The sequence below is a fragment of the Lonchura striata genome, chromosome 27 (assembly GCF_050655825.1).
Source record: "Lonchura striata isolate lonStrDom1 chromosome 27, ASM5065582v1, whole genome shotgun sequence".
Classification (NCBI taxonomy): Eukaryota; Metazoa; Chordata; class Aves; order Passeriformes; family Estrildidae; genus Lonchura; species Lonchura striata.
In genome coordinates, this window is record NC_140729.1 from 2,815,060 (window position 1) to 2,945,032 (window position 129,973).

The 129,973-nt window shown below is 48.4% G+C and overlaps 12 protein-coding genes across 12 annotated transcripts in view; all 12 read right to left on the minus strand.

Moving 5' to 3' along the window:
- Positions 1 to 2,542, minus strand: part of KRT23 (keratin 23) — a 10,266-nt gene extending 7,724 nt beyond the window's left edge. The window contains exon 1 of the mRNA XM_021532903.4: positions 1,924 to 2,542. Within this exon, the coding sequence (XP_021388578.4) occupies positions 1,924 to 2,523 (600 nt within the window). The 5' untranslated portion in view covers positions 2,524 to 2,542. The remainder of the gene's footprint in view (positions 1 to 1,923) is intronic.
- Positions 2,543 to 5,871: 3,329 nt separating this feature from the next.
- On the minus strand, positions 5,872 to 10,762 carry LOC110471860 (keratin, type I cytoskeletal 19-like). Its single transcript, XM_021532902.4, has 8 exons — positions 10,135 to 10,762; positions 9,566 to 9,648; positions 8,612 to 8,768; positions 8,164 to 8,325; positions 7,900 to 8,025; positions 7,542 to 7,762; positions 6,687 to 6,712; positions 5,872 to 6,189 (listed from the first exon to the last, which is right to left on the minus strand). Exons 1-8 carry the CDS (start codon positions 10,660 to 10,662, stop codon positions 6,110 to 6,112), a joined length of 1,383 nt encoding a protein of 460 aa, XP_021388577.1. The 5' UTR covers positions 10,663 to 10,762; the 3' UTR covers positions 5,872 to 6,109.
- Positions 10,763 to 14,845: 4,083 nt separating this feature from the next.
- Positions 14,846 to 19,758, minus strand: LOC110471926 (keratin, type I cytoskeletal 19). Its single transcript, XM_021532984.4, has 8 exons — positions 19,251 to 19,758; positions 17,808 to 17,890; positions 17,338 to 17,494; positions 16,935 to 17,096; positions 16,677 to 16,802; positions 16,339 to 16,559; positions 15,600 to 15,628; positions 14,846 to 15,110 (listed from the first exon to the last, which is right to left on the minus strand). The coding sequence occupies exons 1-8, from the start codon at positions 19,689 to 19,691 to the stop codon at positions 15,091 to 15,093; spliced, it is 1,239 nt and encodes a 412-aa protein (XP_021388659.4). The 5' UTR covers positions 19,692 to 19,758; the 3' UTR covers positions 14,846 to 15,090.
- Positions 19,759 to 27,893: 8,135 nt separating this feature from the next.
- LOC110471859 (keratin, type I cytoskeletal 19-like) lies at positions 27,894 to 31,938 on the minus strand. Its single transcript, XM_077788423.2, has 8 exons — positions 31,337 to 31,938; positions 30,437 to 30,519; positions 30,127 to 30,283; positions 29,750 to 29,911; positions 29,461 to 29,586; positions 29,142 to 29,368; positions 28,507 to 28,592; positions 27,894 to 28,219 (listed from the first exon to the last, which is right to left on the minus strand). Exons 1-8 carry the CDS (start codon positions 31,796 to 31,798, stop codon positions 28,200 to 28,202), a joined length of 1,323 nt encoding a protein of 440 aa, XP_077644549.2. The 5' UTR covers positions 31,799 to 31,938; the 3' UTR covers positions 27,894 to 28,199.
- A 5,110-nt stretch (positions 31,939 to 37,048) lies between these two features.
- LOC144247461 (keratin, type I cytoskeletal 19-like) lies at positions 37,049 to 40,813 on the minus strand. The gene is made up of 8 exons (XM_077788295.2): positions 40,213 to 40,813; positions 39,330 to 39,412; positions 38,979 to 39,135; positions 38,602 to 38,763; positions 38,313 to 38,438; positions 37,994 to 38,220; positions 37,751 to 37,839; positions 37,049 to 37,332 (listed from the first exon to the last, which is right to left on the minus strand). Exons 1-8 carry the CDS (start codon positions 40,672 to 40,674, stop codon positions 37,313 to 37,315), a joined length of 1,326 nt encoding a protein of 441 aa, XP_077644421.2. The 5' UTR covers positions 40,675 to 40,813; the 3' UTR covers positions 37,049 to 37,312.
- A 2,844-nt stretch (positions 40,814 to 43,657) lies between these two features.
- Positions 43,658 to 49,512, minus strand: LOC110471894 (keratin, type I cytoskeletal 17). The gene is made up of 8 exons (XM_021532948.4): positions 48,692 to 49,512; positions 47,828 to 47,910; positions 47,223 to 47,379; positions 46,463 to 46,624; positions 45,988 to 46,113; positions 45,549 to 45,775; positions 44,431 to 44,810; positions 43,658 to 43,980 (listed from the first exon to the last, which is right to left on the minus strand). Exons 1-8 carry the CDS (start codon positions 49,385 to 49,387, stop codon positions 43,955 to 43,957), a joined length of 1,857 nt encoding a protein of 618 aa, XP_021388623.4. The 5' UTR covers positions 49,388 to 49,512; the 3' UTR covers positions 43,658 to 43,954.
- Positions 49,513 to 56,158: 6,646 nt separating this feature from the next.
- LOC116183104 (keratin, type I cytoskeletal 19-like) lies at positions 56,159 to 61,330 on the minus strand. Its single transcript, XM_031507062.3, has 9 exons — positions 60,604 to 61,330; positions 60,432 to 60,514; positions 59,644 to 59,800; positions 59,166 to 59,327; positions 58,778 to 58,903; positions 58,358 to 58,584; positions 57,743 to 58,050; positions 57,188 to 57,289; positions 56,159 to 56,329 (listed from the first exon to the last, which is right to left on the minus strand). Exons 1-9 carry the CDS (start codon positions 61,207 to 61,209, stop codon positions 56,304 to 56,306), a joined length of 1,797 nt encoding a protein of 598 aa, XP_031362922.1. The 5' UTR covers positions 61,210 to 61,330; the 3' UTR covers positions 56,159 to 56,303.
- Positions 61,331 to 68,230: 6,900 nt separating this feature from the next.
- Positions 68,231 to 73,399, minus strand: LOC110471893 (keratin, type I cytoskeletal 19). The gene is made up of 8 exons (XM_077788422.2): positions 72,782 to 73,399; positions 71,837 to 71,919; positions 71,168 to 71,324; positions 70,595 to 70,756; positions 70,014 to 70,139; positions 69,629 to 69,855; positions 69,055 to 69,173; positions 68,231 to 68,524 (listed from the first exon to the last, which is right to left on the minus strand). The coding sequence occupies exons 1-8, from the start codon at positions 73,271 to 73,273 to the stop codon at positions 68,499 to 68,501; spliced, it is 1,392 nt and encodes a 463-aa protein (XP_077644548.1). The 5' UTR covers positions 73,274 to 73,399; the 3' UTR covers positions 68,231 to 68,498.
- A 4,471-nt stretch (positions 73,400 to 77,870) lies between these two features.
- Positions 77,871 to 82,864, minus strand: LOC110471858 (keratin, type I cytoskeletal 19). The gene is made up of 8 exons (XM_077788294.2): positions 82,198 to 82,864; positions 81,204 to 81,286; positions 80,689 to 80,845; positions 80,303 to 80,464; positions 79,756 to 79,881; positions 79,427 to 79,653; positions 78,974 to 79,119; positions 77,871 to 78,203 (listed from the first exon to the last, which is right to left on the minus strand). The coding sequence occupies exons 1-8, from the start codon at positions 82,762 to 82,764 to the stop codon at positions 78,178 to 78,180; spliced, it is 1,494 nt and encodes a 497-aa protein (XP_077644420.2). The 5' UTR covers positions 82,765 to 82,864; the 3' UTR covers positions 77,871 to 78,177.
- Positions 82,865 to 88,902: 6,038 nt separating this feature from the next.
- On the minus strand, positions 88,903 to 93,026 carry LOC116184521 (keratin, type I cytoskeletal 19-like). Its single transcript, XM_077788421.2, has 8 exons — positions 92,424 to 93,026; positions 91,986 to 92,068; positions 91,586 to 91,742; positions 91,339 to 91,500; positions 90,898 to 91,023; positions 90,575 to 90,801; positions 89,544 to 89,656; positions 88,903 to 89,038 (listed from the first exon to the last, which is right to left on the minus strand). Exons 1-7 carry the CDS (start codon positions 92,946 to 92,948, stop codon positions 89,569 to 89,571), a joined length of 1,368 nt encoding a protein of 455 aa, XP_077644547.2. The 5' UTR covers positions 92,949 to 93,026; the 3' UTR covers positions 88,903 to 89,038; positions 89,544 to 89,568.
- A 5,885-nt stretch (positions 93,027 to 98,911) lies between these two features.
- On the minus strand, positions 98,912 to 103,344 carry LOC110471857 (keratin, type I cytoskeletal 14). Its single transcript, XM_021532899.4, has 8 exons — positions 102,772 to 103,344; positions 101,084 to 101,166; positions 100,673 to 100,829; positions 100,256 to 100,417; positions 100,044 to 100,169; positions 99,732 to 99,952; positions 99,371 to 99,420; positions 98,912 to 99,183 (listed from the first exon to the last, which is right to left on the minus strand). Exons 1-8 carry the CDS (start codon positions 103,279 to 103,281, stop codon positions 99,086 to 99,088), a joined length of 1,407 nt encoding a protein of 468 aa, XP_021388574.3. The 5' UTR covers positions 103,282 to 103,344; the 3' UTR covers positions 98,912 to 99,085.
- A 4,279-nt stretch (positions 103,345 to 107,623) lies between these two features.
- Positions 107,624 to 112,475, minus strand: LOC144247462 (keratin, type I cytoskeletal 14-like). The gene is made up of 8 exons (XM_077788300.2): positions 111,903 to 112,475; positions 110,669 to 110,751; positions 109,973 to 110,129; positions 109,309 to 109,470; positions 109,097 to 109,222; positions 108,785 to 109,005; positions 108,258 to 108,292; positions 107,624 to 107,912 (listed from the first exon to the last, which is right to left on the minus strand). The coding sequence occupies exons 1-8, from the start codon at positions 112,410 to 112,412 to the stop codon at positions 107,815 to 107,817; spliced, it is 1,392 nt and encodes a 463-aa protein (XP_077644426.1). The 5' UTR covers positions 112,413 to 112,475; the 3' UTR covers positions 107,624 to 107,814.
- Positions 112,476 to 129,973: the final 17,498 nt, after the last annotated feature.

Sequence of the window (129,973 nt, forward strand, 5' to 3'; positions counted from 1 at the left end):
CAGCTTCATTAAGAACTCACACATTATTGTATAGGAAATGCACTCCAATTCCTTCTCAAAACAGGGATTTTCCAAGCAGGCTCTCTGCACTGACTTTACCTCTCATGTCTCATGTCCTCTGTCCCAGCTCTTGGAATGCTCTGTAGATCACTTTGCTTATTTAGCAGCACAAGGTGTTTGAGTGAGACAGTTACTTGAAGAACAGGTGCTATTTCATTGTGTATCTGGGTTAGGATGGAGTCAAGCTGGAGCAAGGCTTTTCCCAAAACTTGTTGCTCCATCAGGAATTCATCCTGAATTCAGGTATCCAGGAGAGTGGTTAAAAACATAGAACCCAAATGATTATACGACTCCAAGTTCAGACAGGCAGCATATCATAGACATTCTGGATTATTGGATATAGGACCCTAAATTTAGTCTAAATTTTATTGTAGGTGGTACATTAGGTCCACCCTTTAACTTAACTTTTTATTTAATTTAATTATGATTAATAATTAGATTATATATTTTCACTCATTTTACTGGCAGACATGCTGCTAATTGCAATATTTTATAGGGAAAGTAAAAATTCTGTGTTCAATCACTGAATTGCCACATGTAAATGATCCTTTCCTGGCCTTTCATTCCACATCCAGGACAGCCACCAGCCTCCAGGTGTCTGTGGCCAGGGACAGCTGTTTAAGGGGTGAGTGTTAAAAATAAGCAGTTTAGGCACAACTTACTCAAAAGTGAGAGCTTCACCCAGTCAACATCATGGTTTTATGTTTACTGTCTTCCTAAATATTTCTGATTTACTAATCCCAAATCAACCCGAACACATGTATGTTCTTGATGAACATACAAGTTTTTATGTCTCTTTCTGTTAGAAAGGAAAGTGCCCAAGTGCCAGGTCTGGGGATGGTGACCTTTCTTTATCCTGAAAACAGAAATGGGCGATGACAGTTCTGGCTCTCCATACACAGGCTGTGGTCCGAGCACCTCACCTACTGCCTGGAGGCAACACTTTTATCTGTGAGCATGGAGTTTGATTAAGTCCATGGCCCTAACCAGCAAAGATGTGAATTAATAGAATTTCCAAGCCTTTTTAAAAAAATTTCTCAGGATCATGAAAATGCCAAGTAATTGTATTATAAAAAGTGGAGGGCAAACGACAGCATTGTTTTTGGAAGAGCTTTGGGTTTTGCCCCATATGGGTATGTGAAGTTAATTACACTGATTAGTCACACAGATGGTTACAGTGCTAAGGATGTTCATTATGAATACAGATTAATATTATGCTTAAATTTGAAGACACGTGAGTTTGGGAGATTGAAAGAGTTACTGTTGAACATTAATATTAACGACTGGCAGGAACCAGAAATTCTCCTTTTAAATTATAGTGAAAACATCCACAAGGAATTTGTCACTGCTATTTTCTTAATTACAATGAAGTATTTTTCCATCTGATTACATAAGCTCATTGGTCCCAAAACTCCTGTAGCTTCATTGTCTGCTACCACAGGAATCAAAGAGCTGGAATGCCCCAGTCTGTCTGGAGACAGCGGCAGGAGAGGGGCAGGCTCTGCACTCCTCCTGCTTTGTAATTTGCTCAAGACCTGTGCAGTCAAAAAGACCAAGTTCTGCCAGCTGCAGTTACTCAAACCCCAGTTTCAGTACCGAAAGGAACACTTGGCAGCACACGGATCCCTTTATTCTGCCAGTCTCTGCAGGAATCTCCCTCGCCCTCTTCCAGCCTTTCTTGTGCCCAGTCTCCTCTTTGTGAACACAAAGAATGTTTATGCCCAGGTCCTGGAACTACCTTCCTGAAGAATTCTAACATTTCAAAAGTTTTATTTAACTTCTTTAAAGGAAAGCCATCAGCATAAAGGAGAGCCCCGATTCCTTAGAAGAGCACAGAATGACACAGTCCCAGCTCTGACTTACCTGTCTTTGCATGTCAGTGACGTTTTGCTCGTACTGGTTGAAGTCATGCCTCTTTCCATGAGACTTTGTCCTGTGCCACTCTAGGATGCAGCTCTCCAGCTGAGCGTTGGCTGCTTCTAAGGCACGGACCTTGTCCAGGTAGGCAGCCAAGCGCTCATTCAGGTTCTGCATGGTCTGTTTCTCATTCCCACCCAGGAAGATGCTTTCCCCATAGTGCTCGCCGAAGCCTCCCCAGGGTGCCCCTCCTGCTGCCAGCCAGAAGGGTCTGGCAGAGGAGAAGGGATGTGTGCTGCTGGCACCACCATCTGCACTTGATGCTCTGTAAGAAGTTCCTTGCTGGGCCAAACCACACCCTGAACTACCCCTGAGGGACCCAGAAAAAAGCTGGAAAGGGCCTTGGCTGGTGCTCATGCTTAGCTCTGTATGAATCGAACCCCAGGTTTGGCTGCCTAGCACTGAGCAGCCTCTTCGCCTTCCCTGAGCAGCTTTATGCCTTTTCCTGTGGGAGTTTCCCTTCGATGAATGACTACAGCAACAAGATTGTGTCATCACGAAACGTGCTTCCTCTTGGTCAATTCTGAAGCATTTATGAGCCTGCATGCTGTTGTTGTTTGGAATCAGCTACATACTGGGTTGCTTTCCTTTTGCTTGTTTGGGTTTTTTTTTTTTTCTTTTTCTTTTCATATGATAATAGTGAGGTGTGGCCAAAATCCCGTAGGTGTGGAACAGGATCAGTTCTGCCTCAGACTTCTCTCTAACCCTGTAGTTAGTATGTTATGTTTTCCTGCTCATGAAGGGAATATATGGGAAGCCAGGGCAAGGATGGGGCTATGCAGATGCTTTCTGTGGTAATTCTCAGACTGTAGAATTACAGCAGCCCGTGGATCCTCAAACCTGTGGATCCTCAAGTGCAGTGTGTCCTATCAGCCGTCAAACAACTTAGCAACCAAAAAACTTCAGCCTGTGGGAGACGTGAGGCTTTCATGAAGTCATCCAGCTTCTAAACTAAAAAACCCCTCCAGTCCAGAGTCAGTAATGCCCAACTGTTCCCTTCAGCTGCCCATTTCCAGGGGAAATATATGAGAATTAGATACTTTTATACTGATTTTCTAATGATTTGAGGTACAGTCCTGTTTCAGTGGTCTGTCTCAATAGGCAGCAGTGCAAAGATTTCTTGCTGTTCCAAGCATTAATACTATTAATATATTTATCTTAGCTATAGAACATAATTTACACTACGATTTTGACAGCACTCAAAAGATTAAAATTATTATTTAAAGCTACCAGCCCTGGAAATTGACCTGGCAATCATGCAGGAATAGTCTTTCTCAAAAGTCTCAGTACCTTGCTGCCAAACTGTATCATCCAACAGGGAAGGGCTCAGTGTGGCTGTTGCAGATTGTCCCATTCTTCATGGGGTGTAGACTGGGTCCCGTGGCAACTGCTGGGTTTAGTGGGTTTGCCTTGTCTTGTTCTAGTATGACTGAGGGACGAGCTAGAGGAGGAAGATTTGGGAAGAGGCACGAAGCCAAGTGGGCACAGGCTCTCCCAGAAATGCTGCAGCTGGCTTCCTTACCTAGGTGAAGGCTAAACCCCTTCCCCAGGGTCTGCCCTCGCCCTGCTGCTCATCCTGACTGGTGAGGTCAGGGAGACCGCATGGAGCAGAGTTAAACTGTTCTGGAAGAAACAGGAAGGGATGTGTTTTCCCTTTTGTTTCATTCGGAAGGCTGCAGCAATAAGGAATAGTTGCACTCCAGCTTCCCTGGTACCTCCCGGCCTCATTCCTGCCGGAGCAGGATTCGGGCTCCTCCTTGTGGCTCGGGCTTGGCTCTGCTCAGCACCTGCTCCTTTCCTTCTCCCCAGCTCCCTGTACATTGAGCACACACTCTTCTTCCTTCCTCAGCTACTTCCTTCTGTAGAAATTCTGTCATTTCTAACTATTTGCGGGAAGAAATCACTGAAAATCGGGTTTTCCAGTGAGTACAAGGTTTGGCTCTCCCCAGATATTCTGGTTACAGCCACTATCCATAGTTGCAGTCTGGGGTCAGCCCTGCTGCTGGGGAGGGAATGAGCTTGAAGCATCAGACAAAAACTGAGGGTCTAAATTGAAAAAAACCCCTAAATTATAATAGCGCTGATGACATCCTGCAGATCTCACCAGAGATCAAATTCAGATTGAATTTTCAGTTTAGGAAACTGGTGTCTATGACCTATCACACCGAGATGGAATTACACAGGGATGTACAGAATAGAATGTGAAATAAAATGAATTCTCTGTTTCACCTGAAATTACTCCATGGCATTCCCACCCTGCCTGGCAATGTGGGAAACCACAAAGCCTCAGTCCTGAGAATATAATGGAATTAGCACATCATGAAAATAAGAACAGTATTTTCTCTTGCAATCAATCCAAAGTACAGGTGGTCTGGGACATGGGAAGTGCTTCCCCTGAAGCTCAGCCTTTCCAAACTGGAAAAGATGGCACACAGTTTTGATCCACACATATTGAGGATCGATGAAAAAGACCAAAGAACTTACTTCAAAAACCGACATGACTCTTTGTCAGGCTGCAGCGCTGAATTTGGGGTTAGTCATCTCTTTTAATAGAGAACAGAGAACGGAAGTGAACTCGGAGTAAGGAAATAAACTGTTGTCAGCAGATGGCACCCTTGGATGGGCACTGTTCTCCTCCCTGGGAGATGGGTGCTGCTCTGCAGTCCCGGCTTGCTTCATCTGGCAATTGTGGGTGTTTTACTGATTTGGAACATGGGGAGCAAACTGAGCTGAATTTCGAGGCTGCAGTTTAGATACAGGCAGAATAATTTGATAACTACATTGTACAGGTCAATGTCCTGCAACAATCACTGACTGATTCAACTCCTCCATCTGGAATACAAATGGATGGAGAGCTGCCTGTGGCTTTAGGAATTCCCTCTCTTGCTGTTTGAGCGACCCAAGCAATAGTCACCTAGGTTTTGGACCAGGAAAAAACATCATTTATACAATTCAGTTTTCCTCTCTAGTGGATTGTGATGCCGCTTTGCTGCAGTTTACCAGAACCTCTTCCAAACTCCTTCCACTGGGAATGCCAACAGGATGTGCATTTCTTACCAGCAGCACCAATAATCTCATGGCCAAACTGGTGATGCCAGCAGTGTATATTTCTTTTTCTTAAATGTCAGAAAGTAGAAGACACAAAAATAGCACCTCTAAGGAGCATGGAAGGAAAATAAAATATCTAATTCTAGAAATTATATCATTTTTGCAGGTATGGATTGAATGTCCAGTGATGGGGCTAAGGATGTTTTTTTCCAATGGCTTTTTTGCTATGTGAGCAAAGTACAGAGCTTAGGTAACTCTTTGTGTGCTTCTGGGATTCATCAGGCCCTTAAAGTTTTATCAACATCTCTTCAGTTCCACTGGTGGAGGATTTGTAGCTGGGAGAAGGTGGTGTGGCTAAAACTGCAGGCACAGCAGTGACATGGGCCAGGGATGTTCTTCTGATGGATGAAAACCAAAAGAGTTGCAGCAAACTCTGAGCAATTTGTTTCACCTGACTGTGCCTGATGCTTCCTTAGGAACTGAGGGAATTTGCCTTGGTGCTGCAGGCGGTGCAGGAACACAAATATATGCAGTTTTTTCAGAGATGCATTTTATTTGTGCATGAGTTGTAGCCCTGTTGTGCCCTTGGAATTAAGAACAAAGATCTTAAGGATTTTTTAATGTTATCTTCTCTGGTTTTTACTGATACCAGCTCCAGGTGGCTGGCAGAATCTAATGGTACTTGATCTGTCCATTCATCACCATCTTTATTATTATTTTTAAGGTTATTATTGTTGTTGCTGTTGTTATTCCCAGAGTATCCCCTGGCTGGGTTCCAGCAGGCCATGCTGGGAAGGCCTGTGGGCTGTGGGGCACAATGGCTTCAAAAAACACCATTAGACTGGATTTATTTGCAGAAGCAGAACAGAAACTTTATTGTTAGGACACAATAGAGCATCAGCAGAAAACAGGCTTGGTATCTCTGACCCAGTGAGCCAGCGTTCATGTAGAAAGGCAGAGCAAATCTAAGGAAAGACATTCTTGGTTACATTCTTGTGATTTGGGAAAGTGAAAGGCTCTTTATCTCAGCATTAGCCAGTGTGGAGGCTGCACAGGGTCCACGTGGAGATTTGGTATTTCTTTCTTAGTGTCTCCTGTCACGGTTAGAACCAGATCTTGCATCATCTTCCGCGCCAGAGCGACCTCTTCCACTGCTCCCAAATGCTGTTGTAGGGGGAATAAAAAAATTAAATAGGCAACAAAAAAACACTAAGGCCCTGCCAAGACCCTGAGGAGCTGAACAATGAGGTAGTCTTTGTTTGTTCCCTCACAAGATCTTTTACATATCAAAGGCAGAACTGCCTTTACATCTTATCCACTTTCCCTCCTGGTCTTCATCCAGAAAACCTTAGGAGTGCACATCAGACATGGATTTGGAAGCATCCTGTATGTTATGTGAATCAGCAGAGGAATGACTCTTTGGGAGATCTGGGTATTTTAGAATCCCACAAGCAGTTCATGCAATAATTTTGAAAATCTACTCATTTTAGAAATGTATATAAAATAAAGTATTATATTTTTGTCTCAACATGATAGAGAACATGCTCATTGTGGGGATAATGGAACCTGTGGTAGTAAGAAGAAATCCAAAGCTGAAAGGTTTATTTAATCCTATTTTACCTGTTAATTTCAGCCCCTCATTAAATAAAAATATTCCTTACCATCCTTGGGGATCAGTCCTGACAACCTGTAGAAAAAAAAATATTTGATTAATGACCATTCCTGACCCTGTCCCCTGAAATTTTTGAACCATTTAGGAATTTATGTGGATAGTCAGGATTTCACATAGCTGCTCTCAATGGCTGGTTCTGAGGTGTGTTGTTACTAGAGGTGGTGCTAAGGTGCTTTCAGCTTTGAAATCCACCCCTATGTACTTGAAAGGGAATGGGAACAGTGGTCAGACCAGTTCCTTGTCCTGAGGTGTCTCCTTATATTGCTCCTTTCCTCAAAATGCCTCTTCTAGAAACTATATAAGGAGCTGATTCCTTCTCAGAAATCAAAAGTACTTCAATGTATAGATCAGATATGAGAAATGGGCATGAAAATGTAGATTTTACCGAAGTAAACTGAAGTCAGTTCCAGGCTCTTTTCTAGCTGGGGATACTGGTGTGTGAGGATGAATATTTTCACCTCTGTGCACAAATGGAGAAAACCGGGAGCTAAAGAAATACTGGGAGTAGGTAATTATAGGTTGTCTCAGGCTGAAGGCTCTAATTCCAGTGCAACCAGAGGATTAAGTGAGAGAGATATATTGTGCCTGATGCCTTTTGTAATTCATCATGGCCAAAATGGTGACATTTGTATTTTCAAATCCTCCAGAGCACCAATGTGCAGGTTTAGCTGGAGTTATGGCAGTGCCGGGGACTTTGCCGGGCATCTGCTTTGCCAGTGCTCCGAAGGCTGCGTGTGCAGGAGTGTGACCGAGCGCTCCGGAGTCAGCCTGGCAGCCTCAGCTCCCGCTGCTCACAGCGTGTCGTTACCCGTGTCTGCTCATCAGGGCTGGGACAGTGACATACTGTGAGTCCTGGCCCTCCAACAGCTGGCGGTACGTGGCGATCTCCTGCTCCAGGCGGCTCTTGATGTCCATGAGCATTTTGTACTCCTGGTTCTGGCGCTCCATGTCGCAGCGCAGCTCGCCCAGCTGCTCCTCCACGCTGGTGATGAGGACCTGGATCTGAGCCAGCTGTGCGCAGTATCGGCCTTCCGTGTCCCGCAGGTTGGCCTCCAGCCCGGCTTTCTGAAGTGCAGTAATGTCAGAACAGGTTAGAATGAAGTTTGTCCCACAGAAGGGGAGTTGAGGAGAGGTGAGACAGCGAGGGAGGAAGGGGACAGTGTGAGGCAGTGCCTCATGGCGTGCTCGGGGCAGCTCCGTACCATGCTGAGCTGTGACTGGAGCTCAATCTCCAGGCTCTGCAGGGTGCGGCGCAGTTCCGTGATCTCTGACTTGCCAGTCTGTATCTGCTGGGTGTGGGTGGCAACTTCACGGTTCAGCTCATCAGTCTGAAAGGAAAAACAACTGTAAAATCACATACAAATGTATTAAAAAAATCCATAATTTTGAGAAAGGGTGGTAGGGACCTGCCAAGGCAGTAATGCTGAGGCAGTGCATTGCTGTGCTGTTCATTGGTGTGACCATACCTGAGTGAAGAACCAGGCCTCAGCATCCTTACGATTCTTCTCAGCCAGAGCTTCATACTGTTCCCTCATCTCAGCAAGAACTTTGGTCAGGTCGATGCCAGGAGCCGCATCCATTTCCACATTGACTGTTCCACTCAGCTGCTTCGAGTACTCTTTCATTTCCTGCATGGGCAGCAGAGAGAGGACACAAAAAGATCAGGCTCTCTCCTCTCACACTGCTCCTGCCCGCAGCAATCCCTGCTGTGGTACACAGTACCTGTGCTATCAAGTATCACAGATGGAGCACACATAAAACACTTATCACATTTTCTCTCTCATTGCAACAGCTTCCCTATCTCTGTGTACTCATACAGGACACACGTATTTACATGTGACTTACATGTATGTTTCATTTGCAAGAGCTAAAATCCAAAGGGGAGTGATCTCCATGCACTGCCAGGACTCTCACCTCTTCGTGGTTCTTCTTCAGATAAGCCAGCTCCTCCTTCAGTGTCTCAATCTGCATCTCCAGGTCAGTTCTGGACAGGGTCAGCTCGTCCAGGACCCGGCGCAGGCCGTTGATGTCAGACTCCACGTTCTGGCGCAGGAACAGCTCATTCTCATACCTGCAGTTCAAAAAAGAAACAAGCACTGGAATGTTTCTGTGGTTGTATTCAACAGAGCTATAAAATGATCACATATGGGAGCAACAGTGGACTGTAGATGATACAGATTTAGAAGTGTAAAAGCAATAAAGCTGTTCCAATATCCAGATACAGCATAAAGGAAGCACAGACAAAGCCATATGATTTTGTTCTTGAGGGAGACATGACATTTCACCTTGCAGAACATAATACTGATTATCAGCATCCATAGAAACATTGTCACACAGGACAGGAGTTTTGCAGTGTCATCCCAGATTTGTGTAGGAAAGCACAGGTGGGGCAGGGCTGCTGGGGACACAGGAGGGAAAAGAGAAACCTGCAGGTGCATTCCTGCCGGGAAGGCAGCTGCACATGGACCTTTATCATCTGATGTGCTGCTGAGCCTGGGAGCTGCAAAAGCCCCACCTGACTCTAAATTTCAGACTCCAGCAGAGAAATGCTGAAGCCCCATAGCAACCTCTTCTTCCCACTCAGTTCCTTCTAAGTGAAAATCCCACCTATTCCTGCCTTCTTTCCCCTGTGATTCAGGCTAGTAAAAATATTTGAGTGTCACAAAAAAATGAAGACACAGGCTATAACTGATCCTGCAAACAGCTCAGTGATCTGAATGCTGTGTTCTGTCAGGTTTATACTCTGAATTGGTCCTTCATCAATGGATTCTGCTTGCCAGGATGTTTTGTATTGAAGTTACTAAAGAAAAAACTGTTTAGAGAGAGTGACAAGTAGAGTGAAGACAAATGAGCTTCAGGTGAACTTACTTCAGTCTAAAGTCATCAGCAGCCAGCCTGGCATTGTCAATCTCCAAAATGACCCGGGAATTGTCAATGGTAGCAGCAAGGATCTGGCAATTAGAAACAGGGAGAAAAATTCCTGTGAATAATGGTAAAATATCTGATCCACATTCCATGAGCAAACCAGAGAGCTGTGATACTCCATGCAAGACAAATTAGAACCACAGGGAAATGGGAAATGTGTTTGTATATACCTGATCTTATCTGTAGCCAGGTGAATTATTTTTCCAGCCTTTGAGGCCTACCTGTCACATTCTTTACTATTTGATTCCTGAATAAATATATTGATAATTCTAAACACATTTTGCTAACTTTTATTGCAATCATTTTAATTTCAACAAACATCACATTGTCAGGGTAAGATATTTGTGTTTAAATTGAGAAGAGGCTACTCCATTCTGCTAGAATGCTCTGGACCTCGATGTATTTGGGATGAGGAATTCACTACTTCTTTTGTAATTATTTTAAAGACATGGAACATGCAGTTCCAAAATTCTTTTGCCTTCTTAAAACTCCTCTACATATGAATGCCATACCTTGTCTCGGAGCTCTTCAATTATCTTGTAGTAATTGCTGTAGTCACGGGCGGGGCTGGTGGGAGCTTGTTTCTGGTACCAGTCTCGGATTTTCACTTCTAACTCTGAATTGGCCTCTTCCAGGGCTCGTACCTTGTTCAGGTACGAAGCCAGCCGGTCATTCAGGTTCTGCATGGTTATCTTCTCATTGCCAGAGAGGAGGCCATCGCCACCAACAAAGCCACCACTGAAGTCAAATCCTCCACCAAAGCCAGAGCCCCCTCCAAAGCCAGAGCCCCCTCCAAAGCCACAGACTGCTCCCCCTCCAAAGCCTCCTCCATAGCCCCCGCCAAAGCCGCAGCCTCCTCCTGAAGAGGAGACGTACCTGGCTGAGGAGATGGAGACACCCCGGCCGCCAGAGCCGCCGTGGATGCTCGGGGCCCGGCAGGTGCCTCCGACGCGCACCGAGGACAGGCGAGAGCTGCTGCCCCCGGCGCCCCCAAAGCCGCCCCCGTAGGTGGAGGAAGAGCTCATGAAGGAAGTGGCCATGGCTGAAGCAAGAGCAGGAGCAAGGGTCAGTTATGCAGCCCGGCAAGAGAAGACAGCCTGTGCCTTCACTGCCCTCGTGCCTCTTTTATATGCTCACGACCGGGCGTTGGGAGACAAACCCCACTGCAGCCCTCCCTCCAAAATTCCTCCTCCCTAGAGGTGAGGCCAGCTATGATGACATTCCTGACAAGCAGTGCTGGCAGCACATCGCAGGGGCTTGGGCTTGGGGTTTCTTTTTTTAATTAAACAAAAGGCATGAATCAGATGATGTTTTTTCTTCAGGCTATAGTTCTGAAACTTGGAGTTTACTTCTCTGACATTTAAGAATGGAAAAACAAAGTGAGTTCAGCCCCACCCACTTACCTATTTACAATGCTCACCATGGCTACCTTCAGAAAATCAACTTTTTCTAAAATTGAGGCTTAAATAAAATTCTCTTTTCATTGAAAAATGTACAATCATCTCTTCATCTCACCATTATTCCTTTTCTATCTGTATTTTTTTCCTTTAAAATTTTGGAATTGAATTAGAAATGTTCTTATTGATTTTTTTCTTGGAACTAATATTTAGATTTTTGGAGTCTGAATTTTTATTACAAAAAGCATCTATTCATGGCACTATGTGAGGAACAATCAGCATCCATCAGTGTGCAAGGGAGAGTGGAAACAGTAAATTTATTAATCATTATGAAATAGTTCAGAAAGGTATCACAGCTTGAAACAACTCAGTTAAAAGAGTAAATGTGGGAGGACTAAGATCCTGTATATATAAATATAAAGAGAATGGGTTTAAGATAATGCTGTTCTTATAGCAATACATGTGTTTAATGCCAATGTGTTCAAGGAAATGGAGTAGTATTTGAAAATAAGTCTTGAGAAACACTCAAAGAGGCACCTTAATCCTTCATTTAAAGCAGGAGTCTAAACAGAAATACATAATTGAGCTGATAAATTGCCAGTGAAATTCAGGAATTCATTCATTCAGCCCTGCTCACCCTGCAGGGAAGGCAGATTTGGGCAGCGTGTGAGGAAGCAAGAGCTACCCGTGTGCCCTGCTGGGCATGGGGTTTGAAGAGTGTGGGGTTTGCAGAGCACCCCATTGTCTGCACAACACAGGACCTCAAGTAAAGCTCAAAGAAGAAAACTGATACGTTTTGCTAAAAACATCCTAAGAAGAGCATTGTTTTTAGCACAGTCTTTGGCAGTACAGAAGCTGAGTTTAGAACTCAGGATTGGGATTTCGGATTAGCCAAGGCTCACAGTGTAATGGGAGTTGTTGGAATAAACCGGGGGGGTTTCTGATATTTCCAGCTGAGATGTTAATGCAGGCACAAGGAATGCACAGCATTTTCACTTGGAGATGTGCACTTGGGAGGGAAGAAATGGCAGAGTCCAGCTGTGATGTGACCTTGCAGGCTGGCTCTGGGCATGGCCACTCACTGCAGGCTGAGCAGAGCACATGGGTGGGTGTTCACTGCTCTGGAAACATGTTTCAAACTGAACCTGGCCCTTTGCCACAGCCCTTCAGTTTTGCTGCTGGGCAGATTAATGGTCTGTGTACCTTGCCAGATCCCACTGTCTCCCAGGGTTGGTGGCTCACAAAACAAGTTCAGACAAGCCCTCCTGAAGATAAAAAATTGTCTTAAAGACCCCTGTAATCAGTGCCCCGAATTGTGTGCACTGCCAGGGGCTGTTCAATGGAGACAGCTCACAATAAGCAAATCATATTCCATTAAAAAAACCAAGCAACAAAACACCACAAAATTTAGTAGGAAACTTTGGGGAGTTTTCATTGAGTCTTCTTTCACTCAGGTGTGATAAGTCCTTTGGAAGGTCAATGGTGAAACACACTTTGCTGCTTTCTAACATGCCCCAGGCGTCATGCTGGATCAGTATCAGATGAACGCTTACAAAAACCAGGCAGCAGATAAAAGCTGTTTCTTTCTGTTGGATATTTATCATTGGGAAACAAAATAAATCAAGCAGCCAATACAGATCATGCCCCATAACATAATTTAGACAACGATTTCTACAGCATTTTCTCCTTACAGGCTGTACAGGGAAACAGAAGCAAATCACTTGCTGAAGTAAAAAAAAAAAAAAAAAAAAAAGCTCTTTCAAGCTTATGCCTTTATTCTGGTCTCACTACCTTTGCTCAGAGGTTCCTTCCTTATCCAATGACACATGGACTCATCCTTTGCACGATCTCAGAATTGTATCTGTGGTACCTGAACTTCTTGGTTTGTCATCTTCCACGGTGCTTTCCTGGAAGACATTTCCTGACATGTCTGAGCTGCATAAACTCTTTCTCTTTTGTTACCTCTGCTGTGGGATTAACGGAGTTGACACACTCCAGCCCCTCCTCTCAGGACAGCAAGTTCCAGTCAAGCAGCAGCTTGTTTGTCATCTCAGTGATCACTCTATGAGTGATAAAACCATCACTCAGAGGAGACATGACATGCCTTTAGAAAACACATTTTTTCTTGAACCAGATGCTAAAATTATAGTATCTGAGTGATTTATATAAAACATTTTACCAGAAATCCTCTATTGCCTTACAGATACAGGAAAAAATTAGTAAAATTATAAAACAAAATTATAAAATAAAATTATGAAATAAAATTAGAACTAAGCTATAAAAACAAGAATTCAGGATTTTTATAGCTTGCATTCTTGGAGCATGAGAATTTCTTGTCAGACGTGCACATTTGCAGCTGGACAATACCAGAAATCTGCAACACTGAGCTCCCACCCTGACTGTTTTTGTCACAAGAAACTGCTCTCAGGGAATGGGATTTGTTAAGATTACAAAACAGAGCTGGAGCTGTTTGTTCTTTCATGTAGGGAGGTTTCCAGGTCTCGGTGTTGTACAGAGTAAGTTTGGTACAAAGCATGTGTTAATGTGCCTGCACTCAGCAACTGCCTGTACTGAATGCACAAAATCTTCTTCTCCTGGCTCTTCCAGAAGTGAACCCTACAGAAATGGGTGAGCTCTGAAGGATCCCCTGCTCCCCATGTGCCTCTTGGGCCACTGTTCCCTTTGATTCTGCCCATCTTTCTCCCTGTTCCCCCCATCTTGTCTCTTTGTGTCTTTTTGACTAGTCTTCTCTCCTGTCACGGTTTTCCCCTGTCAAAGTGAAGCCACTGCTTAATGCCACCATACTTCATTCCAGAGGCTGAGCTGGGATTGTCAGTGGCAGTAGTGACAGCTGATGTTGACAGATCATCTGAGTCACTGCAGAACCAAACCCAAGCACCAGCACCCTTGGATTGAAGAGGATTGCCCCACCTTGAGAGAGGAGGTCCAGAGCTTGGGGTGCTCCATGCCATGCGAACACTCCATTGATCTGTTGTGAACATCTAGTTGTGAACAAGAGATCATGGACATTCCCCAGGGCCAAGGAGAGAAGAGCTGAAGGATTTTATTTTGTCTTCATGAAACACAGACTGCAAACTGATCTATTCTGGGGGAGATCAGTGTTGGGATACTTTCAGTCTGGGCATATCCCTGTTTTCATTCTCCCCCATCTGTGGAGCAAAATGTGCCTCTGGTAATAGCAGGAACTGGGAAGGTGCTGGTTGGGCTGGAACCATGGTTTGTTTTTAGCACAATCCCTGAATTTTTTGTGGCTGTCAGTTTAGTAGCAAATAAAACCAGTGATTTCTGGGTGTTGGAACTAAAAATTATTCCACTTGGAATTTCAGTTAGGATAATATCCTTGCAATGGCATAGGAGGTAAGTGGGCTGGAATTGGTGCTAAAGGTTTGTAAGGTCTGTGTGGATGGGGAAAGGAAGTGAAGAATTCTCCCAGCTGTGGCTCACCCCTATGTGCTCCTGCAGGAATTATCTACGAGCCAGTATTTTACTTTGGATTTTACCCTATGAAACATCTCCCAGCTCCTGCTGCTCTCCAGAGCCCCTTCCCATCCCATTGCCCCTGCTCTGCAGAGTGCACAGCATCATACTGAGAAACCCAGGTCACTCCTGTGTCCCCCTCCAAGGGGCTGGGGATGCCACTGCCTCTGTATTCCAAGCTCCTGCCAGCAAGAGGAGCCAGCAAGAATCAGGATGGAGCCCAAACTCCCCAAACTGTGAGCAGTCTCAAGGAGGCTGGCTGGCTAATTCCTGCCTGAGTAAAGCCAAACTTCAGTGAATTATCACAGTACCTCCAAAGAAGCAAAGATTGCAAGAATATAATATTTATTTGAGTAGATGCAGAAATTCAGTACATGCAAAACCTATAACTAGTTGCAAAGCTGACCCAATTCACATCTTAATCATCACTAAGTGAATTAATCTGCCTAAACTTTGTGTGGCCAAGAACTTTCTGTGCTCCAACAGTCATTTCTAGCAGTTCAGAGTGATTTCTCCATCTCAATCCACATGTGTTTGCTTTTTCTCAGTTGGCAGATGACCTTTGAAGGACCTTCAGTGCTTGTCTCTTTTGTCTGCAGTAACATGGAGAGAAAAAACAGCAATTATTTAAGCCCAGCTCACACAGACCACTCTGTGATGGGCACTGGGCTTGGCTGGGGCCTCATCTCTCATTCCCTTCCTTCAGAACTTTTCCTCTCCGTTGCCTGCATTTGACTCATCCCTTTTATGACACTGCTGACCTCTAACAGCTCAAGGCAGGTTTTACTGGCATGTTCCTGCAATTCCCCCGAGCTGGCCAAGCTTCAATTCCTGTGTCCTTTCATCTGGGGAAATGATTTAGTGTTTTGTGCTTTACTTAGCCTTTACTGTAGCAGAGTCTGAGATGTTTTTCTGATATCTGACATATTTTAATTGCTGAAATTTGTTCCATTCTAACTGGAGACATCATTTGTTACTGTTTTTTTGTGACAAATTATGCTGACCCTAGTCTCTAAAATAGACTCAACTACCAGTTATGTGGTTTTAGAAAATAAAACTTCTGAAAGAGAAAGAATTCTTACCGGCAGTTCCTGAAAGGGAGCCAAACATCCTGTGGAACAAACATAACAAGTGAAAGAAGAGTTAATACATCAAATGCTGCATGAGATGAGGATGGATGAAAGCAAATTGTCTATCAATCAGGTACACTGTGTGCAGAGCTGTCTCCCCGCCCTCCTTCTCAGCAAGGACAGGGAGTTGTGATAGGAAATATATTTTTAAACTGCATTGGAAAAAGACATTATGGAAAAGAAGTAACAGAGGAAACCAAAGCCATTCAACCCCTGCCTCATTTTTTGTCTCCATGAGGCTGTGTGAGATGAGATTGAGCTGCGCTCCCATGTGGGAGTCACTCAGTGACTGCCTTCACTTCTCTTCCCAGTATTTCCTCCCACTGATTCCTGTTGGGTAAGAGTTCTCCACCTGGTAACAGGGAGATTATGGGAATTTGGTATTAATTTTTATATTTTGTAAAACATTATTAACTACACTTTTCCTGACTGTGATGCAGCTGATCACTTCAACTGTTAGTAGCAATTAATCTACTGTGCTGAATGTCAGTTCCCCTTCCTGTTTAGAAACTCTTCAAGGTCTCACTTCATGTAAATGGTAACTGTAACATTTCTAGCTCCACCATAGTCCAGAAAAATTTGTTTAAAATGATAGAACTCCAGGAGCATTTAATTGTGTTTACCAAGGTGCTGTGGCAAATGAGCATCATGACATGGTCAGACGTTATGAGGCTGAGCAAAAGGTTCTTACTGGGACTCCTGGCCTTCCAGGAGCTGTCGGTACGTAGCGATCTCTTGCTCCAGCCGAGTCTTGATATCCATGAGGATCTTGTACTCGGTGTTCTGGCGCTCCATGTCAGCTCGGAGCTCGGCCAGCTGTGCCTCGATGCTGCCAACCAGCCCCTGGATCTGTGCCAGCTGTGCCCCGTATCGCGCTTCTGTGTCGGCCAAGGTGCCTTCCAGCGCCGCTTTCTGTCAGGGCAAACCACAGACAGCAAAGGTTTGCTGCCAGTGCAGGACTCCGTGTAGGGAAGGAAATATGGGCCCTTTTCAGAGAGGGGTTGTCAGGCAGTGCAAATTCTGACCTACCATGCTGAGCTGGGACTGCAGCTCGATCTCCAGCCCTTGCAGGGTGCGTCTCAGGTCGGTGACCTCGGACTTGCTGCTCTGCAGTTGTTCGGTGTTAACAGCGACCTCACGGTTCAGCTCTTCAGTCTGAGACAGGGAAAACAGTACATGAGAAATGTGGGGGCATAAGGGCTGTCACAGCATTTTTCTGTGTGTTTTAAGAGTTGTTTCTTTCATGGATTTTTTTAGTTAGTGTTTGTACAATATGGAGGGTTTTACCTTGCTGTGGAACCAGGCCTCAGCATCCTTCCTGTTCTTCTCAGCCATGTGTTCATACTGGTCCCTCATGTCTGCCAGGATCTTGGACAGGTCAATGCCCGGAGCAGAGTCCAGTTCAACGCTGACTTGACCGGCTACTTGCCCTCTCAGGGTACTCAGCTCCTGTGGGAAAAGGCAGAGGAGACAAAAGAGGGTACAATTGTAAACTGAAAATATTATGAACCCTCTGTCCTTTCTTCAAGGGCTAAGGCTGACTGACTCCCTGAGATACCGGCAGGAGGGATCCAGTCTACACAGGAATCTTTTCCTCACTGTTGAAGAGCCCAGGGCAATCCTGAGGGACTCCACACCTTCACAGGCTGTTTTTCTAGTGCCACTTTTAAACGTATTTCTTGGAGCTTACCTCCTCATGGTTTTTATTTAGGTAGGCCAATTCCTCCTTTAATCCTTCAATCTGCATCTCCAGGTCGGCTCTGGACAGGGTCAAGTCATCCAGGACACGGCGCAGGCCGTTGATGTCGGCCTCAACGCCCAAGCGCAGATTTTGCTCACTCTCAAACCTTAAAAAAGCAGAACAAACCCATTCAGGTTCACTGATTACCCAGCCCACAAGAAACACAGTATGAATGTATCTGGGTTTGTAGGATTTATGGTGTAGCAAATGTCATCAAGCATTAAACCCTTCTCCCCACATTGCACATTATGCAAAATTTTCAGTGGTGCTCTTAGGAAGGATATGAAGGGTTGAACTGCAAGCACAGGATCAAACCAATATTCATACAGGGGTTTTAGGGGCATTCCATTCCTGTTTCACTGCCCTTTGGCTCAACAAGGATTTTTGCCTGCTCATGAGATCTCCTTCTCGGAAATTACTTGGTTTTGAAGTCATCAGCAGCCAGCCTGGCATTGTCAATCTGCAGCACGATCCTGGCGTTATCAATGGTGGCATCAAGGATCTGCAAACAATGAGAGCTCATTACTAAGGCTGAAACAACTGTTATCAGCTTCCCTGCTGTGCAGATAAGAGTGAAGAGTCTATTTAATCTGTAGCTGCAGAAAATAGAGATGTAGGGAAGGATCAATGATCTGCAGCAAACATCACACATTTATCACATACTTCTGCCAGGATTCTCTTTTGGACACATCTTTGTGTCTGGTGTATGAAGTGGCTTTATGTAGAAGTTCCACAGTAAGACAAAACTACATGCTGGCTGAGAGGGAGAAGACTTTGAGAGACCATCTTTGATCACATTTCTATTTCCTAGAAACCCAGGATAGTGTTTATTGATTATTTTAATGCATGATGAGAGGCTCTGAAGGAAATTTTATTTAGAAGGAATCTCTGTTCAGTTTTACCTGGAAAGTACGTCTTCTATGCCTGCCACTTCTAAAACTCAAAAGGTCATCCACAAACCAGCTGTATGGTTTCCCACTCCTAACTAAGGGGAATAAAAGAAAGGAAGAAAATACTAACAGGATGAAATCCCATTGCCAGTTCTGCCATCAGCGGAGCTTGGATTTTAAATCAGGAGAGAATGTGGGTAGGTTGTAGCAAGGAGAAGCAACCTGCGTGGGAGCGGTCATGAACTCCAGACTGAACTCAGAAAACTAAACCTCAAGTTTTCTTTCTTTTATTTACATAGTTAGTCAGCTACTCCCTGTGTTGTGCAGGGTGTGTATCAGCTCAGCAATCTGTTATCAGGTACCCATGGGCTTTTGGGGCAAATCCTGCATTAATGTATAGGATTGATTACTTCATATCTGTTGTTTCCTTTTTTCCTACGCCAAATGTTTCAGTTCACTTAATTCCAAGGTTAAGTATGGTAAATATGAAAAAGAAATTACTCTAAACCTGTTTTTATTTTCATTGTTAAAGCAGTGTGTCTGGGCCTCTGAGGGTTTTCAAGCTCTGTGGCAGGTGAGAGGTTGCAGAGACCGGCAGGTTGCTGTCACTGCTTGGCTCTCATTACATATCAGTTTATATATGGTCATACATACATTAATTGGTCATATGTGTGTGCATGACCAGCATGTGTATAAACATGCTTTGTTAAAAGCAAACATTATCAGACGTCAGTACTTGGGCATCCCCCACTGACTGGTTTTTACCTCCCCTTGGCTAGCATTTAAAAAAGTAGATAATTCCATATTGACATTGACTTTATCCCCCCACCCATTCCTTGCATTTACATCTCATGTCTCCCTTTCCCATGACCTGAAATGCTTTGTGGGGTTTCCCTAAGGAACTTTTTGGGTTTTCGTGCTTCCTTTGTAAGTGGAAATCTAAGATGACTTTAGATAAATATTAACACCTACCTTGTCTCGAAGGTCCTCAATAGTCTTGAAATAAGGACTGTAGTCCCGAGCTGGGCTTGGTCCTTGTTTTTGGTACCAGTTTCGGATTTTGGTTTCAAGGTCAGAGTTTGCCTCTTCGAGCGCACGCACTTTCTCCAGGTAGGAGGCCAGGCGATCGTTCAGGCTTTGCATGGTTGCCTTTTCATTTCCCGAGAGGAGGCCATCGCCGCCCAGGCCACCCCCGTAGCTAAAGCTGCTGCTGAAGCTGCCTCCACCATAGCCACCTCCCAGGCCGCTTCCCAGGCCAGAGGAGACGAACCTGGCAGAGGACACGGACACACCTCGGCCACCAGATCCCCCGTGGATGCTGGGGGCCCTGAAGCTGCCACCGAAGCGGAGGGAGGAGGCGCCGGGCCCCCCCGCCATGGAGGAGCTGGTTTGCCTGAAGCTGTAACTGGCCATGGAGAGGAAGAACAAGGACCCAACCTAAGCTGCACCTCAGCTATTCGTGATCCCGAGGCAGGAGAGTGCCCTGCTCCCCCACCGCACCGCTTTTATGCAGGTGACAATGGGAGTTGTCTCCAGAATGTGTTATCTGAGACCCATGGAATTTATCAGCCCTAAGCCTTCTGCCAACACGGCGGTTCCCCTTATTGGTCAGTGGCTGTGGAGTGGGCTGTTTCCTTCCCCAGTACCTCCACACGCGGGACGCGATCCCCTCCCCCGGACCGGGGCCGCTGGAAGCAAAAGGTGGGATTTGGAGGAGGCGGCTCCCTACCGAGGGAAGCGTTCCTAAGCCTGGTTAGATTTACCTACGTGGAAACAAAGGGGTTAGGAGCGCACCCACTGCGGCCAACGCCGCGGTCAGAGCGGAGTCACACAAAGCTTTGTTTTAACAGGGTGATTCAGCCTGATAGCAGAGCTTGTAAGGAGTCCAAATGGTGAACAATGTGTGTGGACCTTCACGTTCCCGCCCCTCTGTTTCCCTCATTCCCCTTGAGAAAATGTCTTCTTTCAGAAAGGAAGTTTTCACTCTTTCTGTCTTTACTCTTGGTTCCGTTTGGCCTAACAGAGAACGTGCTGTGTCTGAGAGTCTGGTTTTCTATGGACACAAGAATCCTCCTGAAGCAGCCATGGCTGTACCTGTAGCAGAGAAAAGCAGTGACATCCCTGAGTACCTGGGGAGTGAGCAGAAACAAGTGTCTGATTACACACTGAGTCCTTTGATTGCTACTGAAAGAGAGAAGCAAAGAGAAGAAACAGAATCACTTCATCTTCTGGTCTTTGAAAGTCATGAAAATGTTATTTCTAAAATTTTCAGGTCCTCTATTATCCAAGATGGATTTTCAAAAGCTTTCATTACTGTGAGCTCTTCCCTGAGCATCCCTAACACACATGGGGATACTCAGAGCTTTCCTTCCCTTCTCTTTCTCATTTCCTCCAAATTCTGTGGAACTCCTCAGAAGTGTTTTGGAGGAAGGAAGTTCTGGCCTGGCAGCATTTGCATCTCCTGTGAGCAGCCAGGCCTTTCTATACCCATGAAAAATGCTCCAGGTGTTTCAGGCTACACAATGAGCTTCACTCCCTGTGTACAGAGGCGTCAAACTGCGGGGCAAATTCAGGGAGGGAAAGAGCAAACAGCAAATGGGAGGCCAGCCAAGGCACCTGTTATCACCAGGTAATGAGGAGGCTGTATCAGGAGGAATTCTGCAGTGACTCAGGTGTGGGATAGATACTGGATACGCACAGGATATGTACCACGCTTCAGCCCCAGGACACCAGAGCAGAGCTCTTCCCTCTCTGCACAGACTTTGCCCTTCACAGATCTCCATCCTGCACTGCAGCACTGTGCAGCCTGCAACCCTCACAGGCCCAGGGATGCTCCTGCTGCCAGAGACACACCAGTTCCTCCTGGAGACCTGAATGTCCTGTTCAGCCCTGGGTGGGACAAACCTGCCCAGCCAGTAACTGCTCCCAGGGCTGTGAACAGATGAAATAGTGGTGTCAGGAGGTGATGAGAGAAAGCAACTGGAGAACAGTTATTTTTTTGCTAAACATTATGTCCATAGTTAGAGCGTAAAAAGCACCAGTGCGTGTGCTTTTCTCCACTGAACAGAAAAGCAAGAAGCTGAGAGGAGAATAAATACCAGCATGTTCTTTTTGAGATATATCTCCTGATGCAAGGAGTGATGAACATCTGTCCCTCCAGGTACTCTTTCAGCGTTCCCTGGACTCCCATATCAAGACCTCAATGCAGTGCATTTTTGGGTTTTGCAAAATAAAAAGTTCATCTGTGATGCTGCATAATATTTTTATGATCCAGCTCATGAAAACTAGGATCTGGAAGGCTTCTGGATGGCCTCTGCAATATCTTGAGTAAAAGCATCAATCACCATATATTACACTGTCAGAATGTTGATCTGGCACTGCAGGCAGGTTTGGGTTTGCATGAGCTTACAGGGAAGAATCCCCCAAAGAACAAACTGCAATTCTTAGTGGCAATTTGGAAGTACAGCTGAAGTGTCAGGAAGAAGAAAGGATTGGGGCACACTGTCAAATGAATTAATCTGATATATAACACCAAATACAGCATAAGCCTCTAATACCAAATCAATCCCTCCCTTTCAGCATTTTTACTAAAACATAATTCTAAATATTTTAACTTTCCATTTCTGTTTACCTTAATGGTTGCATGTGTTTGTTTTGGTAGGGACTCCTTAAAGCAAGAATCTGTATTTAAATGCTTGCAAAAGCCTTCAGTATGGCAAGCTGAAGAAGGTGCTGCTAGCATTCAGTGCAGGTCTCTTTTTCTCCCAGTACTATAAACCCAATTTATGGTAGGGTCAGCTTTTTCCCAATAAGGAATGGTCAGCACAGGGAATTTCCCTTATCTGCACCTTATCAGAAGGGAAGGGAGACACATTTTTTCAAGCAGAGTCATCCAGACACACCCAAGCTCCTGGCTAAGACCTGGTTCTGCTTTACTTTTATCTTCTCTGCCTTGCCAGTCACCACTGCTTTATAAAACCATTCATATGTTTCAGAGTAGCTTTATTAGTTGTCCTGTAAACCCTTTTTTTCTTGCCCTTGAGGACATTGGTATATCCTCCTCTCTTTCCACATCCTGCTGAATTTGCTTCCAGGGATAGCTAATGCAGTTACACTTTAATGAACTTACTGAGCATTTTAACCAACTTTGTTGGTGCCTGCAGTTCCATGGATGCATCTGTGGATGAATGAGCAAAACCAATTTATTATTCTAGATTCACCTTTTCAATTTTAACTGTTTGTCCCTTCTGGTAATTCTTCCTTTCTGCCTTTGCTTTCATGTGTTACTTTTTCATGTGCACATTTTGAGTCTCCATCTCTTCTTTTGCCCATATGAACTTTTTCCACCCTCCCCACAGATCATGTCATGGGCCCTCTTAAGAACACAACTTGGGATGTTTTTCTCCCATTTTGAAGATCAGAGGCATGAAGTATTTGCAGCTTATTAATTCAAGCACAACATTTTCTATTTTTTCTTTTAAACTTCCTTGTGGGAAGAACTAGTGACAACAAAACAAGCTCTGATCTGCAGCTGGTAGCAAGGTAACTGCAGTTATGGTTTGCCCAAGATACAATTCTCAGCTGTCCTGGCATTGCCATATATTCCCTGAATGTGCCAATAGATTGTGAGACAAGAATGCTGCTGTGCTGAAGAGGCAGGTCCCAGCACATGCACACACAGCTGTGTGTGGCTGGAGAAGAGGGTTGGGAAGAGCAGAGCAACACTGGGCATTTGCTCAAAATGACTATTTTTGCAAGGTAGAGGGATTGGTGAAGAAAAGGCAGAGTTTCTGCACTGAAAGAGGTGAGAAATAAGGTTGTGCAAGGGTTCTGTGTTAACAGAAATTGTGAGAGTGAGACACAGGACAAGACATTTCTGTCTAGGGCTCTGGTTTGCTCCTGGCAGGACAGAAATGACAGATCAATGATTTGAGCAGAACTGGAACAATTCCTGCCCAAGCTGCTGCAGTGCTATTGGAGCACAGAATTTAATTTCTCAATGATTGTCATTTATAGAACATTTAAAAAGATTGGTATGAGGAAAGTAAATAAAAGATTCTCCTGAAGAGCTCAAGCACTTTAACTGAGAGCAGTGTAAATACTTGGCAAATTCTTGAAACTGGCTGTGGTGTGGAATTGCTTCATTATTGTCCCTGTTTCCCTAGAAACATAACTAGCTTTAAACTCCTGACTCCTCCATCATTCCAGAACTCTAATGATAAAGCAAATCAGGGAGTAAAGTACCTGAGACAGGAAAATAAACCAAATTTTCTTATCGTGTGATTAAAGATAGTGTGGGAAGAAAGGCTCAGCTGGGGCACCAAGCCCTAGGGAGTGCAAGCAAACTCACTGGATGTGCTTTCACACTTCCTTTAACCTGTTATCTGGCTGGTAAATCTCAGCAAGGTATGATTGGGCTGGAAACTATTATTTGAGAGTCAAACATCCAACTGACAGGAGGATGTGTTCCAAAAGTCAGGTTTCTGCAGGCAGCAGCAGAGGCAGTGCAGGGGCCTCTGCCAAAGCCCAAGGGACTGAGCCTGTCCCAGGCTGGGGAGCGGTGGCTCTTGGACACCTGCCATGGCCTCTGCACGCTGCACTGAGGGAGCAGCCTGGGGCTATCCACAGGGATCTTCCCATACACCCCATGGAAAATTCCTGCTCAAAAAAAAATCCTAGACTTGGGAGGGACACAGGGTAGATAGGGCTCACAGCCCACAGCTGAGCTGTTTTGTTCTGTTCCCATCAGTAAAGCATTTGTATGTCTATTATTTATATCTATGTGCTCATATATATTCATGCGTATACTTGTATTTATAGACTTATATATTATTATTTCTCTTGTTAATTTTGTATGAATATATTCTGATCATAGGGGTAAGCCACAGCTTCCAGAAAGGGCAGAGATTTGACTGTGCAAGATTTAAACATTAGTTTAAACATTATTTCTGGATCTAATTAGAAAACAAGGAGCTCTCTTAGTACCTTCCTGGTGGATCCTTGTATTTGGGCTTTCCTGATCCTACTGGTGCTTTCATACTCAGTTTTTTTTCTTGACAGGAATTCTCAGAGCGTGAAGATCTCTGGCTGGGCTCAGTGAGAAAATCTGTGAGGGCAAGCCCTGCAGCCTCTGGTTTCTGGAGCTGCTGCCAGGGAGGTGTTTTTAACACTTTTAACACCTCATGGCAACTCTCAGCCCATGGAAACCCCTTTGGAGCCCTGCTTCTGCCTGCCCTGCTGGTCACACAACTTTAAGGGAGCAAAAAGGGATTTCTCACTACTTTTGACATTTTGTGCCACTTTCATAAAGGACTGTGTTACCCATGTTTGTGTGTACCAGGAAAGTCCCTTCCTGAGCAGTCCTGGCTGATACATTAACTAAGAGCTGTGGCTTTCCACCAGACTCTGACACCCATATTCAGCTTTATATCTTCCTTTTATTAGAAACTGAGGTTTGTGCCAACTGTCTGTATTTTGGGCAGCCCACAGCCAGTAAAAAGAGTGACTAAAGTGCTCTTGAGTGCCTTTTCATGCTTTCCTAATGGATTCAGCTTTAATAACTGATAAAAATCTGGTGACATGTTTTCTAACAGCATTTTTGACAGGAAGGAGTTGTTGGAATTTATTTCAAATCTTTGCATTTGTGTGAGCGCTGTGAACTTTTGGATCCGGCTGTGATTTTTGATAGTCTGACATCAGATTGTGGGAAAGAACTGAAGTGGATTGGGAACGTTGTCAGAAAATGTTGCTCGCTGAGGCTGTGGTAGCTTTGATCCCAGCCCTGCGCGGGCTGGGAGCGCAGGTGTGTGCAGGGAAAGGTGTTCCCTGGAGCCAGGCTTGGCGGAGCCGCGGGAGCGTGGGCTCCCAAAGCGCGTTATTAGGAGTAATTGCAGCGTGCAGAAACCTCTCTCTAGGCAGTGCTAAAACAGCTCGCAGAGTCAGCTCCAGTGTGCCTGAGTCTACGTGTTCACTGTCACTTGTCCTTTATCATGGAATCATGGAATGCTTTGGGTGGGAAGGGGCCTCAGAGCTCATCCAGTCCCACCCTCTGCCATAGGCAGGGACACCTTCCACTAGAACAGGTTGATCCAGGTCAACACTTCCAAGGCAGCCACAATGTGGAAACATTTAGAGAAATACCGAGATTTGTTGGGATTAGCACTCTAAAGTGTTATATATGATGTGAAACCTAACAGAAACTGTTACAGAGAAAAAGAATTTTCCTGCATGAATTCTCATACTTACTTAACTTGGCTGCTGCTATTTTTCTTGGTTATGGTGGGCTGGTAAATGTCAGAAATATCACAGGAGCAGCTTCCTTTCCTCTTGCTTTTTTGTTACAAGTACAGTGAGTCAGAGTTTCTTTTCTCATTCCTTGAGTTGGTGGCGGGCCGAGAAGGAAATCTGCCTTGTCACCTCTGTGGTTCCATTGCCTGGTAGCCAGAGCCTGGCAGGACCGTGCACAAAAGCACCAGGAGTAGCAGTGGCTGCTGTACCTGTCCGTACCTGAGAGCTGCCCTTGCAAATGGAGGCGTTGCTGCGGGTCTAAATCCTGCAGGAGAGTCAGAATCCTGATCCATTATCAAGCCCCTCGGAGAACCACTCAATTCTGGTTCTTGTCTTGAATTTCTGTCCATACAGCCATTACACCTTCTTATCTTCATCAAAGCTCCTGACCATGTTGGATGGTCCATCTGGAGATGATTAATTTCCAGAATTGAGCCACCAACCGCGGGATTTGGGGCCTTGGGAAGCGGGAGCAGCACAGAGCGCCCCCTGCAGGCCCTGCTGTTAAGCACAGCCATCGAATCCAAGGCACGAAATAGAAAGAAAAACGTGCTGATTTTCGTATTAACTAATCTGTTCTTTCCTTGTACGACCCGTGTCCCAGGCCCGAGGCTTTAGTTTAATTTTGAGAGTGTTTTGAGCAGTTTGTATCACAAATCCTATTTGTTATTTCCTTAATTGCCATCAGAGGATGCCAGGGAGCCGACCCGAATGGACGGACACGCTGTCTGTCACCCACAGATAAATCCTGTCCCTGGTACGGAGCTGTGGAACACACCATTGGAGCAGGATAAGGATCAACTACAGCATTCCTGCATGCTGGCACTGCAAACATGTCCCACCTAAAAGAGAGCAGCAGGGAAGCAGGAGACTCGAATGTTCCCACCAGGCAGCCTAGAGCACAAATGGCTCCTTTCGGGGATTACAGACATTCTTCCTAGTTAAACAGTGCCTAAAGAAGGTATTTGATCCCAAAGTCCATTATAGCTGGCTAGTGCTGGGGGGTTTGGTGTAGTCAACATTGGTTGATAAGAGAGAGGAGTAAAAGGGATCATAAGGCAGAAGAATCTCTGTTACTTCCACAGAGCCAAAGAGTCCTGGTGTAACTCCAAGGAGAGGCAAATCTGCTTTGACTTTACAAACCTTTGTTTTCCATGGAAATAGTTTCTCTGACTCGTCCCTTTCCTGCTGTGCTGAGAATTCAGCCTGGATTGTAACATGGAACAATTTGATGTATTATTTTAAATTAACACTTTGTTATCCAAAATGATGTTTTACCTGTCCTGACTCTCTGCAAACCAAAGTGTAAGTGTAAAGCTGCGTGACGGATAAGAAATGTCGGTGATTTAGGAGGTGTTCAGGGAACAATGAAGCCTCTGAGACCCACCCAGGGTCTGGGCAGGGCGGCAGTGGAGTCACTCCCCTGCTATGTGGCCGACCCTGTTCAGCAGCTTCCTTTGCTCTGCAAACGAAACACTGAAATGCAGATTTCTCCGTTTGAAATTGAGATATTTCACCCCTTTTCTTCCTCTGTTGAGCCCAAATAAGCTGAGTGTGGTACACAAGTGGGGCAGGTTTAGTAACAAAGCTTGAACCTTGCCTGCACCGTGCTATTCTCCACACAGAGTTCCACACAGCATGGATCTGGGAATGACCCTATGGAATATGGGAGCACACTCCTCCTTGTGGAACCCAGATAAAAGACCTGAACTCAGATTTTCCAACACATCAGGAGGAATAATTCCAACAACTGAATGTTGGGTTAGTAGCACTTTGATAGTCCTCACTCATTTCCTGATCTAACCCTTTGCTTTAATTGAACAAGATTAGACTGAGCTCTTACCCAGAAGCTGGGAAAGGGCTGCCTGAATAGGACTGATTTCTTGTTCAGGGACTAGGGAAAAGTGGTTTTGATTTGACAAAATTTTTATGAAATGTTGGGGTTAATTAATCCTAATTTTTCACTTCAGCTGCTGAATAGACAAATCAACTACTTGCACACCACTTGCACCATAATCTATGAAAAAGGGGTTCCCCCACCCCTTTCTGTTCCCCATAGGTGTCACCCTTGAGTTTAACGTGGATGTGTTGATTCATCTTCAGGATTTTATCCAGTCATCATATGATTTAGAATTCATGTATTTCTTTGGAGCTGTATTATATAATTCACATAACTTTAATTTCTTTATGTACCTGACTTGTTACACCTAAATGTAAATAGAATGTTAATATACCAAATAGACTTCTGGACACAGAGTTTTCTTTGCATTGCAGAAAGATAAAGCTTTATAGAATGTTAATATACCAAATAGACTTCTGGACACAGAGTTTTCTTTGCATTGCAGAAAGATAAAGCTTTATTCAAGGGATTATTGTTCAGCAGAGAACCAAGTGCACTGCAGAGTCCTGTGTGTGAGCACAGTGATCACAGTGATGGACAGCATGAAAAGGGAGAAGTAGATAATTTTAGGAAAAGCCTACTAGTTACTAATTTGGATTTCATGAATAGCATTTGGAGGTCAGTCTGTGCACGGGGTAGGTCACAGCGCGTGTGGGCTCTGCGGTAGCGCGCTGTGGGCCGGGTGCTCCCACGGCACTGACAGGACCAGGGCAGCCCAACACGTCGGTGGTATCTTAACACACTCTTGACTGCCCTGTGGAAAGAAAGAACAAACCAAGAGTCTCTTTGCAGCACTGACATTTCAGACTCATCCACTATTTAAATATCCATTTGTTAGCAAAAGCATGGGAAGGAATTTAGCCTGTCTCTGGAATTGGAGCCAAACCACTTTGAAATTAAGAGCTTTGACTTTAAATAGTTTAATCCTTGCTGCAATTGCAGATGTGGAAGCCATAGCACAAGCTTGGTATTAACAGGAAAAGGGATCAAACACAAAATACGAAAGCCATAAGTTTGGATGCTCTTTGAAAGATTTCTTACCTGCCTTCTCACTAGATTGACCGTGACAGTAAGAACTAGAAGAGTGGGAGGTCATACCTCCTCCTTGGAGACCTCCTTGACAGGACCTGTAAAAGGAAAGGTGATTTAATGAAGGGAGCAATAAATACATACTGACATCATGTGCAGTGCATGTAACAGCTCAGCTTTTCCTGGATCTTGCAAATATATTTTTATATAATTTTTTTCATTTCATTCTGTTCAGCTGTATTTTCCTAGAAAATTGTAAAAGCAGAGACATCAAGAGACTGTTGCAGTATAATTCTTGTACTCTCACAATCCAGCTGTACTTGTTTGTCTGCTGACAGAAGGAGCTTCATTACAATTTAGTTTGGCACGGTGATTCCTCTCATGGAATTCACTCCGTGCAAACAGGTCAAGAGGAACTGATTAACTCAAAACCTGGCAGTAACAATCTGCTCTGTGTTTCCCTTGATGTTTGATCTGCTTATGAGGTTTTTGATAAAGCCATTTCAATGCAGATGCTGTGAAAAAAAGGTGCTGAACTTAGATTTCAGCTACAGAGAAGTAAAATATTCCGCCCTGTCTTCCATGAGTGCCAAGAGAGAAAAGCTTGTGATAAAATTTGGGCCCTTATTTGCAAATAGAGAACATACCCAAGGTCCTGCTGCCCCTCCTGCAGCAGCGCCCGGTACTGCTGGATCTCCTGCTCCAGGCGCATCTTGATGCCCAGCAGCATCTTGTACTCCTGGCTCTGACTCTCTATCTCACAGCGGATGCTGGCCAGCTCCTCCTCGATGCAGTTAATTTGCGCCTGGATTTGTTGCAGCATGCGGCCATAGCGAGACTCGGTTTCTGCCAGGGAGTTTTCCAGAGAGCTTTTCTGGAAAGACAAATTCAGGAGTTGAGGAGCAGAGTTCTACGGCTCCCTGCCCGTGCCAAGGAGGGAAGGGCCCGCAGATCCTGCCCACGTACCGTGCTGAGCTGTGCCTGCAGTTCGATCTCCAGGTTCTGCATCTCGCGCCTCAGCTCGGTGAGCTGGTGGCTGCTTGTCTGGATGTCCTGGCTGCTGGAAGTGACCTGCTGGTTGACTTCTTGGATCTGCAGAGTCAAACCCCAGAGACACTTTCTGAGCCCCAAGAGAGCAGATTTGCTGAATGGGAGCTCACATCTCCAGGGAGCCTCTCCCTTTCAGCCAGTCCCGGTACCAGGGTGTCTGGGCTGTGCCACCAAAGGAGACTCCAGTCTGGGCATTGCTACATACCTTGACCTCATACCACTGCTCTACCTCCCTGCGGTTCTTCTCAATGATCTGCTCATATTCATCTCTCAGGTCATTCAGGACCTTTGTCAAGTCTTGTCCAGGAGCAGCATTGACCTCCACGCTCACATCGCCACCAGTCTGGGACTGGAGCTGCCTCATTTCCTGCAGGGAGTCCAGAGAGGGATACAAGAGCACACACAGGTCATTTGTTGTGCTGGGGACTGTGGGCAAAGCTCTACCAAGGAACAGAGGAATGACAATCCATGGCATAATGAGAAATCCACTTGATGTGTGATGGTGGGAGCCATGAATAATCAACGGATTGTGTATTTGGCTGTGCATTAGATTGTATATCATTGGATATAATTGGATCGTACCTCTTCATGGTTTCTCTTGAGAGCAATCAGCTCATCCCTCAAGGACTCCAGCTCGGATTCCAGGGCAGACCGAGTGGTAGTGAGGCCATCCAGGATGTTCCTCAGGCCATTGATGTCACTCTCCACAGTCTGACGGATGCACAGCTCGTTCTCATACCTGTACCAAAGAAAAGCAAAGCATTACACGCTCATTTCATTACGATGTGTAGGCTTGATCATACCACTTTAGACAGGACCTCATCCATCTGCATTCATGAGTCTTATAAAATTTCTCAACCAAAATAGACAAGGTTCACAGGGAGCTACTCACTTCATTCTGAAGTCATCGGCAGTCATCTTGCTGTTATCGATGTCCAGAATCATCCTGTTGTTGTCCACAGTGGCAGAAATAATCTGCAAAAGGGGAAGGTGGAGAGGAGTCTTGATGTGTTCTAGATTTCCAGGACAAGCAGAAAGAAGACGCAGAACTTTGGTAGAGTGTTAATGCTAGTCTTGAAATTATTTTATAGAATAGTGCAAGGGCCACAGAAAGCTCCTGAATTGTCATAGCACAGGGACTGGTGTGTGCAAGGTTTTGCTTTTCCAAAGATTTTGATGAAAGAGTGTATTGATGTGGGAAAGAAGAGAAGAACATTTATTTTGGGAAATGGCCAAGCCCCATGGGGCTCTGCACTCGTAGTGTAGGAGGCAGTGTGGGCTTTGCCCTGATGCTGTAAATCATCTCATTACCAAAAAGGTTGATTGTAATGGAAGACCTCAGTCCTTCCACCTGGTGTCTGTAGGAGTGCAAAGGGACAGAGGGAGCTCAGATCTGCCATCCAGGTGCTTTGGCTTTGCACTCCATCCAGCTGATGTGGCTGGGAGCAGAGGGAAGCACTGCAAACCTCACACGTCTGGTTTGGAGCCACCCGCACAAGGTGGGATGAACATTGCGTGAGCCAGCGTGTCTGTGGCTGGTGGAGCTCCTGGTGCCTCGGGCTGTGCCCTGGTGCCTGTGGGCTGCTGTGAGGGTTTGCTCAGCCCGGGGACGGGAGGTGCAGCTCAGCAGGTTTGTGCCTGCGGTACCAGCAGCAGCACGGCCGTCCCGCGGGTGGTAGAGCCCAGTGCTGGGGACAGAGGGAGGAGGAAGAAGCCAAGAGGAAAGAAGAAGAAGCAAAGAGGAGAGAGGAGCATGTGGGAGACGGAGCCCCGTGTGCCGGGATGATCCTACCTGATTTTGGAGTTGTTCGATGGTCTGGTAGTAGGAGCTGTAGTCCTTGGAAACGCTGGGAGCTTGTTTCCTGTACCACTCGCGGATGTGGTGCTCAAGCTGAGCGTTCTCTTCCTCCAGCCTTCGCACCTTGTCCAGGTAAGAGGCCAGGCGGTCGTTGAGGTTCTGCATGGTGACCTTCTCGTTGCCGCTGAGCAGCAGGTCCCCGCCAGGGCCGCAGATCCCCGCGAAGCCCCCGCCGAAGCCGCCGGCAAGGCTGCCCATGCTCAGGCCGCCCATGCTCAGGCCTCCCCCGTAGCCCCCGCAGGCTGCCCCGCCGTAGCTGCCGCCGCCGATGACGGAGGAGGCGTAGCGCCGGCAGGACACGGAGGAGCTGTGGCCGCTGCCGCCGCCGCAGGCGCCTCCACCTCCTCCTCCGCTCCTGTACGAGGTGCTGGATGTTCTCTTGATGCTGCAGCTCATGGTGAAGGGATCAGATCTTCAGCCCCAGATGCAAAGCTCTGCGCAGCGAGGTGCAGGAAATCAAAGTGCAGCAGGCCGTCCTTGCTGGTGGCTATTTATACCTGCCCAGGTGGGTGTCACCTGCCAGGCAGTCCAGCTTCCCATGGGGTTTGCCAGCCATAGTGCTCATGCTGAAAGTGATGTGCTAAGGGGAATTTCTTCTGGGGCCTGGGACAGCCCTCCCCCCAGGTACTGGGTTTGCATGCTGATTCACACCAAGCCTGAACTGCAATTTCGGGTGGGTGGCTGTGAGTTAGATTTTGCTGGAGATAGTTTGTTGCTGGCTACTTAGTGAGTGAGACTCATTTTAATAGCTGTTCTTTGTTCTTTGGAGTAATTTTCTTTTGTCCTGAAAACAGGTGTTGAAAGCACCACCTAATCACTCTGCTTTAACCTCAGATTTTGAGAAGTGTGAACTCAAGCACCCTTTGCCTCAGAACTGCCACTTCTGAAAACAGGATATCTTAAGAATTTTGGCGAGAATCTAGAATTTAGGTTTAGAATTTCTTTTCCCTAGAAAAGAAAGCTTATAGTGGGCACTACTCTCAGAATACTTAGTGGTAAATCACAGTAGAATGACCTTACCATCAGCGATGATATTGTCTATTGTCACCAAACTCTGGTGGTCACTTACAGGAAATCCTCCTGTCTCATGCCCTGGCATGTATGCAGTGATGCCATTTTAAAGTTGTGAGTTTTTAAACATTTTTGTGCGTATTTCCAATGACTCAGAGGTTATCTTAAACTGAAATATGTATGTGAAATCTATATGACTGCATTGGCTCTATCCTGGGAGAGGAAAGAAAGGATTTGGCTTGGCCAGATGAAGGTTGAGATTGTTATCAGCTGGCTCTTGAGGAAGGAGGTACCAGGTCTGTCTGAAATACAGAACAATCCTGTTATCCATGTAGGAAAGAGCACAGTCTGGATTCGAGTGTGTTTGGGCTGGAAACTAAGGGGAGAATTTTTACTATGGGAGGCAGAAGGATTTTGAAGAGTTTCCATTGCAGGAGCTGTGGATGGAAGAGAGAGTTTCAAATTTGATCTCAGTCAAATGATGTTGGGGATTTTATCCTTGTGTAACAGAGGTAGCTGTGATGACCCTCTAGATCCCCCTTACCTTCTGTCTTCTGTCCCTTGGTGCTGCACCACTGCACCATTTTGCTAAGGGCGCAGATTGTGATAAGCCCTTCTTTGGAAAGGAAATTTTACCTTTAAATAACTTTTGGAAAATGTGAATTTTAAACCTGAAAGACAAGGGGCCTCATTATGTGAGGGTTGAACTTTGATGGAAATATATCTGCACTTGAAAGTTATAATTTCCCCATATTTTTTGTTGTTGGTTTCTTCATTTATGCTGTAACTTATACACACCCTGCAGTTGTGGCTCAAACAGGATTTTTTTTCTTAGCCACAGTGATTATGAGATCCATAAAGTTACTAATGTATGTTATGGCTGACTGAAGGATCATGGAAAACCATTCACCCTCTTTCTTGAGACACCACCACCCCCATATCACAGATCCTTTGATCTGCATAATTATGATTGTTGTTTTATTGGTCGCTGTCTAATTACCCACACGTCAGAACCAGGTGCTTTGCATATGTTATTGCGACTGAGTCATCATTATTAAAATTTAAAAATTATTTTCTCACAGGGTGTGATTCCTTAGTCATATTTTCCTCATTAGATTGTTGAAATGCACTTTTATTCTCCTCTATGAGAAGTTTATTGCTGATTGGTGGTAGTGCCAGAGGTGTTGATTTTATATCTCCTTCTCGGCATCATTGCATCACAGCACCTGGCCCAACAATTTCTGACATTTCCCAATGCTGTAATTTCATACTGTCACTAGGTGCCATTTCTCTGTCTCTCTGTTCCTCTCTTCTTTTTTGGATAGGTGAGCTAATCATCCTTACTGCCATAACTGCGTCCCAAACATTTCATCTCTAGACTGTTCTGTAACTTGGGGGCTATTTCCTTGTTTCCATGTGCATTTCTGGCCACTGTCCTGTGGACATGGCTCTTGGCCTGAGTTGGCTGTTGTGAGTGAATTTGGACCCGCTGATTTACTTCACAAGCCAAAAGAGCCAAGACTGTTCAGGAGCCATTACCTTTCACAGTGACAGAAGGAGGTCAGACGTGTCCTGCTGTAGAAGATGTTGAAACTCCTCAGCCATTCAAAGGCACTGTAAGAGCTTCAAAATCACATTTTCCCCTGGTAGACCTTTTGCTCATAGTGCACCCCATGGACCTCTGCAAGTCAGAAGTTTGTTTGAAGTAGGAGTGCTGTAAATCCTTTCCAGTGCTGTTTACTCCCTGGGGAAGTTGGATGCTCCAAATTTGCAGAAGAACCAAAAGCAGCCTGTGGTTTCCACAGAGGCCGTGATGCCATTACTGGATGTATGTCTTCAGTCACACTAGAGGGAGTGGACAATCCTAGATACAATTACTGGTAATTAATTGTTTTACAGTAAATGAGTCAAATGTGGTCTTGGTAAGAAGGGTGCTACTCCCTAGAGTTTCATCAGGGATTCCATTTGAGCATTCCTCATCCGTCATTGTCCCGCAGCATCACTCAACCTGTGCATTTGTTCAGTTCATCCAGAGCTGTAGGATTTCCACAACGCCTCATTCTGTGCTCATCTTTCTCTTATGTCACTCCATGGGGTGGGCTCATAAACTTGCATATGTATAGACCTACAGAAAATCCTATTAAATGTGAGCTACTTTAATTGCGCAGCTGATTTAAATCATTACTCACAGCCCTTCCTACCACTGAAAAAGGACAAATTTAGAGATACTTCCCAAGGGAAATTAAGCTCTTCCAGCAGAGGGATCCTTTCCTGTTCTCTTTCTCTCTACCTGCTGCCATCTGCTCCTGTTATCAATGATGGCCACTAATTGAATTCTATATTCCTCCCTGCCAAAGCCTTTTTTCCCTATCCTGTAGATCTTTTCAGAACACTAAGTAGGTATATGTATGGCTTTTTCTAAGAACACGGATGAGTGAAATGAGCACTGGGAGCAGGCAGTTGTGTCAGAATACCTGATCACAGAAATAGCACAAGTTTTCTGGAGCACCCGCCAGCCTTGGATGGAGGCTGTGTGTCTTGCTGTGCCTTTGGCACACCTGTGGCGTGTGTTGTCCCTAGGACAGGCCTTGGCCCATCCCTTGGTGGGTGTTAGTGCCCCATGGACCATCAGGAATGTGTGGAGGGCATTGTGCTGTCAGCAGCAGGACTCCAGAGTGAGCTGATCGTGCTGTAGAGACTCCTGAGGACTCTTCTCAGTGCTGCTCACTGCACCAAGACCTCACACTCCCAGATCAGCTCAGAAATGGGGACAGACACTGCAGCTCTGGAGTTCGCAGGAGTTCTCTGGGTGAGGACTGCATTTTTGATCATTCTGATGCTTCTCTGTGTTTCTGGAACATTAGAAGGAAGCAAAATAACCTTTCAGTTCTTTACTTATATAAATTAACTGTAATTTAAGGTTCCATAATCTGCCCTCAAAAGAGATGTCTCCTTCAGCTGCTTTGGCTACAGTAAATACAGCTGACACCTGAGTGAGCTCTGGCAGCCTCTAGAGAAAAAAAGTCACGTTTGCATTTGCTTTACATCACTTTCTATACAGTTAAAACCTGAAGTAAGTTTTTATTCATTGCAGATAGGCTTTTATTCACACAAAATCTTGATGCTGGACTGATAAGTCAGTTTTTCAACAGGTGTAGAAAGTGTTCTTTGTGCACTCACTGCAGGCTGCGGTCAGGGTGCTGTGCTGGCACAGCCAAGGCATGCAGTTACTGAGAGAACACCTAAACAAAATCAAACTCTTCTAAGTTGGTTGTGATGGGGAAGTGTTTAATTGCATTACCCTAGGAGATCAATCCTTCAGTCTGAAATGAAATGGGAAATACTAGAAACCAGGTTTAATCAGTGGGGAAGGGACAAACAGGACAAACCTGTAAGTGATACATGGCTGATTTCGTGTATCCGGTGCACAACAGTCAGAGACTGAAAAGGGACTTCACTGTGATCTTCAGAAAGCAAAATGCATCTAAAGGAGCTGCCCTAATTTAGTATTGCTCTCTCATATCTAATTTTGTTGCATATTTTATGTACTTAAGCAGTAAAATATAGAAAATACTTTCAATGAAAGGAATGTGTCTCTCCTTTCTCTTAAGGCAGAGTATCAGCCAGCTGTGTGTACTAACAAAAATCAGGTTCTTGGTATGATATCAGTATTTAAATTGAAATTTCTATCATAAAACACTGGAGTGGTTTTGGTGCATGACACTGAAGGGAACAGATCCATTTTCTTGCTGTCTCTTTCTCCCAACAGAAGTCAGCAATACGTCATTCTCTGTGCAACAAAAGGTGTAGAAATACTTGTGAGGAAGACCCTTCATACTGGAACAACCTCTCCTGAGTCACACCTTCCTTCCCACAGTACTCTGGCTGTGATGAGGTCGATGGACTCAGATAACTCACAGTCGTACCATTGGGCACAGTTTAGTAAATTAACAGTTAATCTCTGATAGTTACCCATCATTTCCTTATTTATTTTCTTTCTTTCTTTCTTTCTTTCTTTCTTTCTTTCTTTCTTTCTTTCTTTCTTTCTTTCTTTCTTTCTTTCTTTCTTTCTTTCTTTCTTTCTTTCTTTCTTTCTTTCTTTCTTTCTTTCTTTCTTTCTTTCTTCTTTCTTTCTTTCTTTCTTTCTTTCTTTCTTTCTTTCTTTCTTTCTTTCTTTCTTTCTTTCTTTCTTTCTCCTTTCACTCACATGATTCATTCTCTTTAGTACAAGTGGCAAGGCAAGGGGCCAGAAAGCAATCCCTTTGTGACCATTAAAAAACAAAATGGTAAATGGTTTTTAATGTCTCAGGAAGGAGAAAAACTGTGTCAAGAACTGACAACAAGATTTCTGTTTTCAACCTTATACCTCTTGCTTGTGAAGAGAGAGTTCTGCCAGCCTGAGCTGGCAGTTCCCCTAGGCAGAGGCTGGCTGTTGTCTCACGTCACACAGCCATGGTCACAATTCCTGATATTTCTTTTCACTCAGTGGTTCTATCCCAGCACTGTGTCCATTCTCCTGGTGCAAGATGGACTGTCCTGAGATCATGTACCCCATACAACCGCACAGCCCGTGTTTGGCGGATGATCTGGATAAGTACCCACGTGAGGTTGGTTAAATTTATTTTCTCAGACATGTTGTGATTTGAATTGCAGACATAAAGGTTTATTAGAGCAGAGTTACCAGCAGAGTGTGAGCCCTTAACAAAGAATGAATTGCCAAAGACAAGTTGAGTAAGCCAAGCATTGCAGGGAGGAGGAGGGGGTGCTGGGGCAGGTGACCAGGCTCATCTTCCAAACCCTTCCCGCTGCCCCGGCCGTGCTGCAGAAGTTCTCGGGTGTCTCTCGCCGCCCATGGTCGGTGCATCTCAGCTGGACGCTGCCAGGGTCTCTCCTGCTGCTTTAGCACACTCTTGACTGCCCTGTGTGAGCACAGAGCAAATCACTGCCTTAGGGGAAGTCTGAGCATTCCTGCTGAGTGAAATTCTTACACCTCACAGTGTTAGCAGCAGAGGCACAGAGGCTCCATGCCCAGCAGCATCCTGAGCGATTTCTCAGAACTGTATTTTTTTATTGTTACAGTAACCAAAGAAGTATTTCCCATCCCATAAAGTCTATAAACTGTATTTTATATTTAGGCAGAGGGAAGAGCAACACTTGCTGTATTTTAACCCCTGATTCTGCTGCAACAGAGAAATGAGGTTTTTCACTCCTGGGCAAATGGATCTTGGAATCTTTCCCAACCCAAACTAAAAAAACTTTTTTCTGACCAAATAAATTGCAGACATTGGGGCAGATGTAACCCACTAAAAATAGCATGCCTACAAAGTGTTGACTTACCTGATATGTCTCCACACTGAGAATGAGAGTAGGAAGCAGAATATGACTGGGAGGATTTTCCACCTCCTTGGAAAGCTCCTTGGGAGGAACTGTAAAAAAAAAAAAAAATTCATCAAAACCTACTAACATTGGATATTCAGTTGAAAGATATGATGATGTAGCCTCAGGGACAAGGGGTCTCTACGGGTAAATAAGTACATGAGGATTTCTTTTTACTCCCTTGCTATAATATGAAATACATACACAAGATCCTGCTGCCCCTCCTGCAGCAGCGCCCGGTACTGCTGGATCTCCTGCTCCAGGCGGGTTTTTATACCCAGGAGCATCTTGTACTCCTGGCTCTGACCCTCCATCTCACAGCGGATGCTGGCCAGCTCCTCCTCGATGCAGTTGATCTGTGTCTGGATTTGTTGCAGCAGGCAGCTGTAGCGAGACTCGGTTTCTGCCAGGGAGTTTTCCAGAGAGGTTTTCTGGAAAGACAAATCCAGGAGTTGAGGAGCAGAGTTCTACGGCTCCCTGCCCGTGCCAAGGAGGGAAGGGCCCGCAGATCCTGCCCACGTACCGTGCTGAGCTGTGCCTGCAGTTCGATCTCCAGGTTCTGCATCTCGCGCCTCAGCTCGGTGAGCTGGTGGCTGCTTGTCTGGATGTCCTGGCTGCTGGAAGTGACCTGCTGGTTGACTTCTTGGATCTGCAGAGTCAAACCCCAGAGACACTTTCTGAGCCCCAAGAGAGCAGATTTGCTGAATGGGAGCTCACATCTCCAGGGAGCCTCTCCCTTTCAGCCAGTCCCAGTACCAGGGTGTCTGGGCTGTGCCACCAAAGGAGACTCCAGTCTGGGCATTGCTACATACCTTGACCTCATACCACTGCTCTACCTCCCTGCGGTTCTTCTCAATGATCTGCTCATATTCATCTCTCAGGTCATTCAGGATCTTTGTCAAGTCTTGTCCAGGAGCAGCATTGACCTCCACGCTCACATCGCCACCAGTCTGGGACTGGAGCTGCCTCATTTCCTGCAGGGAGTCCAGAGAGGGATACAAGAGCACACACAGGTCATTTGTTGTGCTGGGGACTGTGGGCAAAGCTCTACCAAGGAACAGAGGAATGACAATCCATGGCATAATGAGAAATTCACTTGATGTGTGATGGTGGGAGCCATGAATAATCAACGGATTGTGTATTTGGCTGTGCATTAGATTGTATATAATTGGATATAATTGGATCATACCTCTTCATGGTTTCTCTTGAGAGCAATCAGCTCATCCTTCAAGGACTCCAGCTCGGATTCCAATGAAGATCTAACCAGAGTCAGGTCATCCATGAGATTTCTCAGGCCATTGATGTCACTCTCCACAGTCTGACGGATGACCAGCTCATTCTCATACCTGTGTCACACACATAGAGACAGAAAAATGGGGAAATGAGATGCTGACAGTCAGTAGCACACATCCTTTTAAGATCAGTATTCCAGTAAAATAGGATGACTCAGTAATACCACCCAGGGCAGTCCTCCCTTGTCTTCTTAGATGATGATGAGAGGGATTTGACAGACATGCAAGGTTCACAGAGAGCTACTCACTTCATTCTGAAGTCATCGGCAGTCATCTTGCTGTTATCTATGTCCAGAAGCATTTTGTTATTGTCCACAGTGGCAGAAATAATCTGCAAAAGGTGAAGGTGGAGAGGAGTCATTCTGTGATCTAGATTTCTAGGACAAGCAGAAAGAAGGTTCTAAGCTTTGGTAGGGTGTTAGTGAGGGACTTAGAATTGTTTCTTGCAGTAATGCTGGGGCCATATGGGAGGGTAACGATTCAGATTTACTTTTCAGGGAAGCTTGTCCTATCACAGACCATCCTGCCAAAGCCATGATGTTCCTCTTCTCAAGTTAGGGACTGACCCCATGAGCCCTAAAGAGTGTTTGCAGCCATTTCTATATAAAGTGCTTCTTCATGGTGTCTGTTTAATCTGGGTTTTTTTGGTATTGTGAGACCTCATTGTAATGGAAGACCTCAGTCCTTCCACCTGGTGTCTGTAGGAGTGCAAAGGGACAAAGGGAGCTCAGATCTGCCATCCAGGTGCTTTGGCTTTGCACTCCATCCAGCTGATGTGGCTGGGAGCAGAGGGAAGCACTGCAAACCTCACACGTCTGGTTTGGAGCCACCCGCACAAGGTGGGATGAACATTGCGTGAGCCAGCGTGTCTGTGGCTGGTGGAGCTCCTGGTGCCTCGGGCTGTGCCCTGGTGCCTGTGGGCTGCTGTGAGGGTTTGCTCAGCCCGGGGACGGGAGGTGCAGCTCAGCAGGTTTGTGCCTGCGGTACCAGCAGCAGCACGGCCGCCCGCGGGTGGTAGAGCCCAGTGCTGGGGACAGAGGGAGGAGGAAGAAGCCAAGAGGAAAGAAGAAGAAGCAAAGAGGAGAGAGGAGCATGTGGGAGACGGAGCCCCGTGTGCCGGGATGATCCTACCTGATTTTGGAGTTGTTCGATGGTCTGGTAGTAGGAGCTGTAGTCCTTGGAAACGCTGGGAGCTTGTTTCCTGTACCACTCGCGGATGTGGTGCTCAAGCTGAGCGTTCTCTTCCTCCAGCCTTCGCACCTTGTCCAGGTAAGAGGCCAGGCGGTCGTTGAGGTTCTGCATGGTGACCTTCTCGTTGCCGCTGAGCAGCAGGTCCCCGCCAGGGCCGCAGATCCCCGCGAAGCCCCCGCCGAAGCCGCCGGCAAGGCTGCCCATGCTCAGGCCGCCCATGCTCAGGCCTCCCCCGTAGCCCCCGCAGGCTGCCCCGCCGTAGCTGCCGCCGCCGATGACGGAGGAGGCGTAGCGCCGGCAGGACACGGAGGAGCTGCGGCCGCTGCCGCCGCCGCAGGCGCCTCCACCTCCTCCTCCGCTCCTGTACGAGGTGCTGGATGTTCTCTTGATGCTGCAGCTCATGGTGAAGGGATCAGATCTTCAGCCCCAGATGCAAAGCTCTGCGCAGCGAGGTGCAGGAAATCAAAGTGCAGCAGGCCGTCCTTGCTGGTGGCTATTTATACCTGCCCAGGTGGGTGTCACCTGCCAGGCAGTCCAGCTTCCCATGGGGTTTGCCAGCCATAGTGCTCATGCCAAAAATGATGTGCTAAGGGGAATTTTGTCTGAGGTAAGTAAAATGCATTATCCTTCAGTGCAAATATGTCTTAGTTGATTCACACCTAGCTGCACTATAATTTTATGTGGGTGGCTCCTTGTTGGATATTTTGCTGAACAATGTTGTATCCCTCAGTTTCTGTTAATCTGGCAATACCTCACTGGTAACGGCAGCTAATGAAGTTTCTGGTTCATTGTCTGTGTCCATAATCTTTTATGATTTGAAACTCAGTAGCTCAGCCTTAGCCCTCTACCCGAGATCACAGACATGATTCATAACACCAGCAGCCTCCAAGGGACTCTTCATTCATTGATTTATTTCAAATTACATCAGCTTCAAACAAATCTACTTTAATGCACCAAAATGAAAATTTTTAAGACTGCATTCCCATGTCTGTTACAGAAGAAAACTTGACTCTGAATTTTTCACTCTGTTGAATAAGGTCCTGCTGGCATTCAGCTTTCTCTGAATATGCAGCATGTGGATCACAGTCTTTTTTCTTTTTGAGGAAAACTCTGTGTAACAGCCACAAAAGTAGCATTGTGCAAGGGAAAAGATATTAAATCTTTTCCTGTCAAAGAGCTCAAAATTTTATTGTAACAGTTTTAAATGGACTCAGAGGAAATTGAGAGGAGAAATATTTTACTTTGCATATTTTCATCACTGTATTTAAATAGTAATTTTTCAGAATACATACTTGAATTATATAATATGATGAAAAAATAAGTTTTATTAAAACAGCCAAAGATTAGATCTGAAAAAATATCATCATTACCTGAGCTCATTTCAGTGAAGGGTGTTTTGCAACCACAACAGAATACCTTGCACCACCCAACAGAGAATGAGAAATACTTGTGTACTTTTTTCCACTGCCCATGCAATAGGGAATGGCACTGAGCTGCTTTTTCCATCTTTACTAATCAAGCTCCTGTGAAACTGCGAAAAGCCTTGAACATAAACAAATTTTCAGATTTCCAGCTGTGCATTAAATATCAGCATTGCAGCTCCTATGGAAGAGTCATTGGGCTGTGCAAAGAAAGCACAAGGAGCTGCTGGTTCCTACTGTGAATTGCCACCTCAAAATCAACTTATCCACGGAGAGGGAGGATGGCTTCAACCTAGAGGTGTTTGAGGAAAAGGTTCCGTATTACACTCCTCTCTCTGGCTGTAGTTATGCAGTTCTGCTCACCCTGGTAGCTCTGTTAACCCAAGGTGCTGCCACCATCGCTGAGGGACCCTGCCCTGGCTGGCACTGGGGCTGTCCTGGGCTGGCACTGGCTCCACTGGACACTGGGAAACTTCTGGCAGCTTCTCACAGAAATCCCCCTGTATCTCCTGCTACCCAAACCTTGCCACACAAACCCAATTCTGTGTCTTATGGATGTAAAATTATCTTGGAAATCTTTCCTTCCTTCCTTTCACCTCGGTCTCTCAGTAGCTGCTGCCTTCATTCTGTTTTAACCCCTTCTGGACTTCACTGTATGGTGTGTAGCACTTAGTGCCTGTTGGGCAGCAAAGTAATTAGGAGTCAGAGAAATAAATATTCTTCCAAGGTTAGTTTAAAGCATTTACTGACATCAGTGGAGATCCCTGTCCCTCTCCCTGCACCTGTAGGAGGTGACAATGCAATTCCCTCCCTTAGAGGGCTCTGGAATACCCACAGTTCTTAATCCTCACACCATTTATCATGAACACCGTGTCTCTTTCTGGATGGTGTGTGTAGTAGAAGTTTCTAAACCTAAATCAAAGAAGGAGAAATAAGCATTAGTAGAATCTCACTGTTCCTGTTCCATGTCCTTGGCAACATTTATGCAGCACAAACTCTGTTTAACAAGCCTGCAAAGGCTCATCCATGCCAGCACAATGCCAGCACACTTCAGCTTGGCGTAAGTGAAGTGTTTCTGTTTCCCTGAATGGTTTCCAAGTGCTGAGATGGCAGTGTGATGTGTATTTCTGGAAATCAATTTTGTGTCTGTTCTCTCAATCTGTACTTACATGCATCTGTTGTGTTACTCAGCAGTGCTGCTCCTCTTTTGTGGAACTCACATTTTGTTTCTCTCAACTCAACCCCAGAGGCTCCTCCCTTGTGTGCAGCCCTGCACCTGCAGCTCAGCCTGCAAGGTTGTGTGTAGGTGTGGTGTACCCTCCCCTTGGGCAGCCTCACTGGAATTTTGGCCCCTCAGTTGCTGGGATACATTGGTAGCTATATACAGAAGTGAACATTCCAGGCCCTTTTACATGTACTAAATTTCTCAGAGATTGAAGGCAATTGCTGTCAATATTAACATTTTATGGAAATTAACTTTGTAAAGTTCCTGTAAACAATATTTCCCTTTCACTTCTTATAATTTCAAAACAAGATCCCTTATCTGTGTGTTTCCAGGTTAAACCAAGGAGTACCCATCGAGGTTTTGTGAACTGAAACACTAATTTCATTTTACAACCACAGCTCTGTAATCATTAGTGTTCCTTTGTGGACACTCACGTGCTGCCAGCACCATTAGAGTCACTGAGCACTGAGGTTCTGCAGTCCCTTTAAGGCTGATATTCATCTGTTTGGTCTCAGAACTCAGCTCCTGGGAATATCTGACACATTATAAAAAAACAAAGGCACAGCCAAAGAAGATTCTGATCTGCCCCTACTGTTCAGAAATTGTGTTTTCTCTCTAAATTTTGTTATCAGCTACTGGAGTGTATCATCAACCTCTCTATCTGGAGGTGTGTCTTGGCATGACTTCATGTTTTCTAAGTGTTTACACCTACAGAAGGAAAGAAAAACTCCATACAAGATTCTAGTTGCATCAGACAGAAATTAAATTTTATTAGAGACATTTTCCTGATTCAGAGCAACCTGAGTACCAAACAGGTTGGATCTGTAAAGCAGCAGTTTGAGTGCCAATGACCAAAGCTGCAGAGTTTTGTGGGCAGAAGCAGCACAGAGCATGCAGGGCAGGGGGAGAGGTGACATCTGCAACTCCCAGGAACTGTTCAGAGCATCACATTTCCTTGGGAGTGTGGGGAATGCAGTGGATTTGGGCCAGTTTCCTTTTGGAAGGTCTTGTGCTAGAGGATCCTTGATGTAAATTCTTAGTCAAAAGATTTTCTTCCATATCCTGTTTAGAGACAAAACAAGTACAAACTTCATCAGTCCTGGCACTGCATGTCTGACATACCAGTATCCCTCAGACACTGGGATTATGTGGGAGTGGCTATAAGAATTCCAAAAGCAAAAAGGAAAACTCCTGCATGGCACCAAGGCTGCAGGATTTATGAGATTCTGCAAAGAATGAGACAGATGAAAAAACCAGCTGAGGGTAAACTACAAAATCAGCTGATATCACCTACAAAATGGAATAGAAATGGACTGTGTGGTCTGGAAGTGGAGTTGATCCTTTGCACACAAAGAGGAAAGAATTGTTAGTAACAGTAAATCTAATACTTCCCAGAAGTTTTCGTTTATCTTCAGTATTGTTTGCCTCTGGAAGAGTATTTTGGTATAAATTAATGCATAAATTAGTCAGGATGTGACTGAGAGAGGAGTATGTCCATACCACAGTTCTCACCTTGGCTCTCGCTGCCACCCCTGCAGGACTGGGACTGGGAAGATGAAGAGTAGGAGTGGGAACTGCTGACGCCTCCTGAGGTTCTTCCTCCTCCTCCTCCTCCTCCAATGCATCCACCACCGCTTCCTCCTCCCATTCCTCCACTTCCTCCTCCCATTCCTCCACTTCCTCCTCCCATTCCTCCTCCACTACTTCCTCCTCCTATTCCTCCTCCACAACTTCCTCCTCCCATTCCTCCTCCCATTCCGCTGCCACCACCTCCATATCCACCACTCATGCCACCACCTCCTCCTCTTCCTCCTCCAGAATAACCACCACCTCCAATTCTACCACCTCCCATGCCTCCTCCCATGCCTCCTCCTATTCCTCCTGCTGGGATTCTGCAAAGAGAGAGAAAGAAGGGGAAAAAAAGTTAATCAATAGAACTTTGCCATCTGAAGGCCACTGAGCTACAGCTGCTGCCCAGGAGCCAGCACCTCTCTGGGCCATGCTGCTGGTTAGAACCCAGCACTGCACAGCAAAACAACTGAGGCAGTGCCAGAAATTATCCCCTCTTTCAACTTCAACGTCAATGCAAGAGCTTTTGGTTTTCCCACATTCTGCCTAGGGATTCCTTGCAATATTTAGCACATACATCAGTGTCTGGCTCAAAATCAGAAAGAAGAGATTAAAACTTTAGCTGCTGTTTCAGGCACCATTTCCAAGAATAAGCTGGCACTCTGCATAAGTGAGGCTGAAGTAGCTTGAACTTTCAGAAACTTTTATAAAGGTTTGGAAAACTTTGGTCAGTTTGGTTTTTTTGTTTGCCTTTTTATTTTTGCTTACAGTCTTTTCCTGCCTTTTCAGTTCCTGGCTTTCCTGGAACCAGGCTTTCTTACATGGGTTTCCTTGTCCAGCCCCAAACTGGTAGTTCAGAATTTCCGCATTAATTTTTCTTCACATGAGCTACATTCTGAACAGAATGAAGTATCTCACACTTGGGAGGCAATCAGCCAAGACAGCCGCATCAGCCTCATTTCAATACAAAAGCTGTTTTGCAAATCTCAACCGTTAAATTTTCTGCCGGTGACTGACCAGCAGCTGGGTGTCACACAGTGCTGTGTTCTGTCAATACGTACACAAGGTCCTGCTGCCCCTCCTCCAGCAGTGCCCGGTACTGCTGGATCTCCTGCTCCAGGCGGGTCTTGATGCCCAGGAGCATCTTGTACTCCTCGTTCTGGCTCTCCATCTCACAGCGGATGCTGGCCAGCTCCTCCTCCAAGGGCCCGATCATGGCCTGGATCTGCTGCAGCTGCATGTTGTAACGACGTTCTGTGTCTTCCAGGTTGGATTGCAGAGAGTCTATCTGCAAAAGGAAAACAAAATGCAGTGTTTATGGAACTGTGGTGATTTTAATTTATTTTTGTGAGGGAACAGGGGATCTTCACAAATCCTCAGAAAAAAGTATCATTGAAGGTAAGTAATCCAATATCCCATTCTCTTTGGATGGATTACTTGCTGGCTGTGCCTCTTCTCACATATAGATTGTGTCATGGTGAAGCAAATGCCTTTCCTTACCATGCTGATCTGTGACTGCAGCTCAATTTCCAGACTCTGATATTCACGCCTCAGCTCAGAGATCTGCTGGTTGCTTGATTGTATCTCCTGGCCACTGGAGTGGACTTGTTGATTAACTTCTTCCATCTGAAAAATTAATATCCAAAAATTGAGGCATTTTTTTATAACTAGAAAACATTGTGGGTTTATCATAAAAGCATCAGGAAATCGATTAATAATAATAAAGATGCCATTCAGACTGTTTATTTCCCACAAGCCACTCTGCCAACACCCTGGTAATTCACTGACTGCTGGAACACAGAGACTCTACCTGTTTTACGACATAACTGATATTCCAGGACCGACCTGTTGTAGAAAACTGCCTAAAGTAATTAATTGTCCCTTAAATAACAAATGATAAATTGCCTTTCATGAGCTGTAAATAGGTCCAGTACTTTGTGAAGGATTTAATTACCAAAGCTTGCATGTGCTTTACCTTGGTTTCATACCAGCTTTCCACCTCCTTCCGGTTGTTCTCAATGAGCCTCTCGTACTCGCAGCGCATTTCATTCAATTTTTCCATTAAGTTAATGCCAGGAGTAGCATTGACCTCCACATTGACATCTCCACCAGACTGGCCTTGCAGTCCTCTCATTTCCTGAAAAAATATCACAAAAACCCCATGAGGTTCTCAAAGGGTGAAGGTAAGGAGGAATGGCATCAGTTCAAATAAAGGGCAGGAAAAGTACATGGATCCTCACAGAGCTCCAGACTCCAGCAAAAGGACCTTGCCTGCCCTTGCCATGGAACAATTCTGATATTCCTGAGGCTCCAGTGCTCACAGCCAGGCACTGCATGCAGGCATTGCCTTCACAGGGTTATAAGGAATTCTATGCAGTGTACTCTTTGTGAGAATCTTTTCTTCTCACTGAGAAATGTCACTGAAGAGAGTAAAAATGTTTTCTTTTGACTGCTCCGTACAGTCTATCCAATTTTCCTTCCATGAGTTCAGCAAGCAAACTGTAGTTGGTACTGAAAGCCATTCATCCCTCTGGTCTCCCATGCTCCTGGTGTCTCATGACACCAGCTGTGGACAGCTATGGCCTCTACACATTCCTCAACATCAAAGCTGCCTTGTGTCAAGTTGGATGATCAAAACCAGTAGCCAAAACCTGGTTGCTGCTGGTGGAAAAAGTGAGGGGAAATTCTTTTGAGTGTTGTGTTGCCTTTAATTATTGAAATGTGAAGAAACTTACCTCCTCATGGTTCTTCTTCAGGAAGATCAGTTCCTCTTTCAGGGACTCAAACTGTGTCTCCAAGTCAGATCTGGACAGAGTCAGTTGATCTAAAAGTGGGCGTAATCCATTGATATCACTTGCCACACTCTGGTGCAGGGTGTATTCAGTCTCATACCTGAATGACAGACAAGAAAGAGAGTAAAAGTGCTGCCAGACCTCTTTGTTTGGTGTCTCAGTTATGGACAGTTCCTATCTTACATCTCTGGTCAGTTCTTAGAAGAAAGGACCCCATTCTCTTTCTGTCTTCAATGCTGTGTTTGATTTCAGTATAGTTTCTCTCTGTGAGATTTATACCATGAGGATTATGCTTAGAAATCTACATGCAAGGATGGAGAAACTTAGAATGGAGTCCCTTAAATGTATCTCTTTAATAACTTGTCTGGAGAAAAATAATAATGAAAACCCAAAGCAATCCTTCTCAGAATGCTCTTCCCAGAAATTCTCTATTCTGTGATTGTAGCTAAAAGTCTCCAGCTTCTACAAAGATTAATTTGTAATGGAAACTCATTGATAAAGGGATAAAGGGAGGCAAAGTGGATGGAGCCAGGAAGGGAGTGACTCACTTCAGTCTGAAGTCATCCACAGTCATTCTGGTGTTGTCCATGTCAAGAAGCATCCTGTTAAGGTCCACATTGGCACCAACAATCTGAAAGGGAGAGGGCAGGTGTTATTCAGTCATCTTTTCAGTCCGACAACAGAGACAAGCAACACCTATGCACAAACACCTTGCACAAGGGCTTTATGGCAATGTCAAGCCTTCAAGCCTAACTAGAACTGCAGGAGCTATTGAGAGAGATGGGATGATTGCTTCCAGATAAAAGAAAGTACCTTTATTGTTAATTTTGATTAACAAATATCCATTAAAAATACCATGTTGGAAAGAATAACCAAATTAACTCCTCATATTCAAAGAAGAACAAACAAACAAACAAAACCCCCGACCGAACCAGCAAAAAATAGTGGGAAAACAGAATTTCTATTACTTTTGAGAACAACCACGTTCACACAAGAGATACATGACTATTAAATGGCTGAGGGCTGGAATGAGGCTAGCTTCACATGCTGGCTCATCCTGTATATTCACAAAAACAATCCAATGAATATGGCAATAAGAGCACGACGCAAGCAAGGATTAAGCCTGCTGTTCAAGAGTGAAGAACGAGCGAGCAGCAGCCCAGCGCTGCAGGGAGCATTGCACAGGCCATGTGATGGAACACTGGTGCTGATCTGCCACTGCACCCAGCAATGCTTCCTGCACCAAATACACTTGTGGCAGAACACGTGGACAGCAGCTGGTCCCCACGCCACTCTGCTTCCTGGCTAAACCACAGGAAGGGGAATATCACCCCAAACGGGAGCCTTGTGCTACATGGGGAAAGCGCCATTCCAATAGGAACCTGTTCCAATTTAGTCAAAGTGCATCATACCTGGTTTTGCAGCTCTTCAATTGTCCTGTAATATTGGCTGTAATCCTTGCCCTGAGAGGGAGCTTGATTTTTGTACCACTCCCTGATCAGATGCTCAAGTTGGGAATTTTCTTCCTCCAAGCGTCGCACTTTATCCATGTACGACGCCAGGCGATCATTGAGGTTCTGCATGGTCAACTTCTCATTTGTGGAGAGCAAGCCAGAATCCTCCCCAAAGCCCATGCCACCAAAACTGCCTCCGCCATAGCTGCCACCACCACCAAAGCCACCGCTACCCCCAAAGCCACTAAATCCACCTCCACTGTATCCACCACCTCCATAACCACCTCCCATTCCCCCAAATCCACCTCCTCCTGATCCAAGTCCTCCTCCCATACTTCCACAGCTCATTCCTCCTCCATAACTGCCACCACTCATTCTCCCCCCATAGCTACCGCGGCTGATCCTGCCACAGCTGCCACTGCTAAAGCCTCCTCCATAGCTGCTCCTGGAGCCTCCTCCACCAAAGCTTCTCCCAGAAAAGCCCCCGCTGCCTCCAGAAGAGGTGTATCTTCTCGAGGACATGGAGGAGTATCCTCCAGACCTACCCCCTCCACCACCTCCACCACTGCATCTTCCACCACCACCTCCTCCTCCTCCTCCTCCTCCACTGCTAATTCTAATGGTACTGGTCGAAGATTTGGTGCCACAGCTCATGGTGACAGCAGGCAAGAGTCAAACCACAACCCCAAATTTAGCTGCACAGCCTGATAAGCTTCAGGACTGCAAATGTTCATTCCCAGCTCTCTCTATTTATACATTTGACACTGGGTGTCACCACCAGGGTGTTTCCTTCTCCCAGGGCATTTACCAAACTTCTTGTTTGTGCCAAGAATAATTTGCTGAACAGTATTTTTGTGCAGCTATCTCAGGCAATCCAGCCCACATATGGATTGAGGCTTGTTAAGGTTGAACATCTCACTTCTTTTGGGTGACATTCTTTTCATTCAGTGCTTTCTGGAGTAGGTACTTTCTCTGCTAAGGCTTTGTAGCTGCTATTGCTAAAGACTGCTTGTTCTCTTTTGCTCTTTCCAACTTTGTGCATTTCAGATTTTCTACACAACTTATGTTCCTTTTCTCACCATACATACTAGTGCAAGAGTTTTATTAATAGGATTGTGTGACTTGTCTGTAAAGATTGTACTTGTGTATCCCTGCCAGCACTTAGAGAACATCTTATTAAATATGAGCAGGCTATTTCAAGCAATGCAGAAGGATTCTTGTTTAAAAATCAAAATCCCTCCTTTGTGAAGAAAGCGCTAGGGCAGCACACAACCGGACAAGTCCTAGAATTCAAAAAGAAAAATCATAGTGAACTTTTTCCAACAAAGCACTGTTGATCTTAAATAGAAGGAAGATCAAGGAAGTGTTAATTATATTATAAAGTCAATTGTATCCTAATTAGAAGTTGTTTTATTTCAGACAATGATTTAAAAACTAGTGTGTGGGAAGACTTTTTATCATTTAATATAAAGCAGCTCAGTCTCTCTATTGTTAATGTGTCATATATTGTAGGTGATAATTATATCTACTCTTCTTAAAGCAAAGATCCTTGAGATTAAAATAGCATCCTGAGAGAAAAGCTGAAAGACTTTTTACACAAATCAGTAGAAATCAGGCTGTTAAGGCCACAAAAGAAATGACCCCAGACTTCAGTGTTGCCCTGATCCCCAGAAGCTGACCCTGGATGGAAGGGTTTCCATCCTCACTGGCTAGGCTGGATGCCAGAGCCGAGTGTCTGAAGGCAGATGTGCAAATACCAGCACAACACCAACATTTGTGTCTTGCTATAGATGGACCCTAACTGTCCCCAGTTTGCCCAGGAGAATGTGCACAGTTTCCCAGTGACAGTTGTATTCTCCCTGAAATGTCTTCATCGCCTGCCCTCCTCTCTGTGGGGTTATGGAGCCTTTAATGACTGTAGGCAGTTATGAAATGTAGCAATCTCCCCTAAACCTCGGGTGCAGGAGCAGAGGGCTCTCCTGAGGAACAGCCATTTGTGCTTTGCTGTCCTTCTCCCAGCCAAAACCTCTTGGAGATGACAATGCAGCACAATCCTTGCCTTCCAAAGGCTGCCTTGGTGGACTCTTGATTGTAAATTCAGGATTATTTACCATTTACCACTTTGTCCTGGCCTTTGTGCCATGTCTGCACCATCATTGCTCTATTGCAGCTTATGCAATTGCTTTCAAAACGTCCCGATTTTATCTTGCCATTTGATCTCTCAATGGCTGAAAGATGATGAAAGATTCTGAGCAGTTTGGTGATGGAATAATCTCTCCCGATTCTCAGCTGTAGGCTGGTAGTGACACTGCAGCAGCATAAACAGTTTCTGGGCTTTAGCACAGTCTGTTATTGGTGCAGAAAGAAGGAGTTTGCTATAGGCAAAATGGTTTTTCTTCTTTTGTGCTGTTTTGCCTCTGGGTCTGGGTAATGCTGCTTTGCTCAGTGGGACCCTTTGTCACAAACTCTGCTGTGGTGAGTAAAATTGATTATCATGTTCAAATTCCCATCAGTGATTCCAGGGATATTCCTTAGACATGCTTTTCATAGTCAAGATAGAAGATCTGTGGGTTTGTTAGTGATAGTAAATGCAAAATTCTCTGGAGTGATTAAAGAAAGAGTAAAAAAATTGCCAAAATAATACCCTAATCTGTTTATTTATCTTCTAACAACCCACATTATTTCCTATTTTATTTACTGGTGTCTTTTTCCATATATAACTATTCATATAAGGGATTTGAACATACAGAAGAGTTCTTCTGGTAAGGGCAAGTTTTATTTCAGGCTTGGAGAATACTTTAAAAAATAACAACAATGAAAGGAAAGAAAGATTCAAACCACTAAAGGCAGAGAACTTTCACTCACCTTGACATTTCATTTTAGCTTTGTATTGTTACCACTCTTTGTATGTAAAGGAGGATCATAAATCACAGATTTTGCCTATAAGATACCTTTTAAGCCACATGCTCATAGGATATTCCTATTTTGTCTTTAGCATTGCTGCTATTTCATTTTTGTTAGTAGTTGCACCTTGGTGTGGAACACCTTGGTTTATAGGAGCCCTGCCGGCCATGAGGCTGGGCCATATTCCTGTGTATTCCTGGAACTAAGAATTGCCCTTGGGATGTTTGGTTTCTGTCACAGTCACTGTGTGTCTCTTTGGAATAGGACACTGAAGTGTCTGAATAATACAGGTGAACGATGAATACTTCATCCTCCTCTAAAGCTGCACAACTGAATTCCCTCCTGGCTGATTTTGAAACATTTTTTGATTATTTAATATTTGACTGTGCAAATACTTGTAAACCAGAGAAGATCTGTTCTGTGGACAGAATGAATTTTTCATATCTGAGCTCATTAGAAGAGTCTTTAAAGATTTTTGTTCTCTGATGCTTTTTGCTAATATATTATATGGATGCTGTAAAGTTATGGAATTACCTAAAAAGAAACCATCAGGTTTAGGACCATCTCTCATCTCTTTCCCATATGTGATGCACAGTTGAATCATTACATTAATGTTTCTGTGTCAATGCAGCATCCATACCTTATATAACATTGCTGTTTCCCAATGGGAGCAGGGTGAGGACCTTTGTTACTCCAGGCACCAGCAGTGCCCAGAATGTTCCAAGTGTGCACAGCCTCTGCTCGGGCTCAGCCCAGCTGAGTGTTCCTTCACTCTCACTCTGTTATTGTTCTCCTTTTAATCAGGCCTCCATGATCTGTACCAAAGAAGTGACTTCCAACCACCAGAGTGATGACAAACCCTGGGAGCAGCCCATGCTGCAGAACTGAGAGGCTTTTCCAACAGGCTGGAGCTGTTGCATTCCAAACAGGCCTGGAGAAAAGGTGTTTTCCCTTTTGTGCCTGTGTGCTGAAAAATTGAAACATTTTCCCTTAATTCAATGTCATTCTGCTGCTTCAGGCAACTACCAGTTTCTTTTCATCTATCCAGTGACCTTTTCTCATCACTCTTAACAGAAATTTTTATGAGAGCACCTCAGAGACGGTGCTCACTCCTCATTCCTGCTTCAGCTCAGAATGTTCTAGTGAAATCACTGTCATTTCTGAAGAAATTTAAATTAGACCCAGCAAAGCAAACTAAGGCAGCAGTGGGCTTGCCTGTGAAGTTTAAAACTTCCAGCACTCTCCCTTTTGTGCAGGATAAACCTGGACCTTCTATGCAAGGAGGCTGATGTGAAGAACAGCTGTTCCTCAGATCCCAAAAATGCACAAATGGGCTTTGCCATGTAGCTGTGAGAGCTGTGCCCCACAGCTGGGGACACTTTGCAGGCTGCTAATTCCCTCCTGTCAGCTGTCAGTGTTTCTAGCAGTTTCTGAGCCACAATCAGAGTGGTCCCACTGTCATTTCCCCAGTCTCCTACAGAGTGAAGGCAATTTGATTGGAATAATTCCTTTTGTTGGTAGCCAGAGAGAACAGCCAGAAGGCACGGTCAGAACACCTGCCAAGGCTCCTGCCTCTCTTGGAGGTGCAGATACCTCAGTCCTTTTGGGCTGTGCAGCCTCAGAGCCCCTCGGAGCTGTGGGCACGCACACTGGGATGGCTCTGGTCAGTGCAGTGTCCTGTGAGATGGCACATGGAGGGTGGGATCCTGGCCAGCCTGCAGAGACACTGGTGTGGCACCTTCTGCTACTGCAGCTCACGTGGGGTGGGGAAGGGGGACATCCATGGCATCTGCTCTCCTTGCAGCATAGCAAGGGAGGAAGGTCCTGCTGGGCTGAGCTCTGCAGAGGATTGACACACTCAGGGACAGCTCAGGTGGGCTCTGCCTTCTCCCACAGTGACATGATGTACTCGCTGCACTCATTCTGCAGCCCATGAAGATGGATGGCCTGGGTAGCATTTGGCAATGAACAGGGCTAACAATGAATGCTCAACGAAAGAGACATCAGCACAATATACACACACAGGCAATTTGGAAGTGACATCTGTGCTTTCAGATAGACACATGGATTGCTTGGGAGCTCTGAAGCCAAACACACAGGAGTGTGTGCACGTTGCTTTTTGCCTAAGGTTGCTCTGAAGGTCTTGTTCCAACACGTACAGCAATTACCATCTCAGAGCACTAATAGGAGCACCAGATAAGTATCCGAATTGCAACACTTTGTGCTCATAAAATTAAAGCTTATTATGTTGATTAATGACTAATGAGATGCATGCAAATAAAAAGTGCAAAGTTCTCCTCACTCCTCAGTATTGCTGCTGCCCCACTTTGAGCCTGCCCTAAGCTTTGACAGCTGGCACTACAATGTTTGTATTTTTTTAGTCCTGCTTTGCAATGGTTTGAGTTTTCCAGCTCTGTTCCTCCATGTAAGCCTGTTTTGTCAGTAAGCAAGTCCCAGTGATAACCCAGGTGCAGATTTTGTAATGCAAAATGTAAAAAGGAAAGAATCCTTGAAACTGGCTTTTTCTACTGGGGTCTTGTAAGAAACCCTCTCATTTTAGTCTGCTTTTTGTCTGTAATGAGTGCTAATGCCATGATTAAGTAGGGGGTTTTGTGAGTTTATTGGTTGTATTTATTTTGTCACATACCACAGCACGCAATAAACCATATTATGAAGCTGATTTACATTGTATAGGATGCAAACTCATTGAATGTATAAACATTATAAAAACATCTTGTTAAGAAAGACAGAGATTTTAGATAAAGAAAAGATAGTACAGTCAATGCTGAGTAGTAAAAGTAGTAGTAGCAGTATATTATTTATCCTTATGGCTCATAAATTGTTACTTACTATAACATATCAAAATAAGCATTTAAATCAGCAGCAGAACTGCACTGAGTATTGCATCACGCTGCACCCTCATATGTGTCTGTGCTCAGCACTGGCTTCTCAGCCCCTGAACTGCCTCACTGCCCTTCCCACGCTCCAAATTCCAGTTTCTGCTTTGCTTCCCCAGGGATCAATTCAGGAGAATTTCTTCAGCAGGGTTAAATGCAGAGATGCCTGATAACCAGCAGTAAAATACTAAAAGTAAGTTATATTTTTGGAAAGAAGGACAGGAGCAAGAGGTGTCTGTGGTACCACAGTGGCAGAGAGCACTGAACTCCAGTATGAACAAGCTGCTTCTCTGAGTAAATCATATCCAACCAGCCCAAGAGCCTCCTGTCACTGTGAGGCCAAAGGCCAGGTGATGGCCTGGAAATCACCCTGGGACAGCCAGGAAGCAGGCACTGAGCAGGAACATTTTTGAGGTTAACTCGGCAGGCTCCTAGGGAAGGTATGAGAAGCAGGGCTCCTGGACTGGGAGTATTCCTTAACTTGGGCTGCAAGTTGAGTACCCTGAAGAGACAGGTCTGAGAAATAGCTGTCACCATGTGCCAGAGGTGGAAAATGAGCAAAGCAATTGGAGAAAGTAGGCTCAGGGTACAGATAGCAAAACAGAGACAAGTGTGATGTGATGCTTCAAGGGGTTAAAAAAGAAGGTGATTTTGCAACAGGTGGGAGTTGGGGGTATCCTGGCAAAGAATCCCCACCATCACTGTGGTGTCAGGCCAGGTGCATTGGCATGTGCTTGGTGTGCAGGAGTCATTCATGCAGGTGAGCTGGTTCCTCCAGACCATAGAGAGACACTGGTCAGGAAAAAAAAAAATCAGTTTTTCTTTTTTTGTTTTGTTTTACAATACTAATTCATGGCTGAGAGCCTGGGATAAAGCAACACTGTGAATCACTGGCACAGATCTGCCTGGAACTCAGGAGTTTAGGATTCCCGTTCCCACGGTCTCCTACTCAGTCTGTGTTTCCCAACATTCTCCCATGGGTGATGCCTTCCTCAGAGGGAAAAAACAAACCTCATGGTTGTAAAACAGACAGAAAGACTCATAGAGTGATTGTGCTCTTTGGGCTTAAGCAGGTGAGGGGAGCAGTGCACAGGAGAAAGATGTATTTGTGAGCGGGTGTCGTGTGAGAAACCCTCTGGGTTATTTTCAAGTGAAATTCCCAACAGACCTCCTATTTTCAACAGGTTTTATAGGGAATAGTCAGTTCCTTAAACCCACCCTCTTATCCCTGATGCAAGTCAATAGCAGAAAGGTTTTGACTGAGTTTTCTTATCACAGGGACCAACAGAGCATTGTTCATGTCAGTGCAGACTGCAAAGTTTTGCCCAGTGAGTCTTAAGTGGTGAATATGTCACTGAATACTTCGTGTCTTATGGGCAGTCTGATATGTCGTTGTGTATTCTACAGGTAGTGCTTGATATTTGTAACTGATTCAAACAAAAATCTCTGCTAAAGGAACTTGCACTAGACACAGCTTTCTGGTTGCATCAGAGAGAAGCCAAGATTTATTAGCATTTATTCCACAGGAACACCAATCACGGTAGAGATTAACTCAGGTAACAGTGATTTGGAGCAGAAATGCAGATGGAAGAAGCAGACAGGACATGCAGAGAGCTCTGAGGAGCCCCTGGAGTGAGCAGTGTTGAGTAAGTTGGACAAGTGTTCACTCCTGCTCGTGGCAGGGGATGTTCAGCCGTGCTCAGTAGAGTCTTGCTTGGTCCAAAGGCCTCACTGGGAGGACGTGCAGTGGAAGATGCTGGTCTTGCTGATCACTCCTCAACCTTTCTAAGACTCCCTGTTGAAAGATGGAAGAAAGCAATTTTTTTTTTTTTTTTAAGAATTCAGTATTTTAAACCTTATGGTACTTTCTAAATATCACCTGTGCAGTTCTCAGTGCACCAGAGTTGTTCCCAGCCTTCTGGGAAGGTCCAGACAGTGTCAGACCTGAATTTGTACAGTGTGTGTGCAGATTTAGCAGTTAGCTACATGTATCTGCTTCTGTTCTCAGCCATGGCAGTGCAAATCATTTTAATTTAGTGTGGCTGCAGCAGTACAAACCAAATACAGGTGAACTTAGAATCTGCATTTGTGTGTGTATGGATATTTCCAGTAGATTTTTATAAGTTAAAGAGAGATGGCATGTAATATGCCTTAATCTTGCCTACCAAGCATTAATTTATATTGGAGTGTTGCGGGGCAGAGGAGATGTTTGATCAGAGGAATAAATATTTGCAGAGGAGTTTGCAAAGCTGATGTAGGAATTTTTTAAAAACTAGAGCTCATCTACACCAAATTGTACCAAATAATCTTCCTCATGACACAAAATCCTCCTGAATTCACTGCCTTTTTTTCAGCATCAGAGGTGTCTGTGCAGGGTTCCTACTCTTTGCACTGATAGCTTCAGGCCCTTTGGGGGAGAGCAAACTCTCATGTCATGACTGACTGTCAGTCTGCAACAGAACCTGTTTGGGACAGAGCCTGACTTAACCTGGTCATTCTAAGGACTAGATGGAAACCTCAAAGCAGGACCATCTTCCGTCTTTTCATAAAAAGTCAAAAGTGGAATTGAATCTTTCTAAAAATTACACCTTCCTGCTCATTTTCATCATTTTCAGGCTTTTGTCTGAGGTGCTGCCTGGACCTGGACCCTTACCCCGTCTCATGTGTTTTATGGCTTCAGACACTTCCTCCATGGTTGCTCCTCTCTCCAATGTTTTATTTCCTTCCAGGCAGAGCTTCATGTTTTCAGCACTTCCTGGAACCAGAGCCAGGAAGTCAGATATGGATCAGACCTTTTGGTCACTCTCCATATTTTGCTGCTTAGTATTTTGCAGCCAATTCCCCTTATATTTTAAATATCTTGAGTGTTTCAATTATTCTATCCTGCTTTAAACAACCACTGCTTACTGCCAGTCACATTTCTAACTTCTGACTTTCCTAGTTCCCTGCATACTTTGGATCTGGCACCATTTTCCCTTTTCCCCCTCCATTTCCTCTTTTCACCCATCCTCTGACACAAATCTTCATGCCATCCTTTTTGCTGCTCATGTTGATTTGTCACTGTCTAAGAAGAAATGTCAGAGTGGCCTTAAAACAAGATTGGGAAAAAAATAGCAAAACTATTTCCAGGAAGAAATTTATTATATCCCTTCCTGCTATTCAGAGAGAATTGTAGATTGCAGGATGTATTTTTAAATTCCATTTTTACCTGGGCTTTCACAAGAGGAGCCAGGCTGGGACTGGGAAGATGAAGAGCGGGAGAGGCAGGATTTACCCCCTTCTCCTCCTCCTCCACTGCTGCCACCTCCTCCACCTGAAGTTTTACCAGAGCTTCCACCTCCTGTTCTTCCTCCACTCCCTCCTCCTCCGCTTTCAGAAGAGGAAGATCTTCCATAGGATCCTCCGGTTTTTCCTCCACTGCTTCTTCCACCAGAGGACCAACAGCTTCCTCCTCCACTACTTCCTCCATGACCTCCTCCTCCAGAAGATCCACCACCAGCTCCTCCCTGTGAAGTGCTGTAAGGAGGAAGGGGTGTGTTATTTATTTCTTACCTTTCATTTCCCCAAATAATAGCATTTCCTGATGTGCCATCACTTCCTGATGGTACTTAGGGGAAGAAATGGCAAATTACAATTCTAAGTAAACACTTATGTAAAAGTACAGCTTTGTATGCTACCAGCTAAGATTTAGATTCCATGTGAATTCATGTAGTTTGTAGTAAATATGTTGTTGATTAATCCTTTATACCAGTTCCTAATACAAATATTGCTGCTGTCCTCTTTCCCTGATTGCATAGGTAGGTTAATTAACTGATGTCTGTACCTAATGCCATGCTGCCCTTCCTGCAGCAGTGCCCGGTACTGCTGGATCTCCTGCTCCAGGCGGGTCTTGATGCCCAGGAGCATCTTGTACTCCTCGTTCTGGCTCTCCATCTCACAGCGGATGCTGGCCAGCTCCTCCTCCAAGGGCCCGATCATGGCCTGGATCTGCTGCAGCTGCATGTTGTAACGACGTTCTGTGTCTTCCAGGTTGGATTGCAGAGAGTCTATCTGCAAAAGGAAAATAAAATGCAGTGTTTATGGGAATGTGGCAGGATTAGGTCATTCTTATGCCCAACATGAGAGAAGACCCACATCATGTCAAATGCACCAAGGATCAGTGACTGTCACAGCTGACATCCTGGCATTCCAACAGCTCCTGAGTTCTTTGCATAGCAGGGGATGAGGAGCAGTCGTTACCTACCAGACTGATCTGCGACTGCAGCTCAATTTCCAGGCTCTGGAATTCACGTCTCAGCACAGAGATCTGCTGGTTGCTTGATTCGATTTCCTGGCTACTTGAGTGGACTTGTTGACTCACTTCCTCCATCTGAAAAATTAATGTAGGGAATTGCAGTTTCTGAGTTTTACTTACAGTGCCAGCATGGCAGTTTATCATGGGCCCTTTTGGAACACAACAATTGCAGAAGGACCACTGGTAGAATGAGGCTGTTAAACTTGTTGTGTGGCTCTGCCAGGTCAATTCAAGCCCACCTGTAATTTACTTCATTTTGACCAAAGGGATTCAACCATTATTTTGTAAAAGCAATGGAGGTTGTGTCATTCCTCTACAGGAAGTTGTCACCATTTACCTTGCTTTCGTACCACTTTTCAACCTCCGCACGGTTTTTCTGAATAATAGCTTCATATTCTTGCCTCATCTCATTCAGTTTTTTCAGCAGATCCTCTCCTGGAGCAGTGTTTATCTGCACATTCACATCCCCATTGGACTGGGATTGCAGCAGTTTCATTTCCTGCAGAGAAAACACAGGCCCAAGGACAATGAACGCAAATGGAGCCTTTCAGATATATATATATCATATAGATACAGATATAGATATAGATAGATATAGATATAGATATAGATATAGATATAGATATAGATATAGATATAGATATAGATATTTGGAGGGTTTTTGTTGCAATTATTTAGCCTTGACTTTCCAGTCATTGCTTGTTGAGCGGGCTGAGCTCAGGGGCACCCTGGAGCAGCCTGGCCGTGCCCCTTGGTTGGTGTTGGATGTCAGCTTCCCACATCTCCTGTGAGTGTTTCAAGGAGCTGGCTCTTACCTCCTCGTGGTTCTTCTTGAGGTCGAGGATCTCCTCCTTCAGAGACTCAAACTGCATTTCCAGGTCGGACTTGGTCAGGGTCAGGTTATCCAGCAGGGGCCGCAGGCTGTTGAGGTCGCCCTCCACGTTCTGCCGGAGCCCGCTCTCCATCTCGTACCTGCAGCAGGGACAGTGCAGAGAGGTCAGCCCTGCTCCTGGCACCTCAGCCCTCCTCCAAATTGACATTATTTATGGAAAATCCACCTATTCTGGAATCACTGTCTGCTTTTTTGTCTGTACTTTGGAACTTGCAGCATCTCTCAGCCATTAGAATTAGGAAATCATCAGTCAATACTTAACATTTAATTAATAATACTACTTAATAACATAAAGTTATTATTCTTTAGACTAAATAAATACAAAGTTTTGTATTAATATCAAACTTTAATATTAAAATGTGTTCTGTGGTCTTTTTCATTATCTCATCTTTACTACAACTTTTTGCAGATTCCATCTATCTAATGAACCTAACATTCTGTGACAGAAAATCCCAATTTTTATTTTCTTAAAAATTAAACCTTTTTTAAGCTCTGGCTCTGCAGCCATAGGCAGCATTCCCATCAAAGATCACTCTAGGAATACTGAAAAATAAGAAGTTTCACAAATTATTTCAGTTGTGCTGCCATGGAATTAGGAGAAAGCCAAGTCCCTCTGGATTGATTTTTGTTTATGGAATTAATCTATGAAACTAAGTTCAGGAAAGCAGGAGGAAGGAAGTCAGTGCCTGTAAAAGAGCAATATATATTTACTTTATTCTAAAGTCTTCTGCAGTCATCTTTGTATTATCCAGGTCCAAAAGTACCTTGTGGGTCTCCACAGCTGCAGCCACAATCTAGAAGAGACACAACATGTTAGGAAAACATTCCCTGTGAATCTCTCAGTCTGTCAGTGTTTCATCTTCTGCAGCAAAAAACTTCCTACCTGCTTTTGAAGTTCTTCAATTTGTCCATAATAGTGGCTGTAGTCCTTTGGGCCAATAGGACCTTGCTTTTGGTACCACTCCCTGATTAACTGCTCAAGCTGAGCATTTTCCTTTTCCAAATTCCTGACTGTCTCCATGTAGGAAGCCAGGCGGTCATTAAGGCTCTGCATGGTCAGCTTCTCATCGTAGGAGAGAATTCCCACATTCCCTCCATGAAAGCCACCGCTGCCAAAGCTGCCACCACTGAAACCAACTGCTCCTCCACCAAAGCCAGCTCCATAACCACCCCCAAAACCGCTCCCAGACCTGAAGCCCGTTCCCATGCTGCTGTGGCCCATTCCCCCTCCATAACATGCACCACCCAGTCTCCCTCCACAGCTGCTGCTGCTCATTCCTCCTCCATAGCTACTGCGCCTGCCATAAGCACTTCCTCCACCACAGCTGCTCCTGGAGCTTCCTCCACCACAACTGCTGCCAGAAAACCTGCCACCACCACTTGTCCTGGAGGTGACTGTCATCGAGGAGGCCGAGGAATACGAGCTGCCCCCTCCACCGCTGCTTCCCCGCAGGCAGCTCTTCAGGGGCTGCTTGGAGCCACAGCTCATAGTGGCAGCAGCAAATAACTCAGGTGAAAAGTCAAAGCTGGTCCTACAGTTGGTCTGGAATCATAGCTCCAAGTTCCAGCCAACCTCCTCTGCATTTATACCTGAGACAGTGGGTGTCACCGTGGAAGGGAGTACCCGCTTTCCATGTGTGGTTGCAAGCCCTAATTTGCCAAAGGGAGATGCTTGGCAGTGGCAGGAAGCTTAACCCTTCCTCTAAAACATTTGTTTATTAACACAAAACATGTAATTTCTGTTGGGTGGCTCTGAATTAGGGAGATCTCTGTTGAGATCTAGTGCACTGGCTTACAGTCATTCGAAACAAATTCATCCCACTCACCTCGTCCTGGTCACAGCCCTCTCAGCACAACACTACACTGCCACAATACAGGACAGCAATGGATGTTCCTCTCTTCTGATGCTCAGATATTTGTCAAGGAATTCTGGCTGACTTTTTTGTAGCTAACTGAGATTTTCATAGGTTTTTCATTATCCTATGCTCTAAGCTCCTTGTTTGCAATCCCTTATTGCTATCTGCCTTTGGAAAGCCCACTGCAGGAAGTATGTTGTAGGGACACAGAACCACTCTGACTTATTTGCAATATCTCATAAAAACTCAGTGAACAATGGCAAATATCACATGTCAGCAATTATTTCAATCACACCTCTATAATTGTGTTTTATAAATAACAAATTAATTAAGAAAAATGGTATCACAACAACTGCAGAATTGCTCTGTGTCAGGTTGAGGGAAGGAAGTGTGGCAAGTTGTTGCAGGGAAAACCCCTTGCTTGGACCAAGTGCAGGTACAGGATGGTTGAGAGACCTGGGAAAGCTTTGAGGCTTGGGGCTGGTCTCTCCTGACATGGCTGGGAGTGTCATTGATCATGGTCCTGAAGGGGATTCAGAATTTTATCAGGATGTTTTCCCTATGCAGCACAAATACAATACTTGGAGGAGAAAGGTAAAATTCCTGGTTTGGGGATTAAGTCAATAAACTACATCAAAACAGCATTTTTCCTTCAGATTTGGCTTCCATTCACAGACACAACATGACCAAAGTAGGAAATATTTGTTATCTTCCATTCTCTTCTTTTAAGATTGTACCTGTGCCCAATGCAGTGGATAGTTCAGCTGTACATTTGCCCTGTGAGCTCTCACAGCACCCTGAACCTCAGACTGTGACATTCTCCCCTGGGCACCTCTCACCCCTCTCCTCCTGCCCAGGTACCTGATCCTTAGCAAATCTCTTGTAGGTGGAACTGGTGTGATACCAAATTTCCTGTATTGATTTGGGATATTACTGTTTTCTCACTCAGCCTTTGTGGTGGTGCTTGTTGCTAATTGAGTTTTGTTTGTTACAGCAATTGTTTGTGGAAACAGCTTGGTACAGAGGCTCCTCCCAGCACACCCTGGCCCACGCAGAGGAGATGCCTCACGTTCCACCTGCTGCTCCACTTCATCTCTGAAACATCTGAGGGAGCAAGGCCTCCCTCAGAATTTCAGTGGTTCACCTCAACACTCAGTGGAGTCTGGGGGATAATTTTCTCCAGAGAGAAATCCTTTTCTCCCAGAGGGAATGAAGTTCTCTTCTATACTTCCACCTACTTTGTCTTAAGAAGCACCTGGGTCATGTCCCATTTAACTGTTGCTTTGACACGCTTGATACAGAGTCATGGGAACAAATCAATGCTGTTCTGTATAATTCTGAAGAAAGGTTCTGTTGGGTTTTTTTTCTTTTTTTTTAACCTGGAAAGATATTTATTACATCTTCTGTGTCAGTCATTCCTTTTAGGAAAACCAAACTTCTTGTCTTCCCTTAACAAAAATAATATTTTTGGATGGTTTGTATATCATTGAGGATGCTTATGTGTAATTTTATAGCTTCATTTTTAATACATGAAAGGAAGATTTAATGCCATTTTCCCCCCTAGAACTTGTGCAGGCAATGTACTGCAAGAGTGAAACTTAGCTCCTTAAAACTGAAGAAGCCTGACAGATTCATCATGTCTGGAAATCCTGGCCAGGATCAGAGATAGAAGTTACAGAACAAATGGTTCCTGAAAGGAACGTTTTATTTCAGAGCTGCTGTAAGGTGGAAGCTGGTTTATGAGGTGGTAATTTTCTTTGCAGTTCTGTCTCATAGTATTGTCTAGGCCCTTGCAACACTCTGAGCTTCCTGGGTGATCTTAGATAAGGTTTCCAACAAAATCCAGAGATGCTGCTGAAGTGCAGCTGGAGGGCTGGGAAACCTTCACATAAAAGTGATTGCAGTAAACTTCAGGAACTGGAAGGATCCCCGGCGGTACCTGTGAAAGGGACAGTGAAACGTTGCGGAATCTGGGGCTGGTGCTGCTCACTGCATCCGAGCCAAAACTGGGCAGAGCCAAACTGGCATGGGGGGATGGGGCTTTTTTGAGGGGTGTGGAGGGGAAGAAGGAGGCACGTGGCTCCACAGTTGTTTGCAATGAGGCCTCTCCCTTTTCCTGTGGTGAAACTGCTACGAGCTTCTGCCCAAAGAGGAGGATGGACTATTTAAGCCTGAATGGCTCACCCAGCCTGGCAGAAATTCTCCCAGGATGGGCAGGAATTCACTCAGCATTTCAGTGGTAGGGTTCTGGGTGCTCTGCACAGCCCAGCTGTGGGAGAATGAAGCCCTTTTCCTTTGGGAAAAGGAGAAGGTGAGCACACCTTCTGTGGGTGAGCACACCTTCTGTGGGTGAGCACACGCCAGCTCCTCGCAGCCCCAGGACCACCTTCCCCAGCTCCACACCCTCCCCACGCTGTTGTGTTTGGGAGAAGCTGCCAAGGCTGCTGAGCACATCTGTGGGGTCACAACTGGACTGTTGTCCTCCTTTTTGGTGCTTCATTGGGATCCTTTTCTATCCTTCCTGCTTCTGGTCAGGTCTTGTGGGAAAACTCAATTCTTGTATATTGCTACACAAAGAAAAACTATGAAATATTTACCTGGGGAATATGATTCATTCTCATAATTATATGTTATAAAGTAACTCCCATTATATGATCATCAGACAGTTTTATTAACAACAGATAATCCCATAGGATTTCTCCATAGTACAAAAGAAAGCCAGGCTGTGCAATGTGACTGTGTTGGAGGATGAATATCATTCTTGTTTGTACTCTGCTCTTCATTCCAGTGAGCTTCAGCTGCCTGACACTTAGCATTAAGCTGTTCTCCATTAAAATCTAAATTATGAGGATCTTTTTCTCATCCAATTAAAAGCTAGATACTTGAAAATGGAAAAATCTGATTTAGATCTGTTGTAATGCATTAAAGGTCAATCACATTTATTGTCTCAGTAGTGGATTAACTGCGAGTTCTAAGCAAAAAGTAATTCCTACCCAACAATTCATAATTGTTCATTCTGTAATGAGAGTACAATGTATTTAGAATATTTTGTCCCCCCACTAACACAGCTGTGAGTGCCTGGCAGCAGTTCCATCCAGAAACATTTGAGGCTGAAAATGCTCAGTTCCAACAATTTCCCGTGAAAAGTGTGATTTTCTGTAAATGTATTTTTGTAATTAGAAATAATTCTGTCAAAAGATGGTTCCTCATTCTTCTCCAGGCATGAGGCTCGTAACCATTGTGCTTGGATTTGTTCCCACAACCCAAACCACACAGTATTGTTTTAGATCTCAGTGATATTCTGTAAAAATCATCTGCAAGTGGCGGCCTTGGCAGTGCTGGGTGAAGGGCTGGACTCGAGGATCTCAGAGGGACTTTCCAACCTAAATGATCCTGTGATTCCCTTATGCCAAAAGCTATTTAGGATTTTTTTAAGCAAAGGGTTGTAAAATATCTGTTTTGAAGTGAGAAAGTCCCCGCCTCTCCTGAACTGTTCTGCAAGCCAGGGTGTAATGCTGGCGTCCACCCACGCTCCAAGGTGTGTGGGCACTGGGAACATCCCTGGAATCTGTCCTGTTGTGTCCAGTGGTCCTAATGCAGCACGTTCACCCACTGGTCAGTTAAAGCTGGACTTGGCATGGACAGGTGACCTGCTGCCCTCCAGAAGAGCAGTTGGGAGAGTCAATCCAGCAAACATCCCTCCTTTAGGAAAAGCATAATTCCTGCCTACATTCTGCCTGATCTGTTACTCACTCACTATTGCACAGCTAAGCAGTGATGAAACATTAAAGAGCACCTTCAAAAGCTCCACCACCCAACAGAGAGATGGTGGTTGTGATAGGAGCAGTAATTAGGTGAGTCAGAGCTGTAAGAGACTTTCAGAGCACAAACTCTTTGGTTTGGAGCTGCTTCATTGTGGGTCTAAACAGCCCTTGGCCCAGCTTTCTCTCTGGGGTCTCAGCTGCTGCTCCACCGGCAAGACCCTCATTAGCAAAGGGTCATTACAGCACATTTGCAACCCCTGAGGAGACCTGGCTTTCACTATGCTCCCACCTAACAACACAATGCAAAATACTCCAGTACCGTTTGGAAAACAAACAGGTATTAGCAAACTGGCGAGCGAGTTTCAGTCTGGCGCCCGTCCCACGTACCCCCACGCCGGAGAACACCTGGGATCTGTGGGAGGCAGGGGGACACCTGCACCATCTCCGAAGTCACAAGCAAAAGCGGGTCACACGCTAAGAGTGTGACCATTGAATTCCGGCGGAGCTGGAGCAGGATGCCGGGGCTGGTACGCGTTCGGTGTTTTGGGCACTGGCATGTCCCCAGCACATCCCGCACACAGCGCTTCGCCCGGCTGCCTCTGCTGGGAGGGGACGGGCCGAGCCCCCGGCGCTCCTTCGCCGCTCGGCCCTGCCGGCGGCTCGCTGGGAGCCGAGTGCCCTCTAGAGAGCACCTGCAGCGAGGGCCGGGCAGCATTCGTCCTGCATCTCCAAATAATCTCCAAATATCCCGTGTGCTGACGCGTAGAATGTGGCGGGATCCCTCGGCGTGGTGGGCTCGATGGCACAGAGGGAGCGCTGCCCACCCCACTGCAGGGCAGGGGGGCTGGGCAGAGCTCCAATTGTTGTAGATTGTGGATCAATTCATTTTTATATCATTTAAATCACATATTATTGTTATTATTGTACTTCTGTTGGATAGTCTAACAGCAACTACTTCCACTTAGCCACAGTCAGGATTAGCTCTCAATTAGCTTAGCGTCTTTGGGCCCCTTAGGAAAATGTAAGCTCGGCTTTAAGCAGAGTCTCAGACTTTGGTCTCAGGTTACGCAGTGTTTGCACACCCGGGACAGAGCAGGGACCGGACAGGCTGGGGACAGGACAGGGCTCGGCGTCAGGACACTGACAGGTCAGTGTTTCCTTGGGATCTGCCAGCTGGGAACAGCTGACACCTGATGGGGAGAGCTGGGAAGTGCCAGCATTTCCCAGGCATTTTTCAGCACAAGAAGCATTTGCACGTCAGTCAGGATTACTAATTATTCCAGCTGCTCTTAAATTTTTTGGTGACTTTAAATACAGAAATACAGTGTTAATGGCAAACCTCTGTTTCAGACTCAGTCCAAACTGAACAGTTTTTGGATTGGCCAGTTTTGCCCTGTATTTTCAGGCATGCCCAATGTCTCTGTCATACGGGAAAACACATAAAATTTAAAAAAAAACCAACCCAGTATAGGTATTTAAAATTTCTCTTTCCTCTGGGAAAAACAACCAAACCCAACCCAGCGTAAATATTTTCACAGGCGCTTCAAGTTGGTATTTCACTCTGTGGTACAAGAGGGGCAGTTCCGATGGAGCAGAAGGTGAAAAGTCAGATGCCAAATTCCCAGGATTTTAGTTTCGATGAGCATCTGCCTCTCGCTCAGGGAGGATCTGATTCACGCTGTTCTGCTGGGAGGAGCGAGCAGCAGCTTTGGGGCGCTGTTCAAGGCTTTGGGCAGCTGCAGGGGGAAATTGGAATCTGGGAGGAGCGGGGGGAGACCCTGGCCCGGCCCCACGAAGGTGCAGGTGCTGCCGGCAGGACCCCCCGGTTCCTCCCCGCTGTCGGGATGAGCATCTCTGGGCGGTGCGGCCGCCCGGGAGCGCCCGGCCCCGCCGCCTCCCGGCCGCCAGGGATCACTCTTGTCCCTTCTCCGCTTCCTCACAGCCAAAATTCCGCCCTCCCTTTGCCGCTTCTCTGCTCCCGGCTTATTGCAGCGCAGGGACCGGCCAGAGCAGACGCAGAAATGCTCTTTTGCACGCGTATGGCACAGTCAGGAGCAGGACCTGGGGAAATGAATTTGCCTTTATGTTTCAGATGTTTTTTAGTTTCTCAACAAAGGTGTCCAAAATATTCTGTACGTGTTTAGGTATGAAAAATCTTTGTACCGTGTCACATAAGGTACAAAAACATCTTCCAGGTCGTCAGCTCTTTCCGTCCTGTGGGTGTCTCTGCACAGCTGTGGATGTCCAACCACCCCTTGGCTTGTCTGAAGAGCAGAGGAGCTGAGAACATCTGCCATGTCAGCACCAGCTGCCCTGCTGCCAGGCACCCAGAAGGGGCATTGTCCTCGCAGGGTCCCCCCCTTTCTGTTTGACACAGAAGAGCTGGGGCTGCTCTGTCGAGGGGGAGTCCCTACTCGGACATGCTCACACTGCACAAGTCCAGGAGACACGCAGAGCCAGGAGACACCTGCTGAGACGTGTGTGACAGACATCATGCTCCCCAGCACCAGCACATCTCCCAGTTTAACACCTGACACATCTGGAGAGGAGCTGGAGATGTGCACCAGAGATGGCTGCTCAGGTGGTACCTGTGTGTGGATACACACCTGCCTGAGCCTTAGAAATTTCTGTCACTGTTCCTTCACTGTTGAGCTCCAGCTCTGCTGGTCTGTCTGACTTCTCCTGTGCCACACAGGAATGGGCAACATCTGCCTCAGGCTGTGACAACAGGGAGGAGCAGGACAAGACCTGCCAGGTCAGCAAGGCCACTCTCCTGCTGGCAAAGCAGCTTTGTTCCCAGTGCAGGATGATCCTGAGCAGTTGAGGTGCCCTTTGCTCATGGATCAGCACCTGGTGTTCAAAAGGAACTCAGTTTCAGACACAGGTTCTTGATTGCATTAGGCAGAAGCAAAGTTTTATTAGAGACATTTTTCACCAGCAGGTACATAAGTGACCTGACTAACTCAGGTAACTTCTAGAGGTTACAGCATTGCAGAACAGAAGAGCAGAACTGAGGAGGTGGCTCCTGACACCCCCTTTAGCTACGTGGCCAAGCGTCGCTGAGTTATTTCTACTTTCTCTGCACAGAGGGTGCAGTGAACAGGGACTGTTCTCGGGTTGTCTGTGGCTTTCCCTGTCACCTTCCAGTCCATTTCTCCTTAATCACAAATTCTTCTGCAGGTCACTGGAAAAAAAACACAGCAGCATTATTTGATTGGAACACAAGTAAAATCCTTCCCATAAGAGATATCAGATCTTGGTGGTGCCCTTGTTTCTGGAATGTACTGCTAAGCTGGTGCAGCTGGCAGCAACCCAGGAAGTGCCAGAAATTCCCTAAATAATTTGCTTTAATGGGAATTTTCACTTGTAAAATTATAGGTTTACTCTTTTTTTTTACTCTTTCCAGACTCTTTACTAAGCTTTGCCTGTTGTCTTCTTCACTTCTTCTTCCAGAATTCCACTATCTCCCTGGCCTTCTCCTCTGCATTCTACTGCTCCTTTTTGTCTCCCATTTGCTTCCTCTACCCCGTATTCAGTCCAAGCTCTCTTTAAACCCATTTCTCTGTGACACCACCACTGTATCAGATCCCCCCTGTAGCACAGAGATGCTGAGTGGATGCCTCTGACACATCCTAGGAATGTGCTGTCTCCTGGCCTTAGCGCACAAGGAAATGAGCAAAGGCAGTTTTCCTTTTGTGAAAACACAGTGCTTACCTTGTATGTCTCCAGTCTTGCAGGGTGGGACCTGGGCCTGGCAGTGGGCAGCTGAAGTTGTTGTGTAGGTGTGGCTCGTCCTAATGACCCCTCCACCAGTTCCAATTCCTCCTCCGTGACTAGTGGGATAAATTTTGTGAGAGAAATAGGGAATTTTAGAACTTTACATGTCACTGCTGACTGACTACATGACACAGAGTCTCAAACTATGGCCTTTATAGGCATTACAGTATTTTACATTACATTTTCTTTCTCTTTCAGAGTTGCTTTACATTTGTGCTCCACCTTGACATGGACAGTTCTCACCCATCTTACTATAAAAAAGGGACTGTCACCAATACGGACATAATGCCAGGAGTGACAGTGTTGTCACCAGCAGCTAACAGATTTGGTGTTCTACTTTGCAGATCCCAAGGACTGACATTTAATTCTGATTGGAATGTTCATCATGAGACAACTTTTTCATCTCAGAGAAAGCCTTAAGAAAGACTGAAGATCAGGTTGGATACCCAATCTGTAATGCAGATCCCTGACATTTTCATTTATTCTCTAGTGGATCTAGAGAGATACTTACATGAGGTCCTGCTGTCCTCCTTCCAACAGGCACCGGTAGGTCTGGATCTCCTGCTCCAGGCGGCACTTGACGTCCAGTAAGGTCTTGTACTCTTGGTTCTGGCACTCTATTTCTGCTCTTATTTCAGCCAACTGCTGCTCCACGCACGTGATCTGGCTCTGTAGCTCACTGAGGAGAGTGTTGTACTGGCACTCAGTTTCAGCCAGAGATGATTCCAAGTTATTTCTCTGATAAGATAAGCAAAAAACCAATCACTTTAGTGTCACCTTCCAGTCCAAAAATGAACGAGCCATTTGCCACCATTGTGCTGGTTGGTGGCTCTGGCTGTTCATGCTGAGAAACCCAGCAGTGAGCAGTTGGAGCTGTGAGTCAGCTCATCACCCACCTGGCTGAGCTGAGCTTGGAGATCGATTTCCAGGGTTTGCAATTGGCGTCTCAGTTCAGTCACCTGGTTGTTGCACGTTTCCACCTCCTGACCACTTGTAATAACCTCCCGATTCACCTCCTCAATCTGAAATCACCAATCCAGGACAAAGAGCTTTAGGGACCTCTGGGTATGCTGGATTTTCTTTTACAGGAGCAGAACACGATGAGTGTTCAGCAAAAGGAAACAGGGAGCAGGGCAGGTTCTCTGTGCACAGGGTGTTCCCTACCAGCTCCACTACTTGTTCATTTAATAAATCCCATTCACCTCGTGGCTATTAAATCTCTTTAATCCAAATGTGGAATATCTCTGTTCCAACAACACACCACAAGGCCTTGTGGCAAATGTTGCTGTTCCAGGTGGGACATAAAAAACTGGTCAGACAGGCCTGTGGCTCCTGTGGAACACAGGGTATAATAAGTGCTGCTTTTGGGCTTCACTGGGAAGGAAGAACTGCTATTGTCTCCATGTCTGGTCTCTGAAAGACTCCTGGGCCCAGGGCTGTGTGTGTCAATCTGGTTGGCAGCACAAGTGTTGCTTACCTTGCACTCGTACCAATCCTCGACTTCCTTGCGGTTGCGCGCTATCAGTGTTTCATACTGGCATCTCAAATCCTCCAAGATTTGCCTGAGATCTGGTCCCGGGCAGGCATTGACCTCCACACTCACATCTCCAGTTGATTGTTTCCTCAGGCAACTCATCTCCTGGAAATAAATCCCAGATCAGATCACGGTGGCTTTTGGAAGGCAGCACAGAAGAGCAAAGCTCAGTGACCAAGAACTGCCCTCCCCACGAGACCTTCCTCCCTGCTGTGGCTGTGAAAGGCACTGGAGCATGGTGCAAGTGTTTTTCCAAAGAAATTGTTAGCAAATTTGTTTCTTCATCCACTGGAGTCAGCAGCAGCATTCCCCACTCTGGCACTCCCAGTGTGAGCACAACCCCAGGAGCAGCCCTGCCCCTGCCTCCCTCCCCTTCTGAAGCAGAGTAGTCTGAGCCCCAGAAATTTTTGGTGGGAAAGCCATGACCTGAAAGTGGATAATCTTTTAAATCCCAAGCACAGTGGCAAAACTTTCTACCAGGGGCCATGATGCTTGTAGGGTCTGGGCAGGACCTACCTCCTCATGGTTCTTCTTCAGGCAGCAGAGCTCCTCCCGCAGTGACTCCAGCTGTGCCTCCAGGTCAGACCTGCACAGCGTCAGCTGGTCCAGCACCTGGCGCAGCCCGTTGATGTCGGCCTCCACGCTCTGGCGCAGGGCCAGCTCCGTCTCGTACCTGCGTTGTGCCAGGAAGCACAGATTCAGGATGGGGATGTCCCACATGGGTTCTGTTTGTGCCACAATCTCCTTCCCCAGCTCCATGCTTTGACCTGCATTTTGCTGTCCAAGGTGAATGCACTGTGCCTTGGATTTCTGCACCATTTCATGTCTGTTACATAAAAGCTTTTCTAATGTTTTTTCCCTGCTCCTGCTCACTGTATATTTGGTATCAACTTATTCAGCTGCATTTCTGCTTTGTTGATCCCATCTGCACTGGTCTGGGGTGAAAATGGGCCACTCCCTGAGGTGCCTGTCCCCAGCCTCACCACAAACCCTGTTGCTAAATGTTTTTCTCAAGAACACTAATTAAGGGAGGGCTGGTGACCAGGAGCAAAATGCCTTTAATCATCCTGCCCTGTCGAAGTGGTGTAGGGAGACGTGTCTGGAGCCTCTGTAATTAGTGCTGAGCCTCCCAGGGAGGTGGAAAGGAGCAGGGGGGAGGCAACAGGTTCATAGAGGGGCACTCACTTCACACGGAAGTCGTCAGCTGCCATCCTGCTGTTATCAATGTCCAGGATGATCTTGTTGTTATCAATGGTTGCGCAGACAATCTGGAAAACAGCAAACCATGAGAGATGTCTCCTCTCTCCTGTTCTACTCTATAGGTTTTTCTGCCTTGCAATTAGGTAGTAACTCTTCACATTTCCCTTTTTCTGTTACCTTCTTACTTAAGTAACCTTGTCCCTTAAGCAGACAAGTTGAAGGAGGTGGCTTTGCCTCCTTCACTTACAGAAGAAAGGAGATCGGCCACACAGAGCTGGGAATTAAAGAGTTGTGGCATGGGACTTTCCAGTTTCAAGATCTGAAGTCAAATTCCACTGATGTTTCAAAAATAAACCTAAAGAACCTTCCTTAAGATACTAAAGCTCAACTGACATCCAAGCTGGCATGTTCTGGACTTCAGATTTAAGGACCTTCAAGGAACATGGTGGGAAGGTGTCTTTAAGCCTTAGAATCAGCCATAACTTTCATAATGGACTTATTAATATCAGGCTGTTTGTGTCACTGTGACAATTAGTTTAATCCTTTTCTCACTTAGAGATTTATAATGTTTCATTTGATAAAGCATCCAAAGTGTATGTTTTTGATTGTCCCCTAGTTTGCTTCACTCTTTCTGTAGCTGACACCACTACATTTCCTCAGAGTACATTGGTAATATTACATTTACAATTGGATAGTCAAATACAATATACCAAAGCATCCTTTTCCTCTTTCAGAGTGTTCTCCCACCAACACCACCTTGCAGGTCCTTGATGTGCCCCCACACTCAGCGATGTCAAAGGGGAATTTGCCAAAATTTCTGTTTGCAAAGACACTCACAAGCACCAAAGTTCCCTTCAACAACTACAGTAGGTTTTAAACACAAATTCAGGAATAAGCTTTCCAAAAGGGAGGAAGAGCCCAAGGGATTACCTGGTTCTGAAGATCCTCAATCTCTTTGTAGTAGCAGCTGTAGTCGCGGGGCTCGCAGGAGAGGCCCTGTGTTGCGTACCACTCTCTGATCCTGCACTCCAGCTCAGCATTCTCCTTCTCCAAGCACTTCACCTTGTCCAGGTAGGAAGCCAGGCGGTCATTGAGGTTTTGCATGGTGACCTTCTCATCGCAGGATGAAAGCAAGCAGTCGCCACCAAGACCCCCAACAACCACACCGCCTCCGAGGCCAAACCCGAGGCCATTGCCATAGCAGTTGCCACCTCCATAGCTCCCACCAGCCAAGCTACCAACACTCAGTCCCCCTCCATAATTCACTCCACCGCAGTAACTCCTTCCAGAAAAACCTCTGCCACTGCCTATGCCAAAGGAAGAAATCCGTGCTCCACCACCACCACCACCAATGATGCAGCTGCCACCGCTGCTCCTGCCTTTGCTAGACACAGTAATAGTCTCCTTAATGTTGCAACTCATGGCGACAGCGGTTGGAAATGCAAGCAGAAGCCCAAAGCAAGATGCACAGCTTGATACGAAATCAGACTGCAGGCTGGCTGTGGCCGCCCATCCCTATTTATACCTTCCACAGTGGGTGTCACCACTGCTTCTTCTTCCCATAAGGCTGGCTACTCCAGCCATTGGTGCCAAGAATAATTTCTCAAAGGGAAGTTTCCTTTCAAGAAGCCTGGTAGACAAGGAAGATGCTTTACATGTCTCTTGCTAATTTCAAAAATACATTAGCAATAATGTTTTATGAATCATCAGCTTTTTGTTTATGATGCAAACTTACAGCATTAAGCCAGGAAAAACACTGTCCTAAATTACATACCAGGAAGAAATCATTAAAGGTTATTGCATCAAAGAGGTCTTTATCTCTCATTAATTTATTTCATTTTATTTTGAGTTGAATAAGCAGTTTTCATGCAAGGTGCTGAGGTTGGAATATGTAAGATGAAAAAGAAAGAAGAAATACTAAGTTTGCTTTCCGAATGATGTATGAAGAATGATGTAAGAACTCTGGAAAGATCAGAGACACAGAGATTAACCTTTAAATCTCTCCTTTGCCAAGATGACAAATCTGAAACACTCTGCTGTGAGACAAGTGAGACTAAGGAGGGATCTTGTAATGGACATGGATGAAAGGTTCTTCATACATGATTGCGGCTCTCCAGTAATTCACAAAGGATTTGTTTCATTATGTGGAGAGTGTAAAGGAAGGTAAAAGTACTTTAAGTATTTCCTGTTGTTCAGTGAAAGATAATTTCTGCACTTCTCCTCATTATGGATTATAATTGTTGCTGGGAAAGGGTGGTTTTGAAACAGTGGATGGGAGTAGAAACATCCTATGGCAAATTTCTCTGTCAATACATACTTCATTTTAATCAGAGCTTCGAGTTTGCTGTCCTGGGACATATAAAGACAGACTTGCTGAAAGAGCTGCAGAGCAGTCACTGCCCTGTGCAGTTCTACCTGGGCTGGAGAAGCTGGATTTGGTACAGACTAGAGACTCTATCAGTAATGTTTCCAAATCCTAATTAAGCAAGGAAAATAAAAACGCCTTTCACGATTTTGTAATCAAAATTTAGGCTAAGCTTCTTTTCATGAGATGTTTTGCTGATGCTCCAGAGCACTGGCCTTCTCCCTAGGGAGCCCTTTTCCAGTGGCCATGGAGCAAGGGGCAGGCATTCCATGGCTTTCTGAACCCAACTAACTGTTCCTTGCAAGAAATTCTCCAAATCCCCTTCACCAGGGAAAAGTGAGTTCAAATTCTTGCTGAAATCCTCACTTAGTGTCAGGATTGTGGATTGGACTAGCTATTGTTACGGCAGGTAAATGATCTCTTTACTTAAGGGCTGATTTATCCCAGTATTCATGGATTTACCCATCATTTTATTGCTCTTATTTCTGTTGAAAAGATATCTCCCCTTTTCTTTGCCTCCTTGGATGTTCCTTATTCATGCCATGAAAGGCAGAAGCGTTCCAGTGATCTCTCCAGCAGCCCGGAGACAGATGTGGAGAGGCTTCCCTAAGTGATTTACTCCAAGACAAAGCCTCTGGCTGAGCTGCAGCTGGACCCAGACACGGTGGCTGCACGTCAGCCTGCCCTCCCTGACAGCCTGGGCCTCCCTCTGGCCCAAACCCCACAGAAATAAAGCTCAGAATAGGTAAAAGCTCTAATAAAGTTATTGTGTATAAGAAGGAATCACCAGATTTCATTCCTAGGGTTGGAGAACATAATTGGGAGTCAGGGTGTGGTGGCAGGAGCAAACCGAAACTGCTGTAAGCTGCGTCGCTGGAAGCTTCGCTGGTCTGCGGATAATTCCTCCGGAGTTTCCCAACAGCTGCGTGCAGCAAGCATCTCCTGAGTGAGCACACATTCCTTCCCCAGCCCCGCAGTTATCACACGGCCACATCGGTGTAGAGCAGGCAGAAACACGGGATGACTTGTACTCCGTGGGAGTGGAGGGTGTCTGCAGGCTGGGGACGCTCCTGCTCCTCCGAGACACCTCGGTCCCCTCTGCCCCTCGCAGACACAACGCCCTGTGCCCAGGAGCTTCTCTCTGCACACACTTCCCTCTGGCTTGTTATTTTTCCTGTTTATCTCCAGGAAATGAGGGCACTAGATAAACTAAGACAAAACTAAGTAATTGTTTTGAGACCTTAAAAAATTAAATTAAGCTTTCCCTCATGTTTTCATTTTGTTGTTTGAACTCATGAGCTTCCTGGGTCCGTCTCATCCACACAAAGAAGTCTTATGGAAATGTAGCTTCCAACATTTGCAGCTCATAATTTGCAGCTCTTTAATAAATGAAATGTTTCCAGGGTGTTTTCTGCTGGGGAACTGTTAATCACAACCTGCCTCTCCTGAGCTGCCTTCCACACTCATCCCAACTTGCAGGTCCACAAACAACATCACAGCGTCCCAGGAGCTGAGGCTATACCCCCCGGGGGCTTTCCAGAGGCATATTCATAATTTCTGGATCATTAGTGACTTTCTGGCCGTGTCATTTGGTCTCTTTCACCTCTCAGGAATTCAGGACAGCTCCTTTATGAAAGTGCATGCTTTGGACCTGCTGGATGTGGTGGAAAGGGTGGGAAGCTCTTTGATATGAGCCCAGGGAATCTGGAGGAGCAGCTAGATGTCAGCAGCAGTTCGCAAGAGGAGGAACCAGCCCACAACTGGTGGGAATCAGCTGGGGCTGCCAGGAGTGACTGGGAAGCTTTTACATACTACAGGTAGCCAAGAGTTTCCAGAAGACTGGAAACTGGAAGAGTCTCAGTGCAGTGTCTTTATATTTCTAGAAACAAGAATGTGAGGACTCAGATTGGGAAGGATTGAGGCTAAAAAGGGCAGCATTGGGGTATCTCACTGTCTGTTTTTGCACTGAACAAGGCAGGAGAACACAATGGAGATGGACAGGGAAATATTTGCTTCTCAACTTCTCAGCCAGAGCTCTGAGAACAACTGGGATATCCACTGGAGTCCAACACAAGGAGATTTGCCATTATAGCCACAATTAATATATCTTTTGATCTCTTGTGAAGCACTGGCCATACATGTCAACTGAAAGAATTCTGCTTCAAGTGTGGGACTTCATGTAGGGCAGAACCAAACTTTTAAATAAGGTTTAATTTAGTCTTGGTTTAAAAACTAACTTTGGCCACTCCTCTGAGTCATTGCAGGTATTCTAGTACTGCATTATCTTGTCTTGCCCACGGATACTATCAGTGTCTAGTAGAAGAAATAAAGAAATATCATTGAAACATCTTCTCTCTGTGGCCTCTCACAACAGGAGAAGGGCACCTTTCACCTGCTCCCTGAGACTTTAGTGGCTGAACTTCTTCAGGCACTTGCTACCATATGAAGTCTAGCTCTGTTTCATCAGAGAAATTGGTGTCTTTATAAAAGAACTGGCAATAGAAAAGTGTGCCACACTATACTGTATGTCCAGTCCTGAAGTTTTGTCTTTGTACCTGTTCTCCTGACCTGAGTCTGGCTGTTCCATAACCTCCAGCCTTTGATGGAAAAGGAATAACCAGGAGTTTTCCTTTACTGGGTCATCTCACAGGTGAATGTGACCCTGTAACAGCCACACCATTGCCAAAACCACCCCTGCTTGTCTTTCTGCACCAACAATTTAATCCTCAAAACACCCTCATAATACTTTGAACTGCCAGTTCTCCAAACCCAGAGTAACTTTGCCAGCTCACTGTGACCCACGGCTGCTCTGGCAGGACAGGGCCAGGACAAAACCAGCTCAGCAGCAGCTACACAGCTGCTGGTCAAGGCCAGGGAGGGACTAACCTGCCTGGTCTGTGACAGCTGGGTGGCTCTGGATGTCCAAAGGCCCTTGCTGGCTTTTCTCTCAATCCTATTCTCTGGTAAGCTGCACTTTTTCAGTTCACATTCTGCCCTCTGCAGCTCCCCAGACAAGGTGTGTTTAACACAAAGATGATCCTTCAATCACTCTTGATGTTCAGTTGAAACTCTTGGCCATCAGAGGATGACCAGTAAATGACTCAATCACTGTGTGGAGAGGAGATAAATCTTCTGCAGTTCTTTTCCCAGTGTGAAGATTTCCACAGAATGAAAGGGATAAGTTTGAATATAAGCTATGTCAGCAGAAATTGAATCAGCTGTGGAGACCAGGATTTCATCCTCAACAGTCCCCAGGCTGGAGGATGGAGCATGAGAGGGCTCAGCCCAGTTCTGTCAGCACTAGGCTGGGACCAAGGCAAACTGTCTCCAGATGTTCCATTACTGACTTTCAAAATTCTTCTAAAACTGTTTCAGCCCAATGCTGTGTGGGAAGGACACAAGCCTCTGCCTGACCTGCCTGTCCATGGGGTCAGGGCAAGTGTCACACAGGAATGGGCAACATCTGCCTCAGGCTGTGACAACAGGGAAGAGCTGGACAAGACCTGCCAGGTCAGCAAGGCCACTCTCCTGCTGGCAAAGCAGCTTTGTTCCCAGTGCAGGATGATCCTGAGCAGTTGAGGTGCCCTTTGCTCATGGATCAGCACCTGGTGTTCAAAAGGAACTCAGTTTCAGACACAGGTTCTTGATTGCATTAGGCAGAAGCAAAGTTTTATTAGACATTTTTCACCAGCAGGTACATAAGTGATCATAGCCCTGGCTGACTACAGCAATAGTCGTGGTGCTGGGCCACACACAGCAGCACAGACTGAAAAGCAAATAGCAAAATAAAGCAGAATGTGGCTCAATGCTCTGCTCATCCCTCTTACACATTGCTTAGCACTGCTGAGCGACACAGACGAGCACGCTCCGTGCTCTCTGCAGACACATGCACTAAATATTCTCTCTTTTCATCTGTAGCTCTGCTTCAGGCTTCTCTTGCTGGATATTCTCATTTCTCTGTTTAATCACAAATCCTTCGGCAAGGCACTGGAGAGATCAAAGGAAACGTTACTGTGTTTATAGCAAAAATAGATTCTTTCCCACACTGTCATTCCCTACACGTGATCGTTTCACAAGCCAATTCAATTAGAATTTCAGATAAATACTGCCCCTTCCTGGGAAGATCTGATGGCTCCTGCCAGCCTGGCAGATGGATCTGTCAGTGGCTGCAGCCCAGGCTGCATCAAAATGCCAAAAGGTGGAAGCTGCAGACACTGCTCCAGCAGTGATCTGGATGAGGGAATGGCATTGGGATCCATGCTAGAGCAATGCCCCTGCTCACATCATTCTCCTGGACCAACTGTCACTATATTCCTTCTTTCCTTTTCAATTTGGCTGGAAGTTTCCCTTTGAATTAGGGCTAGTAATTATCTGCCAGTATTCCCATGATCCCTGCCTTTTTTTTGTCCACCTAATTTCTGAGTACTTTTCTTTCTCATCTTCTTTCCTTTATCCCACATTTCACGTCAGTCTTTCCTCCATGTTCTTCATGGCTTGCCTGCATGCTGGCTCTGTCCCTCTCCCTTCTATCCCTCTTCCCTCTGGCAATTCTCATGCCTCCCAGAAGAGTCCCAGCTCCCAAAAGCTCTCCTCTCAGCCACTCCTCTGTGGCTCCTATCCTGTATTTCCCAGAGGCCCCACAATAAAACTTTGAAGTAGCACTGTAAGCTACGTGGGAAAGATCTGTCTTCCAGCCCATCAGTGTTGCATTAGAGCAGAGAAGACTGTGGAAATGTTTCGAGTGGAACAGTTCTTACCTTGGATCTCCGCAGCTGCACAGGATGGGATCTGGGCAGACGAAGTGTAAGTGTGGCTTGTCCTAATGATGCCTCCTCCTCCTATCCCACTGCTTCTTGCAACTCCTCCTCCGAGACCTGAAGACTGACCAATTCCTCCTTGCTGACTGAGGAGAAAGGAAAATAACGTTTTAGTGACGGAAATGACAGATAAGCTAGAGTTACAGATTGTCAGGGTCCCTGCTGCTTTCAGTCTACTTCCCTTTTTGGCAGAAAAATGGCAAAATGTTGCAGTTTTCCTTGTGGCACCAATAGCACAGGAAAGAAAGCAGGTCACCACTATGGCACCAGGCAGACCAAACAGGTCAGTAAAGGAGCATGAGCTCAGCAGGTCCTTCACTTTGCTCTTATGTTGAAATAACCAGGACACAGGTATTTTATTGTATTTTTTTGGTGTATCCCAAGCCCACTTACATAAGGTCCTGCTGGCCACCCTCCAGCAGGCAGCGGTACGTGTGGATCTCCTGCTCCAGGCGGCACTTAACGTCCAGCAGGATCTTGTACTCTTGGTTCTGGCACTCCATCTCTGCCCGCAGGTCAGCCAGCTGCTGCTCCACACAGGTGATCTGGCTCTGCAGCTCAGCAAGGTGGTTGTTGTAGCGACACTCTGTCTCCGCCAGCGAGGACTCCAGATTGTCCCTCTGAGGAGTGACATGGGACATGAGACAAATACAGGCAGGAGAAACTGCATTTAGCTATGAATTCTGTGAGATGGATGAGGTTTGCACCAGCTCATCACCCACCTGGCTGAGCTGAGCTTGGAGATCGATTTCCAGGGCTTGCAATTGGCGTCTCAGTTCAGTCACCTGGTTGTTGCACGTTTCCACCTCCTGACCACTTGTAATAACCTCCCGATTCACCTCCTCGATCTGAAATCACCAATCCAGGATAAAGAGCTTCAGGGAATGTGCAGCATAAATTGGATCAAGTATTAAGGAAAGAGCAAAGAAATTAGCAAAGACATGAAATGAGAAAGGTTTGGGTGAAAACTCTCATCCTAATGGTAGCGTAAACCTGGCTGGTCATTCCTTTTGCTCTTCTAATAGTGCTGCTTGTAATTCTTCTCACCACTTGCTGCTTTGTAGAGAATTCGTACCTCAAGTCCCACCAACATGCAGCACTTCCTTTAGCCCATGACAAGGACACAGAGTGGCAGTGTCCCTCCCTTGTGTCACTTGGTCAGTGTCAACAAATGCTAAATGCTCTTACAGTCTTTTGTGTAACAAATTCCTGTGGGACAATTGCCTGGGTGTTAGCCAGGGAAAGTCAGAGCTGTGGGAATTTACTCACCTTGCACTCGTACCAATCCTCGACTTCTTTGCGGTTGCGTTCAATCAGCGTCTCATACTGGCACCTCATCTCCTCCAGGATCTTCCTGAGGTCTGGGCCAGGGCAGGCATTGACCTCCACGCTCACATCTCCAGTCGATTGCTTCCTCAGACAGCACATTTCCTGGAAACACCATCCAGATCAGGTTAGGTTTAGAACAGAAGAAAGAACTGAGGGAGCCAAGCTCTCTCAGAGGGAGCAGAGCCCTGCAAAGCCCCTCTCTGATGGACCTTGACAGCTCCTGGGTCACACTATGGTCTCCATCAACCATTGCCCTCCTCAGCAGCACCCTGGGGTGCTGGGTCCCACAGGAGTGAATGCTTTGTACAGGAGAGGGCAGGACCTACCTCCTCATGGTTCTTCTTCAGGCAGCAGAGCTCCTCCCGCAGCGACTCCAGCTGTGCCTCCAGGTCAGACCTGCACAGCGTCAGCTGGTCCAGCACCTGGCGCAGCCCGTTGATGTCGGCCTCCACGCTCTGGCGCAGGGCCAGCTCCGTCTCGTACCTGTGAGGGAGGAAGCAGAAAGAAAGAGCAGTCAGTGTCTGACATCACCGGCATTTCTGAGCTCTGACAGGAAAAACCAAAACCTTCCCGTCTGAAAGACAGCACCTGCTGGAACAGCAGCTTGGCTGAACCCTCACTGCTCCCAGTCTGCAGATTGCTTCTGCTTCCTTCAATCTCTACTTGAAACCAGCTTGGCATCCCAAAGTTCCCCTCTTGGAACTGCCCCTAATTAGGGCAGCTCTAGCGACAATGGATGAGAGAATAATTCTGCACAGCCTCCAGCCTGTCCTGGGTCACAGGAGAGCAGCTGAGAGCCCTGAGGGTGGTGGCAGAGGAGGGGACAGCCCCAGGTACTCACTTCACTCGGAAGTCGTCGGCTGTCATCCTGCTGTTATCGATGTTCAGAATGATCTTGTTGTTGTCTATGGTTGCACAGACAATCTGGAAAAAGAACATTTGTTCTTTTGCATTTGTTCCTTTGTTGCACCCATTGCCTGGTGCAACCAGACTCTCTTTCTTGCTCTCTTTTTTTTTAAATCCTGGGCATTAGGGATGAGGACCTGAGAGGTGCAGCACTCACAAGGATGTTCAGGGAAGGACAGTGAAATCATTAAAATGATAAAATTCATGGTTCAGGTGCAGAGAATCCAGGAGGTGTAATTACTGTCCAGCACCTGCTACAATCTACATCAGCCTCTTAAATCTAAGTCTTATGAGATTTAAAGTTTTATTTCGAGAATTATGATGAACCTGTCTTATTCATTCCCTTTCCTGGATCCTTTTCTCTTTTTTCTTTGTGCATTGACATCCTAAATCTTTGCCAAACACTTTGCAAATGTTTTGAATTTAAAATTGCCCATTCTAAATCTGTTATGGCAATGTTCTCTTTTTTCTTAGTTTTAATTAGATGTTTAACTGGAAGTAAATGAATTAAAGTTAATTTCAGTTAATTAAAGTTTATCTGGAATTCTGCAAGACTGATGGCTATAATATAAATTCAGGCAAATTAACGTGATCCATTATTTATTTATCTCTTAGTTCTTTTCTTGCTGTATATCTATTTGACCTCCTTGGCACAAACTAAATTCAGAACGACTACTGAGCCCATCCAGATGATTTCCATGAAGTAACATTTTCCCCTTCAATATGTCTGATCAATAACCACAACAGAGACAGCCCAAACTTTCCAGTTTTATCTCTGAGCTCTGGGCTTTCCACAGGCAGAAGTTGTAATAGCTGTTTGCAAAAGGCATTTTTCAACAACAATTTGTTATTCCAAATAATGGACTAAGTTATGAACCAGCACCAGAGAGAGCCTTGCAAGGGAGAAAGCAGCTGAGAGGGGATGTTACCTGGTTCTGAAGATCTTCTATTTCTTTGTAATAGCAGCTGTAGTCCCGTGGCTCACAGAAAGGGCCCTGCTTGGCATACCACTCCCTGATCCTGCACTCCAGGTCAGCGTTCTCTTGTTCCAGGCATCTCACCTTGTCCAGGTAAGAAGCCAGGCGGTCATTCAGATTTTGCATGGTGACTTTCTCGTCACCAGAAAGAAGAATGCCATCACCAGCAAAACCACCTCCACCAAGACCCACACCCATGCCACCTCCCATGCCACCGCCAAAGCGAGCGCTGCCACCACTGAATCCCATGCCTGGACATCCTCCGAGGACGGCGGCTCCTAAGCCACCTCCGTAGTTTCCACCGACCAAACTGCCGGTGCTCAGTCCTCCTCCGTAATTCACACCACCACAGTAGCTTCTCCCAGAAAACCCTCGGCTACCGCCTATGCCACAGGTTGTGTATCTTCCAGAGGAGACCGAGGAGATCCGCGCTCCGCCACCACCGCCACCGATCACACAGCTGCCCCCGCTGGTCCTGCCCCTGAGAGAGCCAGTTGTCTGCTTAATACTACAGCTCATGGCGAGGCCCAGCTGCAGCGCCAACCCACAGCCCAAAGCAAGATGCAGAGCGTGATACTGAGTCCGACTGCAGGCTGGCGGCTGCTGCAGGTCTCCATTTATACCTTCCAAAGGGGGTGTCACCTGTGGGGTGTTTCTTCTTCCCACGGGGCTGGCTAGTCTGGCTGTTTATGCCAAGATTAAATAGCCCATAGGCAGTTTCCCTCTAGAAATCCCAGTTCACAAGGAAGATACTTTACATGTCAGCAGCTTATTCCAAAAAGTAAAATAGTGTTTTATGAGTCATCAGCTTTTTTTGTATGATGCAAACTTTGCAACAAGTCAAGAAAAAAAGTTGCCCTAGATTATGTACAAAGAAGAACCATTGGTATTTATAACATCAAAAGTGCCTTTTATCTTTTATTAATTTGTATTTATTCTTAGTCCAATAACAATTTTTATATCACATGCTATGGTAGACCTTGTGAAACAAAAAATGGGAAACTAATAGAATTTCTCACTTCTGAAAAATGTGAACAGTTATGACTGTAGTAGAGAACAGACCACGGACACTGTGGTGTGGATGTTGGTCAGCTGGCACAGCTCTAATACCTGCTTTGCTGTGAGATTTCCAAAATCACTGAGATAAATCCCCATACTAATTCCCCAACTAAGTTTTAGTTACCTATTTATAGCTTAAATGTCCTTAGTCGTGCAAACACAAGAACTCAAGTTGCTCACACTGCGAAGCTCAGGCCTGCTCAGTGTCCCCTGTGTGTGGGTGACACACAGGTTGATGGCAACTGCAGTGTATGAAGGATTTTCCTGAAGTTGTTTTTCAATTGCTTTAATTGCTGTCCATGCTTTCTCAGTTTGTGAGGATGAGAGATAAAGACAGAGGTGACAAGAAAGGGAGTATCCACAGGCGATATATCCAGATCCCTGGACTCAGATGGGACTCTGCAGGTCTTTGCCATTATGAAGATTGTACTGTGCACCGAATAAGAAGGAGAAAAGCTTTTTGCATTTCTTATGGAGTTTGTTGGAGCAGTAGCAGGCGTCAGCGCAGTCTGGCTGGTCAGAGGAGCACAACCTCCCAACCAGGCAGGCTATAGCCAAGGGAGAATTCAGAGAACCAGCTCCACCAGTGCCAGTGTCCTTCTCCAGCTGCCTCTGTAATGAGAGGATATTCTGTTCTCTGGGGGAAGACGACTTCTGTTCCCTACAGCATGGAATTTCCACGCAGCTCTTACTCACAAAGCAGCCTTTGACTTGAGGATGTCCATATGTACAGGAGCAGTTGTGATAGATCCCTGTTGGCAGTGAGGGTGACACTGAATGGGCTCTGAGAGCAGCATCACCTCTGGGAGGAAGAGTGGAGAAAACCAACGCTCGTACCCTCAGCCACTTTTACTCATGAGAAATGGTGACTGCTGTCTCCATGGCAGGAGAGTGTCCCCAAGCATGTTTAGATAGAATCGGCTTCACACCAACATGAGTTAAAGCTTTCCACTCTCCAGTGGGATAATTTATTTCTTTACTTAGATCAAAAATGATAAAAAGCCGCCTACCCACGGCTGGCGGCATCCAGGAATATTCATTATTCATATGGTGCAGGGAAATAACTTGCTTAAGGACAAAGCTGAAGTCTGTCAGAGCTCGGATTCCTCGCTGAGACTGCAGTGCCTGAAATACAAGTCCATCCTCCCCCAAGACACAGCCCCTGTGCTCCCCACACAGCCTAGACTCACAGTCGGGAAAACCATGAGCAAAAAGGAGGAGAGGGAGCAAATCTGGCTTTCATCCGTCATTTTGAGGAATATAATTGAAGACAGGGTGCGGCTGTTGGAGCCAACAGAAATTAATATAATGTTTGCTTGGAGCTTTGCTTCTGCTGGGGAGGTTTTCAGGAGTTACCCAAGAGCAACCTGCAGAGACAGGGCTGGTGGTGCCTTTCATTCCTTTGCAGAGTGTTGGGTTCAGGAGGAGACACTGCAGAGTTGGGCATTTCTCTACGGGTGGGCATGGAGCACCCACCCCTGCTTCCTTCAGCAGTTCTCTGATGGGATGAAGTAACAGGTCTTGCTCCACAAAACAACAGCAGCAGCACTATACAACCTTTCACTCCTGTCCTGGTGGAATCGTCCATAGACTCAAATACCAATTTACCACTGAAGATTAGACATGACCATACGATTCTTCCAAAGAACTCATATTTGGGATGCAGTTGCATTCTTTAGAGTTTTTCTGGGCTCCTACCAATTTCACTGTGAATATGTGTTTGTTACAGCAAATGCACCCAGGAGCCAGTCCCTGGCTAACCTGGTTGTATCTTAAAAACAAACTGTGGTGTTGTCTCTGTCCTCATGGCCTTGTCAGGGCTCCGGGGCTCGGCACCAAGACAGGTACAGGCTGTGTTCCCTCAGTACTGGCTTTTTTCCCCACTAAACTGATTTCTTTACCTCCACTTTTGTTATGACTGCATTCCTGTAGCCTTGGGACACAGCCTTGGGGCAGAACACAGGGAAGGGACTGTGCAAGTCTAAGACATAAACGTGTCCCTAAAGGATTTGCAACCTCAGTGTAGGACTGGAGGAAACAATTGGTTTCAGGTGCAGGAAGCCACAACAGGCCCTCGCTCAGGACAATCAGCAGTGGTCGCACACAACGTCAGCTCCAGTGCTGCTGAGTCTTGTGGGCTTGATGGACAAGAAGAGAGAGTGAAAGGGGAGGAAGAGGGGATAAGGGTGAATATTGGTGCACAGGATGGAGGAGGCAGGAGGATGCCACGTTCCCAAGGGGTGCTGTGGGCAGGACAGTCTGGTCCTGTGGGAGCTGTGGCTGTCGCTGTGCCCAGCCCGGCTCCACACGCTCACCTCGCTTTGCTTATCAAAGCTGATAATGTTTTCTTGTGTCAACTACAAGAAAGGTGTGTCTGGTTCAACAGAACTTTGCTTTCATAAGCATTGCCTCAGTGATGTTTGTGCAACCACACTGGAATATGATTTTATCTTGTCACTTGTAATTACCATTAATAATTTGCATAATGGCCATTAGGCATCACTTATTAAACACTTCTTTGATGTGATACTGAGCCGGCTCCAGGCCCCATACTCCCATCTTTCAAATGCAGACCATGACTTTTTCCTGGCTAGTGACTCATTGGTTTATACCACCATGTTTAGCCAAATCCTGTAAGGCAACTGAAATAATTACCACAGTAGGTTTGGTAACAGCGCAGGCTTAAATACACCTTGGAGACCGAGAGCATTACTCTGTTTCAGCTTCTTTCTTGCTGAGTGTTCACATCTCCAGACTCTGAGCATATCCAGTACCAAAGGAGAAGTTCAGCAGGACATGGAGGTGGACGCAACCAGGTTTCTTCCTACCGAAGTCCAGTCTCCCCTGATTCACTTGATGAAGAGTACTAGATCCTTCCAGAACCTGCCAGGTGCTGAGAGTGCAGCCAGGCCTCCAGCAGGTACATCCTTGGCACTGCAGGTTATCACAGCAGAGAAGAGTCCTGGAGAATTTCTTAGAACATGTGGGAACAGTGATGGGTGATGAAACTGCAGCAATTTCATTCTGCATGGAGAGCTGAGCACAGTGCAGGATGGGAGGGAAACCAGGGCTTCAGCCTGTGGTCTGTGCTGCAGAGCCACAGGATCAGGTCACAGCCTGACATCCTGGAGTGTTCAGGTGCTTCCTGCACTCAGGCACTGTCCAGTGGTGCAACAGAGCCAGGCAGGCAAAGGTGCAGGGCAGCCAGAACTCCTCAGATTGTCTTCTTTTATCTTCATATGATACATATACTAAAAAGTCCCTTAATTTCAATACACTTCAATTATGTGGCTCATACTGGCAGTTTAGATTCTATTATTCAGTGTACTGAACTGAGAAACTCCTGCTGGGTTTCAGCAGCAGCTTGCCCATCTCTTGTAATTCTTTACAAATGTTACATAAGCCAATAAAGAAAAATCTAAACCTCACAAATAGTTACCGTGGGTGTTAGTCTGTACCTGTCTGCATAGTCTATGAAACAGACTTTTGTAGAGAAATTATAGTTTATGCATCACAGCAGAATATGGCCTGCTTTTCCAAATGCACTGTGCCTGTAATCAGAGATAATTGTCTGTGTCATGCAGTCTGGAACTGGCTGATTTCCAGCATTGGTAATTTACAAAACTATTTGTTTTCTTCCATTTCTTCACTAATCCCTTAAATTTATGGTGTGTTAATTCCTTGGGAGCTTTTCCTGATGGTGGTGTAATTCCCATGTTCCTGCTCTCTTACAACACAGATACATCTGCTGGAGCTGTCACAGCGAATTTCGTTGTCTGCTTACCAGCCCGAGTGCTGATATCAACCCTGTCTCTCCAGGGGCATCTGCCCTTGCTCTTTGTATCCTTGGGTTCCTCTCTCTGCCCTGTACCTTCAGCCTAAGTCTCTCCATCTTGGAAATACTCGTTTGTTCTTGCTTTGCAAGATTTGAGTGTTACAAGAGAACAGAACAAGCTCCGTGAGCCTCCCAACCTGTGAGCTGCTGTGCAGTCCAGGTCCCAGGTCACTCCTTTTCTGTTGTTCCATGCATTGTGTCCTCCCCATTTCATCTCTCTTCCCTTCCCTGTCTCCTCCTGTGCTGTCTCCACAGCTGTCACCATTTCCCATCGCTGTCCAGCTTACAAACCCTGGGCAGCAAGGGCAGAGTTGCATTTCTGCACCGATGCAATGCAGTGACCTCAGAGGTGCTGTGTCAGCACAGAGGTGGGTTAATTCACCCCGAAATGCTCAACGTAATTACTGCTGCAGGAATGGGAGATGCAGAACTGAGCAGGGAAAGTCCAGGATGCAGAGCTTGTCCAGGAGCTCATTAGAGCAATTACTCCACAGGGCTAACAAGTGTCCTGGACAGAGCCCAGGTAGAGGCCATTCCAGAGCTGTCTGAGCTGTTTCTTTAGAAACAGGCACTAATTCAGACTCATTGTATCCTCCAAAGCCTTGTTGTGAAAAGCTTTCCTGTCCAGCCTCTGTCTATAATGTCAGTCATCAAACCCCATCCAGCATTTCACTAAAGAAAGGCTGCCAGTGCCCCACAGTGAGGAGCAAGGGTTGTGCCACCACTCCCAGCCCATCTGACCCACTGCTTGGACACTGCTGCCAGCGAGGAGGGACAGGCTGGATCCTGAATCCTGCCTTGCACATGCAGCAAAATGCAGTCGTGTTCCTAAATGTGTTTGTCATTCCTTTCTCTGGGCTAATAAAATGCCAGCAGCTTGTTTTTCTGTCTCTTTATTGTGTCTCACTTTAAAAAAAATTCTCTCCCACATATTAATTTGTCTCAGCCTTTTATCTTCCTACATGTTGCCAGCTGGTTCTTCCTGTTTGCCTTTTTTACAAATCCATTTAGAGGTTCTTTATTTAGTGTTTTCTCTGGGAATTGCTTTCCTCCACCAGAAAGGTGTGGAGAGTCCAGCAGAGCCTAGCTTTCAAAATTCCTGCTTTGGTGTTATTTAAGAAAACTTGTTATTCTTGATTTTATCTTGTTAGTGCACATCTGTAATAACTCAAAGGTGTCATATATTGCATTTTACTATGTGATATTATATATTATATTACATTATATTATATTAGCATATGCCTGCTTAAGTGAAGACTCCCTTTTCTTTGTAAGGTGTCTCTCGGTAGCAGACTCAGCCAGACAGCCCTGAGACTCCCTCCCTGCCCTCTGCCCAGCCTCCCTGGGTGTTTCTTTCCTCACTACCTTCTGCTTCATGTCTTGGCTCATGCTTCCTCCTCTGGCAGCAAATATCCCTCTCCACATCGGCTGGTCCTTCTCCTCCACCCTCCATCCCCATCCTCAGCCTCTGAGTTCAGCTGGAGCACTGATGGGAACATGGCTTGTTTTCCTTTTTCCCTGTAATGATTGCTGTGTGGTTGGAGACTGAAGGTAGATTCATAATATATATTTTTTTAAGATACTTGTATATTGATTTACTTGTAAAATTATTTCTCAGGTTCAAGGCTGTATCAGCAGGAGCAAAGTTTTATTGGAGACATGCCTTGGTCGCTGTTAGAGAATGGCCACAAACCAGGGGAGTCTGAGTGAGGGGCAGTGGTGGGATAACAGCAGGGTGGCCAGGAGCTGCCATCCTGCAGAGTCCCTGTGACTACCACTGGAGCACAACTGAGAACTCCCAGGTTATTTTTGCCTTGTTTTTCCAAAAGACTTTTTCTTCAGAAAGCTCCTCGGGGGATGTGCAGTGGGACTGGCGGGGACTCTCTGGTCTGCAGTGACCTGAAGGAGAATGAGAAGAATCATTTATTCAGGGGAGTCTGCATCCTGTACCTTTCTCTCACACCCCTTTGCTTTTGTATTGAGCTTTCTCTTTCCCTCTTCTCCCCAGCTTTGCTAAATTTTATCCTTGTTGAAAAACTTGTGACTGAGTGATTCCACTGCCAGCTCCTCATTCCCGTGTTGTGCTGAAAGCCTTGTTTAAACACACATTTACTGCTGGGCACCCGCCAGTGTCAAACATAATTTCTGCACAGAGATTTATAAATAAATATCCCATAGCTGCATCCCTTATCACTGCTTCCCACCACAGCCCAGTTAATCCCAGTGCCCTACCACAGCTGTGATCCTGAGCATCTGACTCCAACCCAGCCTTTCTCTAGGAAAAAACCCCTCCAGCCTTCCTTCATCACCCAGAAAAGCCTGCAGACCTCTCATGCTCCTGTTCCACTGGTACCCAGCACTAAAGAAGCAGCTCATGGTCCCAGTTCCCTGGAGGCTCCCTCACCTGGCAGAGCCTGGCGGGCAGGGGCTCAGGGCAGGCAGGGCTGGCACAGGCTGGCTTTCAGCCCCGTGCTTCTCCCAGCTGGTGTGGCACCGACTCCTCTTCCTGCCGACCCTCTGTGGAAGAAGACAGCTCTGGACACCCAGGCCCCAGCACTGCCACCCTGGAGGTCTCCCCCTGCCCTCCTCACTGGCTTTAGCTCCATCTCTTCAGCCACAGCCGTGCTTCCCCCTCCCAGCCCCGAGGTCAGCTGCAGCCACCATCCACCTCTGTCCCCCTGTCTTTTGGCAGATGATGCTTTTCCATCTGGCACTCAGGATTGCCCTGGGACTAACAATGCCACTTCAGCCCTTGCAAGAGGCATTTTGGAACAAAAACTGACTTTTTGTGGAAATAATTTAGGACTGGAGAGTCCAGAGGAGCCCAAATCAGGGCAGCACCATTCCATTCCAAAGCCTCCTCTCCCAGCAAAACAAAAGGAGTAGGTGGGTGCTCAGGGCAGTTTTGTGTGTGTGCAGCCACGTCTGGAATTAACAGCCTGGCTGTTTCAAAACCTCAGTCAATGGAAGGCAGGGCAGAGCCAACTGCTTTGCATACAAATTAAACTTCCAAAACTTTAATTAAACTTGTGTGAAACTGAAAATGTTTAGATAATTCATCATTTCAGTTAATTTAGCTGCTAATCCCTAATCCTGTCTCATTCTGGCAAGCCAATAAAACTTAGTTATATGACTGTTTGTCCAGCTCCTGGGAAGCTGCCCTTAAAGAACTGCTGAAGCTGCTGTGCCAGGGGCTGGGACAGTTCTGGGGGCTCTCCCAGACCGTTCCCTGGCCCAGGAATGGTCTTTGGTGCTCCCTGGACATTTATAAGAGCCAAATCCTCCGATACCTCATGGTTTTCTAATCAGCCCTGTCTAGAAACAGGTCAGCCCTGGTTCCTCACCAGTGTTGCTTTTCCTACCGGGATCACAAATTTTCATATCCCTGTAAGACAAAGTACAGAGATTTTAGGGTGCCCAGCTCTGTTTGCATACATGATGTCGTGTTGGCCACCCTCCAGCAGACAGTGGTAGGTCTGGATCTCCTGCTCCAAGCGACACTTGACGTCCAGAAGGGTCTTGTATTCCTGGTTCTGGCACTCCATTTCCGCTCGGATCTCAGCCAGCCGCTGCTCCACGCAGGAGATCTGGTTCTGCAGCTCCGCCAGGTATTTGTTGTAGCGACATTCAGTCTCCGTCAAAGAGGATTCCAGGTTTTCTTTCTGAGAATAGAACAAAATACTCAGGTACTGGGGTTTGACACAGGTACAACCCTGCTCACGAGAGCTGGAGCTGTGAATCCTTGTGGCATCACCTACCATGGTGAGCTGGGCTTGTACATTGATTTCCAGGGCCTGCAGCTGACGTCTCAGCTCAGTGACCTGCTTGTTGCTCGACTCTATCTCCTGGCTGCTTGTGACAACTTCCAGATTCACCTCCTCCACCTGCAAGGTCAGAAAAGAGCAGCCCTTTCCTCACCTCCCCACTGCATCTCATGATGTCCAGGACCTCCCCACACCCCGCAGTGCCCTGAGCACGAGCAAGGCTGACACCCTGCTTATTCCATTCTGACCCAGTGACACCATGTGACACCATCTGACCATGTGGTGGCCCCTCCACCATGGATGGAACGCAGAAATCGGGCAGTACAGTTAGATCTGAGCGCATCTGTGACACGCTTGCTGTTATTAGGACACTTCCTCCTTTTTCCCTTTCCCCCTTGGGGCAGAGCTGGCTGCAGCTCTGCAGGGACGAGGTACCTTGCAGGCGTACCACTGCTCCGTCTCTTTGCGGTTGCGTTCCATCAGCGTCTCGTACTGGCACCGCAGATCCTCCAGGATCTTCCTCAGGTCTGGGCCAGGGCAGGCATTGACCTCCACGCTCACATCCCCAGTTGCCTGTTTCCTCAGACAGCTCATTTCCTGCAGGAAATACATGACTGTATCAATAATATCCATCCACCCTTGGGGAGATTTTCCTTCTTCTCAATTCCCTGAGAGAGCTGACCTCCTCGTGGTTGGTCTTTAGGCAGCACATCTCCTCTGTCAGAGCCTCACACTGCAGCTGCAGGTCGGTCTTGCAGCTGGCCAGCTGGTCCAGGACGGGCCGGAGGTTGTTAATGTCAGCATCCACGTTCTGCCGGAGACCACACTCGGTCTCGTACCTTAAACCACAGGCAGCAAACAAAGACCAGCATATCAGCAAAGCAGGGCAAGGCCTTCAGTTGAGGGTGGGGGGAAAAAATTAGGATCAAGCTCTTCTTTTGCTTCAGACATGCTGTGCTATGAACATTGCCAGTGGTATCAGAGATCAGTTTTACCATGCAGTGTAACAGGCAGAGGTTTGGGATTTCCCCATCACCACCCTTCACCTGCCCTTCCATGGGCCAGCAGGGGACTATACTCACTTCACTCTGAAGTCATCAGCAGTCATCCTGTTGTTATCAATGTTCAGAAGGATTTTGTTAGTCTCCATGGCTGCACACAGGATCTGGAAAAGAAATCATTAGAAGAATATGTGGGCTTGCAGCTTCCTCTGCCTCCAGAAGACCCTGGAGGAAACACCTACCTGGGGAATTTTATAATTATTCTGTATATTTGGGTTATTAATCACTTATGTAGCATCCCAGCAGAAAAACCCATGTCCAGCTGGTGGACATGACCTTGCTGAAGCATCAGTGCTCAGTAAATGTAGACTCCCCCTCCCACAGACCATCATTTCATATAAACCATTGCTTCAGCTGCCCCTCCAGAGCCATTGCTTCTGCCCTGTGACAGGGCTCTGTGCACATACGAAAACAAAGCCTAAAGAAATGTTAGGATTTTCTTGACAAACAAGAATTTACCTGGTTCTGAAGGTCTTCGATTTCCTTGTGGTAGCAGCTGTAGTCCCGTGGCTCACAGATGGGCCCCACCTTGGCGTACCACTCCCTGATCTTGCACTCCAGGTCAGCATTGTCCCCCTCCAGGAGCCGCACCTTGTCCAGGTACGAGGCCAAGCGGTCGTTGAGGTTCTGCATCGTCGCCTTCTCGTTGTTAGCAAACAGGATCCCATCCCCGCAGCCAGCTCCAGCCCTGGGGAAGCCACCTCGAGTGCAGACAGCTCCTCCGCTGAATCCCAGGGCAGAACAAGCCCTCTGGGTGGCTCCGAAGCTCCCACCAGCTGCGCTGCCGGCGCTCAGCTGCTTCCCGAGTAATCCCTCGCTTACGCTGCCGCCGGAGAAGCTGCCAACCACGGCACCCATGTCATAGGCAGCGTGTCTCCCCGAGGAGGCAGAGGAGACCCTCCTGCCGGTGCCAGCCACGTTGCTGCCTGTGCTGGCCCTGCCCTGGGTGCAGGTGGTGACAACCTGCCTGACAGTACAGCTCATGGTGTGGGTGCGGAGCCAACAGAGCCCAAGGCAAGTGCTCAGGTCGCTGCAGGATCCAACTGTGATACCTCTGTCCCCTGGTCCTCTATTTATACCAGTCCCTGTGGGTCGTGCCACTGGAGAAGAGCTGTTTATTCTTCCTCCTTGTGACCTGGCTAGGAGGTGTTTTCTTTTTTTTAAGCCGGAAATAATTCCCCAAAGGCGTTTGTCTCCAGAAATCCCACAACAGAAAGATGCTTTGGTTAACAGAAGCGTGTTTCAAAACTACATCAAAAATGTTACTTCCTGAATCATCAGGTCTGACCTGTGATGACAACTCAACAACAGTGACACAAAAACCCAACGATACCCAAGAGTGCCCGGGGAATGAAGCACCACAGCAATTATCCATCCCCAGTGTGGGCGAGTCTACCCGGAAAGTGAAAGCTGTGGGAAAGGCGTCCTATCTGACAGAGCCTGTTTGACCCCTTTGTGACCAAAAGCGAGGGTGTCCCCTCACTCAGCTGGCCTCAGTCCCTGGGACCAGGGCCTGGAGACCACCCCGGGCCGTGCAGTGAGGGGTCTGTTCCATTCCACACGGCCGTTTGTGGAGCGAGCCCCTGGTCTGGGTCTTTAGACCTCAAATGCTCCAGGAGAGCACAGAGGAATTTTGCACTGGAATGTACCAGGGCTGGTTTATCCCTTCTCTTTATTCTACATCCATCAAAACATCGCCTTGCAGAGGTCTGGGTTGTTTTGCTTGCTTTCAAGGGTAGACAAAATAGTCAAGTATTTATCCAAAATATGAAAGGATATTTCCTGGACACTAAACATGCAGGCCACTGAATATTCAGTGCCACACGGGATATTTCATAAGATTTCTTAAATAGTATTGTGGAGAATTTCAGGAAATGCATGACTTCACAGAAGTCTGATCCTGTTCCAACCAGCACCATGAAAACTCTCCAATACAATCCAAGTGTTAAATTTAGAAAGGACAATAGAAAAGAAATTTTTAAAAATTTATTAAACTAAATTTTTAGTTCTGGAATGCTGAATTGAGGAAGAAGGGAAATAATTAAAATGTTTTGTCATCTGAATCTTTCATTTTATTAATAACATTAATATAGCAATGCTAATATTGGCTGGCTCTCACCCACGTGTGGTTCAGCTTTGGGTTTGGCATCCAGGTCACCTGGACACATGGCATAAAGAATGTGTCAGGTGTATCCTGCTCACAAATATTGCTTCTGCCATTTGGGCAAGTTCATTAAGCTCAATTTTATCTTGACACTGCAAACCCAGCACTCCTGAACTGTGGGGTGGTTCTGTAGGTGCCCATCCTTTGTTAGAGCCATCATCAGGAAGTGAAGCCAGGGTGCTCTGGTGCCACAGTGATGGCCAGACCCTGCCTGAAACCAGGGTCAGGGTCAGGCAGGGCTGCCTGGAGCCCACCTGCAGCCTGGTCACCACTGGTCTTTTTTCTACCAAAGAATTTTAAAATGACTGCGGAGTAAACATTTAATTTCATTTAATCGAGATGTATGTGGTCCTTCATTTTTCAAGGCCAGGTTGGGTGGGGCTTGCAGCAACCTGGTCCAGTGGGAGGTGTCCCTGCCCATGGCAGGGGGTAGAATGAGGTGGTCATAGGGTCCCTCCCAACCCAAACCATCCTGTGTGATTTCTTCCATGAGGAAAACACCCACAATGAGTAGAGGGTTTTTTAAAATTACTGCAAACTGAGCAGAGATGTCAATGTTCTTTTTCTTTCTTTCTCTTTCTTTCTTTCTTTCTTTCTTTCTTTCTTTCTTTCTTTCTTTCTTTCTTTCTTTCTTTCTTTCTTTCTTTCTTTCTTTCTTTCTTTTTCTTTCTTTCTTTCTTTCCTTTCTTTTTCTTTCTTTCTTTTTCTTTCTTTCTTCTTCCTTTCCCTTCCCTTCCCTTCCCTTCCCTTCCCTTCCCTTCCCTTCCCTTCCCTTCCCTTCCCTTCCCTTCCCTTCCCTTCCCTTCCCTTCCCTTCCCTTCCCTTCCCTTCCCTTCCCTTCCCTTCCCTTCCCTTCCCTTCCCTTTCTTATTTTTTTCTTTTTTTTCCCCTTTCTTTTCTTTCTTTTCTTTCTTTTCTTTTTTTTTTGGTGATTAGAATTTCTAAAGCTTTTGTAAAGGATAACAGTAATTTATTATTATTCTCCTGGAATTGTGTGTTCTTCATGGCAGCTTTTTTCCTTTCCAAAATTCAAACTTTTCTTTAAAACCAGATCTTGCTTTTACAAGAGAACAAACCTCAAGCCCTGCCAGCAGAGCCATCCCTCATTTTAGTAAAGTGATTTTCATTTTGTGATGAGGAGATCTGCTAATGATGGGATCTCCATTCCTAATGGAAGGCTCTTTCCAGAACTAGCTTTGACTGACTCTCTGGCTGGAGTCTGCAGATGGAAATTTGCTCCCCACATCCTTGCAGGCAGGCAGGGCGATGCTCTGATGAGCTGCCCTTGGCTGACTTGGGAGCCCCTTGCAGGCAATGCTGTGCCCCAAGGGAGGAAGAGGAGCAGAGGAATCACAGGGGAGCAGAGGAATGACAGGGGAGCCGAGGAATGACGGCGCATGAGGATCTCCCGTGGGCATTTCAGGAACAGCAGCGCAGGTCTGACCAGGAAAAATTACTACTTCAAGTAACAAACGAGCAGAAGAACTTCCCCCAGGCAAAGGTGTTGCTCCCACGTAATGAGCTTTGTAAAAAAAAATAGAAAGGAAGGATTTATATTTATGTTTCCATCAGCGTCCTGGGCTGGGAGACAGAGAGGGGGTGGTGGCAGAGGATGGACATGCTGGAGTTATTCCCAAGAGTTCTCTACAGCAGAGTTATCAGACTCAACAGGGCAATGATAAAGAGAAAGATTTGATTTCCCTGGAGGGAAATCCTTTTGGAGTCTCAGAATATTTTTTTAAGGCTTAAGACTGGTCCTTAGGCTAATGCAGATGAAGTTTAATGTGCCCCCAAGAAGGAGATCTGGCATTTCACATCACTATAAATACTTCCTGAATCACCAGCTGGTAAAACAGCAGGTGAGTCCAAGAGAACTTCCTTGGGGACTCAATGACTCAAACCCCACGTCCCTGCTGGTGCCCAGACACAGGAGGGCCAGGAGAGGAGCTGGAGCCAGGCACGGCCATCACCCACCAGCCTGGCCAGGGAAAGGCTCGTCTGAGCTCCTCTCTGCTCACTGTCAGCTGGATTTCCATGTTACACCTATGGAAAATCCTGGTGTTCTCAATTGACAAAGTATTTATAAAGTATTTGCTTATCTGGCTGGTGATGTACCTGTCATGCCACTTTCTGTCAGCCTACTATTGGCTGTACTGATGCTGATCTCCATTTTGCTGGTGACACCAGGTGCTCCAGGTGATCCCAGCTTTGCAAATCACTCTAGGCAAATCACTCATCTCCTCCAAGCCTCAATTTCATGCTTTGTAGGATGGAAACAACAATAACAACTATCCTCCTCCTCGAGGGCATTGTAAAACCAGCTGTCTGAGGAGCACACGAGGCTCTAGAGATTGGAAAGATGACACAATTCAGTATTATTCATTGTCAGTGTTCTTGCTATTTTATATTACTCTTGATACAAGGCACATCTCATTGATTTCTCTCTATGTCTCCATCACGAAATACCTTGAAAGGATGTTCAGTTTCCATTTTTCTTTTTGTTGTCCATAAAGTTTCACCATCATTCACTGAGACCTTGCCTCTGTAATTCCCTGCTGAATCCTAAAAAGGCTTTTCTTCTTGTGCTTGCAGCTTGCACAAAACTGTAAAATGCTCTCCAAAACCAGTGTTTGTCCACTTCTTGGAGAAACAAATTGTTGCTCTTTCACAGATACAAATGTGTGTAGCAAAGAGTAAATAACAAGCAGCAAGTTACCTTATAGTTCTGTAGTATTTTCTTTCTTTAGAGCACTATAATGTCACACAGAGATCATTTGTGCTGAGCTTGGACTTTGCTCTTGCCTGTGATAACAGGGTTACACTGAGCTGTATGCAGAATTAAAGCCTTTTTCATTGATGCAAATATATGTTCATGAATATCCCCTGATAAGGTCCTCCCAGGGGAACTGAGTCTGCTGATTACAAACCAGACTCTTCCATCAGAGCTGTTCTCCCAGCTCTCCTCAGGATTTCATCTCAGGCTGCTTCTGCTGACTGATGTAAACATCTCAGGGGTGACAGATACCAGAGATGACTGAGTGTTCTGCTGGATCAATCTCTCCCCCGTGCCCTTTTGGCTGCAGAAGGGGCCACATCTCTCTGTGCTGCCAGCAGAGCCAATTACTCTTGGACTGACGTCTTCTTTTGGCCTCCTACTTATATTTAATCAGTTATATTTGTGGTTTGCAGAAAGCTTTTCTGTGTTCATACACTTGGGGCATTCTGCAGAAGGTTCAAGACTTAAAAAGCCATTTACAACTAAAGCATAACAACTCTCTTCTGATGACAAAAAAAAAAAAAAAAAAAGCACATGAGCAGTTTGCTCAGGATTTCCAGCCTGCAGTTTTGCCCCCTGCAGAGACTCTGAGATAGCTTGAGGCTTAGGTACATTGTTCCTTGATCTGATTTTCATTTTTTATATAGTTTTGGTTTTTTGGGTCTGTCATACCAGCAAAGGGGAAGAACAATACAGTCCATGAACTCTGCACTCTGCTGCATCTCTTTTCCTGCCCTTTTCTATAATTGCTGAATGATGATACAGAATGATAATATCTCACACTCCCTTCTCTGGAAAGACCTGGCAGGCTCCCCACTTCTTCAATCTCCTTTCCCCTCCTTTGCCTGTCCTGTCATGCCCAGCGTGACATCATCAGCTCCTTCCAAGCCTGCTGGGGCCAGGGAGCACCCTGGGGAGTGCTCAGTGGGCCAGTGATGCTGTGGGGAGGCTGAGGGAGGATGAATGAGCCACTGACACCCAAAGGATGGGCGAGCTGAGCCTCAGCTGCAGGAGCCTCATGTCTGTCCATCGTTATAAGGGAAGCTGATTTAATGCAAACTGTTCCCTCTCACTTTGATCTGAGCCCCAGATCTGTATCCTTGAGGTGTGGGAGGAACACAAGCCGATGCACAGCGCTCCCAGCTACCACAGACTAGAAAGCATGAAGTTGGATCGAAGTGATTCCATCATGCTTTTGGCTCTAAACCATTTCCTCTCCTCTCTGGCCCTCCCTTGGTTGCTCTCCAGCAGGCGAGTGGGCACAGGCACAGCCAGAACCTGCTGCTGCCCAACTGAGTCACTAATCCTGAGCAGCAGCTCAGCCTCAGGCAACATTTCTACCTTGCGTGTTACAGGAAGGGTTTTAGCAGTGATCTGTTACACACGACAGTGATAGAAATTATTGCTACTCATCCCTGTGCAGATTAAGCAATGGTTACTTTAGTTCCTCAAGTGCAGCCCTGGGGCAGCATGAATAGCCCTGTAAAAGTTTTTGTGCCCGATAGTGTGACTTAAAGACAGTCAAAAGAGAAGCAGGCCTGTAGGGATGAGGTTTGCCAACCAGGGGGATGCTGGCCTCCTGTCTCAGAGAGAACACCTGACAGCAGCAGTCTTGCTGAAGCCATCTAAGTTCTGCTTACAGGAGAAAGTGACTTTTCATGATCCTAAGAGTTAGAGAAACTGAGCTTTATTTTGTTGGCCTTAATTATCAGTCGCATGTCACACTGACCTCAAACTTCATCATTCCGTATTTGCCTTCATTTTGTATCACTTACACAGTTTATGTCTTAGCCAGTCCCATGTATTTACAAGCACTGAGTTCATTAGAAAAAGCTGTCTCCTATTATGTTCATCCCAAGCAGAACCCCTGTCCCTCCAGGTGGAACCCATGTCCCTCCATTCCCCTCCTCTCACTGGCTTCTTGTGGTTTCTTAGGACTTTCCCTGGCATGAACACAGAACCCAAAGGCTTTGAGGGATCACATGTCAGTGACAGACAAGTCTGCAGTTGCATGAGCAAGAAGAAAAATCTTTATTAAGTGTGTCCAGAGACACCTGCATGGAATGAGGGCAACACATGAGGAAGAGCAGGTGAAGGGAGCATTCGGGGACACAACCTGACCACGCATGGCCTCAGGCACTTCTTGGCTCAGTTCAATGCTCTCCTGAGCCAGGGACTGTCCTAGCGAGTGGTGAGTGCCACCTGCTCCCGGGAGGAGACCACCTTCCCATCCTGCACCTCCTCGACAATCGTGCGCACCTGGCGGGACGATGTCATGACTGCAAAGGAAAGGACAACAATTACTCACGGCAGGAAGGAGGGAATTTCTTAAAACATTATCAGATTTTACACATTCTTCAGGAGCTGGTGGAAATTCCACAAGGGAGTGGGAAATGCTGCTTTAAACAGCCCTGCTTTGACTGGGAAGGGGAGAGAACCAGGCTGAGCAGAAAGGTGGGTTCTTACCATCTCTGCCAGAGTGTGAGGACATGGCGGAGGAGTACTGGGAGGAGATGCTACAAGAGAAGCACAAAACCAAAGAGATGTTAGGAACAAACATTGGTTGTTGCTGCTACACAGACTCTGTGTTCAGACAGGAGAAAAACAGGAGACAAAAGTGTTGCTCCACTTGGCCTCTCCTGAGGGATGGAGGAACCACGGCAACAAGCCACTACAGCCATACACCAGAGACAGAGCACTGGGCATCCACAGCTGGTGTGAACAGAGGAACCAGCCCAGAAAGCTGTGACTGGGCTGAGGCCTTGGGCATTTTGTGTCTCTGACCCATCTCCTCCCAGGCGCCCTCCCAGCAAAGCCCCTCACGCACTGGGCGTCCTCGCCCTCCAGGAGCCGGCGGTACGTGGCGATCTCCTGCTCCAGGCGGCACTTGACGTCCAGCAGGACCCTGTACTCGTGGTTCTGGCGCTCCATGTCGCAGCGCAGCTCGGCCAGCTGCTCCTCCACGCCCGTGATCAGCATCTGCAGCTGGGCCAGCTGGGTGCCGTAGCGCGCCTCGGTGTCGGCCAGGGTGCCCTCCAGCGCCGCTTTCTGTGGGACGGGCACGGGGCCGGGCTCAGGGGGGCAGCCGGGTGGGCGCAGCCCTGCGTCCCCCGCCCCGCCAGCGGCCCGGCCATCGTACCGTGCTGAGCTGCGACTGCAGGTCGATCTCCAGGCTCTGGATCGTGCGCCGCAGCTCCGTGATCTCCGTCTTGCCGCTCTGCAGCTGCTCCGTGTTGATGGCCACCTCCCGGTTCAGCTCTTCCGTCTGCAGCGAGGCAAAGCCGTACCCTCAGAGCCCCGGCAGCGCCACGGCCCCGGCCCCGTGCCCGCTGCTCGCCGCCAGCTCCTCACCTTGGTGAAGAACCACTGCTCGGCGTCCCTGCGGTTCTTCTCCGCCAGGGTCTCGTACTGCTCCCGCATGTCCGCCAGGATCTTGGTGAGGTCAATGCCAGGAGCAGCATCCATCTCCACGCTGATCTCCCCACCCACCTGCCCCCGCAGGGCAGTCATTTCCTGACACAAAAAAGACACAACATATGTCAGATTGACGTGGCATCTTCCCACGGTGACAAATTTCTTATTTGCACCCAGCACAGGAACCCCACAGACTTCCTGGAGGTCCTGCCTGAAGGGATTACTTCTCTCCCCCTTCCTGCTAATGTGTCTCCTGACAGCCCTAATTGCAAAAACTCCTGTGTGTTTGGGCTGACTGCTTCCCTGGTGCACAGGAATGTTTGTAGGTCCCAGTCTGAGCCCAACTCTGCCCACCTCCTCGTGGTTCTTCTTCAGATAAGCCAGCTCCTCCTTCAGGTTCTCAATCTGCATCTCCAGGTCAGCTCTGGACAGGGTCAGCTCGTCCAGGACCCGGCGCAGGCCGTTGATATCGGCCTCCACGCTCATGCGCAGAGCCTGCTCCGTCTCAAACCTAAAGACACACACACAGTTGCATATACACACCTGATACAGCATTTTTCTTGTCTTTTCCTTCCCCAGCTCAGTGTATTTTTGCTAAGTATCTTTAATTCAATGTGTGTGCACAGCTCTCACAGTGCAGAAATATCAGTGCTGTGTCCAGGAAGAGATTAACTATTCCCAAATGTCCCACTCCAGTGGAGCAACCCCAGGTGCAGCCAGGCTTTCCCCAATTTTCACAAAAGTTCTTGGAGGCATGACACTCACTTGGTTCGGAAGTCATCTGCTGCCAGCCTGGCATTGTCGATCTGCAGAACGATGTTGGCATTTTCAACAGTTGCAGAAAGAATCTGATGGGGGATAAGTGAAAGAGTTTAAAAGTCATTTCAAACACTGAGTGATCCCATCCAGAGAAGGACTGGAGCAGCACTGGGCCATGGGGCTGGACTTCCATGTGGGCTCTGCAAAGAGGGAGATGGGGGTGCTCATTTCCATCTCCCATCAGCACAGGCTCGGTCCCCTGGGAACACTGCCATGGGCATGTCACCCTGCCCCACTGGCACCTCCAGGTGCTCACACCGTGCTGAGCCCTGGCAGCACTCCAGGCTTTGGGAATGGGAGCAGCCCAGCTAACAAGGAAAAAAAGGATTGAGGAAGGAAGGCGTGCCTTGTGCCTACCTCATTTGGCTTTCATAATTACACCCGAGGTGCAAGTATTTGCTCTGACATTATGAAAATGATTGGCCATTTAGTGAGCAGGAATTTCTGTAGCCACAAGCTAATGAAGAGCTGTAACTTCTCCTGCTTCAGGGGAGAATAATCCAAGGAATAATCCAGGAATATTGATGTGGTCATTTCCCAGCTGAGGGGGGAGAGGGAGGGAAGGATCTGCCTTCCCCTGGATCAGGAGCAGGTTTCTGAGACCCAGCACTTCATCACTCAAATCCAGAGACAGCTCCTGTCTCCAGATGTTTCTGTGCTCCATCAGAGTACACCAACATGCTGAAATCTGCAGAGGAGCTTCCTGCATCAAAGCAATCCCTTTCCCCCAGGGTGAAGCCCAAAATATTTTAGGAATGTGAATTCCCCCCAGGGCGTGACCCTGCCCCATTCCCAGGAATTTATTCTTACAGACCAGGTATGACATTGCCCAATCACCCACACCTCATTCCCTCAGTGAACCTGAGCTCACTCAGGATGAGTGATAAGGCCTGAGAGGGGCAAGCAATGGCAAGGCAGGGAGGGATGGGCTGCTTCTGGTGTTTTGGCAGAAGGACATTTGTTTCAAATCATCCAGGGAACTGCTAAGAATAAAGAAATTACCTTGGCCATGATTTCATCTGCCACATTTTAGAGCCAGGCATGCACCTGATTTCAGCACTTACCACAGCCCATTGTGCTCCAACCCTGGACTGGACTCTGTGTCTGCAACTCTCAAAGAACAACCATCACATAGGACAGTTTCTTTCTATTTTAAATTCTACCTTTAGCCTCCTAGAAGGGTAGGGGGGAAAGTCTCTGATTTGTAGGATATTTGTGAGAATGACTATTCATCTCCATCTGCTTATCACTCAGCAGGGAATAGGGCCAGGAGATAACAAGTCCCTGCCTGCTGAAAGCTCCATCAGGAGCCTAACAGGGAGCAACTAGGGGGCACAAGTAGCAAGAAGGAAGGCAAGAGGTAACAGTGTGGCAGCAAGTATCATCAGGTAACCTGAATCTATCTGACTCCTTTCCTGCCCCATCTTTCTCCCTACACTGGAACAGTCAACAGAAATCCCATTTTGGTACCTGGCGATCTGCTGTTCATAGTGACTGCTATTCCAAAGCTCTGGTTTTCATTTCACACTAATTACCTGCTACTTGATAAGCCTCTCCCCTCCAGCTGTTACGAACAAACTCACTTCTTTACAAGTGACTTTGATGAAGATGTCACGTTAACCCCAGCATCCTACCTTGTTCCTGAGCTCCTCGATAGTCCTGTAGTAGGGGCTGTAGTCACGGTCAGGACCAGGTCCCTGCTTCTTGTACCACTCCCTGATCTTCACCTCCAGGTCGGTGTTGGCCTCCTCCAGGGCCCGCACCTTGTCCAGGTAGGCGGCCAGGCGGTCGTTGAGGTTCTGCATGGTCTCCTTCTCCCCCGCCGGCAGGATGCCGTCACCGCCTCCAAAGCCTCCTCCAAAGGCTCCCCCAAAGCCTCCTCCAAAGGCGGCCCCATAGGTGCCCCCAAAGCCCGCGCCGAGGGCCCCTCCTGCGCTGCTGCAGTAGCTGCCCCCGAAGCCACCGCCGAGCCCCGAGACCACGCGGGAGGAGACGGAGTAGCTGCCGGAGCCGCCGTGCACGCTGGGGGCCCGGTACCCTCCTCCCCCGACTCGCACGGAGGAGACCCTGCTGGAGCCGCCGCCCAGGCTCCCGAAGCCCTTGAGGGAGGTGGAGGACGAGTATTGCCTGACACTGGTGCTCATGCTGGAGGCTGGAGGGGCACAGAGAGGCGGCTCGGCAGCGCAGCAGCAGCAGCAGCAGCGAGTGCTCGCTCCCCTGCCTCGGGGCCCTTTATAGCCCGGCCAGGAGGCGTTGCCACACGTTTTTTTTTTTTCTTTTCCATTTTTTTTTTTTTTTGGTTGCATTCCCGACGATTTTCATCACTCATAAAACCTGAGCCAACTTCCAGAATCGTCATTTTTGCCTTTGTTCTAGTCATGCTTTTTGTCATATTCCACTTGAAGCTTTTTCTCTTACAAAGGGCATCTTTATGCTTCTTCCGTTTCCAAGTAAATTGTCAGGTGTGATTAAAAGGAGGAGGCTCCTTGCTCAGGGCTATGATTTAATTCCCTCTGCTCTGTGAGCTTTGAAACAGAGCGGTACAGGCAGCATTTGAGGGAATAGCTCAGCATCTCCTTTACTGTGGCTTTTTGTCCCAGCTACAGTTTCCTGTGCCTGCTTGGGCTGCACACGCACATCTGCAGGGACAGCAGGTGTTTTGTGAGGCCCTGAATGCACCTCCAAAGCCCCGTGAGTACAATGGTGCTGGAAGGAACTTGGCTCCCAGTCCTGGAAATACAAGTCCGCTCTTTTATCTGCAGGGAGAGGGATTATGAGTCGTGAAAAAGCAATGAAAAGGGAATTCGTGCTCCAGGGCTCACTGGATTCTTCACTTCAGAGACCACCCAAGAGTGGGGGACTGTGGAAAGGTGATAGGATTGTTTGTTTTCTCTGTGAACGAGCACTAGCAAACCATTCCAAAAGGACACGGTATGACCAGTAGCTAGAAATTATGAGATCTCTAAGGAAAATGTGGAATAGCATAAAGTAGATGAAGGACATAAGGAAAAATCTCCTGCTGTGTAAGAACAGGAGCACAAAGCTGACAGGAGCACAGCTCAGCAACTGATGCCAGTGGTGTTTTCTGTGATGTTTTTCTGTCAGTTGTGACCAGGCAGGACAGTTTCACTGTGACTTTGGAGTTTACAACTCCCACATAAATGGAACTTCAGGAGAGACAGTGGTTGTCTCTGGCAAGTAAAAAGGCTCCAGAACCGAGTGCAATGGTGTGGCCAGGCCCTGCTGATCCACAGCACGGGCAGAACCCACCAATCTGAGTGTGCCTGGCTCATCCTGTGGGGTGTGGAGGGGAAGAGATTGCTCATGTGTGCGCACGGTGAATTGTTGGGCTGTCTCTGCAGACAGGCCCCAACAGCCCCTTCCCAACAGCCAAGTTCTTCCTCAGATCACTTGCCAAAGGTGGGGAGAAAGGGTATGGAAGGAAGAACAAAGGTACATTGCTGAGGAGCTCAAAGAGTACAACTCCCTCCCCTCCATCTGCAGAAAGCTGGAGACAGTACAGAAGTGGGATGTGTCCTTGGAATATCAGGAGTTGGCTGCTGTGAAGAAGTGGCTCCCTATCTTCCCATTTACCATTGGTGGATGGAGACAAGTCCGTGCAGCTCGGAGAGCTGGAGGATCGGAGTCTCCTCCGTGCTGGCTCTGGCCGTGTCTGTCTCCTGGAGTCAGCGTGTCGGTGTCGTGTGAGCTCCGGGCGCGGGGCCAGGGGACGCCCACTCGCCGCTCGGCCTCCCCAGGTGCAGATGGAAAAGGTGCAGCAGCGCGGGGGCGGCCAGGATGTGTCGCTCCCAGGAATGTGCTTCGTCCCCATCTTCATGTCCTCACCTTCGCCCGGGCAACGCCGTGGTTTGTCCTCTCCGATTGCAGCGGTGATGCAAGGGGAACGTCAGAGACAAAAACGGTACAGAGCCCCTGCGTGAGCCCAAAGGCTCATCCCTGCCCTGAGCAAAGCCCCTCAGAGTGGCACAGATGTCACCCTGTCACACCACATCACCATACATGGCACACGGGTCATTCCTGTATGGGGAATTGCCTTTTCTTTCATCTTTTGTTTGCCATTGAATTGCTATGTCATAAAAACACCCATTGCCCAGAATATCTGTGATACTTTGGTAATGCCACAGGGCAACAATTAAAATCATGAGCATTAATTGAGACAAAATTACATTAACCACTCAAGGACGTTATTTCCATGACCTCCCATTGAACACAACCACAAGGACTGCGTGTTGTTTCTATCACATCCTTTGAAGTAAAAGGCTGAGTATTAAACCAGAGCCTGCCTCTCTCCTGGAGCCACGTGCACACTGTGAGCCCATTTTTAATATATTTCAAAATCAGCATTCCAGTTCTACATAACAGCAACTTCATGGTAGCACAATGGTGTTTAAAAATAGAATTCGGTCTTACTTTAGGGGAAAATGGAGGTGAAGTTCTGGCTTCAAAATTACAAATCAGCAGATTCAGATACTACCTGGATAAAACCACTTCCCTCTTTTTATATGCTTATAACATTTGCCCTGGAATCAAATTATCATAGAAAAGTTCCCTAAAATGAGCTGGAAACCACACATTAATATCTGTTTCTAAAGTGGTCTTTTCTGTCAGAGGAATTCAGTGTTGCCTGAGAAATCAAACCATCTTTCTGGACTAAATTCCCACTTTTTGAGACCTGCCTCAAGCTGCCGCTGCCTGTCAGTGTGAGCCACCCCTGCAGCTCCCTCCTCAATGGGGTTTCCTAAGGTCAGGGCTAATTATTAATGCTCAAGGCAGGAGAAAATTGACATCTGTTTTCCACACCTCCCTCACACTGTGCAGTAGCAGGAATAATTAAAGCAGGGGATTTCATTAGCAAAGTGTTATTTGTTGTTTCTATAGGAACACAGGTGTGCCAAGGCTTTCACAGGAGGAAAATATAAAGCAAGGGTGAATTCCATCGAGACACCTCAGCATCCTGCACTGGGTGTTGCAAGGACAGCAGTCAGAGGGGCACAGGTCCTCAGGGGGGCTGCAAGACGTGTTGGTGGTCCCTGCACCACCCATGGGGACAAGAGGGTCCCTAAGAGGTGACCTGGAATGGGGTGTGGCCATGAAGCCGTGTCTGTCTGTCCCGACCCTTCTCAGGCATCTGATCTTGAGTGATTCAACCCTGTCTTTACCCAGCTCTGGAACATGAATTCCCCCAGGGAGAGCCCCTGGGTTGCTCTGGGCTCCCTCCTCAAGGCTGTGGGAGTGGAGGGAGCGCAGTCTGCAGGACTGTGGAGTTGCTGGGGCTGGAAGTGCCTTGGGTTGGGAGGGTTGGGTATTGTGCTGCTGCTGACCTGTGCAGCAGCCTTTCTCCCAGCCCCACTGATGAGCTCACTGATCATCAGCATTAAACTTCAAACCAGAACCGAGTCCCTTGTGGCAGATGGATGCTGGGGATGCTTGGGGCAGCCAGTGCCCCACGAGGGTCACGGGGGGGACACAGCCCAGGCACTGGGCAGAGCTGCAGGGCAGGGGTTAGGGGGCCTCAAAACCATGGAGCCCTGCTAATCTGGCTGCGGGGCAGATGATGCACTGCAGGCATCATTCCAATGTTTGGGGAAAAATAAAGAATTCTCTCTTATCTCTTCCCACATTCCAGACAGATTTCTGGAGAAGGGTCATAAAGTGGTGTGGCCAGCTCTGCTCTCATTCTCACTTAGTTGCGCTGCTCTGATTCATTTCATTGAGTTAGAAGTTGGATTTACAAAGTAATAAATGTGTCAGAATGCAGCCAAGAATGTGTCTGAACTGGCTTTCCAGGAATGCTGGGCCGGCTGACGGCAGTGGGAACTGCTGTGTCAGGAGCAGCCACTGGCAGCCGGGGAGTGCCACAAGAACTCCCAGAAAAATTGTAATCCTTTTGCTAGCACAGACCATACCCTCCTCTTCCCATCACTGTTTTCCTCACCCTTCACTGGTGCCTTTGGAAGCAGGAACCAAACTGAGCTGAGTGTGCCTGTCTGGAGGGACAGCAACCCTCCTGACAGATCCCTGTCCTGCCAGCAGCTTCAGATCATTTCACCCCAAAGCTTGGGATCCAGAATGGGGAGCAGCTGCTGGGGCAGAGCTGGGCCGTGGCATTTGCAGGGTCCTGTCTGTATCACTTGGGCTTTGTTCACTTGCTTGGCCTCTCTGGGTTAAAGCTTCAGCACTGCTGTTGCTGGACACTGCAGCGGGGGAGCAGCACTTTGTCCAGTCTGGGAAACTCAGGGATTCTCACAGGCTTCGCCTCCCACCACCTGTGGCATCAGCTCCTTTCTGCTCTTCCCCACACCCTCTCCCCTGAAGCTGCCAGGTCCCAGGAGTTACAGAGGTGTGGGTGTGCAGGCCCCACCATAGGGTACCAAGGATGGAGAATGTTGCTCCTGAGAGGAGCAAAGAAGATTTGTCCCACAGCTGCAGGGGTGGGACAGCCCAAGAGCATCGAGACCAGACCTTGGTTTGCAGGACTGCAAAGAGAAGCTTTATTTGATTTCTGTGTGTGGCACAGAGCTGAGAGAAGGGTGAGAGAGGGTAAGGAGGGGGTGATAGTGGGAGAAGGTGCTTTTGATGATCCATATGGCAAGAACATGTCAGCTGGGATCTGCTCCGTGGTGCTGGGCGAGGTTTGCAGCAAAGCAGGCAGTGCCTCAGTGGGCAGCCTGGGTGATCTGCTCCCGGGAGGAGATCACCTTCCCATCCTGGACCTCCTCGAAGATGGTGCGGATCTGCCGGGTGGTTACTGGTCCTGCGATGCAGAAAGAAGGAACAGTTATTTCCAGGGCAGCAAAGAAGAATTGTCTTAAAGATCTTAAAGATCTTTGAGTTTTGTAACAACAATCATCACATCAGAAACCCAATATAACACCTTCCCACTGCTAAATTGTACAGATTCAGTCTGTTCAGATAATTTTTGACACGTTTTGTATAGAATAAATTTGTTGTATCATAAACTTTTGTATATAAGTTCAAATTTTGGAAATATAATAAAATAGTTACTTTAGTAGAAAAATAAAAGGAATCTGTGCTAAGAAGGTGGGTGAAGACATGAGAGCTGTGTATGAACAGAGCTTCAGCCAAGACCTATTCTTACCTTCTTTCACAGGCTGCGAGGCATAGTGGGACATGCTATGGGAGGAGAACAAGGAAAAGGAGGTGAGAAACAGGAAAAAAGTGAGTAATCTCCAAAACAAAACCATTATTTAAACCCTGCCTTATTTTATTTTTTTTTTTAATTTCTACCAATAGATGATTCAAATGCTTTGGGAAACTGCCAGTGGTGAACCAATTGAAGGAAGAAACTATTAAGGATGGGTGCGTGACACAGGAATTCAGACACCAGTGCAGCACCCAACCCAGCTGCAACAAGCAGCCAGCACCTGCTACCTGGGATCACACAGACACGGAAGGATGGGAGGTGGAACCCAGGGGTGCTGCAGGACTGTTACAACCACTGGGCTGTTGTGCACTGATGTGACTGAAAAGACAGACACGTTGCATGCAACGGGTCAGGGAACGGGCTGAGAGAATGCTCCAGGGGATGCAGGTGGTTCATTTTCTGCTTCCTTGGCTATGACCCATCTCCTCCCAGGCGCCCTCCCAGCAAAGCCCCTCACGCACTGGGCGTCCTCGCCCTCCAGGAGCCGGCGGTACGTGGCGATCTCCTGCTCCAGGCGGCACTTGACGTCCAGCAGGACCCTGTACTCGTGGTTCTGGCGCTCCATGTCGCAGCGCAGCTCGGCCAGCTGCTCCTCCACGCCCGTGATCAGCATCTGCAGCTGGGCCAGCTGGGTGCCGTAGCGCGCCTCGGTGTCGGCCAGGGTGCCCTCCAGCGCCGCTTTCTGTGGGACGGGCACGGGGCCGGGCTCAGGGGGGCAGCCGGGTGGGCGCAGCCCCGCGTCCCCCGCCCCGCCGGCGGCCCGGCCCTCGTACCGTGCTGAGCTGCGACTGCAGGTCGATCTCCAGGCTCTGGATCGTGCGCCGCAGCTCCGTGATCTCCGTCTTGCCGCTCTGCAGCTGCTCCGTGTTGATGGCCACCTCCCGGTTCAGCTCTTCCGTCTGCAGCGAGGCAAAGCCGTGCCCTCAGAGCCCCGGCAGCGCCACGGCCCCGGCCCCGTGCCCGCTGCTCGCCGCCAGCTCCTCACCTTGGTGAAGAACCACTGCTCGGCGTCCCTGCGGTTCTTCTCCGCCAGGGTCTCGTACTGCTCCCGCATGTCCGCCAGGATCTTGGTGAGGTCGATGCCAGGAGCAGCGTCCATCTCCACGCTGATCTCCCCACCCACCTGCCCGCGCAGGGCAGTCATTTCCTGACACAAAAAGAGAAACGCATCATCATGCAATCCAAGAACCAACATATAAAATGTTCCTCTTGAGAGAGACTTCTTCAGGAAAGTGAGCATTTGGGGGCTGATCAAAAGGGAGCAAATTGGGGTATTTGCTCCATGACCACAAATAAAATAATTATAATTCTTGTGAAATCCCCACTGGAGTTAATTCTCCAGAGAATAAACAGTGCCTGTAGCTGGTTCATTTCTCAGGGAGCAGACCTTCCCAGCCACAAGCTGCAAGGGTTGTTAGTAAATCTCTAACAGCCACAGTGGTTATTACTAACATGGCAAGTGGTGAATTGGAGTTCCACAGGCTCCAGGGAGGATGTGCTGCTGTCCAGAGTCTATCCCCTCTGCTGCCTCACCAGCACTTCTCACCTCCTCCCTAGCAGTTCAGAACTCAGCATAGCCTTAAAGGCTGGAGCAGAACTCAAATTTCAGTGCCTGGGGTGGCCTTTTTAGAGCCTGACTCTGTGCTCACCTCCTCGTGATTCTTCTTCAGATAAGCCAGCTCCTCCTTGAGGTTCTCAATCTGCATCTCCAGGTCGGCTCTGGACAGGGTCAGCTCGTCCAGGACCCGGCGCAGGCCGTTGATGTCAGACTCCACGTTCACACGCAGAGCCTGCTCCGTCTCAAACCTGGGCACACACACAGAGTCAGCAAAGCTGCACGAGCCCCTGCCAGCTGGGCACACAGCACCTGCCTCTGCTGCCTGCTGCCTCCACCCTGCTCTCGGCATTGTGGCAGCACTACATGGCCCCATTGACAACTTTCCTAGAGGAAGTTCTGAGCGAAGTGGGGGAAAACTGATGAAAAAGCGTCCAGCTGAGTCCATAACATCACCCTGCTCCTGACACCACCAGGCCTTGGTACTGGCCCTGGGCTCTGTGGAGTTGAACACAACATTAAGGGCACAGAGAGGCACAGGGCAAGGAGTCTGCACAGGAGAGGCTGTACCAGAGATAAACGAACAACAGGAATAAAATAGTGGGTTTGGATGGAAGCAGCATAATCCCTGGGTGCCTGTAAGACTGAGAGAACCATCTGCTTAGGAAAGCTCTCTTTTTGAAGGCTTTGCTTCCATAATGCTTTTCTGGGGTTTGGATGGGATTTTCTCCTCATTTCATCAAACTTCCCTGCACACTTTGCTCCATTTTTTCCAGAAAATGTGTCTTACTTAGTCCTGAAGTCATCTGCTGTCAGCCTGGCGTTGTCAATCTGCAACAGGAGGTTGGAATTTTCCACTGTGGTCGCCAGAATCTGGACAGTGAAAGATAAAGAGTGTCAGAAATTCCTCCTGGTTGAGTGTTGGGACAGGAACAACACTTTTGTGGAAGTTTGGCATTTCCTTAGCAGAAGTGTGTCTGGAATCAGGACAAGTGAAATGCAGGTGAGACTGGCTACTGGTTATTCTGTGACCTCCCTTTTCAAAAAGCCATCAGTAAGAATTTCAAAAGGCAGAGTGAGGCCACATGAGATGTGTGAGGTTTGATGGTGGCCTTTGTTCCTATCCTTCAGGGCAAGTGCTGTTTGTGGAAGGGTCAGAGGGACCAGTGGGGTGCCTGTGCTTGGCACACCTTGTTCTGGGATGGTTTTAATTGGTTGGCAGCAGAAATGGAGCAAAAGGCAGTGAGCAGGTGCCTACAGATTCTGATTTTCATATTACCAAAGCAGGAGCAAATAACCCACACTGGGAGGAGAACTCTGTTGAGAAGGGGAGTGGGGGTGGTTAAACGAGCTCCTTTGCCAGCACTCCTGCAGCTCCAGCTGTCCACAGCTTCTGGAATCCCTGGGGGCAATTCATACATGGGAAGTAACAGAGAACAATGTAAACTCGAGCATTTTCTCCAAAATAGTATGCTGGGACTCAAATCAAACAGAGAGGAATCCCCCCAGAGCTGCCTGGGCTGGGAACTTTGTACAAATTCCAGCCCTGGGGCAGCAATTGCCAAAAGAGGCAAAAAACTCATTATTGGTCAGCTCCATCTTTTTATCATCTACATCTCCTCAACAGGAGGAGCTGAAACAAGTTTGCAAATTCTTTGCCTGAATATTTCCAAATATGACATCAGTGTTTCACAGTTTGCCCACAGCTGCAAATTTCCCTGCACCTTAATTTTAAACTCCCAAGAACACACATGATAAGTGCAGACTTGTCTGTTTTCTTCATTTTTGTGTTATGTCCTCTTAGATCTGTTCCTGCCAGTGAAAGCTTCCACTTGTCCCACTCAGGAGGATGTAACCAAAAGCTGACATTGAGACATGACTAATTTCCAGCCAGACACTCCACACACGCCACTGGGACACTTTTTATGACATAATTAGTGCTGACTAATTACAGAAGTAACAGTCATGGTTTCTGCTTCCTCTCTGACACACAGCATCCCGCTGTGATATTCCCAGCATCCTACCTTGTTCCTGAGCTCCTCGATAGTCCTGTAGTAGGGGCTGTAGTCACGGTCAGGACCAGGTCCCTGCTTCTTGTACCACTCCCTGATCTTCACCTCCAGGTCGGTGTTGGCCTCCTCCAGCGCCCGCACCTTGTCCAGGTAGGCGGCCAGGCGGTCGTTGAGGTTCTGCATGGTCTCCTTCTCCCCCGCCGGCAGGATGCCGTCACCGCCTCCAAAGGCTCCTCCAAAGCCTCCCCCAAAGCCTCCTCCAAAGGCGGCCCCATAGGTGCCCCCAAAGCCCGCGCCGAGGGCCCCTCCTGCGCTGCTGCAGTAGCTGCCCCCGAAGCCACCGCCGAGCCCCGAGACCACGCGGGAGGAGACGGAGTAGCTGCCGGAGCCGCCGTGCACGCTGGGGGCCCGGTACCCTCCTCCCCCGACTCGCACGGAGGAGACCCTGCTGGAGCCGCCGCCCAGGCTCCCGAAGCCCTTGAGGGAGGTGGAGGACGAGTATTGCCTGACACTGGTGCTCATGCTGGAGGCTGGAGGGGCACAGAGAGGCGGCTCGGCAGCGCAGCAGCAGCAGCAGCAGCGAGTGCTCGCTCCCCTGCCTCGGGGCCCTTTATAGCCCGGCCAGGAGGCGTTGCCGGCGCCTTTCGACACCCCTGACAGCCAAAGCCAAATTCCAGAATCATCATTTTCCTCTCTTTGATTTCACATCTTTTGTCACATCCACCGGGCAAAACTGTGGCTCACATGGGACCTTCCTCCTCTTTATTTCCCAGCACCTGGCGTGATCCAGGTCCCTGCTCGGGGCTATGTTTTGACATTCCCAGTGTCCATTCCTGCTCCACCCGTGAGGTAACACAAGTGAATCCTGTGTCATCCACCGAGTCACCTCCAAGTATCAGTGCAAAAATCTACAAATCTGTTTATTTGGGGTTTTTTAAGAGTCTAAAGCCAAGGAAAGCTGCTACTTAAGAGCTCTGCCCATCTATAATCTTTATATGGACCAAGCCAAAGCCAGATGGAAACTTTCCTGCCAGGCCCTTTATTGCAGGACAAGCGCAGACCTGGAAGGATTTGTGTACTGATACAGGATTTGGCAGAAATCTTATAGCTCAAAAGAGAATAAACTCCAGCAATTTCTGTTTATGTACCAGCCTGGGCTGAATCTCCCTAGAGAGACTGGAAAGTCCCTACAGTGGTGGGGTTTCAGTCAGTTTAAAGGGCAGATGAGTAATGTTTCCAAGCAGTACCTGCTTTGCTCGATCACCTTTCCCAAATCCCACAGAAACTGCCTGTACCTTCTAAAAAATGTGTAAAGCTAAAAAATCCCATGCCACAATTTCTGCTCTCTCAACACTGAGGCAGGGTTTAATGCTTAAACATTCTAAATCAGAGGAGGGGGACTGAAGCTCTATCAGACACCCACAGCCAGGGCAGGTTACTTGCAATTCCTGACCAGAAGAGAAGGATCAATCCTTATCAATGGGAATAGCGTGATCAGTCTTTATCTATGGGAAGAGTAGGATAAATCCTTATCAGTGTTTGTGCTATAGGCTTTTTCCTACAGATTTGCAGCTGAAGACAGCGATGCCAGTGATAGCAGGAGCAGCATCACCTCTATCAGAAGTGCTGATGGCCAAAGCCCAACACATCCAGCACTGGGGGTGAGGACCCTGCAGCACCAAGGGTTTGACCACACTGGCACAGAGGGGAGGGACAGTGCTGGCCACACCTCACCTGGGCTATTGAAGGATTGAGCAGAATGATTACAATAACATAGCTGGACAGGTATTGGCGTGAAAAAATAAGCAGGAAATGTGGCACTGCACTCTTTTATTCTTGTGTGACGCCAGCTGTTGTTGTGCACAGTAGAAAATTGCACATCCAGCCCGGCCTGCCTGGCTCCAGCCATGGCATTCTCAATAAAAGAAGTTATTTTTTCTTTTTGCAGAGGTACCTGTGAGGTAGTGGAGGAGTTATAGGGATTAGGAACCCTTTTGTGTTCTCGTTCACATTGTGATCTCCTTCCTTCCCAGCCCCCTCCGGCTGTTTTCACATTATAATGCACTAACTGATTTTGGAGGTGCTTAGATGTTCCCAGAGCCTCACCCTCGGTAATTCACAGTGCCTCCTTTCTTTCATGTTCCCCGAAGGACACAGTAACAACAGGGCTTAATCTGCCTCCTGTTAAATCTCAGGATTTCACAGCAGTCACGCTCTCTTTAACAGCTCCAGAAGTGTGGGGTGACTTTCTGGGCAGCCACCAAGGAAACAGCTGAACAAGAGAGAAACTCTGGATCCTCTTATTCAAGGGCTCTGCTCTCTGGGCAGCACTGCCTCACAGCCATGGGCTTCAGATTTGGGATTTTGATTCCCCAGGCTGAGAGGCTGGAATGCACACATTCCCCATCCCTCAGAGAGCTGGGGAAAGGGGGGACCTGGGCACAGCCCAACACTGGCAGAGGGCAGAGTGGGCAGAGGACAGTGCCCAGCTTCCAGCACCATCCTGGTGCAACCTGGCAGGGCAAGGATCAGCTGTTCCTGGCCCATTTCCCTCTGCAGTGGGGGGTACAGGATTACCCAACAGACATCGTGTGAGAGCTCCAGAGCCATCCTGGGCCACCCCTGCTCCCAGCTCTTCCAAATGTGCTCACCTTGCTCATGTTTGCTCCAGCAAACACCCTCCTGCTCCAGGCAATTCCCACATTGGCCCTGAGCCGATGTGGGCTAAAACCTGTGCTGTGAGGTCTGACCCCCTTCAGGTCACCCTCACATTTTAGGCCAAGTTACAAATAGCCTGAAGGTGACAACTGCCCTAACACGAGGCAAAGCCCTTCCACAGCCCACAGGAAGGGGACACCTGGCCTTATAGCTTTTCTTGTGTATTATCAACCTCAGCCCAGGTTTCAGTTCTTTTACCACGTGTGGCAGATGTCACACGGACAATCTGGAAATTGTCCTGCAATATCAGCTTTTCCCTGGTCTTTTCTGACCAGTGCTCTTGCTGGTCAGCTGCTGCTCTGGTCCCTGACTGAGTTCCTGAACAACAACCCCACACCAGCCCCACTCTGACATCAGGAACCCCCAGCACTGAGCTCCCCTGTGCTGGCTGTTGATGGGACATCAGGATACAGAGGAGCAGTACTGCTTCAGCTATTTCATGTTACCAGAAGAATTCAATCCCCCAGGCTTTCCCAAAGCACTCACCCACAAAAAAATTCCCTTGAGATAAAAGGAAAAAAGAACACATCATAAAGCTCAGGAGATGGTATTGGAGTCTGTTCCAGCAAGAAGCACACTGGAGATGCTATCTCTGCCTCGTGTGCTGCAGCGGGGAGGAAAGAACTGATCTCCCTGGTTTGCACTGGAGGGAAGGTGACATTACCTGTTGGGGTGACCACGCTGCACACGCAGTGCCCAGAGTGGGGAGGGCTGGTGTGAAACAGCCACGGTCAGTGTGTTGCATTTACCTCAAACAATAACGCCTAATTGCTCTTTTAATGTCATGAATAAGAGCTAATTAGGAGTCATTGCATATTCCCTGTGGGCCAGCTTCTCCCAGGTGCTTTCCACAGCAATTCCCAGCTCAGTGGAACTCACTGAGGGTTGCAGGCCTGGGAAAGGAACACTCTCCTGCATGTGAGAAATGGCAGGCACAGGCTCTACCCTTGCTGACAGGTTTTCTCTGTAAGTCTAAACAACACAAAATAGGTAACAAATATATCAAGGTGTGGAGTGACATATGATGTCTTTGTTTCTATCTCAGCTGTCGATTCTTTACCATCTGCCAGGACGTGTCCTGACGGCCCCCCCACATTATCTGGAAAAAGCCATCCCAGATCCTATTACCATGAAAGGAAACAGTGGTTGTGTGTGCAATGGAAACTCCCTCTGGGCTGCCCAGGGCACATTGCCATTAGCCAGCGAGCCCAGCTGCAGGGTGGGGGTGATGCCACCCCATTTAATCCCCTCCTTTCCACACCAAGACACAGAGATGGACAGCACAGCCCAGCAGAGCCGCTGCAGAGGGGAAGAGGTGGCAACGGAGGCAGCTGGGCGAAGGGAAGGACAAGGGGAGTGACTTTGTATTGTCCCTCTCCAGGCTCCAAACTGAGCAGTGAAGTCAAATATTGCTGTGCCAGTCAGACCCTCCAGCTGCCCCACTGGTGGCCCCATATCAGGGCCACTCTGGGCTACTCCTCTCCTCTCCTCTCCTCTCCTCTCCTCTCCTCTCCTCTCCTCTCCTCTCCTCTCCTCTCCTCTCCTCTCCTCTCCTCTCCTCTCCTCTCCTCTCCTCTCCTCTCCTCTCCTCTCCTCTCCTCTCCTCTCCTCTCCTCTCCTCTCCTCTCCTCTCCTCTCCTCTCCTCTCCTCTCCTCTCCGAATGTAGAACAGGGAGATGTTCCTCCATTTGGCCCAGGTCCTGAGTGGTTTGCAGAGCTTCAGGTGAGGTCCCAGCCCTGAGTCCTTGATGCTTCATGAGCCACCTCCACCAGTGGGGGCCACGAGGGCACAGAGCTGCTCCTCAGCAGGGCCCTGCTCTGCCTGTTTCGGCACAGGGTGTGCCAAGGAGATCCCCTCACAGAGTGACTCCCGAGGAGTCAGCGCTGCTGACACAGCCAGTCCTTAGCTCTGCTGCTCATCCGAGTGGCCAGCAGCGTGGGGCAATGGGGCTCTCTCTGCTGCGTTCAGGGATCACGGGCCATGAGATGGTCTCTCCACAATTGTTGAAGCTCTTCCCCCCAGTCCCCCTGCAGCTGCTCATCCTCATGGCCACCCAGGCACTGTGACAGCCCCACGCACTGCCAGCCCAGCCCAGGCTGAGCACGGCCTCTCTGCTGCCACATCTGAACCAGGAGGACACTGAACACATTGTGATCACCAGTCTGGTCTCCAAGGGCTGGCTCAGCCCTCCTGCCCCTGCCTGGGCATGAGGGACTCATTCCAGCAAGCTCAGCACTGAGCAGTTTGGCTCCCTGTGGGCTGTCTCTGGTGACATCCTAGGTGACATCCTAACCCATACAGGCCAGCCTGGGCTCAGGCAAGTGACAGTGTGCAGAACCAAGACCAGACCTGGGGATTCCCTTGTCCAGAGCCCAAGGGACAAGCTGCTCTGATGCTGTGTGGAACCAAGGCTCTCCCTATGAATCTCCCCCAGCTGCAGAGATGGGACCAGAGTCACTTTGGCAGGCAGAAGGACAGATGGACACACCTCAGGGCTTGTTTATTCAGAGAGAATAATATTTTTATGTCTGAGCAGAGCCAAATTCTCAAGCCACCAGGAGTTGCTTGAGCTCTAACTCCATGACAAACTCCAACCTTTGGAGTTTCCCACGTTAGCTTTTCAGCATCTGTCTTCCAGGTAGCAGCAGCTCTTGCATTTTCTCATGTCTCATCCTTCGGTGTGGCAATACCATCACACCCTGTCTGCTCACTCTTCTCCCCTCACTGAGCAGGGCAGAGCTGGCAGGGAGCCACGTGAACATTCTGCTGACTTTGGGCAACAAAGAGCGGCTCCCACATTCATCCTGCACCCACACCCGCTGCAGCCCCAGGGCAAGGTCTTCATCCAGATGGGAATCCCAGCTTGGGACACCTGTGACGGTGGTGGTGGGGTGAGGCAGGTATCAGCATTGGCCTGGGGACAGTTGTGCTCACAGACAGGAATCATGATTTAAACCCCACTCTGGGGTGAGGCCAGTCACACCAAAGGACCCCAGGGGGATGTGACAAACCTACGGGTGGTGACAGGGACTCCACCAGCCCTGTGACTCTTCCACAGGAGCCTCTGCTGGCATTAAGTGCCCTCCTGCAACCAGGCCTTGTCCTGGCCCCATGCTGACCCTTCCCAGCAGCACAGCCCCGATGACCAGGAGGATGGACAGGAGCAAAGGGAACAGCCCCCACAGACTGTGATTTCCAGCTCCCACAGACTGTGATTTCCAGCTCCCACAGACTGTGATTTTCCCTCAGGGAAACCCTCTCCTTGCTGAGAGCCTAGCTCTGGTCTCAGGCCCCTCTGGAAGAGGTCTGTGGTCTGGCCCCGCAGGTAGGACGTGCTGTGTGTTCCGGATCCCTCCTGCCCTCTGTCTCCCTTGCTCCTCGAGGGCTGAGGGCTGTGCAGGTGTTGCCTGTGAGGCTGCACCATGGCCTTGGTGCAGCAGGGCCTTGTCACCTTGTGCACTTGAGGGGACGACAGGGCCATGTTCCCAGGAGGCCGCCACAGCTGCTGGGAGGGGAAGGGGCTGCCCAGCCCTGGTGCTCAGGAGATGTACCCCAGAGCAGTCCCTGTAACCAGGCTGTGCTGTCACTTCCCACAGGATGGTAATTACTTGGCTGCTCATTAATCTGTACTTGGCAGGGAGTTTTATGAAGTCATTAACAAGACTGAAACAGTCAGTGCCTACCAGAGGCCTCTGGCAATAAACCTGCCCCATCCCTCCGTGGCTCTCCCCAAGGACCTGAGCCCCCACCCTCAGCCCTGCTAAAGCCCCTCTCGAGACCCCATTCCCACTGCTGCTCCCTCACCATGTCCACGGCACTCCTGGCCAAGGGCCACTGCTCCACCCTGGAGCTCTAATGACACTAATGATTTTCTGAACACGAGTTGGGAGCGCAGAGCCAAGGCCCATCAGCCGTGTCTGGCAGGAGGCGATGGCTTGCCTGGGCCTGGCACACGCTGGCCCCGCTCTCGCCCGGAGCGCGGCGGATTCTCTGATACGTGACAGTAATTACATGCTGCAGCTCCTTAAGCAGCTTTGCCTCTGTTATTATTCTGTTAATCCGAACCCCTGGCTCAGCCCAGTGCTGCAGGACCAGCGGATGCTTGGGATAAACTCTGTATTCTGCTCGGGAGATGGATGCGTTTCTGCACCTCCAGGGCTGGGCAGAAACTCTTGGGCAGAACCGAATGGTGAGAGCCCTGGTGGTGCCAATGGTCCTGATGGTCCTCATGCCCCAGTGTCCCACTGATCCTGGTGGTGCCAATGGTCCTGATGGTCCTCGTGCCCCAGTGTCCCACTGATCCTGGTGGTGCTGATGGTGTCATGCCCCAGTGTCCTGGTGGTCTGGGTGTCCTGATGGTTCTGGTGGTACCTATGGTCCCAGTGGTCCCCATGCCCTGGTGGCTCGGTAGTCCCGGTGTCCCGGTGGTGCTGGTGGTCCCAATGCCTCAGCGATGCTGGTGCCCCTCACCCGCGGGAGCCCCGGGTGTGATCAGACTGCAGCTGGGCATCGGGGCTGGGACCTGCCCTGGGCAACGGTGCTGGGATCCCACTCTGGGCTGTGGGCCGGGACAGTGGGACCCGGTGGGACCCCTGGGGAGCGGGGGGATCCGAGAGGGCCCGGTGATACCGGGAGACCGGTGGGGCCGGGAGGATCCGAGGCTCCCGGAGGTACTGGAGGGTACTGGAGGAGTCGAGGGTAGCCCGTGGGGCCGGGAGGATCCGGGGGTCCCGGGGGGAGCGGGCGGGACGACAACAAACGCCTCCCGGTAGCGCCGGGCGTGCCCGGGGGCGCCATCGCTGCGCACGGGCGCCCCCTGCTGGCAGCGGCAGGGCCGGCGGGACGGGGCGGGGCGCGGCGGGGACGGGAACGGGGACGGGGACGGGGACGGGGACGGGGACAGGGCGGGAGTGTGGGGCAGTTCCGCGGTGCTCAGGGAGGTACTGAATGTGCAGGGGTTACTGGGGTGTGCAGGGTGTGTAAAGGTGCCCTGTGGGCAGCCGCTCCCTGCCCGCAGCCTGCCCGCGCTGTCCCCCCGCCCCAGCAGCTCCTCAGCCCCCCTCAGCCCCGGTGCCGGTGCCGCAGAGCCGTGGCCGCGGTCGGAGCCGCCGCACGGCCGGGGCGGGCGCTGAGCCAGCGCCTGAGTCCGGCCGGGCAGAGCCGGGCGGAGAGGGGAGGAGAAGAGCGTGAGCGGGTGTGTGAGGTGTGTAAGGTGAGCACACTCGTGTGTTCGCCTGTCGTGCGCAGTTCTGACGCGCACCCGAAGCTGCTCCGCACACACGGGCTACGGGGAGAGCCCCTCTGGCACCGGGCACTGCCGGGGAACACGGGCCCTGGCAGCGTAGACTCTGCTCCAGCCCCGTGCCTGTGACCGACCCCCAGGAGCACAGCACAAGGCTGCGAGCCCGGCCGTGGTATGAGGGAGCTGTGCAGGGCTCCTTCCCGACTGATTCCCCTGGGGTTGCCCCCAGCAGGATCACCCCGAGCCCCTGGCCCCCAGATGCCACTGAGCACTGCTCCAGCTCCATCTCCTGCTCCAGCTCCAGCTGCACCGGCTCCCCTGAGATGGGTCAGACTCTGTCAGACCTGTGCAATGGCCCTCAGTTTTGACAGCCCCATGAGCCAAGACCCTTCAGAATCTACTGGCCCACAGCTGCCAGGAACATGTGATGGTGTCCCACGGATGATGCCCGTGGAACTGGTCAGGGTGAGGGACAGCGGGGGCACAGACCAGACCAGCAGTGCCCTGCATGCTCAGACCCCTCACAGAGCCTGGGAGGCACCTTTCTCCTGGGTCTGCTGAGACCCTGGGATTGGGACACTGCTGGGATGAAGGCAAGGCGGTGTCCCTTGGGAGAGAGCAGTGTCTGGCCATTCAGTCACCCCATGGCATGTCCAGGCTGGAGAACATGGAGCCCCACACCTGCATAAGGCCAGTGGTGTGCACCCACCCCGACTGCGGGTGCTCCCCTCCACATCGTCTGCCTCGCTGTCCCCGCGGTCCCCGTGAGTCATGGGATGCATTCCTGGGGCAGGAGGGGACATGTGCGCTGCAGGGACACGCCGGTGCGTCATCCCCTCGCTCCCATGCCCGGGGCCGGGGCGGCCCAGCTCCAAGCTGAAACTTGTCTGGCGGTAATTACAGGGGAGATGAGGACTTCAGAGGATTTACATTCCTTTTGGGCCACACCTGGGAAAGAACTTTCACCATCAGCCAGTTCCTGAGAAATAACTTTCCACCTGCGTGGCCCAGCCACAGCCCTGCCCAGGGAGCCCAGTGGGACTGGGGGGCTCCTGCCAGCCCCATTTTGGCTTTGTCTCTCTGCAGAGAGCCCCAAACCCCCTCCTGCTGTTCCCAGAGCTCCTGCAGGCCATGGTGCTGGTGCCTTCTTTCCCTGTGAGGGGTTGGTGCAGCTCAGTGCCCAGCATGGCTGGGGTCTGACCACCTTTCCCTGGGGGTCAGAGTGGGTGGTTGTGGTGACTGGAAGCTGGGGGTGGGGGGGATTGCACCAGTGTCCCCAAGAGATTGGAACCACACGGGTGGCCAGTCAGGCCCTTCAATTGGTGCCTTGTCAGGAGGCCCTTCACCTTTGGTTTGGCTAGGGACAGCTGCCCAGTGACTGCCTGGGACCCAGGGCTTTGTGAGGAACTGGGGGACTTGGGGGACATGTGAGGCTCACTGGGTGAGGTGACATATCTGCTCAGAGCATTTCTGTCACCCCCAGCCAACACACAGCCTTCCCAAATTACAGCAGAGCTGGACCCACTGAGCCCCTTGGACACATTCTGTTCATCCCAGGTGCTTTTACCTGGGAAAGAGCTGAGATCCCCCCATTCCTGAGCTCTCCCTGTTGCCCATGAACATGGAGAGACACAGGCAGCCAGTTCCTGATCCAGCTTTGCCAGAGCCTCCTGCCTCCTCCTCCAGCCGCTGCAGTGTTTCCCATCCCATGCCGGTGACCCCGCTGTGGGATTGCTGGGAGGCTGGGACTGCTCTCCTGGCCTTGGCCCAGCTGTGGCAGGGACGTGAGCCCTGACCACCGCAGCTCTGTGCCTGGTGCCGTGGCTCACTGGCAGCACCAGGGACACGGGTGACCCCAGCCAGGCCAGTGTGGCACATGGCACAGTGTGGCACTGCCAGCAGCAGCTGCTCCGTGTCCTGGGCCTGGGAGTCGAGCTGCATGCGTGGGGTGTGGGTCCTATGGCCAGGGCTGCCCCACATTCACACTGTGGGTCCTGCCTGTGTCCCCTCTCCATGTCCCTCGCCCTGCGGATGGGGCACTGGCACACCAGCCCTGTGGGGGCTCAGAGCATTGTCTTTGCAGGGTCCCGGGGCTCCCAGCAAGGCAAGAGGGACCATTTCAGCCTCCAGCACACCCCAGGAGCTGCTGGGAACAGGCGGCGTCAGCAGAGCACCAAGTCCAAAGTGTTTTGCAAGCAGAAGGGCGCGGGTGGTTTCCTTATTTGGCGCGGCGGCGGAGCGGCACACCTGGCTGGGGCACACCTGGCTGGGGCACACCTGGCTGGGGCACACCTGGCTGCGGGCACCGCCTGGCAGCGCCCGCGAGGGCGGCGGCGCTGACGCGGGGATGGGAACGCGGGCAGGACCCGCCTCGCTAATCACAGCCCAGCGCTGGGCGTGGGGACAAGCCGCGGCAGGGACGCGGCCCCGGCGGCCAAAACAACGCCGGTGACACGCCTGCAGCTCGGCTCAGCTCAGCCTGCAGCCCAGCACCCCCAGCCCGGGGGTCTCCTGGCCTGGGGCTGCCTGCTGGGGGCTGCTGGCAGCCTCTGTTCCCTGGGCTGTTTTTGTTTCCAGCCAGGCTGGCAGACTCAGGAAGAGCCCTGAGCATGGGGAGGCTGTGGTGGGGAGTTTATTCCTGCTCCTGGTTCAGGAGTGAAGGAAAAAAGAGAAATGCAACCAAGAGTGTGCCCTGGAGCAGGGGGACAGTTGGGGAGCCAGGCAGTGCCCACTTCTGATCTCAACCTTACAGGGTTTGAACACCTAGCCCAGGCTGGCAAGAACCTGCTGGAGGCTTGGGAGGTTCAGGGCCGATATTAGCCTTGGCACCCCAATCCTGGGCTTCAGGGCCAATATTAGCCTTGGCACCCCAGTTCTGGGCTTCCCTGTGCCCCTAAAATCCACTTGATCTGCCAGCCCTTCCTGCCCCATGCCAGTTCAACCGCTGTGGCTCTGCCTGTGGCAAGTGCAGGACTGAGCCTGTGGCACAAGCACAGCAAAATCTGCAGCAGGCTGAAAGGCTCCATCTTGACCTGGTTTTCCCAGGGAGCTCCATGCCAGGGGGTGAGTGCAGTGGCTGCCGGGAGGGCCACGAACACGGCAGCTGTTCCATGGAAATGCCTCTGCTTAGGGGTCCCTGCCATCCCATGACCAAAAGAAGGGGCTGTTGCCGAGTGGTTTTACAGCTGCAGCCCCAAGGCAGTGCCTGCTGAGGTTTCCCTGTCCCCCTGCCAGGCTGGCACTTGCTGGTTACTGAGATAAGGTGACCAGGCAGCTCTGGGACAAACACACTGCTCCTGCACCTTCGGGGAGCCATGGCAGCAAACACGAGCTGAGGCTCTGAAGGACCTTGAGCACCCCAGGGGCTGATATCCCCTTGAGTGTCCTCTGCCACTGCAACTTGTGCCCTTCCTGGGCCAGCCTGTCCCAGTGCCTGTCTGGGCTTTGGGAACGGGGCCACTGGGACCCCAGAGTGTGGCCATCCCACCCCCCCCCCCACCCCCTGCTCCCAGCTCCAACTCCCGACCTGGCAAGGGAGTGCCATGGCCAAATGTTTTGTAAGAGGCAAATCCCTGCAGTGCCAGCATCATGCCAGGACGGGCAGCTGGGGCTGGGCTGGCAGCGTGCAGGAGGGAGCGCTGGCCCGCGGCCCGTGTTTGGCCCTCGGGGAGTTGGTGTAGGCAGGGATGAGTGTGCCTGGCCGCGGGGCAGGGAGGGGCCGGGCTGCGGCTGGAGCTGCGTGGGGATGTGCTCACACCCCGCGCAGGTTTTGCCTCGTAAGTGAAATACGAGCTGGAGTGAGGCAGGTGCTGACCAAGGTGTTTGGCCTGACCCGCCCCTCTCTCTGCTCGAGTCAGCAGAGTGGGGACAGTTCTGCCCTGTGCTCATCATTCCTGCTGCTGTTACCCCAAAAATCTCCTGGCCCTTATCCCCCGCTCAGCAGGAGCTGGATTCAGCCTGGTGTCCATCCCTGTCCCACCAGGACAGGATCAAACGGCTGAGCTGTTTGGCAGCCAGGCTGGTTCCCCTGGCTGAGCTGAGGGGCACAGGGGCAGGGCACAGCGGGCACTGATTCTCCAGGCGGGGCAGGGGCTGCTCCTCTCATGGGCCTCGCAGCCCCTGGACACAAAGAGCTGCTCAGAAAGGCTTCTTCCCTCTGCCCTTGCTGTGCCAGGACAGGGGACTCTGCTGTGATCCCCATTGTGCCAGGCAGCATTGGTAGTGGATGTCAGGGCACCTGGGAGGAGAGTCTCCCTGAGCTTCCCAGTGCATGCAGGTTTTTCCCATTGCTGGGCACCCAGCATGGCAGGAAAGGGCCCAGATGCACCCATCCTGTGTCCAAAGACTACCAATTCTGGTGCTGGTGATGAGCTGGCACGTGCCAGGAGCCCAGCTCAGAAAGGCCCTGCCTGGCACACAAGATTCCAGCACAGGGATCTGGGGTGGGAGCGCGGCACAGAGGTTTATCCCAGGGTCTCTCCATAACCCAAATTCTCTCTCTGGCATGGTGCAGGGAATTCTCTCCAGAATGGAGGGGACTTGCTTGGCTCAGGCAGAGTGGAAGGGAAAGATGAAAGCAGGGGGCAGCAGGGCAGGACAGCTGCATTGCCCTGCCCAGATGGATCACAGAATCATGGAGTCCCAGAAGGGATTTGGTTGGAAGGGAAGCTCATCCAGTGCCACCCCTGCCATGGGCAGGGACACCTTCCACTAGATGTGGTTGCTGTAAGCCCCATTCAACCTGGCCTTGAACACTTCCAGGAATGGACATTGAGAATGGGTGGAGCAGGGCTGGAGCCACACAGGGCAGCAGTGGGAGATGAGCTGTGTCTCCAGCTGGACCCTGTGTCCCTGTCTGCTCCTTGGCTGTGCTGGCTGACTGGATTTGCTGCAGCAAGGGACCTGGGGGAGCTGAGCCCGGCACCTTTGCTCCTTTCTGTGGCACTGGAGCAGTTCTGCATCCCATTGCCCAAGTGTGACAAACTACAGCAGAGCAGGACGTGTCTGGCATGTGCAAACAGGCTGTGTGGGGCTGACAGGCAGAGCTGCTGTCAGGGATTGTCCGTGCTCACGGCACAGCCCCGTGCCGAGGCTCTGAGTCAGCCCTGGCGGTGCCTGGTGCTGACAGCTCCTGAATCCACCAGGAGTCAGGATGAAAATCCTGTCATGGCTGTGCCTGTCCCTCTCCCAGCTGCTCAAGCTGCCCTCAATGCCTGGTCTGGGCCCTTCCACTGCAGGAAACCTTCTGGACCTGCTGCCTGTCACCTGGCAGGGGCAAATGTTTCCCAGTGGTTCTGAGGGTGTCTGATGGAGAGCAGAGCCACTGCCCTGAGCTGCTCCCACCCTTCCTGGTCTTTGTGATCCCTGTTCCCGTGTCAGGTTTGCTCCAGGCTGATGCCAAGGCCCCAGCTGAGGGCTGGGGCTTTCGGACCCCAGTGACCCCCACAGGGTGGATGTTTATTTGATTTATTTGATACATTCCCTGCGATGTGAGCACCGAGTGATGTCTGCACAGGGCATCGACCCTGGCCAGGGGAATCCCCATGGGTAGAGGAGAGAGCCCATGGAATGACCCAGGATCTGGAGGAAAACCATGGCATCTCCAAGATCCTGGAGAACCTCCCTGAGAGAATTCCCCAGCACCGGCCTGGAGGGACTGAGCCGCTCCATCGCTGCTGCACAGGAGCCGGCAGGAGCGGCTGTGCGGGCTGAGCCGGGTCCCTGCCCGCTCACCTGCCCCAGCTCTGCTCCTGCTCACCTGCAGCAGCGGCACCGGCGGGCTCAGCCTGTGCTTGGAGCTCTCCTGGCACCTCGCGGAGAGCAGCGGTGTCACAGGAGGGAGGGAGGGAGGGAGGAACCCTGCCAGGGGAAGCAGGAGCTGAGCAGTGCGAGGGAGGGTGAATACCCTTAAACGCAGTGATTGTAACACACCCGCGGCCACGTCGGTGCCTGGAGGTCACTGGGTTGACAGGAATCAGGATGTGCCCACGGCTGGCCCTTGCTGCCCCGCAGCGTGTGGGACCCTCTGAATGTGTCACACCGTGTCCAGGGGTGTCCCGAGTGTCCCAGAGCTGGGACACAGAGAGGATCCCACGGCTGGGACACAGCGAGCATCCCACAGCTGGGACACAATGAGCATCCCACATCTGGAGCACAGAGAGCATCCCACAGCTGGGGCACAGCGAGCATCTCACATCTGGAGCACAGAGAGCATCTCACATCTGGAACACAGAGAGCATCCCACAGCTGGGGCACAGCGAGGATGCCACAGCTGGGATACAGAGAGGATCCCAGAGCTGGGACACAGCGAGCGTCCCGCATACCCCGACTGTGGGGGTGCAGCGGGGTGTTCAACAACACTCCGGGGTCTGCAAATCTGGGTTGTAATGCCAGGAATAGCTGTGTAAAGAAAGGGAACGTAGGATTTGCTCAGGGAATCCCCGCACTGCCTCTGGCCCCGTGGCAGCCGGGCTCACCCTGCTGCTCTTTCCAGGAGCAGGTTAATCACCAGGGCTGACGCCTGTCAATGCTGCCCGCGCTGATTAATGGGATCAAATATCCGTCAAACATCCAGCTCATCCCGAATCCCCGTCCTGCAGTCACACAGAGGCTGCAGGAAGGATGTTGGAGGAGAAAAGCTGGTTTCTAGGAATGTCCCAGCCCGGAGGGCATTGCTGAGCTGCGGCAGAAGCAGTAAAGCCGAATGCCAGGATGATTCCTTCCATTCTGCGGCACTTCCCAGGCGGACTGGGGGTGGCACCAAGACCCCCCACCACAGAGGACGGGGTGAAATGGCCTTGCAGGACCCAACAAGGAGAGAGACCTGCAGTAAACACGGGCTGGTCACCCACCAAGAGCCCCAGGGCTGCTGCTGCAGGACCCCCACAGTGTCTCACAATCACCCTGGCTCTCCGGGTCTGTCTGCACACACGCAGGGCTACAGGGGAGCTTTTCCCCGATCCCCGGGACTGGCAGGGGCACCGCTGCCGGCTAGACCCTGCCCTCACCACCGGGACGTTTCCTTGTCGCAGGGCCGCTAGTGCCAGGCGCTGCCAAGAGGCACAGCGGTCCCCAGGAGCACCCCCAGTGCCTTCCAGTGAGTGTGACAGCACAGGTGTCACAGGACACAGGCGGCTCTGGGCTCCCTCCGCTCCTCCATGGGCTGAACAGCCTCTGCCAGCTCCCCTGGCACGGCCACGGCCCCACGCACCGCGGGGAGCCCCGCACAGCCCGGGGGCACAGACTGGGCTGTGCCCGGCGCTGGGTACGAGCAGCTCGGAGCTGCTCCTGCCGGAGACCGGCATTGCCACCTCGTGGGGAGCCGGGAGCGGCGCCGCCCCGGGCAGGACGGCCCGGGACCGGCACGCACCGACGGGCGCGGGGCTGGAGGGCGCAGGGACCCAGCAAACGCCGCTCATGACTGCTGGTGCCGGCTCCGAATCCTGCTCACAGCAAAAATGGGATGCTAACACTTCCCTGGGAGCAGTGATGGGTTCAGCTCTGGTGTTTGACACTCGCTCGCCTCTTCTGGCATCACCAAAGGCTCTGGGGACCCAGTGGCGAGGACACGTTCAGGATGTGTTGTGTGGACTGTGCAAATCAGAAGTGACACTGATAAATCGACTCTCTGGGGTGTCCCAGCTCAGCAGTGGGGCCAGTCTGCCCAGAGCTGCATCAGACTGAAGGTACTGATGGCTCTGCTCCAGTGTTTGGTGTTGAATGTGAAGAGCAGCCCTTTGGCTGCAGTGAGGATTTGGAAATGCCTCCAGCAGAAAGATGGAGTGCAAACCTCTAATTGCTTCTCCTGTCTGGCTACTCCACCGTGCGGCTGGTAGAGACTTCCTTCTCTGGGAGAGGAGGAAAATCTGATCAGAAAAAAGAGGAGAGGGAAGAACCATCTGCTTGTTTATGGTGGTCATGGAGCAAATCCATATTCTTATGAAAATTTCAGCCAGTTCTCCAGCTGATCTGTCGCACACAGAAGAGACAGATGCCTCAGAGACACACAAGCACAGCAACGCAAACAATTCCCTCTGCCCGGTGCAAGAGAAATCATTTGCCTTTATCTTAAATAAAAACCCCCAAGAATGATGCAACATCCGACCCATGTGGCATCTGCCAGAGCTGCAGATGGTGGCACAGCCAGCTGCCAATAACCTGTCAAACCCACAGCAGGGCAGAACACCTACACAGGGAGCTGGGGCTGCAGGGGATCCAAGGGGAGTGAGGAGCCCCAGACACTGATCCTGGATCCCAGATCCTCAGCCCAGCAGCTCCAGGCCTCCCTGGGCTGATGCTCCTGCTCCATGTGCAGCTCTGACCCTCTCCCAGAGGAGAGCTCAGGCTCTGTCTGGATCTGCGTGCCTTTTGACCCCATTAATTGTCAGGGATTTACTGTTCCTGGAGTCTCGGGGTATTTTTAGCACCCCTGCCATGTCTCTGAGTGGGATGTGATGTTCCTGTGGCAGCAGCCCCCGTGCTGGCTGAGCCACAGCAGGGACACCCCCTCAGTTTGGGGGTTTATCCATGGGAAAGCCGTGGAATGGCCGTGTTTAGCAGCTCAGTCCTAACACTGCCAGCCAGGCTGCAGGCCCAAAACCAGGAGTCAGGAACAGGATTAGAGCTGAGATCACCAGCTCCCACTGAGCCTGGCCCGGGCCCCTTTGGGCTCACTGCCCTGCTGAGCAGGACAGGGACTGCCCCTTGCCAAACCCCGTGCCTGGGGTGTGCTGACCCCCCAGGAGCTAGGGTGGGACGGGGCAGCGCTGAGGCCAGACAGCAAAAGGAACCAAGCTCACCCTGCACAGGCTGAGCTGAGGCCAGGAAGTGCCAGGGGATTGATTTCACTCATTTAAAGAGAAAAACCTTCCTTTCCTGTCAGATTCAGACACCTCCAGCGCTTCTCTCCGGCAGCAGAGCCCCGGAGCTGCGTGAGCATCTCCCTGCCAGCAGCCTGGGAAGAGCAGCCTGCTCCCTGCCTGCACCTCCTGCGTGCTGCAGGTGCCAGCGGGGCCAGCCAGCGACAAACCCCGGGAACAAACCCACAGCCACAGCTCCCAGTGTGAAAAACGCCCATTTTAGGGTTGGCTTTTCGCAAATGTTACAATGGATATTATGTGTGTAATGTTAGAAAGTTGTGCGGTATTAATTCTCTTAAGTAGTGTGTTAAATATAGTTTTAGGTTCCAACATAATGTTAAAATAGAGACTATGTTTGTGGGGGGAGGATTTTTTTTTAGGAAAGAGACACTCACTTCAAGGAACAGCTAAATCTTCCAAATAAATTTATGGTTTTCTTATCAGAAGAAGCTAATTGTTTCAGGCCTCACTCAGACTCGAAGACGCCTTGGGATTAATGGAAATAGTCGATATACGACAGACAGAGTTCTTGTTTTAAATAGAATGTATGCATAACCATGAAGAATATATGAATATGCAACAGGCTATTGCTTTTAAGGTTATTCCTTTGTTCACAAGAGATGCTCTTCATGACTTAGTGTCCGAGAGCATACGGACATCCATAATTCTTTGCTTTTTATTGTCCTGTAGTCATCCTAACTCTAAATGTTATCACTTTAATTGTATTACTATGTTTATAACCCTTTTATTATTATTAAACTTTTAAAAATTTTAAAAACCAAGTGATGGGCGTTTTTCACACCTGGGAGCTCTGGGCAGCCGTGCTGGGGGGATGTGATGGACGCGGGGCTGGGAAGGGGCAAATCCCAGCTCCTGCAGCCATCCCAGGGAGATGGTCACCTCGGGCGGACAATGGGCGGCCAGCGAGGGGCCAGCAGCAAAGGGCATCGGCCTTTTGAGGGTGCCGGGGGGACACTGAGAGAGTTAAAGGAGATTTTAGGGAAGTGGAGGAGGGGTTGGGGCACCCCGGGACTCGCAGGGAAGTTCGGGGGTCCCAGAGAGGTTCTGGGGGCACAGCAAGGGCGTCTCACGGAGAGCTGGAGGGCCCCACGAACATCGGCGAGGGCTGGAGGGGATTTGGGCCCGCCCTGAGGGCTCCGGGCGCGCCGCGCTCTGTGGAGGGGAGTCCCAGGGGGGTCTGGAGGCGTGGGGGCGGTGGCGGGGAGAGCTCTGTGGCCCGTGGGGGTGTTCTGTGGGTTTCGGG

What these genes read in the sequence shown, in the direction of transcription:
- LOC110471860 (XM_021532902.4), bottom strand. Translation starts at nt 10,662, where the DNA reads ATGGCCACTTCCTTCATGAGCTCTTCCTCCACCTACGGGGGCGGCTTT. An exon ending in AGGCCTGGTTCTTCACTCAG is followed by an intron (nt 8,026 to 8,163) that starts GTATGGTCACAC and finishes TTTTCCTTTCAG; the next exon opens with ACTGATGAGCTGAACCGTGA. An exon ending in TTGGAGGGCCAGGACTCACA is followed by an intron (nt 6,713 to 7,541) that starts GTATGTCACTGT and finishes TTTTTTCTACAG; the next exon opens with GTTGTCAGGACTGATCCCCA.
- LOC110471926 (XM_021532984.4), bottom strand. Translation starts at nt 19,691, where the DNA reads ATGGCCAGTTACAGCTTCAGGCAAACCAGCTCCTCCATGGCGGGGGGG. An exon ending in TTGAGGACCTTCGAGACAAG is followed by an intron (nt 17,891 to 19,250) that starts GTAGGTGTTAAT and finishes CATTGTTTGCAG; the next exon opens with ATCCTTGATGCCACCATTGA. An exon ending in TGCAGTCCCAGCTCAGCATG is followed by an intron (nt 16,560 to 16,676) that starts GTAGGTCAGAAT and finishes TTGCCCTGACAG; the next exon opens with AAAGCGGCGCTGGAAGGCAC.
- LOC110471859 (XM_077788423.2), bottom strand. Translation starts at nt 31,798, where the DNA reads ATGAGCTGCAGCATCAAGAGAACATCCAGCACCTCGTACAGGAGCGGA. An exon ending in TCGAACAACTCCAAAATCAG is followed by an intron (nt 30,520 to 31,336) that starts GTAGGATCATCC and finishes CCCCTTTTGCAG; the next exon opens with ATTATTTCTGCCACTGTGGA. An exon ending in GAGGGGCAGCAGGACCTTGG is followed by an intron (nt 28,593 to 29,141) that starts GTATGTTCTCTA and finishes TTCCTTTTACAG; the next exon opens with GTCCTGTCAAGGAGGTCTCC.
- LOC144247461 (XM_077788295.2), bottom strand. Translation starts at nt 40,674, where the DNA reads ATGAGCTGCAGCATCAAGAGAACATCCAGCACCTCGTACAGGAGCGGA. An exon ending in TCGAACAACTCCAAAATCAG is followed by an intron (nt 39,413 to 40,212) that starts GTAGGATCATCC and finishes CACCTTTTGCAG; the next exon opens with ATTATTTCTGCCACTGTGGA. An exon ending in GCCGATGACTTCAGAATGAA is followed by an intron (nt 39,136 to 39,329) that starts GTGAGTAGCTCT and finishes TGTGTGACACAG; the next exon opens with GTATGAGAATGAGCTGGTCA.
- LOC110471894 (XM_021532948.4), bottom strand. Translation starts at nt 49,387, where the DNA reads ATGAGCTGTGGCACCAAATCTTCGACCAGTACCATTAGAATTAGCAGT. An exon ending in TGCAGTCACAGATCAGCATG is followed by an intron (nt 45,776 to 45,987) that starts GTAAGGAAAGGC and finishes TTCCTTTTGCAG; the next exon opens with ATAGACTCTCTGCAATCCAA. An exon ending in GAGGGGCAGCAGGACCTTGT is followed by an intron (nt 44,811 to 45,548) that starts GTACGTATTGAC and finishes CTCTCTTTGCAG; the next exon opens with AATCCCAGCAGGAGGAATAG.
- LOC116183104 (XM_031507062.3), bottom strand. Translation starts at nt 61,209, where the DNA reads ATGAGCTGTGGCTCCAAGCAGCCCCTGAAGAGCTGCCTGCGGGGAAGC. An exon ending in TTGAAGAACTTCAAAAGCAG is followed by an intron (nt 60,515 to 60,603) that starts GTAGGAAGTTTT and finishes TGTCTCTTCTAG; the next exon opens with ATTGTGGCTGCAGCTGTGGA. An exon ending in CTCCTCTTGTGAAAGCCCAG is followed by an intron (nt 57,290 to 57,742) that starts GTAAAAATGGAA and finishes CTCTGGTTCCAG; the next exon opens with GAAGTGCTGAAAACATGAAG.
- LOC110471893 (XM_077788422.2), bottom strand. Translation starts at nt 73,273, where the DNA reads ATGAGTTGCAACATTAAGGAGACTATTACTGTGTCTAGCAAAGGCAGG. An exon ending in TGAAGAAGAACCATGAGGAG is followed by an intron (nt 70,757 to 71,167) that starts GTAGGTCCTGCC and finishes ATTTATTTCCAG; the next exon opens with GAGATGAGTTGCCTGAGGAA. An exon ending in GGAGGACAGCAGGACCTCAT is followed by an intron (nt 69,174 to 69,628) that starts GTAAGTATCTCT and finishes TTATCCCACTAG; the next exon opens with TCACGGAGGAGGAATTGGAA.
- LOC110471858 (XM_077788294.2), bottom strand. Translation starts at nt 82,764, where the DNA reads ATGAGCTGTAGTATTAAGCAGACAACTGGCTCTCTCAGGGGCAGGACC. An exon ending in TAGAAGATCTTCAGAACCAG is followed by an intron (nt 81,287 to 82,197) that starts GTAACATCCCCT and finishes TTCTTTTTCCAG; the next exon opens with ATTGTCTGTGCAACCATAGA. An exon ending in AGGATTGGTACGAGTGCAAG is followed by an intron (nt 79,882 to 80,302) that starts GTGAGTAAATTC and finishes TGGTGATTTCAG; the next exon opens with ATCGAGGAGGTGAATCGGGA.
- LOC116184521 (XM_077788421.2), bottom strand. Translation starts at nt 92,948, where the DNA reads ATGAGCTGTACTGTCAGGCAGGTTGTCACCACCTGCACCCAGGGCAGG. An exon ending in AGCAGTGGTACGCCTGCAAG is followed by an intron (nt 91,024 to 91,338) that starts GTACCTCGTCCC and finishes CTGACCTTGCAG; the next exon opens with GTGGAGGAGGTGAATCTGGA. An exon ending in TACAAGCCCAGCTCACCATG is followed by an intron (nt 90,802 to 90,897) that starts GTAGGTGATGCC and finishes TTCTATTCTCAG; the next exon opens with AAAGAAAACCTGGAATCCTC.
- LOC110471857 (XM_021532899.4), bottom strand. Translation starts at nt 103,281, where the DNA reads ATGAGCACCAGTGTCAGGCAATACTCGTCCTCCACCTCCCTCAAGGGC. An exon ending in GCAGATGACTTCCGAACCAA is followed by an intron (nt 100,830 to 101,083) that starts GTGAGTGTCATG and finishes GTGTGTCTTTAG; the next exon opens with GTTTGAGACGGAGCAGGCTC. An exon ending in TGCAGTCGCAGCTCAGCACG is followed by an intron (nt 99,953 to 100,043) that starts GTACGATGGCCG and finishes CCCGTCCCACAG; the next exon opens with AAAGCGGCGCTGGAGGGCAC.
- LOC144247462 (XM_077788300.2), bottom strand. Translation starts at nt 112,412, where the DNA reads ATGAGCACCAGTGTCAGGCAATACTCGTCCTCCACCTCCCTCAAGGGC. An exon ending in AGCAGTGGTTCTTCACCAAG is followed by an intron (nt 109,223 to 109,308) that starts GTGAGGAGCTGG and finishes GCCTCGCTGCAG; the next exon opens with ACGGAAGAGCTGAACCGGGA. An exon ending in CTCGCAGCCTGTGAAAGAAG is followed by an intron (nt 107,913 to 108,257) that starts GTAAGAATAGGT and finishes TCTGCATCGCAG; the next exon opens with GACCAGTAACCACCCGGCAG.